Here is a 143603-nt window from a genome sequence, read left to right as displayed (position 1 = left end):
AGCATGTCGATATGTCTAGTAGGGCAGGATAAAATGGAGGCTTTCTGAAGCTGGCCAACCTGGTCACTGCCTTCTCCTCACAGCACATGGTAGATGCCATCAAGCTGGTCTTCAAGAGTAAGACAGCTGAAACAGCAGGAGCCACCTTTGGAAACATGCATATATATTGAGAAGTTGCTCAGGAACCAAGCCATGTAAGCAGAGGATTTTTACTAGCTCTGACTGCAAATACAAAGAATTTTTTACTTCGTTGCAGGTGTGTATACAGACGCAACCAAAGAAGCTCCAAAGCAGGGCTCCAAAGATGCTTCATAGCTGGAGATTGCTGTGGGTAGGGTGCACAAAGTCCATTTTTACCCACCAAGCCCCTCTTTAAACTGCTCTGGCCTTCCCTTGGGAGAAGTCCACCATCAGAAGAATTTCTCTCCCAGGGCAACACCTTAGCAAACAGCCCTCCTCTCACGCAGGCTGCTATAGAAAATACAGTCAGTGTACATAGAGAAGACATAGAGAAATCACTGAGAATTAATACGAAGCAAAGACTCCTATGCAACCAACTTCCTTAGACGCATTTTATTCCTTTCAGCAGGGAAAGTCAGCCGGATGAGCTTGCACAGGCCAACCAGCAAGCAAAGAGCCCTCGAGCTCCAGCTGACCTCATCCCAGTCAGCAGCTTCACCACCAGCCCTGCCAGGCTGCCCCTGCAGCTGCGTGCTGCTCAAGTGGCTTTGCTGATTCAGACCCTGAGAGCAAATAGTTGTCCATAGCTGCTGGAAATGGAGCTCTCACTTAATGATGCTTGAAGCTACTGTCACCTAGAATGGCCAAAACATGAGTTCAGGGGCCTTTTTTAATTGTTATTATTTTTTATTAGTATTATTTTGTGTTTGTCAGTTTGTAAAATTTTCCTGTTTTAACAGGTTCAGCTGTTTGTAAGGAGATCAAGGACGTTGCCTGTGATCCATGGAGTACACTGGGGGTTCTTTTCTTCCCCTCCTACGCTCCCCACTGACCCCTCTGAGCACAGCACAGCTGGAGTTGTGCTCCCACACACCTTGGGGATGGGGTCTGTAACCCTCTGAGTGTGGTTTGCAGGGCCTGGGGACCAGGAACAGGGACTGAGCCTGCAAGCAGTTACTTCAATACAAACATTGTGTGCTTGACCCTATCTGTGGTTATAAATGGAGAAGGTACAACATGTCCCCCCAAAAAGAGGGCATTTGTTCTGAGTAGCCTTTGCAAACCTGGTGGCCCTGACACCAGGAGGTCTTGACAAACACTGAGAAGACTCTTGTTCCTCTTTCAGACACTTGTCCACCTGCACAAAACCATGGCCTGAAGTTGAAACCATGGCTCCCAGGCTCTGGCTGGTACCACACAGGTCAGACTGGGTGGTCTCCATGACTTATCCACCCTTCAAAACCCACCAGGTATGTAATGCTTGTGGAGAGAGGTGGGATTAGGGTTTGTCCAATTCGGCACATAAAAGCAACAATGATGATGACCAGAATAACATCCCAGTTTGCATTTTGTGAATGCTGCTCAGAGCCATTCAGCGTTGCCCACTAGGAAACCCTGCTTTGTGAGCCGGGTAACGCCGAACCCCCCTCAGCCAGCTTACGTGAGGGCAGGGAGGCTGCGAATGGCCTCGTGCCCCGGGTTCCTTCATTACGTCTTGCCTTGTATCCACCAGATCAATTTTATCTGAACTGTTTGCTGTCCCCGAGCAGCGGTGAGAAGGCAGGAATGCTGCAGATAACTCTGCAAACAGAGAAGGCATGGAAGGGTCAGAGCCCGAGAGAAAGATCAATATGTTGGCTTAGCCGAAGAGATGAACGAATTGTGACTGAGAGCCAGATACACCTCCATGAGAGAAAAAACAAGGTGTTTCCTCCATTGGCCCCTCTCCCCTCCATCCCTTTTGCTCTGGCAGATCCTCGTTCATGACCTGTGGGCAGCTCCCAGCAGCTCAGAAATGCTGGGTCCATCCAGGTCTTTTCCATGCTCTTTCCAACCACCGCTGCAGAATGAAATCATCTTCACTTTGTCCCCCCAGACCCCGCTACCTAATGTAACCCCGAGGGACATTTTCCGTCAGGGATTTCTCCTGTCCGTCAGATCCTCCCTCCCTTGCCCCGGCTGATTAATTGCCCAGTACACGCGGCGGCGGACAGCTGACCCACTGACGCAAGCGCTTTGTTTTTCCATCCTCATCACCGTAGGATGATACTGATCAAACAACCGTGGGCATAAAGCCAGGCTGAGGCTCCTTTCAGATAACAAGGCACTGTTTTCCCTTCCAGCATTAAACCCAGTGGGAGAGGGGGGGCACTAAAACAGCCCTGCGTGGTTCCCCCCAGAAGTGGACAATAGTTTTTCCCCAAACATCACATCTCACCCAGTTGAACTGGAAGCTCACTGGTTTGGACACTGCCCAAATCCTTCTTGAAGCAAAGGACGGTGAGGTTGTGCATCCTGGCTAGGGCACGGAAAGCGCTGCCACTGTGCTGTGCAGTTTGCTAGAGGGTATGATGTGACTGCCTGGCTAATCCTAAACTCTCAGATTGGGGGGTGCTTTGGCACTCCCCAAGTAAGAAAAGTGCCACAGATGTGTGTCTTGTCTGAGATCTGGGCATTTTCCTCACACAGCCAGAGAGTGAAAAACTTAATTCAGGTATCAGGCACCCTTAAAGATCAAATATTGCCTCCCCAGGGGGAGCAATGACATACAGGGATGTTTTACATTAGGTGCTTGTTTCATCTGTAATCAATTGTAGGTCTTCCTCTGTTGGGAAAGGATCACGTGCAGGGGCTTAAAAACATTCCCACTGCTTTTAAGGTCATCTGGAGGAAAGCAAACCCCTCCTTCAGGAAGGATTTGAGTTCGTCTGTGCAGAAACCAAGAGAACAGTGATGGCAAAGAGCAGTAAGAAAAGGCATCCCACTGCAAACACCAGCGCGATGGTGAAGACCGCGTCCCGGCGAGCATCCAGGTGATGCCAGCCCTGGGAAAGCGGGGACGTTATAAGCTTCTGTGTAAGAGTAGCGTCTATCTTTGCTTCCCTTTTAACGAGATTAGTCTTGCTTTTCTCTCCCTCTTTATTTTGCTGTCTACTGGCCACCTCCGTGCTCTCGCGCTAATGTGATTAGCGGTGCATGTGGACCATACTGGCAGCAACTGTCACAAAGATCTCTGCTTACTCGAGTGCACCTCTTTCCTCAATGAACCATCTTGTGTTTATGGTCACAGGGGGTATTGTTAACTCCTGGATTCAAATAGAAAGGGATATTTACGGCCCTCCCATAAAAGTTGATTCAGGGAGACATTTAGGAAAGAGGCGGACAGAAGACAGATGTGTTTCCTACCACAGATGCTGAGGAGGTTCAATTGTTCTGCATATGTAATGACTTTTTATGGTTCCTTACAAACGCTTTTTACACTGCTAGAAAGGTGCCAAAGTCAAATACACACAGTCGCTTACTGAAGACAATTTAGTGACCATATAGGACACTACAACTTTATATCTTCTTAAACATGTTAGAGATGGGCATTTCTAAATGTACTACATGGAGGGAAATCTCTTACTGCCTTCCCCACATGCAACACCGTTGTCCTTTAGAGTTTCCTGAGCCTTTCAGAGCATGTTTACTGTCATTCCCATATGCTTAACACTTAAAGCAACTATAGATTTTTCTCCCAAGTGAGGCACATTATCTGTGTTAAGTCACCACCTCAATTGCCTGCAGTTTACGTCTTTCCAAAAGAGCAGAAAAAAAGTGCTCCCAACTGTGCAAACAAGTAAGTGCTTGTAGGCGGCAGGGCAGGAACGGCTGCTGGATTACTGGCTGAAGAGAGCAGATGACCAGGGAGCAAAGCTGGTGTAATTACAGGTAAGAGACGAGAAGGAAGATAGCAAATCTCTGTGTTGTGCTCGTGGCAGCCATAGGATGCTTGGCTCCATGAGGCCTCTGCCCAGGGATGGCTTTTTTCACTCTCGTTAGCTCCGGGGCTGTGACGAGGTACAGGAGGAAATTTGTATCCCCGCTGGTGAAATGGGCTTGTGGCTTTATACAGCATCTAAAGCTCGAGCCGAAGCCACCGACTGTGGGCCCTCTGTGCTCCTGTGACAGAAGCAAAGCCATTTCCCAGAGCTCTGACACCAAAACGTTATGCAAAAAGAAGTTGTTTGCTGTGATGCCTGTGGGGAAATGCTGTTGTCCCTACCACACAGAAGAAAGAAAGAGGGGCAGCATGAGATAGCCAAGGAGCATCTGCACCTCCCTTTGAGCTCAAAGGCAAGAATTTCTGGCCTGTGGTTGTGCAGCATGGTGGAATAGGGAGGGTTTCATCCTGGTGTGGGGCTCTTTTCTCAGGTGACAAGATATAGGATGTGAGGAAATGGCCTCAAGTTGTGCCAGGGGAGGTTCAGGTTGGATATTAGGGAGAATTTCTTCACAGGGAGGGTGGCCAAGCCTGGGAACTGGCCGCCCAGGGATGTGGTGGAGTTCCCAGCCCCGGAGGTATTTAAGGCGTGTCTGGATGTGGCACCAAGGGACATGGTTTAGTGGTGGAACACAGTTGGTCAGGTTGCCAGTCGGACTTGGTGATCTTGAAGGCCTTTTCCGATCTCTATGATCCTGTCACTGGCGCACACTCTTACAAAATTATTTGTGAACTTAAAACTCAGGCAGGGCCAGCTCAAGTCGGTAGGGGACGGATAATTTTCAAATGGCCAGACTGGGTCAAGCTTGTTTTACTTGAGAGCTGAGCTGCCATGACTTGGGCAGTGCCCTCAGGGTGGCTAGAGCTTGCAGGCCACAGGGCACGATCCGCACTGGGCGGGCACACACAGGGCTCCTCCCAGGGAAAGCTAACGTGATTTATGGTGACTTTGTGACAACAGACACACCAGAAAGGCCCAGTCTGGTGCAGTCGTTTATCTTGCAGGGTGTAATAGGTCCCGTACAATACCACACGGTTTGGACACTGCTGTGCTAGGTCTTGCTCTCAGATTGCACGCAGGGGAAGGAACATTCACACAGCACAGACGTGGCACCAAGTTTACGTAGCTTTCCTCTCCAGCCCTTCCAGCTGCATTAGGCAGTGGTCAGTGACCTAATCCTGCTGCCACTAACTGGCCAAAACTTGAATTAATTTCAGTCAGGCCTTACAATTGGGAATAACTGTGTGTGTTTGTACCTTGGTCTAAACATAGGTGATGCCAGAGTCACTCCTGCGTTCTTCAGTCATGAAGTGGCCATTCATTACCCACATCATCTCCTGTCCACAAAGGAAATAACATGTTCCTAGATGAGGAAGCTTTTTTTCCTCTGGTAAATTATTAGCAATGAAACTACAAGCTGCTGCTTGCCTTGTGCTTTCATACAGCAACGTGAAAACCTCGTGGGCTGCACAGCATATCTTCAAAAACCAAACCTCACTTGGTAGGAAAATCTGGGCTGAAATGACAGAGGAACAGCCAAATTTAGCAAAGGCTGGGGTCAAAAGAGAAAACAAGCTCTGGAATGTGTTTCTGGTTTCTGAGGTTTGTGCATTATTCCCTGAACTGTAGGGACTTACCTTGTCCTCCAAAATGCTGCATTTTCATGATCAAATCACTCTCACCACAAGCTCTGCAGGCTAGATCCTGACTTTAGGTCCTGTACCATTCTCACTGATTTTTAGGAACAAATCCCTTTCTTTGAGAATGTATTTACACATTTCCTTCCTTTTGATGTGAGCAGGAGTGTTACACTATAAACTACATGCTGACAAGGAAAAAATCCTCACTACTAGCCCAGGAAACCCAACACTGGTGATATTAGTGACAGAAGCTCTCCATGCATCTACAGAAGGTGACTTTTGCACACTGGCTGAAGCACTGGAAGCGATAAGGCCACAGATTTTCTCTGCACCTGCCCATGCTCCCACCTGTGCACTGGGGGACCCCTTCCCACCACCCGCTCAAAGCCACCCCTGCCCTGCCCAGGCACTGGGGATGAGTCCTGGTGATGCTGGCTGTAAGAACAAGCTATCGGTTGTTGCCTAACCCATTTTATGCCTGCTTTAACTCGTGTCATTTCTTCAAATTCCTCTTCAACTTCCCTGTTTCCGCAGCTATTTGCTTCGTCACGTCTGAGCTGCGTCCCGCCGCCACAGCACACGTTGGCGGGGATGGCCTGGCCATCACGGGGACTGCTGCAAGCATTTAGGAAATGAAGCCAGGAACACTGTGAGTCCTCGGCCATAAAAAAAACATGCTGCAGGCTGTGTCTTGCTGGGCAATGTTAGTTCCCAAAGCTGTTTTTCCCTAGTTGTCATCATAAAACCTCAGTGAAACCACCTACGAGCTTCAGAAGTTGTGTGGGGGAAGGGTGTACGTCGAGAGTCCCTTGTTAAAGCCTGCAGGGCCTCTGCTGCTTAAATTGGCTTGTCCTGGTAGGACTTTGCTGGGCTCCGTGGGACGGTCAGAGAGCCAGATCCGAGGAATCAATTCATCATCATTTTCTCCCCTGAAAGCAGATGACTCAGCCAGCAGAACTCTTGAACAAAGGTGTTTGTGCTGGGCTCCTCGCTCTTTCATCTGCCTAATTAGAGGCCCGGAGGTCTGTTTAGCGAGGCTGCTCCAAGTGCTAGGTAGAGCCGAAAGCTGCTGGCAAGCCAGCATCCCAAAATACAGAAACAGCACAACCCGAGCTCCACGGACGGGCGGTTTTACGAGGGCGATTGTCAGCAGCCGCAACACGTCTGCGTGCACAGCACAGCGGCACGGCGCTTTCGGAGGATGACAAATGTGTAGTGTGCCTCTAAACCAATTCTTAATCGGCTGATTCATAAAGACACGGGGAGGAAGCACACCCAAACTGAGCTCCCTGCGTATTGTTAGTTTATTACTGCAATCTCACCTGCCTACAGTGTGTCCCTAGACTGATGGCAGCACGCAGCTCGCCAGGTCTTGACGTCAGGTTGTGGATGGTGTTGATGGCTCCTGGTGGACGCAGAAATCAGGCAGAAATGTGCACGTCCTAATGGCACAAGGGGAGGCGGTAAGCAGGACAAAGAGGAAATCGAAGAGAGAAGGGATATCTTCCAGACGCACTAATTACAATTAAAAGTAGACAGTCGGCTCTCTCAATCAGGAAAGGAGACTTCCAAGAGCCTGAGTCGAAACTCTCACTCCTGCACCCCCCAAAATCAGTTCCTGCAGGAAGAGGCAGGGTCTGGCAGAGACACACCGCATGTGTTGGTGAGAGGGCTGGCGCACGATGTGGCAGAGCGGGTGGCAGCTGCTCCCCGAGGGCCAGAGCACCAGCTAGCTGGAGGGCAGGAGGCATGGAGCAGGGAGAGGAGCGACCCTGCCAAGTCATCTGCCTGATGACTTCTCCTCTAAGTCAGCTGTAGTCACGGTCACGTTAGTAGGTAGGGGGCAGGCCTGTGAAAAGTACTTGCTTTTGTCAGCTCGATGCAGTGCTGAGGAAGGGCTTTGGATTTTCTCTTCACCGTGCTGGAGACATGGAAAGCTTGCAGATAAAACAGAAAGGTGTTTTGCTTGGAGGGTGCATCAGGGTGCACCCTCCAAGCTCTCGGAGGGTCTGGTGGAACAGGTCTTCACAGAAGCTTTCTGTTCAAGCACATTTTAGGAATCAGGCCTCTAAATTAAAGGTTTTTTCTGGCCATGCCACGTGCTGTCCTGGCCAGCGCTGTGAGCTAGCTGTGGGTTTTGGAGCTGACTCCAATCTGATTAAAGCTACTTGAGTCAACTAACATGCTGCTCCCAGGTTCATACTCAATTAACCGTGACCAGAGTAGCTCCTTCAGACGAGAGGGTAAACGAGAACTGGGCACCGTTAAGAAGTTTATGCTGCACTTATAAGAGCCCAGCAAAATACTGGAAACCCTACAAAAAACAGCACAGCCTCTTGCCCCAGATTTTAGCATGTAGATTCATGAGCAGGCACAAAACACAAGTGACATTTTCAGCCACAACTGGCCAAACGGAGCCAAGAGGATTTGGAAAGAGGAATTAATACCAAAATAAACAAAGCTAAGTGGGAGAGTCTCAACCCTAACCAGGTAAGTGTTGCAGGGACTCACCTTCATCAGAACAGATTTTTTCTTTTCAATTATAAGTCTAGGCAAAAGCATTTTTGTTCCTTTGATGGCTGCATTGTCCCTTTTCTCCTTCCACACCCTTCACCCTAGCAGCTCATTACATACACTCGTTTCACCTTGCCTTAATTAAGGATGTGCAAAATACCTGGGATGCTGGTGCTGAGTTCCTGGCTGAGCCTGCAGGTATGAACAAGTTACTGAGTAGAACTGGTTAAATATGCTCAAAGAGCTGTGTCATCTGGTACAAACAAAATCTTTCCATGGGAGCAAGAAAAGGAACATTTTGGCCTCTTATTTTCAAAAGTAAAGCAGAAAGCAAAGCCAAACATGTAAGCTTGACCCCAGACAAATCGTTTTGCTTTGGGGCGTTTTGTGATGCAGACAGCCTTGGGTTTGTTTCCACCCCGAGACAAACCAAACCTTGAAGCTGGAATTTCTGCCCCAGACTGGAGCTCAAGCCCTTCCTGCTCCCTCCACTGCCTGGTGTGGTTTAATCTGCCTCTGCCTGCCCTGAATGAGAGCGATGCTTGCACAGCAGTCAGCCCACTCACTGCGGCCCTGATGTGGTGGCACCAGTCCCACATCATCGTCCAACTTCATGCCATGCTCCTGCAGGTACCTCTGTCCTCCTGCTGTGGAAACGCCACCCTGATGCACCCATTTCAGGTGCTTTGAAGTGGTTCCTCGCCCCTGCACAGGGTGACAGTCCTGTCCTTCGGCCATGGGGAAACCTCTTGGGGTGAGGAGGAGACCGAGGCTTGAGGGCTCTGTTACGGGGACCCAGCCGGTTTGCCCTGAGCAGCGTGAATACAGCCTAAGGACCCCAAATGGTCTCGGCAGCACAGATAGGGACAGGGCTGACTCTGGTCTCTCTCTGCCCTAGGGCAAATGGTCTCACCTTCATGCTCCACCAGGAGAATCCCTTCCTTCCCAGAAGCAATACGAGGCCTGGAGGGTGCTTGGGAAGGCTCACATGAAAGCCACGCTGGCTACCTTATCTCCCCCTTTCATAAACCAAAATGCCTATGGACACTACCTGAGGAGCAAAACCTCCTCAGTAACCTCATTATCCCATCATTTGGGGAGTTTACTGTAAAACATCAGGCTTTGGATCTTAATTTGCTGGGAAGTGCAGTAATGCAGTTAGCTAGACTGATAATGAACTGAGCTGTGTGACTGCTTCAGAGGAGAGGGGGACTTTGCTGGACAAAGAAAAAAGGAAAAGGAAGAAGAAAAAAGCAAAATTTCCCCATCAAGAAACCCAAAATTTTCAATACATTAGCAATAGAAAGTTATGAAAGTGTTTCATTTTGCTTCTCATTTTGATCAGAGGCAATGTTCAGTTCAACCTCAAATATATCCCTATTTAAAAAGGACCTTTAAAAAAATAATAAAATGTATACATATTTTGAAGCACGTATTTGGCCATTTTTCTTTTCTAAGTAGCATCTCCAGTGTCCTGTTTTTTTCCTTGTGTGGCTCGAGCAGCTCAAAATCAGTTTGGGGAAACTCTCCCAGAAAATGCAAGAGCCCTATCAGGATGCTCTGCAGCTGAGGCCAAGCTCTGGCCAAGCCTGGCATCCCACACTCTCCCACCTCCTTGGGGCCCAAACCCAAACCTTGTTGATGACCCAAAGCAACCTTTTTTCTTGGCACCGCCGCCCCTGCTCCCAGCTCCCCAAACCTTTGCTGTCCACAGGCTGCTGGGAACCAGACAAAGCTCTGGGTGCATGAACCCCATGAGATGCACCCATGGGCGAGGGGCCCTCCTGCCTGCTGGTGGTGAACACTGGCCTTTGGGGGCTTGTGGAAGTTTTGCGCTCTGTGAAATGAAGAATGCATTTCTCTTGTCACTAGATGGCTCTATCTGCTTTCACTAAACACACATGGTTTTCTTTTTACATCCCCAAATCAGCGGCTTGTAGGGTCACAAGCCACACCATGGGAAGGTAAATCTCTGGTGGGTGGGAAAATTCACCTGGGCTTGGATGACAGTTTTCATTAAGTTCCTGCTAACATCCCTGAATAAAATGAACACTTGTGAGAAATCTCATTTTGAGATTTGCGTGAAACAGTCCCCTCGGGGACAAGGTCTGGGTTTTCCTCCAGCAGCCCTTGCACTTGTGCAGATTTGAACCAAAAAGGGAGGAATTTGGATGTCTGGTGGATGTTTGACTCGGGTGCAGACTGGTGGAGAGTCAGGAGCTGCCTTTTCTTTGTCCTTTGTGCAAAGGTGGACTGGCTCCCAGCACAAGGTGAGGTGACTCCAGCTGGTGGGACCATGACTTCCTTGTGTGCCACTGGCCACCACCAGAGCCACCTGGCCAAGGGACCCTGCACCCACACCAGCAGCTACCTGGCAAATGCACGCAAACTATCTCAGTTCCTCTTCCTCTTTGCTGCCTGGACTTCCACCGCCAGCTGTGCTTGTCTCTGCTGCTCCAGTACCAGGTGGTAACACCTTTGGCCCAGATGGCGAGGAAGCCTGGACAATTCACCAACAGCTGCACCAAGCGCAAATGGCAGCAGTAGGAACTGCCTGACCAAACCTGAGATTTTCTATGAAATCACTGGCAAAGGGTGCAGATTCCCCTACAGACCCTAAAACTTGGTATTTGTGGATAATTTGGGATCAAGCACTGCACACCCCAAAGCCAGGAGTTCTGGAGCAGACAGGCAGCCCTGTGCACTGCGCTCTTGCAAGAGTTTGTGTTTTAGGGAGGAGGGGATGCTTCTGTACGGGGGAGCGCAGGGGGGTGGGTGGAAGGCAAACCCTTGCTGTACAAGAGGCAGAGGGCACACACTGAAGCCCTGGGGATGTCTGAAGTCTCAAACACTCAAAGTGTTTTCAGATTTGGATGTCTCCATGTAACTAAAAAGCTATTGCAGGTCTGATACTGGGCAAGAAAGAACATGAGACTATTGCTTTTCCAAGGAGAAAAACTATAGGTTGAAAGAAAATACAACATATTCAGGGGCTCCACTGGCTGTATTGGCTTAAGGCTGAGTATGTTATCAGTTGACAGATCTCTCAAGTGTATTCAAGAGATGTTTGAAGCAAAATTCCTGCCCGGAAAAAGTTACTATCTGAGGACGTAATCCAAACCTGTTAAAGACTGCGAGCAACTCTCTACTGATTTCAAAAGGATTTGAATCAGGCCCTGGGGAACGAGTCCTTCCTCACATCGGCAGCTTCGATGAGACAGCCCTCGTAATGACAGCTGCTGGCAGGGCTGTTTGCAAGATCACAGCCTCTGCTGCACGAAGGATACATGAAACTAGTGACCGTGGTGGGAAAGGAAGCAAATTTGCTTATTTAGATAATTAACAGGCATTTGAGACAAGCGTTGATGCATGACACGTTACTGGCAGACTAATAATTCTGTCTGGTGAAGCAGCAATTATTATAATAATGTTATGGTCCACTAAAATAGCCATCCCATAGCAGATGGGGGAAATGGTGTTTCTCTTTCTTCCAAGTAAACAGACTACGTGCTGGAGAAATGCCCTGAGGGCTCAGCCAGGGGAGGAAGGACTCCCACAGCTGCTGTGTGGCAATTTCTGTTGTAACTGGCCTTCGGAGGATGCCTGGTTTTTATGGCTGCAGGTAGCTGCAGGCATAATTTTGCACCTGCAATTTTGGTTGGACAGATAACCGCCTTCCTTATTGACCCATGCAACTTGATGCCTCGAGAGGCCTGCATTGTGAGCACAAATAATTGTGACTAATTAAAAAAGGTACCATCTTGAGGACAGATGTGATTCTGGGCATTGTGTCCCTTCTGAAAATCAGACATGCCGTGAGCCAGGAAAGATCAATACACCTGAGATATCCTTTGGGCAGGCAGCTCCTTCTTGGAGTTGTCCTGGAGCAACTTTGTTCACAGCAGGGGAACACAGAGGTTCAATGGAGAAGAGAATCTGGTCCATTTTGGTTTAACTTGGTCTTGTCTGATCTTGTCTAATGGCTGTGCAAGAAATTTTGTTCAAGGTCCGACTCCTCACCACACAAAATCATCAGGGGCAGCCGATGGGAGGTTGGCTGGGAACAGGGGGCTCCGAACTCTGCTTCACACAGCTCTGCCCTGCAACTTCGCCGTCGTATGCAGCCTGTGTCCCCTGCAAACAGGAGAGAAAATAAGGCAATGAGGATTTCCTCTATTTTTTTCTGTTGGAGGATCAGTCCATTGAGAAATTCATTAAAATCTGGTAGGCCAGAAATAGAAAAAGCATTAAGTGACAAGACAATGCTCTTACAGAAATCAAGTCTTTGATAGCTTTACATGTTTCTTGAGCACAGGGAAAGACAGTCAATAAAGTTCCTCGTGGCCTAAAAGCAGAAACATCTGTCGGAGTCAGCTTGCTAGGCTGAATATAGCAGCAGGAAAGCCCAACTGATTAACTCCATCCTCTTCCTAGCATGTTTTTGTGGAGACCAGAAATCCCCAGAAAGGGCTTCTGAGGACATCAGCACCAGTAAAAGCCAGCTATAATTCTGTAAACAGAGAGATCAAGGGCACGTTATTCCAACTGCAGTATACCTCTGGCATCCAGGTTGCGTAATTCACACCTACTGCATCTGCTCTCCTTTAGCTGTGGGATAAGCTTTAATTTAGGGAGAGAGGAAGAGCCCAGGCTCTGATGGAGGAGAGAATAAAACTGATGTTGTGAGGAAGAAATGAGGGCTCCTTGCAAATAGGCTGGAGCCCTTAGGACCTTGCAAATAGGCTAGAGCAGGGGGGTGGGAAAGGACAGAGAAGATTAAAGCAATATAGTGGATGCAGGAGGCACTTGCAGTGTGGACGGGCTGACGCTGCTCGATGTGAACAACCTCCTCTCATCCACGTTCACCCCGACAGGGAAAGCAGCCAGCTTTCTGGGGCTTTCTCTTGATCGTTTTTAACATTTTAGTCTTCTTTCATTTGTGTTTTGAGTAATCCCATGGGACAAAAATGCTTAAGAATAACAGCCTTTTCTATTCTCTCCTCGGCATTGACTTCAAGTCTGTTATCAGGTGACAAATTTGTCCCCAACAGCACGAGGGAGACTGCCTTCTCGGTGGCAACAAAGGATGACCACTTGGCAAATAAAAAACCATGACATTTTATGGATTGTATTAGGGAAATAAATATTTCCCATCATGAGCATGCCTTTTTTTCCTCCTCAGTGGTATATTTCTGCAATACACAAATGTATATATAGCTCAATTAGAAAAAAATAAAAGTTATTATTTTAAACAGTACTAAGCAACCCGGACACAGTTTAAAGCATTTTAATCAAATATTCTTTTTTATTTGTACAGTTGAAAATAACTTCAGTTTAGACCTTGGCTTAACAAAGAATTTAATAAGTTTCTTCAATCCTCCCATACCTATTTATGCAAGGAACCATTATTTTCACTGCTACATTTTCGACAGACATAAGTAGTTAATCTCACCATTTTAAAGAAATTTCAAGAACTGGAATTTAAGTTGTGATGTAACTAATTTCCTACAGCCAGGCTCCTGAAGCATGAGCTTTACTGACCACTCACCGTGCAGTATTCTTTGTTCAAATTATCCAAATTCTGCCTTTTATCAAGCATGAAACCTTCAAAAATGGTCACATTTACTGTAAGCTACCTTTCAACTAATGAACTGTTATAAAACTGAGGAGAAGCAAAATCAGATTGCTCTTATGTTCAGACTTTGTCAACACAGAAAAACGTAAGGAGAAGTGCTTCATTGGAGGTCTCTTCATCACCACCCTCTTCGTCAGCCTTGAAGGACACAACAGTTCCAACAAGGCATTCAAGGCATTCACACTAAGTATCTTCCAGGAGCTCCAACATCTGCGTAATTCTGACATCCATTCAGCTGAAAATTCTGGAAATCATCCTGAGGGCATGTGCCTCAACATTCCTATCCATTACCACTATTGCCAAAAAGGAGCATTGTCCTGAAACCTTGTAGCTAATCAGGAAAAATGATTGAAAGCTTCTTTCACAGCTTTTACTGCCAAATAATGAATTATCTGTGACACCTTGTCCTGCAATATGCTGTAGCTGAGCTGAACAAATATGTAGGAGGAAATACTTGTTCTGGTTTTCCATGAACTTCTAGCACCATTAGCTGCAAATACCATACACTGTCAAAGTCAAATCATTTTATTGTAGTACACTAATTTTAACCTTTTACAGCTTCCTTGCGATCTTGGAAATGATCAGATGGTGGTCTATCTTCCCTCCTCAACTGTGGAAAAATGAACAACTACCAAAAAAACTTTTGTCGCTTCTATGCTTTCAGGTATCTATGGCCTAGAGTGGAAAAAAAAAGTCCTTTTTGGCTAAGTCCCTATTTTCTCTGCAAGAGAAGATCTAATATATTGTAGGGATTCACAAAGCTCTCTTCTTACAAAGATGAATTGTGTTACCTGTAGGTGGATCTGGGAAATCTACACCTTTGTTTTTGCAATCACATAATCCATTGGAGTGATTATGGATTGTACTACCACAGGTTTCTGTCACATCTGCTACAGCGATATTTTCACATTCCTGCTAAGAACAAGTTCAAAGTTTCACCTTTTTAAGAAATGTTTCAGTGGCTTCTTTCTCCATTCTGCTTCCATCCTCTCGTGCACACGACAGGTCACGTTGCATAACTGAGAAACTTCTCCACAACCTGCAGAAATTTTCCTGCCAGCTTTGTCGGATTTGTTGAGCTACTCAACACCATTTGTCCACTTACCCTGGAAAGCAGAAAACCTTTTTTTTTTAAGGCACGTGTCCAAAGTTGTTGCAGGATTGCTGACAGTTCAATTGCAGTCATGGTCACCAGGTAAAAACACACAGATGGTGGTTAATGTCACTCAAGTCACCGCCACTCTGCTTCCCACCTCCACTGGGTCAGACCAAGCCACCTTCAACATGATGCCTCCAACAGCAAGCACTTAGCTTGCAAGAAGTCTATAGGAAAAAGTCATCTTTCAGTCTGCAAACTTTCTCATGTGGGGGAATCATTCCTGCAATTCCAGAGCTACTCTGTAAGTACATTTAAAATATCTATCATTTTAGTACACATTGAAATAATTTCTGTGCAATTTTCATAAAGAAACATAAAATCTTTGGACTTCAATGGTGCAACATAAAGAGAAATGACTGTTGTCAGACATGAAGTCAGTATGACTTTGACTACTGCAGAATAGCTTGGTGAGAAAATGAAAACGCCTTTGGTAGACAAAGATATGCAGGCCATTCACTCGGAAGGCCTTTGGAGGAAAATAAATATCCCCAGCTCCACATGCAGTCTTTCTGAGATTGCTGCTTAATTCTGGCTAGATTGTGATGGCTTAGAGGAATAGTTTTAATCAGTCTGAGGGATTACTACCCTCTGGGTTGTGTGTGTATGTGGGGAGGGGAGTTGTGTGATGTTTTTTCTTGAGTGAAAGAACTACCTCAATTCTCTGATTATTTTTCTTTGTTTGTTTGGTTTTGCCTCTTTTCAGCTTGCAGATTATTAAAATTTATCAGTAGAGATGTGGTCCTCGTGTTGGAAATTTATATCTTCAGATGTTCTTTTCTCCAATGCACTTGTTTACCTATTAGAAGTCTCTAATGATGGGAACTGTGGAAGATCTCTCCCACATGTGAGATCAAACCTCACTGGGAACCCGCTGCTCTTTCCAGCTCTTCTGAAGGACTCTTCAAAATCCCCCCTCTGTAGTCACCTCAGAAGACGTAAACAGCATAACACAGTGAAAATCCCTTGGGCCTGGAGTCTTCCTCTATTTATATATATCCAAAATTGTGCGAAAAGTCCCCAAGGACTCTGCTGAAATCTCTAACTGGAGTGACCAGGCCCCCCAGAAAGAGTTGGCCAACCATCGTGTTTCAAAACCTGATGTACATGTATTGCTCACAAAATGCTGTAAAGCATTACGTAGAACAAAACCCAATGTGATGAATATTTGCTCTCTGCATAGCCAGTAGCGATATTTTCCAAAGTTTTCTTCCTTGCATGATATTTCTTCATGTATGTTAGACTGAAGTAATAGCATGTTTTAACAGGCAAAGTCTCAAAAAGGAAAAAAAAAGTGGCAGCTTTTACTTCCAAATGTTTGGGTTGGTACTTGTTAAAAACTGAGATGTTTTCAAACTAACTTTCCTTCCAAAAATAAGGTGAAAATAAGCTGCATTTCTTGCCATTGCTTTGTGAGGGTCTGATAGATTCAGCCCTCTGCTCAATCCTGCTGCAGGTGACCAGGCTCAGAGAGGTCCCTCAGGGCCGTGGGGATCTGCTGCTGGTCGGGCAGGGACTGCTCGCTCTGCACAGCAGCTGTCCTCCCGTAGCATGCTGTGCACAGCAGCTGGGTGCCCTGGCCCTCAGGACCCAAGTGGTCTCACCGCATGTGTCCCCTCCTCTCCCCTCCACCCCTCGACTCCTGTTCCTCATCTCCCCCTCTCTCTCTCCTCTTCCCATTTCCCCAGCCTGCTCTGGGCATTGCCATCAGCTCAGGCTTTCCCAGCTCTCAGGACACATATGGAGAAGAAGAACACAAGTCCTATGGGGAGTGGCTGAGGGCACTGGGGTTTTTTAGTCTGGAGAAGAGGAGGCTCAGGGGAGACCTCATTGCTCTCTACAACTACCTGAAAGGAAGGTGTGGGGAGCTGGGGGTCTGCCTCTTCTCACAGATAACTAGTGATGGGACTAGAGGGAATGGCCTCAAGTTGCGCAGGAGAGGTTCAGGTTGGAAATGAGGAGACATTTCTTCTCAGAAAGAGCAGTCAGGCATTGGGATCGGGTTGCCCAGGGAGGTGGTGGAGTCACCGTCCCTGGGGGTGTTCAAGGAAAAGTTGGACGTGGTGCTTGGGGACATGGTTCAGTGGGTGACATTGGTGGCAGGGGGATGGTAGGACCAAATGGTCTTGGAGGTCTTTTCCAACCTTAATGATTCTGTGATTCTGTATTTCTGTGACTGGAAGTTTTTTGCCCCAGGATGGTTCCCTTTTCACTATTCGGTCTTGGCTCTCTGCCCATATCCCTCACTCTGTGTGTGTGTGTGGGGGGGGGGGTGTGTAACAGCAGACAGTGAGCATCTCCTGAAGTAAATTTAGTGGCTCAAATACTGCATATCACAGCAGATGATTCGATAGCACAAGTTAAGAAATATGAAGATGGCTTGGCGAGGTCTCGGAGCCCCCCAGCTCCGTGCAGCCCCACATCTTCTTCCCAAAGGTGCGACCTCCAGCTGCATGGGGACAGAACATGGCCAAGGGTGACGAGCCACTGGCCCCATGGTGTCCTGGACAGCGGAGACACCTCCGTCTGGGCTCCAAATACCTAAATTACAGGGCAGGTGGTGGGAAGAGTGCAGGAAAGAGAAGCACTCGCCTGTATGAGGCTCCCCCACCCCAAACCACCGTCACGCAGACCCACCATGCCTCCCCCTGCCCGCCCGCCCTAGTAGCGCACCGCGCACGCGCGCGGCGCCGCAGCCATTTCGTCGCTCGGCCGTGGCGGCGGCGGCGGCGCGCCCACGTGACCCCCCCGCATGGCCGTGGAGGGAGCGGCGGGCGCGTCCCCGCCCGGCGGCAGCGGCGGCGGCGGCAGCATCGGGGGCGCGCCCGCCGCCCGCCCGTTCATCTGCTCCTTCCCCGGCTGCGACGCCGCCTTCAGCAAGGGCTGGCGGCTGGACGCGCACCTCTGCCGGCACACGGGCGCGGTGAGGAGCCGCCTCCCGGGGCTGGGCGCCCTCTGCCCGCCGTGACGGGTCCCTGGGTGCCGGGGGGGGGGTGGTCCCGGTCCCCGTCCCCGTCCCCGTCCCCGGTCCCGTCCCGTCCCGGTGGGGTGTGTGGGCTCCGAGCCAGCCTCGTCTCTTGCAGAGGCCGTACGTCTGCGGGCACGAAGGCTGCGGGAAGGGCTTCACCAGGGAGTTCCACCGCGCTCGGCACCTCCTCACGCACACCGGTGAAAAGCCGTTTGAGTAAGGACCGGGGGCTTTTTTTGGGGGGGGGGGGGGGGGGGGGGAATTTGGGGGTTCTTGAGGTGGGGCGCGGGGATCCTGAGGGAGCCGGGGGGTGGCACGGGGGCGGGACTTAAGTTGCGGTTATCACGTTTCCAAACATCAGAAAATGCGTGTGAGAAGGGTGCAGGTGGCACGCGTGCCTCTTTCTGCAGCCTGCTGCCCCTTCTTCCACGTTGCCTTTTGTAGGTTTGGTCCCGCTCAGTGGGAAGGTGGTCAAGTATAATTGTCCTGCCTAATGCAGGGGAGCCCCCCGTTAAAGGATGGACTTGATGGTCTTAGAGGTCTTATCCAACCTAGATGGTTTTACGATTCTATCTAGCACTGATCCATACAGATGCTTACAGGAGTGGGCAGATCTCTCCCTAGAAAGGAGAGGAGAAGAAAGAAAAGCAATCAATCCATATTACTTAGCACTTAATAGCTGCATGCCATGGACTAAGATTTAGAAATTCCTATATGTTTTATTAAAATCCTTTCCTTTTAGCATGTTTCCCAGCGGCTTTTAGTGGTAACAACCTCTGGCTTTTCATGTCTTTAAAACAAATTTTTGTATTTAGGCTGTGAGTTTAAGTTGTTCTTCCTGTGTGCCTCTTGTCCAGTGATCAGCATGTCTGCTTAGTGTACAAAATTTGTGAGTGATAAGTAGTTTATTTACAGGTGCACAGCTGATGGATGCAATCAGAAATTTGGAACAAAATCAAACCTAAAGAAACACATTCAACGCAAGCATGAAAATCAGCAAAAGCAGTATGCGGTGAGTAATTAATTACCTTTGGTGTACTGCAAAATGAAGGCTAAACAAGCTCCTCTTAGGATATCTAGTGCGATACTTGTTATTACGCAGAATTTGTATGTGTTCATGTACTGCAATTGAGATTTCGGCAAACACAGGTGGACTGGGCTGTCATTGTTTGGCCTCTAATGATAACTTAATTTCCTAAATAGTGCGACTTTGAAGGCTGTAACAAGTCTTTCAAGAAACATCAACAACTTAAAGTTCACCAGTGTCACCACACCAATGAACCTCCCTTCAAGTAGGTGAATAATTTTACTAATAAACTTTAGAATTCCATTTAAACGCTATAGATGAAAACATGTGCCTTCTCTCAACCTTTTCATAGATGTGGCATTTAATACCTGAAAAAACTTGGATGAATGTAGTCGTGATTGCCAGTACGTTTCTTGTGCTAGTTCTTTGCTCAGTAGTCTGCTTTGAGCAGCCATCGTGGTGCACCGTAACTTCAACTTCCCGTTTATTTTGTTAGTATTTATTACAGGTTCACAGGAAAAACCAAACAAACTAGTTTTGAATTCACGCGTTCTGAAACACAAACATAAAATATTGCACGGTAATGAAAAATGCAGTTACCTCTGTTTTCCAGTGAAAAGTAGGAACTTGGCTAATGCTGAACTGAGCAGTGGCTTAAAAAAGGTGAGAGTCTTTGGCACCAGTCTGAGACACTGCATCGCAACTCCATTATTTACATCACACGTTAGTACAGATCTTCTGAAAGAATCTTGTGTTTCTTACAAGTGGAACACACTTCACAGGAGCGTTCCACTTAAGTGCAGTAGCGTGGCTGGGTCACCAGTACAAAACGCTGTTGGTCCTCTGCTGTCGCTCTGACTGCTGGATTTGTACAAAGCTCTTCAACCTTCCACTTCCTATCTCTCTGTTTGGAGAGCCGGAGTATGAAGGATATGAAGCTTGATTCTTTAGCTAAAGCTTAATTTGCTGTATACGTGGGAAGCATTATGTAAATTACAAGGGGGGAAATGGAACAAATCTCTGGGCAAGGGGAAACTTGGGTTATTTTGCACACTTTGTGCCTGACTTAAAAAATGTGGATGCAGTGCAAGAAATTAAACCAGTACACTTCATACCTAGATGTAGTCATGAAGGATGTGGAAAGAGCTTTTCTACTCCAAGTAGACTAAAACGGCACGAGAAGATACATGAAGGTAATCCAGTTTTTCTTCTTACTTCTATTATGTTTTAGCAAAGGAAAATGGACTTTTTCTGGTGCGGATGGTATGCATGGACGTGTGACAGATGTGAAAGTTTTCTGGGCCTAGTGATCCAGACAGACAAAGTAAGAATATCTGTTTTGAATGGTCAGCTGGGATACAACTGCAGGACACTGCAGCGTTCAGTTGTGATGTACTTGTGGCAGGCTGAACTGAGCTCAGGATGCCTTTCAGTTATTTATTTTTTTCCTGATACGCTTCCTCGTCAATAACCCATCTCCTGGAGAGAAGATATGGACTAATGGTGAAGCCACTAGCCTGTTTTGATCCTGTTGGTTATGAACAATTCCCAGAGCTGCCACAAATTTCTTATGTAACCTTGGCAAAACCACACAGGCTTGCATATTTAAAGATGTTAATGTATTTATGTGAAAGGTATTTAAGTGGAATTGTCAGGAGGTGGTCGTACAGGTGCTTGAGCTTATTCTGCTACACTTCAATCCATCCTTTTAGTACTCCTGTCAGTTAACTTGCTTTCCAGTGCTAGTGCACTGTGACTAGGAAGAATATCCAAAAAGCTATGGCTTGTACTGCATTCCTTTCTTAAGACAGGGATTTGCTTACATTTCTTTGACGTTTCCAGTCAAAGAACAGTATTAGCTTTCTGTGGTTCATTTAAAAGCCATCCTGTCTGTTTGATAAAACGATAGTCTCTTTATGCTTGAGTATTACTGTATGGTAAATTTCTGTTTTTTAATACGTAATACAAATATTTATATGGAAATACATTATTACAGTTATATACTTGAATGAAAATATACAGCTGGTGAGAAAGTAGTTTTTCTGAAGACAAGAAGAGGTAGAGCGTCATAAAGTCATTTAAATTGGAAAAGACCTCTGGAAGTCATCTGGTCCAAATCCGTGCTTGGTTAGACCAGGTTGCCCAAGGCTGCATCCAGTCAGGTTTCAAATGCCTCCAGAGGCAGGGATTCCACAGCCTCTCTGAACAACTTGCATCCGTTGCCTTCTGTCCTACCTTGCAGTATGGGAGGAGATGAGGAATATTTGCCTCTAATTGTCAAACACTGAGGGTGGAGTTTGCCCTTGTAAAAGTGGACTGTTTGCCAGACCCTTTGTGATTGTAAACAGCTGTTGTCTCAAACAGGCTATGCATGCAAGAAAGAAAACTGCTCATATATTGGAAAAACGTGGACTGAGCTTCTGAAACATAATAAAGAAAGTCATACAGGTAATGTTACAAATGCTTCAGTAAACCAAACTTACTTTTGAAAGAATAGGAAACAAAATGCTCATTTGAAAAGTAATCCTTGCTTAACTTGCCCCCTTGTCATTGTACCTGGACAAACTTGTTTACTAGCACTCTGTTGGTAAAATGATTGTTAGTCTTGCCTTGAATTGATGAAAGTGTTACTCAGTATTGCTAACTTTGCTTTGTGATCCAGTTAATGAGGAATTGTATAATGTAGGATTTTGGATCTAGATAACTCGTACTTTGTTATTCTCTCCTCATCTGTGTTTCCTGTACTTCATATGAGTTCTAGCTTAGTGGTAGAGGTTTGATTCTAGGATTTGATTCTAAGCTCCTGCAAGAAGCTGATAACTTACATTCTGCTTCTATGTCTCTCTCTCTCTCCCCCACCCCACCCTCAGAGCCAATAGTTTGCAGTGAGTGTTCGAAAACTTTTAAACGCAAAGACTCCCTCAAGCAGCATCAAAAAACACATGCTGTGGAGAGGGAAGTCTGCCGCTGCCCAAGAGAAGGATGTGGGAGAACTTACACAACTGTATTTAACCTCCAAAGCCATATCCTCTCTTTTCATGAGGAAAAAAAGCCATTCTCTTGCGATCATCCAGGCTGTGGAAAAGTGTTTGCAATGAAGGTATGTATCTTTACGCTGTCCTGATCTGAATTGCATAATCTGAAATTAAACTCTTTCTTTTTTTCCTTTGCAACTGTAGCAGAGCCTAGCAAGGCACATGGTTGACCACGATCCTGAAAAGAGAAAGCTGAAATTAAAAGTAAGTTGTACTCTTAAAGAAATCCTCTCATCCATATCCTGCCAAGTCACAGAGGAGGGTTAACATTAAGTGTTTTAGAATGTGATTTCAAGTGGGAAAACAGGCCAGCTATCTATTTAATTTGAGGGATTCTTGATCTTTTGGAAGTTCTTTAGAAGTAGTGCTAGCCTTTTAATTGCTTTTTCTTCTACCTCCATTGTTAGTCTTTGCACCATATGTATGCGAAGCTGCTAATTCTGTATTTGTTTCTGCCAGACGAAGCGTTCTCGTCCTAAGAGGAGCTTAGCCTCTCGTCTGAGTGGATACATTCCTCCTAAAACGCAGCCAGGAAAAGGTGCGGTTGTGACAGAGAGCGAGACAGTGGATAAACCCGTGGAAAATGACATACCAACTGTTGAAATTCTGACTCTCCAGTAAAGGTTAATTGAGACAATTTTCTTTATGGAATGACCAGTGCAAAGCTCAACAAAAAAACCACTTTATTTTAATATTAAAATTAATATTGTTTATACCTCTTCATAAAGTCACTGAGGCAACTCACTTGACTTCTGATCTTCGCTTCCACCTTGGTTTACTGTACTGTTTTTCTGCTTTTCTGCCTTCTGGTATGCTTGCAACTCTTTGTCAGACATATGTCTCAAAATACAGGTACCTGTGCCTTCTTTAATAGCTTTTGGCTTGGAAAGGTAAGTGGCTTTGTCAGACACAGTCTCCAAAATCCGATCAAAAAGGATGAACTGAAAAGAAGGGGAAAAATAGGACAAAATGCACAAACATGGGTAGAAAAACATTTCAGGCTGTTCTGATAGTCCTGGTTTGAGCAGTTAACTAAGAGCTGAGAGTTCAGTCTGATAAAGTTAAATTTTTTTAATTTAAGGAAAACCAAAATCTGGACTGTCATGAAGTGTTCTGTTACCTCCTGTATCCAGTTCTTACACATCATGCCCTTTCTCTGTTAATTCAACTTCCTACAAAAAAGTTTTGTTCCTTTTGAATGAAGCGGCATCGCATTTTTTTTCCAGCAATTTACTGGAGAGAATCAACAAAGAAAAACCCAATTCACTGCACACATTAAAAGAAAAAAAAGTCTTTGGAAAAAAGCCATTTGTGCAAGTGACAAGTCTGAAGGCCCTGCAGTTATACTACTAAATTGCCATTCCAATAGCTTGGAACACAGCAATGGAAAACTAACCTTAGCCACAGGATGCACATATGAGCCTTCAAAAGAGCAGTTAGGTGATTGAAATAATCCAGCTAAAATACAATATATTAAAAACCTTACTGCAAAATATCTCAGTATGTGAGCTGGCTTAAGGCATAGATGGGAGAATTTTACCAGCCCAGTTAATAAGGTAGTGCCGCAAAGAAATAAGAACTACTTAAACTCTGCTGTCAAGACCAGCATTACCCTGGCATTCTTAACAAAGCGTAGTATTAGAATAGTCTATATGGGACTGCAGTGGTTGAACGGATGTAGCAACCACTGCTTTCATGGGACCTAGACCTTTGCTTATTTTAGCAGTGAACAATATGTTAAAAGAAGAAGGTAGTCCTGTAGAGGGGAAGCTAATACCAGTACACCTACTTAATAAAATTGACCGTCCACTTACCATGTCTGTATTGCTGTCTTTCGCTTGGCGGATGGTAACCTTAACGTGGTACTTCTTTTCAATCCAGTGTGCTATCTGCTTAGTCTTGGTCTCCAAGTCGTTCTTAGCAATAGCTGAAGAAAAGGATAACTCCTTCTGAACTAGCCCTGTTTAAAACAGAACTAAGATTGTGTTGGCATAGCATATGACAAACCTGTATTGCTCTTTCAACAACCTATGGTGTTTTGCTTAACTCCCTTCCCCGTGTTGATTTGTCATAGACTATCCAGTCTCATTGTGTCAGAATTCACCCTTGGTGGCGGTGGCTAAATTCATATCTCACACTCACTGCTGTAACAGGAAGACTGGCTGCATGTTTGGGGCACGTAGGAATGTCTCTTCAGGGTCAGAACATTCAAGTGTTTTTATTTCTACTGCAATTTTGTTCGTACCACCCATAATGCAGGCCTAACAGACAAATAGGTAAGCACTGGATCTGGACTTTTAAGACAGTGTACAAATTGCTATGGTTTGCTCGTGATGTAGCTGAATGTGAAAGCCTTAAAACTGGGCACCTATTTATCTCAAGCCCATTTTCTTACATGGTGAAGTACATTATTAAAGTGGAAGTACAAGACCTTGTAATACATTTAAACAAGTTGGTCTCTTCTTCTTTAAGGATTCTTCAAAGTAGCTACTATGTGAATAATCTTTTTGTATCTTCTGGAACAGAAAAAATCACTACCACAATAATACTCTCTAAAATGATACCCAAAGCACAGATACCCTCCTTAACCTGAGGGTAACAAAAGACAACAAATACATGGTCAGATGCCTTTTTTAAAACTTTCTGCCCAAACTCAGTTTGTTAAACTGCTGGAGCAGACAAACCCAAGACAAAAAAACTTCCAAAATGTTCAATACTGGAAAAGTTGTTCTCTTATTCTGTAAAAGAATTTTCTCCTAGTAGCTCTAGTAGCAGCAGGCCAGGAAGATAAAGTTTCATGATTACTGGTGGTGAAACTAAATTTGTGTATCTGGTGCACATAGTTTGTAAAAACTGACATTTATGCCTTAATAAATGAGAACAGAAATTCAGTGAGTCTTACAAAACCAGAATCTAGTTGTATTAAATAAAAATAGTTATTAAAAAAAAAAAACCAGCTGATGCCAAAATAGTAAATCCTAAGAAGGCAATAGAAGGCTTCTCTGGAGAAGACTAATCCAAAATTTTATTTTCACTAGTGCAAATCCTTAATAGCATGGACTGCAGTGACATTGCTTTGGATTTACACAAACGCAAGTAAGAGGATTTAGTCTGCTGAAACCACTTTTAGTACAGCATTTTTCAGTGTTCGTTGTTGTAACGTTAACAGTGTACGTACCTGTTTTTGAACTTGCTTTTTTCTTCTCTGCACGCTTAAGCTGCTCTTCATGAATCTGCTGCCCAGTCATTAGCCTGTATACAGGAGGTTCGACATTCTCACGAAGCAGAACTAGTTTCAGGTCGTGCTGATCCATAAGTCTGAGTGCATCTGCTCGGTGCATATTTCCTAAGCTCTCTCCATCCTGGTTGATGATGTGCAAAATCCGATATGGAATTCTTCGCCCAACGCTTCCAAACGCTGTTTTCTGTTTTGGTTCTCTGCGAGATTTTTCAGCTGTACAAAACGGTTGAGCAAGTCCAAACACAGTTGTCTTTCCAGGGTCAGGTACCACCATGCAGAACGGAGAAAAGATTCCCTTTTGTGCTGTCTGTGTCAGGAGAGTACCAAAGAATCTTTTTGCATATCCCTTCTCATTTCTGGTTGCTTGACATAGAAGTTTCATCACACAAAAGGTAGTCATTCTGAGGAAGCAGGGAAGAAGAAAAAACAAGTTACCTTCATCAGTCAGATTCTTCTACTTGTCATTAGACCTAACTCCACTAAACTCCCATCCATTAAACCACTCTTTGAAAAAGATGTATAGCATTGTTACACTGAACAAGCAATCAACAGTAATTTTACAATAACAAAGGGGCCTTTAAACCAGAGAGAAAATGTGACAGTGGAACGGAATGTATAGAATTGATGTTATATTTAGTATTTTAACATTTGAGCTTGAATACCAACTTCGAAGACTCCAGAACTTCTAGTTCCTTTCTCCTCTGACACAGCTCTTGTCTGTGTAGAGAAATTTGCTAATGGTTACAAGGGAGAGTTCTTTGTCAAATAAAAAGGCTTGTCACGCTTCTTCATGTATTTTCAGTCCAGATTGTTTTCATGAAATATGCAACGCTAGGACTTCCTTTTGCTTCTTTGGAAAATACTGTTCAAGCCACATTGCTTCAGCCTCACCCTAATCACTCAGCCTTCCCAACATCCATTGCCTGACTCTGCTGCTGTGTTTAAGGGATTGGAACTTCAAAATGCCATTTTATCAGGCATTTAAAGTATCGATTGCCTTTTCCGTTTTCCACAAACATTAAATTTGGTGTGGCGTAATCCTGTTTATAATGAGCTGAGCTGATTTTTTCCAGTTAAAAAAACTAGATTTCTCACATACAAATACATGCACCTAAACAGCATGAATTGTTTGGAAAATGCAATATACTATTGACATTTCACCAGCACCATCTAGTGAAAACGCTGATACTGAGATTTTTCTTCTTGACTGATGTTGAAAAAAGCTTTCAGGAAAGAGGGAAAAATAAAAGCACAAGGAAGACTGCAATACATGGGACAGAAAACAATCAACAAATTCATATGCCTAGAATCCCTATAGGCAAATTAAGATTTAAATGAATTTTTACAGGCATCTATCCTGGCACAGTATTAATGAAGTTGTATGCTTTCAAAACAAGCCTCAAAATAGACCAGTGCTTGAAATTTGAAAACTAGTGAAATTGTTCTTTAGACATGTCTTCCGTTATCCTTTTTTCCCATTCCTGCCTGGTTCTTGAAATCTCCCTGGCAATCTTGGTGCACCTGGCTGTTACTCTCATTTTGTTCCAAACCTCAGAATTCATCTGCTCTCTAACAGCTGCAAAAACTTTAGATGCAAAGAGCAAACTGGAGTATGATCTGCAGGTTTGGTATTCCATGGTTAAAATGCAGCAAGTGCAGAGAAGGCCGAAGATGGTACAGGAACAAGAGCATGTCTTGCCTGGTAAGCTGGGAAGAGCGTGACTTCTTTTGCCTAGGAAGGAATATGACTGCACTCTGTGAGCATATACATGCATACCTACAGATGTATAACATTGTGTAAATGTGTTTCCATGTGCATAGATATAAATATGTCTGCACACACGTATCTGTGGAAAGATGCAAACAATCAGCAAGCATAAGGAACTACTTAAAAGTATAAGCACTGTTTGGAATAGGAACAACTAAAATGACCTGCCTGGGAACAAACTTAGCCTAAAAATGGGGAAATTTTGCATCCTGGAACAGGCTTCCAATTTTAGCAGCAGGGACAAAGCCAATACAAACCGCCCAAAGCCCCATCCTGGCCTGGCCTTGAACACCTCCAGGGATGGGGCATCCACAGCTGCTCTGGGCAGCCTGTGCCAGGGCCTCACCACCCTCTGAGGGAAGAATTTCTTCCTTATACCTAATCTAACCTTCCCGTTTTAGCTTAAAGCCATACCCCTTGTCCTACCACTACACCCACTGACAGCATCCCTGCCCAGCTTTCCTGCAGCCCCCCTTCGGGTACTGTCAGGCTGCTCTAAGGTCCCAGTTATTAACATCATTTCACAAAGCACTGCAGGCTGTCAGAGGAGCGGCACCACTTGGGTGCATTACAACAAGCAATAAATCCCATTTACCCCGCGACCCAAGCCTTCGGCCCCTGTCACCAGCCGCCCCTACGGCCGGGCAGCAGCCGTGAAGCTCCGGGAGCCGCCGGCCCCGCTCTGCTGGCCGCCTGCCCTCGCCTTTCTTCCCCGTCGTTACGTGCTGCCGTTGAGATCCGCCAAACCCCTGCCGACAAGGGCGCTTTCTGGGGAGAAAACGGCGCTTTTTGGGGAAAACGGCGCCGGCTGTTCCCGGTGCGCGGTACCCGGTATCCGAAGCCCGGTGCCAGCCCCGCGGGCACCCCTTACCTGGCGGCCCGGCCCGCCGGGACCCCGGGGGTCACCTCCCCCTTCTCGTCACCCTTCCCCTTCCTCCTCCTCCTCTTCCTCTTCCTCCACCCTCCACGCGTGCGCCTGCCTGCCCCTGCCCGCCCCCTCCACACCCACCCCGCTCCCGTGTGGGTTCGAGCCTGCAGGAAGCGGCCCTGAGGGAGGCCCCATAGTCCTGTCTGCTTGCAGGAATTTTATATATATTTTTTTATTATTATTATTTTTTTTTTCAGTTAGTGCCTTGGTTGGAAAAGACCTCCAAGATCATCTGCTCCAACCATCCCCCTGCCACCAATGTCACCCACTGAACCATGTCCCCAAGCACCACGTCCAACCTCTCCTTGAACACCCCCAGGGACGGTGACTCCACCACCTCCCTGGGCAACCCGTCCCAGTGCCTGACTGCTCTTTCTGAGAAGAAATGTCTCCTCATTTCCAACCTGAACCTCCCCTGGCACAACTTGAGGCCATTCCCTCTAGTCCTATCACTAGTTACCTGTGAGAAGAAGCCGACCCCCAGCTCCCCACACCTTCCTTTCAGGTACCTGTAGAGAGCAATAAGGTGTGAGAAGGGGCTGGCAATTGTGTACAAAACCATAAAACTTCACTAAAGGAGTTCAAAATCAGAAAATCACATTACCATATTCTCAATAAAACACCTTGTCTGCAGTAATGTCCATGGAAACCTGCCATTAACCAAGTTACCTGCATAGGTGGTAGTTGGTGTTAACAGCCGGGCTGAGACCTGTAGGTTTGCTTGTGCTGTGCAAATGGTTCCTGCTTTTTCCATCCTTCAGTTCATTTCTTGATTTTGTTCAGACTTTATGCCTTTACAATTGTGAGCATTTTGGGAACAGGGATTGCTATCCAGTATAGCAGTAGAGCGTCTAACAAAAACAGATCCCGGGTTGATGCTCTTGAAACAAATAATTGAAATTATTTAGTATCCAGTTGTGGAGAGTGTAAAATTCCACAATAAGGAGGGAAAAAAGAAAGTTTTGTGTGGCTCTTTTGTTGGTCTGGAAATCAAGTGTGGTATTTGAATGACCGTGAGGGGAAGTTTTGGCAGATCCGAATCCTGGAGATGCTATTTTTCATCTTCAGACTCTGCAATACGCCTTGGAGGGGAGCTGTTTGGAGGCCTGGGCTGCAGTTAGCTCCTGTTGCCTCTCTGAGAACCGTCCCCACAAGACAGATAATTTTCAGCAATGTTAGTGGGAGCAATAAAGTTAATAATCCTCCTCACTGTGATAAAAACTACCTGCATGATGGCAAGATATTTCAGAGCAGAGTATTTGCATTCCTTCTTTCTGCCCTTTATTTAATTCTGTTAAGTTTAAGCTTGATGTTTGTTTTACTTCATGCCTTTCTAATTAAATTTCATCTGCCAAGAAATAGTGCAGCCTTCTCATGCTGTTTGTTCTCAATTAACTTGATCTTTCTGGGGGCTCATTGTACTCGCTCTCCTTGTCCTTTGTCTCGTCTGTTTACCCTGTAATAGTCCAGGGGCTGTGTTTTTATACAGTGCCTATCACAGTTGGGACTGCAGTCTTAATTATCTGAAAGACACTATCAGAATAAGTTCATTAAATAATAACTTTCTTCTTTCTATTTTGTCTGATGCACATCATCCTCTGCCTACCCCAACAAGATTCTTAGTCATTTATTTACTTGTGGATTTTTTTTTTCCTTCTTAAATCTGCATCTGGCTTTTTTTTTTTTTTTTTTTTTTTTCCATTTGACATTTAGTTTCCCAAGCTAGTTAGCAAAGTCACTTTAATTTCTTTTGTGCCAAATCAAGGCCTGTTCTGGTCATCCTTATGCCAAACCACAGATAATTCATGCCACAGAGAATTCAAAGTGGAAGTGTATGAGAAGGAGGAAGGGTGGTGGAGGGAGGGATTGCTTGCCCTTGTACATGAACAGCACCAGCACAGGTGTTATCAACATGCTCTTGCAACACTCACGATGCTACCAGGAAGCTTCCTTCATACCCACAACTGATCTCTCGGGGACTGAGGCTTTGACTGTCCCCTGAGGATGTGCGAAACTGGTTCCAGTCCGTCAGTCTTTTGGGCGGGTCTGGCCCTATTGCCATTTGCTCAGCGTACGGTTAGCAGTGGCCAGCAGTGAGAATGCCCTTAGCTGAATAACAGTGCTCACCTGGACACTCAAGGCTCTGGTACTTATTTCCACTTAAACTCCGTCGTTCATTTTGGCAAGGAAGCAGTGAGCTGCTGGAGCACCGTGCGTCTGCAGGGGGCTCATACCTGCTGGCTCTGAGCAGAGGACGGATCTTGCAGTGGCACACAGTGAGCATCTTGCTGTTTTCTAGACTGGAGCTTTCGTTCTTAATACATTCGTCCAAAACATTTCAAGTGCCAAACGAGATCACCAGGAATTTATTATTGATATTGCTAGTTTTATGCGAAGCCTGGGGCTCTTGATCATGGAGCAGTTCCAGAGGGTGGGACAGCAGTTTTTCCAAAGCTGTATTACTAAATCTGTGATTAGCCTCTTGCACAGCTGTGCCTGCCAAAATACCACGCATTTGCACCCTACGCACCTCTGTTTTCCTGTTTTTCTGCATAATTCCCTCCTCCACAGGGTATTTTGGTGGGAAAGCTTTGGGAAACTCCGAGAAGGTGTCTTTCTTCTCCTCTGTCCTGCTCTCCAGCATCAGCTTGCACAGCTTGTTTCCACCTTCCTGCTTCGCTACAACCACGACCACATGGCTCTGCAGCCCTGTTTTGCAGAGGGGCTGTACCTGCTCCTATGTGCTTCTTAGTATATATTTTCCTGTTGGTGTTCATAAAAGACTTTCTCACATAGCTTAGATGAAAAACTCCCTTGTGCTGAGCTGAGCCCTGCCTTATGCTGCAGAACACGTTGGAGTAAATGCATATTTAAAGGACACAGAAATTCTGGGTAAGTCGCAGGTACAGATTCCTGGGTTCTGCAGGAGCTCATTTACTCCTTTTTGATGCCCAGCTTTTGAAAGCCGTTTAATACGCACACTTCTCTATTTTGATTCTTACAAGAGACAGCAAAAAAATTAAAGCAAAACCAAAAATTGGGTAGAATCATAAATGGTCACTGCTAACTGAGCCCTGTGCAGGATAGCCGAAAGAGCTAAAGTTTTGTTTGGTTTCAGAAATCCGCCTCTGTTATGTGAATTAAAATAAATCTTTTGAAGATGTGTGCTCTGACATTAAATTGCTAAGACTGATTAACTGAAGCCAGGCAAGGAACTGTTTTTTTTTTTCTCCCTGAAAAGGAAGGCTGACTGAATTTATTAAAATGGTAATCATAAAGCAAGCCTGGGTGTCCCTGTGGCGAGATACAATTAAAGTTAAAACTTCCCAGTGTAGCAAGTTTTTTTAATGCCTAGTTTTACATCTTGACTGTAGGGAGAGGAGTTTCCACTGTACATCTAAGACATTGTTCTGCAGCCTTTGCAAGTTGCTGGGTTCAGCTGCGAAGATTTTAAAAGCTGCTTTTGTTGGCAGCCTAGGACACATCCGTGACCTTATTAAAGTGGAAGTGAAAGCTCTTTTTTTTTTTTTTTTTTTTTTTGCAACAGTAAATCTACTAATTTTACAGTCAGTTGAACAGCAATAGATTAATTTGTTTAAAGTCTGCATTCACAAAGAAAATGTGAACTTCGCTGCCTTGAATACCCGAAACTACAGTGCGATATTTAAAGGGTAGAAACTATTACAACTTGCCCTAGAATGGTCCAAGCAGTTCCCTGTCACCTGCTTCTCAGCACAGGTGCTGACCTCCCCGTCTATTCTATCCCTCCTGACAGACTAGCAGCGAGGCTGGGTCTTTGTGTGCAACAGAGAGCGCTTTTCCAAGGACTGGGCCAGTTTTCTTCAGCAACCACAGGAAGCAGAATAAAGAAAAGGTTAAGGGCCACTGCAAGGGTCAGAATGGGTTAAATTTAGTTAACATCAGAGGTTATAGCTTTTAACAAGAGCATGAAGGAAACTTATTTGAAGATGCAATTTGTTTCTTCTTTGTCAACCATTATTTTTTTTTTATTCTATTGATGGTGACAGCTTAACAAAGTTTTTATATGCCCGGGTTTTCATCCTTTAGAGGATAAAGAACTGTGATGCAAAAAAGAGATGCAGGTGGAAGACTTTATAAAGCCTCCATGATTTTCAAATTGAGGGTTGAAAGTAGGCTCCCTGCCTGGCTAAGTCAAAAATAATTTGTAAATGTTAAAAAAATGCACATTACGGACAGAGGAGCTGCTGCTGCTTTTTTTTTTTTTTTTTCTTCGATGTAACTTGCCAAGAGTTGCTTTATCAGAAACACTACAATAGACTGTTTTTTTTTTTTTTTTTTCCCCCAAGGTAATCTTGTTTTCTTTTTTATCTCCCTCTAAAGATGATAAAAGTCAAATGCCCTTTAGAACAGTCTTGATCATCTCCCTTCAAGATATTTTAGTGTATAGCACATCATGATAGTTCTTTGAGTTCTGTGGTTTTTTTTTTTCTCCAATTTAGTAAACAAGAACAAACTACAAAATGCACTTGGTGGGTAGCTCCATCAGGAAGTCCTCGTTCAGCTTCTTGGAGTACAAAGAGGAGGAAACTTGAAATCTTTCTGAAAACTGTGGAAGAAAACTAGAAAGAATAAATGCAGTAGGGTGTTTCACATGTTTATACATAATAGCTTATCTTCGGCCAATCTAACTTTTCTTCAAAATTAATTCATAAGATCACTGCAATTTTTTGTTTTATCTTGCTACAAAGTAAAGAACTGACATCTGAAGACAGAATATAATTAAATCTGATAAGAATTCTTAAGTACAAACTATGCATTTTTCCTTTTCTTTTCTTCGTAATATGTTAGTCTAAAGGAAAAAAGGTTATGTGATCATCATATCTGCCTGTCCATCTGTTTTTTCTACAAGTTCACTCAGTACAATTTTAATCTCCTGGACACTTCTGCCCAGTTTGCTGAAGAGATGGTGGCCCCTCAGAGCTACTGTACACTTATAATAAGTATAAATATACATTTCTAACAAGTTTTGTGAAAATTGGTGATTAAACAGAGGAAAGACCCTCAAACTAACGTCTTACTCTGGCAAGAAACTTCATCCAGTTGACCAGGCGGAGTGTGTATATGGACTGCCCAGTTATCCCACACGGCTCTGAAGAAGTATTTAGGCTGGAAGGGACCTCTGGAGGTCACCTGGTCCAACCTAGCTCTCGTCAGATCAACCACGGTCCAAGAGTGCCCCTTGCCTTGGTGGCTGGCCAGAAGGCTGTGTAGGGGCTGTGAAGGGATGAGAGAGTGCTGCAGTGGGGGATTTAGAGATAGGAGAAGAAACTGCTGGAACCAGGACATTTCAAGGACAAGGGAGAGGGGACACGCTAGGGGGTATCGATATTTTTTACGTTGATGGTCAATATTGTGTGGTTTATTGTAAGAGATAGGAGGAACAGTGGGACTGGTTACAGTGGGAACTGAGAGACAACATCCAGTGTAGGCTGAATTCTTCTGGAGAACGTCTGTTCAGCTCACAGACACTAGTATTTATATTAGCATGACACCAGTGGGTGGTGCTTTGTCCCAAAGGAGGACTTCAGAGGCATACTGTAGAGACTAGCAAAGGAATAGAGGAGAAGAGAAGAAAGGGAATAGGGGCCTTCTCTGTCCCCAAAGCTGGGGGCGAGGACAAGATCTGGCTCAGATGGCTGAGGCCTGTGTACCTTCTCTCTTTGGTCCACCCATGAACGAGGCCAGCCTCCACTGAGGAGGTGACTTCCTCATGACCTGCCTGCAGCAAACAAAACAAAACAAAACAAAACAAAATGAAGAAAGCAAAACAAAAACAAACAAACAAACAAACAAAACGAACAAGAAAAGGTATTACTTGCAACAACCCAGACAAACCGGCCTGGAAAAACACACAAACTCCCACTTACTATTCTGCTCACGGGCTGTGGCCCAAACTCAGCTGTGAGCAGAATAAGAACATCTTTTTAAAAATGTTAAAATGCCATTTTTTTTTCTTCTGAGGTGCTCCTCCAGGCTTTAAAGCAATAATTTCAAAAGCTGCACGAAAACAGCAGGCATCAGATGGCCCAGAGTGAGAGGAAGCTTGGAGAGGAGAACTACAAAGAAAGTTGTGTGGATGAAGGCTGCAGACACACCAAAGCAAGGTTATTTGCTCATTGTGAGTCACCGATCGTGGCTTTTTATTAATGCTGGAGCAATGCTGGGAGGAAGAGTTAGAGTGGCCCAAAGAGCTCTGACCCATACGGCCTAAATTTCCCCTACATGCTTTGCCTCGTGTTCTTGTTGGCTGGGTGACTCTTGGCTTGGGGGTGAGGGGACGTGAGCTTTGGTTGCGGTTCTGCCACTGCCGTGGCCTGTGGACTTGGATAAACCATTTCATCTCCGTGCCGCGCCTCTCATCTTTTCACCCACTTAAAATCTCTTTGTTGCAGGGTCTTTCCCTAATTACATGCCTGCACCATGCCGAGCACAATGGAGCTGTGCTCTCAGGTTAGGTGCTGCTATAATCTAAACGAACAATAAAGAAATACTGCACCGAGCACTTCACCAGGGCTCTCCTGTTATCTCAGGGCTGGCAGCCTTAATAAAATAAATGTCCTTCAAAAGATTGAGAGTTCTTGCCTGATGCTCAATTGCTTGCTTTTTATGTAGCATCTGGAACATGGAAAAGTATCAATTATGATAACTGACTTGTCAGAAAATAATGATTTACAGTATTTTATTCTTTCTGAATTATTGGTACCAAGTTTTTCTTCCCGAAATCTCAGTGGTAGCTTCAACACTTCACTGTGCATTATCTTCTGTCAAACTGAATTCTAAAACAACATGCAGCTTTATATCTTACTCATTTTGATATGTTTTCCTTAACTTTGCTCTTTTGCGTAGGTGCAATTTGTGCATCTGAAATTAGGGACAAAGCCTCCGTCTGAATTCATTGTGCATAGTGCAGATGCTCCTCTAACAGGTCCAAGATGTCAGCATCTTAAAAAATAAATAAAATAAAATAAAATAACTATATCTTAAGGGGAAAAAAAAAAAAGTTGACATCCTTCAACAACAAAGCGTTCATACCAATCCACACATTCCTTTACATCTCCTGTTCCAACCAGAATTCAGACTGGATTCTTCTAGGAAATACATATGGAAAACTCATCATCCAGAGTTTTGCATTTCACCCATTCCTACAATTCTCTGTCTTTTGTCTTTAATCAGATTTACCCTCAGCAGGCATATACAACAAACCTCTCAGAGCTAGGCCAAATCTCAGTGTCCCGTGTAAATTGAATGTTCCCAGACTTGGTACTTTGGTGACTTCCAGAACCTACAGTGGTTCAGATCAAATTCTATCAAATTCTTGTTTAATTCCAATAGTCTTTCTTCCCCTTCCCTTCTGTCCTCCCTCCACATGCTCTAGGGTTATAGGAATAAGTTTTTAGCTCCAGAAGGGACAGCTGTCTGAGAGAATTTACTACTTTGTGATAGAAGTGTAGAATCACAGCTTAAGTCAGGTTGGAATGGAACTCAGGGGGTCATCTACTCCAATGGCATATCCAGAATTTTGCATTATGACCTCAACTTGGATGAAAAACCCTTATTTTCCTGTGAATAACTTCAGAAATCAGCAGGACTTTAATGATTTTCAGGTTCTGCTCTTTTGCATTCTGATGCAGGATTGGGGTTTTTATGTTTACATTTTCTTCAAGCAATTACAGTCCTAACAAGCTCAGTCCATTTGAAATTCAAAGAACTATTACATATTCGAGTGGCAGTCTAAGAATTTATTTGTTAGTAATTTTAAAACACTATAATTGTGCTGAGACATCTTTACATTCTAAGCAATTTTTGTATTTATTTGGATTTATATACCAGTTATATTTACATGGTATCAGACCATAAGTTATTTACGTAAATTAAACCCAGATGCTGGAACCACAAGAAATGAATCTTTTTTTTTTTTTTTTCTATCAAGGGCAGCAGGAGGTAATTGTTTTTGATGAGAAATTCAGAAACCAGCTCTGCATGAACACATAGAATTCTACTCAGACATGGACTGAATTATTCCCACATTCACTACGATCAGGTAACTCACAAGTCTAAGTAGTATTAGAGAGACTGAATAGAATTTTTTCATACTGCAAAAGCTCAGATGCATTCATTATACCTAAGATTGTCAAAAAGTATTCTGCAAAATGTTCTAATGAGAACTTTGGTAAGTATTACTGAACATAACACCATCTTTAAAAAAAAATAATTTACTAATCTGCAGCTCTGTAGTGTTTTTCCATGTTCAAAGCAGTATGAAATTTGTGTCTGATCCTAACAAGTAAGGCAGTTAGCGTACCTGCAGGAACTCAAGCTTCTTGTTTGTCTACTTTTTTAGAAGGAAACAGAACAACAGAGGTGGAATAATTTTTTAACATCCGAATCTCATACTTATTCATCTCAACCAATAAGTTTCAACGTGCTGTTGGAAAAGATAAGAGTTATTGTTAGCTGTTTTGTGTCTGTGTGAAAATGAAGTGGAAAAATTGCAGTATCTTTTATTAAAAGGCCAAAAAAGGGGAAAAAAAATAAAAGTAGGCCTAAAACCAGGCCAGTTTGTGCTTTATTTAGTAGTTATTTTTCCATTAGCTCACCCTGTTTTTGTAAACTTTGAAGAGGAATGTTGTGTTATAACAGTAACATTTGCTTTGCTTTTACAGTTACATGTGTGGGTAATGAAAAACAACTGTACTTTGTAAGCTTGAAATATAATTAACTGATGCTCTAAAAGGTAAATGGTTTGTTCTAATTATGTCTAAAAACATTCATAAGCCAAGCAAAGTGTTGTATATAGAACAACTCTAAAAAATACCTAAGTATATAGAGGCAATCCCACGGTTTCCGTCTATTGTTTTTATAAGTATTTATTGTAGACCCTTTGGAAAATTTTCGTTTTAATGAAAATTGAATTTTGGAAAAAATGTAGCATTTCACTGAAGCCAAAAGCTTTACTGTGGGATGCTGGCTCAAGAGGAGGGAAAGGCAGGTCCAAGTCTTCTCTGCATTAACTTCATATCAAAATTTGTCATCTCACATCACTCCAGATCCTAGTTTTCCATATTCCCATACAGGCCTCCCCAGCCTTTTATAAACTGACCACAGGACAGACAAATCTGGATATTTTCAACGAAATTAAGTTATTAGCTTTTCATTGGCAGTGGAGATATTTTTTGCTTAGTGAACAAAGCTACTGATATTTCCCTTGGCTTTTAAAAATGATTTCATCAACTTTTAGGCCTGAATGCTTGTACCTGGACGTGCCCTGAGGTGATTCCTACCTTCATTGCCCTCTCAGGCTGGGTTTTCTAGGCACAGTGCATTTCACAAAGTGCACAAATTACGGATGTTAGTAAGCTGTGCCTCAGAAGTTAAGCAGAGCCCAGGGAAGGATCCTGGTGAGCATTCAGGCTGCCATACCCTGTTTGAAAAGTGCTTTGCTTGGAACCCAGCTCACTGGGATGAGAGGGGCAGAATATTCCACAGGCAGAAGACATCCTCTCAGAAACACTGAAAAGCTGTTCAGTTTTAAATGGAGGCCTTCGACAAGAACACTTTCAGTGGAAAAAATCTGGACAAAGCTGTAAATAATGAGCACTGCTCAAGTTAGCCAGTTAAAAGGGCAGAACAGCACCGTTCATTTGCCAGGTAAAGCCCTTACCTTTGTTGAAGCATCTATGGGTTGGCAATGCCTCCTTTACACTGAACAAGTCTTTGGGTGGTGGTAGATCAGTCGCTAAAATTGCATGATGCCATTTGCATAATCACTCCCATACCAGTAACTACCTGATAACTCTGCAGGTGCAGTGGTAGTTTTGTGGAATGCAGAAAAGAGGAATTACAGAACCTGCTTTTCCTCCCCTCTTGGCTCCCCGTTGGTACGGAAGGGTCCTGTTATGTGGGGCAGGCACACGGGGATGTGCACTTCAACAACGGGTTACGGGCCACGTTCATTATATGCAAATTTGACAGAGCATTAATCTGCTAGGCATTAACATAATATCAATCGGTGCGTCAGGGTGATTCTCATCTGATCTAAAACATTCCCCATATAAGCAAAACAGTTGAGCCACAGGGAGAAATTATGAGCTCATCCACTCTGGATCTAACCGTATCAAAATCAGCAAATACGAACCAGAGCTGAACAACATCTGATGGTGTCTGTAAAAACCAGTGCCTCACAGGCAGTTTATTCATTTAAATAACCAAATTAAACAAGATAGTCCTAAATGCATCTTACTTAACTTGATTATTTAAATAAGCAGCCATCCGCTATGAGTGACAGAGATGAAGTTTTTCTTTAAATTTTTCTCCTTTTCATTTTTAACATCAGAACTGCTTCACATCCTGTGCCTATTTCATGTTATGTCTCTGCTAGAGTATCTTTATGAGGGGACTGGGGGCAGAAGTTAATAGAAATTATAATACAAATACAATCTGAACTCTCAGTCTCCCCAACTTGATACTAATCAGATAAAGGGAGCATTAGCATCCCTATTTATACAATTATTTTAGCCACAGGAGAATCCATTTGTTGCTAGAGGAATACAGCTGAAATCTATCAAAATTAACAGGCAAGGAAGGATATGATAAAAAAAACTAAGTAAAAACCTTAGCAAGTTGAAATAACCCATTTTTTTATTTGAGGTCGTTAAAAGTATTTTTGTCTTTTTGAGCAGGGAACACTTTTCATTATTCCTCATTAAATAGAGAATGCCTTCGGGATTACAAAGCATTACTTAAGGTCTGGTTCTGAAGGCGTGTGTGTGTAAGAGCTGCTCTACACATGGGGACTGTCCTACTGACTTTGAAAGGATAAAAGGCTGCAGAAAAGTTATATATGCAGTAGAGTACCAAAGAATTGGGGCTGTAGATGTGATCACTGTTAAGTATCTGTGTACTGTTGCTTGGAGCTTTGGATAATTATAGTTACAAGGCTTGTACTACAGTAGAATTAGTAGAAGCAAATCACATTTAATTGAGATGGGATGTTTTTCACAATGACCTTGTGTAGAGTCTCTCACGTACAAAATGTGTCCTGTGCTCTGCAGTATCTGGAGAAGAGAGGACCCTTGGTTTTGAGACTGGTGTAATACATCTGCCCAAGTAGATGCTCGGCTGAGGGTAATTGTACATGCTGGCAAGGTGACTTAGTGAGGAGCTAAGATTCCTGGATTTACTTCCTCCTACCCTAAGATATCTAAAAGTAATTTCATTTTTTCTGTGCTGCCATTTCCCCTCCCACCTGTTATTTTGCTGGGGTAGCCAGCAGGCTCCCTGTGGAGCTTTCACTGTGTTTCACTCGATGTTCATTCAGTGATGTTGGTCCTTGGGTTATGGTTAGGGTGGTGTGAAAAAGGACTGTCCATCAACGGAGCCTCAGGCACTGGCTGAGCAGCTGCTTCCGACCTATGGGATGCACAAGGAAAGCGTGTTAACATAAACCTCAATGCGAAAGGCTCAAGTTAATGCAGTTTATTGGGTTGGCATGTAAAAGCTTATGGCATCCACCCTGGCCCACCTCACCGAAGAAACAGGGCAGGTCAAGATAACTCTGTGCATCCAAACCCTCCTGTCCAGCCAAGGTCTGTAGGTGCTGCTGTCATACAAGTCAGTAAGAAAATATCCTGAGCAAAGAAAGAGTAGAAAAGGAACTGAGCAGTATTGCTATACAAATGCATTTTTCTTTTACTAGGTCAAAATATACCTAGCATCACATAATTACATAGGTAGCAGCATGCAGCTGTGGCTATTATAACTTCCATCAGCTTCAGATTTCTGTCATATTTTAAATATATTTTTCCTCCAGCAATCAAAGACCCAATATGGGAGAAAAATAACATGGCAAGTTTATCTCAGTACAAAGTTATTCTGACTTTGTCTAATTGATTTAATGTAAATGTAAGAATATTATATCTTTTATTATGTTAAAATAACCTTTCCTCCTTCCCAACCCTCACATACACACACCTCTAGTACTGCTAGTTGTAGTAATTAGCTCAATGTGCTAATGAGAGTTTCCAGGGAAAATGCTGACAGGATTAATTAATGGGTGAATTTCACTTTAATAAATGTATAGGCAATTTTCTAAATGCAGATGGCACAGTCCACCCGGATAGGGGCTCTGCCTAGAGCTACTTAATATGGTAAGTGTCTGGGGAAAGTGGTTAATTTGTAAAATGCTTCATGATACTGATTAGAAGAGAAATAATGCTTATGTTTGCTTCCCAATGCATTATTCATTTCTCGACAATTTGAAAATGTGGCGTCCTTTTATATGCTCACTGTTCCTAGCCCAGTCCATTGAATCACGAGGCAGGAACGAACGCACGGTGCCATTAGAGCAGGTCCACACGTGTGCGCCCCGCACGCCTGCTCCTTCCGTTTATTGTGAAAAGCGAAGGATAGCAGCAGGACCCTCGGTTTGGTTGTAACACAAGCTAAGGAGCATGACATTAAAACAGTGGGTCTCAAGCACCCATCCTGCCCTTGCATGTAGGATCCGAGCAGTGCAGCTGGGCTGGAGAAGGAGGGCTGTGCTGTGCTGGGCTGGGCCATGTCACCGACTCTTGAGGCAGTCAGGGTCTTGCAGTCCTGGAAAAGTGAAACGTTTGCTATTTTCTTCAAGTTAGACATCATAACAGGAAGGCTGGACTCAAAGCATTCACATAGGATGCATAAGAAGTAGCGTACATCAGCAGCTCCTCCATAGCTCCATAGCTCCTCCAGCAGCTTACCAACACAAGCTCCTCCATAAACATGGTATTTAATATTTTTTTTCTCGTGCCACATTCCCAATCTTAATACAAGGATCGGAGGAAAAAAAAAAGTTCTTACATGTGAAAAAATTTCAGGATTTTGCAATTTAGTTCCCTTCTGACAGAGTGATGTGAACTGTGGATTACATTTTTAACCCTGCCTTTCTTTCTGCACACAGATGCCATTCTTTGAAGAGATGCTTACACGCTCGTGCATCTTCTCTTCCTGAAAGCTCAAGCCAGCTGTCAGCGGCCCAACACCAGGTACCGGAGGTGTGTGGAGCATCAGCTCCAGCTGGGGACCTGAAAGCAGAGACCAGTGCTCGGCATCTGTGGCAGCGATCCTAGAAGGAGGTGATGGGCATGTGAGTGGGTCTTAGGACAGTCTTCGGAGAGACTGGCCGTGGCTAGTGGTGGGTGAACACTGGATGAACAGAGCAAGTAGAGCTGTTCTTCCTTGTTGTACTCTTCTGGCTTAGGAATAGTGTTTGTGTGCGTTCTTGCACATGTTTATATTTATATATCTATTCCTGTTTATATGCTCATGCTTAAACATGATTTTTCATTTTTCCCATTGGAAAAATGCCCACATTTCCAATGCAACCTTAAGCTGGAGGTTGCACTACCCTCTTTGTTTTCGACTTTTTTTAATGTTATTTGTATCTAATCCCTACTTGAGCTCACCTGTGCCTTTGTATCTCTCATACACTGTGGAAATCGTTATCACAAGATAAGTAAAAAAAGTACCTTTCTGTTTCATTTAAAACTTACGCACACCTAACTGGTCTTTGAGAAATAGCAAATAACCATTCTTTTTTCTTGTTGTTGTTTTCTAAATGCCGTTCATAATTTACCAGTTCACTGTATTCCCCTTCAATCTTTCTTTCTGCAAACTTCAGTGTCCTCGTTTTTGCAGTTACTTCCCCTAAAAAGTCTCTCCATTCCTTTACTCCCCTCCCCTCACTGTTTGTCAGCTCTAGCACATGCTTTCAAGACAGGGGACCAGAACTGTGTACAGTATTCAAGGTTTGAGTACATCTGTATTATGGCATAATGGTGTTTTCTATTTTGCTCTCTGTTCTTTTCCTAATAACTCCTGACATCCTATTTACCTTCTTGACCACCACTGAGTAATGAGCTGGTATTTCAGAGAGCTATTCAAAGATCTCTTCCCTAGTGATAATAGCTAATTTAGAGCCCATCACCGAGCATACATAGTTAGGATTGTTTCCCCCATGCACATTACTTAGCATTTATCAACGTTGAATTTCATCTTACATTTTATCCTCAAAGTCACTCCAACAGCCTAAAATCCTCCTGCAGCTCCTCAGAGCCAGTTGTCATTGTTACTCCCCGACAATTTCGCAGCATCAGCAAACTTTTTCACCTCGCTATTGGCCCCTCGTCCAAATCACTTATGAAGACGTTGGCCAGCGCAGCACCCCGGTGGTTATCTCCTTCATCGTGAAAAATGGTCTCAGCTTCTCCATCCTTTGTTTCATATCTTTTAACCACTTTGGATTAGTTATTAATCCTTAAAGGAGGATTTTTCATGACAGCTCCATTTCCGCAACAGCCTTCATGAGGGGCCTGATTGAGAGCTTTTTGGAAACTGGAAAAGAGGTAACAGCACAAAGGAGGAAAAGATCCTTATGAAGGCGGGCAAAGTTCCTACTGACCTTGTTGTAAGTGTGCTAAAACCTGAAGGTAAGATGCAAGCAAAGGTGACATGAAATATCTAAGGCAACTCTTTGGATTGAAAGACCCTTCGGGAGCAGGGGTGTTCTCCAGGTGGCCCAGGAGGCTGGGGAATCCCAGTCCTTGGAGAGCTTCAGACTCTGGCTGGAGAAGGCACTAAGAAACTTGATTCAGCTTTGATGTTGGTCCTGATTTGGGCAGAGGTTTGGATTGCATGGACTAGTTCTCCAGAGGTCTCATACCATACCAGTTTTTCTATGATCCTAAGTTTGTAAGCACATACAAGGGAGTGTTTGTACACATACATGTGTTTGTACACAGTGTTGTAGGCACTATGTCTAGACATAACTTTTGATTTATGAATAGAGTCCACTTTTGACTTCCAGCAAACAAACAAAGGAAATTTGTGCCTGCATTCCGTGGAAACAATTGGATGGGTGGAAAAGAGCTGAAGTGTTTCTCTATTGCACGTTCTGTTCATACAACGATTTTTGTATCCATTCCAGATAGCTCCCACCCCAGTAAAAAAGCGTGTAAATTGTAAATCATGCTTTCAGTGCAAAGTCCCAGACTTCTATCCACAGCGACCGCAACCCCGGATATTTTATTTGTCAAGTTCTCCTGTTACTCTCCTGACCAAAGACCACGACAGTTGGTGTAACCTTCTGTGACAGCCCCCGTGTGCAACCCAAATCATGCCTTTAAGCAGCACCTGGGTACAAAACCATTTCACGTCCCTCATTTTAGACAGCAAATTGTCTTTGTCCCAGACGAACCTGATATTAATAGTCATTTATGACCGCAAATTATTGTAATTAGAGACGGTTTGCTATTAATGGGCTGTAAAAAAAAGTGAATCACCGTTTAATTCAAGCTGCCATTTCATGATTTAGTCATGACTTGCCTGTGTCCTTCAGGCCAGCGGGAAAGGTGAAGCATGAGCTGCGCTGTCTAGAGAATGCAGTTGGCTCCCTGGGAGGAACTGGGGCTCTGGGGTGCAGTTCCTCACCCCGGTACGCTTGGTAATGGAGAAGGTGATTTACTCCTTGCCTGAAAGGGCACAGCAATGTGAGCAGATAGCCCACCGAGGAAAGAGCTTCGGCTCTTCTCTGATGGATTCTCTGTGCTCCCTGCATACCTTCCGTGACAATAACTCCCCTTCGTGCAGTGCAAGAGCCCGAGCCAAGCTCAGGCAGCCATGAACTGTGCTCCCCCCTTCCTGCTCCTCCCTGGGGTCCTCTGCTTTGCTGCAGAGTCAGGGCTTTGCTCGCACTTCCAAGACCTGGAGTCTCAGGGGATAAAAATATATCCGTATTCATCACGTTCTTCAAATAACTAAAATGCTCACTTATAGAATTTCATTTGCAGCATTTGTTTTATTATTTATAGAGCTTAATTTACTTGGAGATAAAGGACCACCACATCACAGAAGTATTTATATGCCATTTTTATCTCTTTGGTTTTCATCACAGAGGAAAGCATGACAATGTACATGGCATATTTCATACCAACATTAAAAGAAACCCAAATCCTTTAAGAAGTCATCTTACATCACTGGCAGTTCAACATAAATTGCACTGCTTAAGCTTAAAGGGAGGGTTGAGAAAGGTTGCAGTTATTGTTGTGAAGTCTTCTGTGGACACCTTGGTCCCAACTCACATTGCTCAGTGATGTTACCTCTCCGAGCAGCCTCAGCAGCTGTTTGCCTTGTTCCAGCCCGTGCTGCATCACGCCACCCCTCCAACTGTGCAGGAGCCGCGTCTGAGCTGCGAATCGTCAGTGACAATCTGATCTGGTTTAAAAATAAATATTCTGCAGGTGTTTTGGAGGTGAGAACAAGCACCCCGACCCGACTCGCCGTGTGGCTCCAGGGTGGCTGCCCCAGAGCCAAGACACGGCACAGGACCGGGCACACGAAGCAACGCGCTGCAGGAGCGAGGGGGAGGAGAGGCGTTGCTGCTTTGCTGCTCTCCAAAAACCACAGCCTTGTTTGGAGGCAGTTCTCCATCAGTCACTGCTCTCGTCTCCGTTCCCTGCCCTCTGTTCCCACCCACCATGCTACCACCTGTGCTGTACTGGCACGAGCAGCTCTGTGACGGCGCAGAGCCAGGGAGCTGGCGGAACTGAGAGACGACTTTGCAGAAAGGTGGGCTGGTTTTCCTCCAGGTAGGCACGGTGGTCCTGCTCGCCATATGTTGCACAAATGACTGCTGGCACAACGGGAGGGCAGAATGGAGCAGGAGCGATGCTGGAGGTGGGGTTGGGAGGAAATACAGGTTGGCTGCCTTGTCCCTGGCAGTGTAGAAGGGTATGCAGTACAGGTATATTTGAAACACACAGTGCTGGAGCCAGTCTCTGCGCTTTCTGTGTCCCCCATGGTCCTACCAGACACCCCACCTCCAGACAGAGGTCCTTTGCACAGCGTTGCCCCACGATCACTCAGATAACGCCCCAGATGTGGGCAGGTGTTCATGGTAGCGAACATTTGTGATCATAGTAACTCCGTTCCCTCTGGTCTTCAGCTAAAAGCCCTTTCTTTCTAAGACAAACGACGCAAGCCAGAGCCAGTGCTGCTTAGCAGCTTTCCGTGTCAGCAATCCATGTGTCTATGTGTGTGTGTAGCTTTCCTCTCCTTGCTCTGGGCCAAAAAAAGCCAATGCTCCTGCCCTGCCCGTGAGCTCAGGGCACTCACATAGCAGGTAAGTTGGGCTGGGCTGGTGCCCCATGACCACCCCCGAGCCCTTGGTAAGGCGACCATCCTCATGCAATCCCCATCTCACCCAGCACTGCCCTGAGAGTCTCTGGGACCAAATAATTTTGCTGGGGAAGAGGCTGGGTCTCTGCGTCCAGCCTGGAGAACGACATGGTAAGCAGCTGGTAGCATCCAGCTCTGCACCAGCATCCTGCGTCCTGCACCCCGTTAGTGGAAAAATCCTTAAAAATCCCCGTTTCTTAAAATGGAGAGATTTGACGGAATTCTTCTGCCCATAAATATGTAATGTGATGAGTTCAGTGTGATTTGATTTGCCAGCACACCAATATGTTTATCTCTACGCTCACAAACTTCCATTTCCAGCAGGCTGCAGGTTGATTGCTTTGGGTTTTGCTTTGCTGCTTCCCAAACCACCGTGGGAGCCCGCACCTTGGAGCAGCTTGTTTCAGGCTGCCTGCGATCTCAGGGCAGTCTCATTGCCCAGATCTTAACGTGCTCACACCGGGGCTGAAAGCTCTCTCTGCAAGTGGGGGGAAAAGGAGAAAACCTGGGGGGGAAAGTGGGGATTTCTTCATCACTCCCCCAGCGCCCTGCCGTGGTGATGCTGCTGCCCCACATCTCCTGGTAAAGGGTGAAGAAATGGGAAAAAGCTCTGTCCTGTCTTTCTTTGTGCCCTCACCAGTGTGCCTGTGGCTTTTCCACCATCTGCCCGTCTGTCTCTTTCCTCAACACACAAACACAGATAAAAGCAGTTTTGGCAAGAGGCGGATGAAGCCTCTAAAAGGCACGTCCCTTTCCCTGCTTGGGTTTCTCCTTGCAAAACCAAAGTGTTAATTTTGTATGAATATTGCATAAAATAAATACCAAGGAGCATCCGTGGAAGAGGGAAAAAACAGCAGAAAGGCCCGTGGCAGAGCAGATGCGGTGCTAGACGTGGGTCTGGTCGCCTGAGGAGCGGCTGGCACTTTGTGGCTGGAGCTGCTGATCTGCAGCAAGGGCAGCAGCCAGCTCTCCCTTGATTTCCAGAGCTGGAGCTAACCTGGCACTGCCTTCACCGGGGACAAAGACGAGCATGGGTACCTGTGGGTTTTCCTCTGTTATGGCATGAGAAGGGTCGAGTCTGAGGATGTAAACGGCTCCCAGGGTAAAGCTCTCTGCTCCTGCGCACGCAAAATACTTCGCCAGCAATCCTGCTTTCTCCAAAATTTTGCAGCATATCCTTTACTTACAAAGCAGGCTGCACTAAAAAGGTCTGGAAAAAAAAATATTCAAAGTTGTTATTTAAGTATTTTCCCCATCACATTTTTTTTTTGATGCATATCCTAGGTGTGTGCTCAGGTTGGCTCCCCACCGACCTCCCTTGTCAGCCTGCAGGTCCCTGTAATAAACTCAGGGGATTTAAGGCAGATGGGAAGCTGGAACCGCCCGGGCAGACTGCCTGGCTATCACAGGCTATTACATTTCATTTGCTTACCTCTGTCTGGAGCCCAATTGCTTGTGTGGGAACAGAGGCATCCGCCCTTGGGCTGGAGATCTCTGTTTCCTTTGGCGCTGGGGGCTCGGGGTTAGGTTCCCTGGCTGGGGAAGGTCTGTGCTTCGTTTCCAAGCCGAATCTGGGTGGCTGCAGCCTCGCTCCTTAGTTCTGGCTGTGACTTTCTCCTCTGCATTGTGCAGTCCTCTTGCTGCCCCTGTTTCCTCTCTGAACAAGTCCTTAAAAATGGTAGCAAGGTCAGCTCTCGGTACTGAAATGCTTTCCTGTTTTTCTATATTTTTAAAATATTTAATGCTTTGTAAAACTGCAGAGGCCAGAAGTGGTTGTAGGATTCGTGTCCCTGATGTGACAGCTTCCCAGACCGATGAACACGCTCAGTCCATCGTAAGGACACCGAGCCCAACTCCCACCGATGCAAACAGATGCAGCTCCTATTAAACTCAGTGCGAAAACCAGAGGTGTAAGCCAGAGCTGAATTTCAGCTGGAGTCTCTTTATTCTGTAATAAATTACTAAATGGATTGTCAGATTTGATATTCGCTCATGAATGTCTAATTAAGGAAAAAGCAAACCTCTGCTTCATAAAATCTCTGACTGATAGTCCTAATAAAACGTCATAAATGCAATGAATGTTGTGATAATGCTTTTAGAGACTAATTGCCTTTCATTATCATTAGCACAGAACTGATCAGCACCCGGGCTGCGATACCACCGTGCTGCGGTGGCATCGCTGGTCCAGGATGGGGGCCGGCCAGGAGGAGGAGGAGGAGGAGGAGGAGAGGAAGGATGCGGGGTGCTCCTGTTTGCCACCTTCCCTGGGGCCTGTCCCTGCTCCAGAGGCCACCGCATGCCCCCAGAGCTGGGACCCCAAGGGGACATGGGGCACAACGTGGGTCAGGGGACTGTGGCTGCTGCCGGTGGGGCTTGTCCCCGTCCCCAGGGACTTCACCCCGGGTTGTCCCATGCAAAGCCTCGTTTTCCTGACACCCCTGTGCAGCACCAGCACATCCCGGCCATGCAGGGGTTCGAGGCGGTGTGGGAATGATGTGTGAGCATGCAAATTATTCCATTACGTGGCTGGCACCGAGTGCCAGAGCGGATGAAAGCTTGGCAGCCAGGGAAGTGCTCGGTGCCGTTGGGGGAAGGCGAAGGGGAGTCAGGCAGGGCGGCGAGCATCCCTTCCTCTTCTTGTCCTCCGTGGGAGCTGCCCAAGGGAAAAACCAGGCTGAGACCCCTCCAAATTCCCCCAGCTGCCTGCGTGGCGTCTGCCATTATTCTCATAGCAAGGAGAAAGTTTGGACGGGACGTGAATCAGCCCTCCCGGGGCAGATGCTTTCCCAGCTCCCCCGGATGGGATGCCCACCATCCACCCCCAGGACCCCTCCTCAGCCCTCACCCTCGGGCCCCCGTGGCCTTGCCCATCAATGGGACCATTTAACAACCCAATAACCCCCTCCTTCCCTTCAGCTCCGAGTAAAGCCTTCTCCTTGGCTTTATTTATCACCTTGCTTTGTATTCCTTTAAACTCCAACAACACAAATCGAGGCAGCGCTGCTATTGTTGCCTCTAAAATGTTTACTCCTGGCTCTCTTTAGGACCTAAAAGGCTGAAAACTGCATCCTAATTGCCCAATTAGTCCTAATGCTGCGTAGTGTTGACTGTTTAGTTACCATATATTGTGTACAGAACTAATTGTGGTGAAAGTAAATGAATGTGAAGGAAACAAACAAGCTACTAGAAAATAATTACTTGGAGTGTTTCTTTTTAGTACCTGTACAGCAGATTTCATTATAGTCAACAGCTTCTAAAGCTGCTTGAAATAGCGGTATTTGTCATTTTCATAGAAACTTGATAATGACATTAATTTATCTTAATGGTCTGTTCTATTGTTATAAATAGTAAAATTAGCTTAAATTGTCTTGCTTTTGCTGGTTTTGGATGGCTCCAAAGGGCCCCACAACAGCAGATGAGTAGATAATTTGGTGTGCTTGACAGATTTCCAATAATTTGTTATGTGGAACATGAGGTAATGCTAGTACCATTAATGTTCATTTTCCTCTAAATTCATTACTGCCCTTTTCCCTTTTATCTTTTTTAATGTCTGGGCCATTTTTCTATATTTCAAGTGGAGCTACAAAGCCTATTCATATTCAGCTATAGTAGCTATTAACATTCTGCACATAGAGAACATCATGTAGAAAAACAACTCTTTATGAAATGATGAGGCTGGTGGCTATTTGTGCTGGAAAGTAGGCAAAATGGGTTGTTTGCTGGTATTAGGGATTGGCTGTAATTAAGTCAAATGTAATTTTAAAGAAATTTAAATGTTTTCATTTTTATAGCAAAGGTAAAACACAATTCAGGGAGATTCTAAGAAGGTGTAAATGCATTAATAAAAACTATTTTTCCCTTTTTCTGCCACTCCTGTTTAAACTTCACAGAGGGCTGTGTGCAGGGCTGTTTGTTCGCACAATATTTTCTGCCCAATTTGAACCTAATTACTCTTGGGAGTGTATTAAAATTAACAGTACTTTCACGCGGGTTTGCTGATATGGTAGTGATCTGAGCAAACAGGAGAGCTTCCCATCAGTGAGGAAATATTTTGGTTGATTTTTCTTTCCTTTCTTTTTAACTTTTCTATCTACCCAACACTCGCATCCTTGCCCCTCTTCTGCCCAGGTGCAGGGACACAGAGGGATGGAAAGCGGGCGAGTTGTCCCCTTGGTGCCATATCTCACCAGCCCTGGGGAGATATCTCATCAGTCTGGAGCAACTTCTTCTGGGCACACGTGGGCAGAAGACCACTGTGCCCAAGTCCATGCCTCAGCTCATCATCCCAGGCTCCTTTTCAAGACAGGGGAAAGAAATAGCTACATCTACAGCGTGAGTCATCTGATTTATTTTCAACAGCTACATTAGGATGAGATGAACAGCACCTAAAAGTGTCAATTTCTCTCCATTAACTGGAAGGAGAGCCTGAGCTCCCTGGTGCAAACATTAGGGATCAACATGACGGATGTCTGCCTGGGCAGGGCATCAGTGCCTAAAATCAGGGCTGGCAGAGGGTGAGATGCCCACGCCTGGCACATCGTAGGTGAATTTCTACAGGTGAAATTCTCCTTGATGTAGAAGCTCACGGACAGCTCAAAAATTGCAGAGTCACAGCTGTGATTCTACTTCAAGGTATGAAAGTACAATGTAATTAAGCATTGTGAAGCCTTTACTGGCTTCCAAAACTTGTGTTTCTTTCAATATTTAAGCTGAAGCTTAGTTGCGTTTTTCCCAGCTGTCTATTTTGCTCTTCCAGTTTTATATAAATGAGTTTAATTTTTTAACTTTTATTTTTTAAGATGTGCTAGTCCTATTTTTAAATTCTGGGGATGTAGCTGTGCACTCTGAATTTTCAGAAAACTCCTTTTGCCTGTCATTGCTCCTGCACTGAAAAATATATTGACTTGCCTGAGCATTTATACCTAAAATACCTGATATCCAGAGCTTCCAAAGACTCACCGAATGCCAGTCAAGCACACCTAGATGAGGCTGGAAATGGGACATTTTTTCTGTTGTTTGGAAGTCTCTGTCACAACATGCCAGGTTTACTCTTTGCCTCCTGGTTACGTTTGATCAGTGTGACACTGAAAAATTCACACCAAACAAAGGGGAAATGTGCACTGCAACGATGTGTGTTTGTGCTCAGCCTTCCTGCCTCATGAGAAAGTCAATGGTTTTCATGAAAGCGTCAGGTTTGATTCAAGAAGTGCAACCCCCTTGCAAGCCCGGGTGAGCTCTCCTTACTCTCCACCACAAATGAGTGACCATGGCAGAGCAACACAGAGCATGAAGGGTAGAGCTGATGAAATATTCACCCTAAAACATTGATGATGTCCATCTGGCTTTTCATTTATTAAACAATAACCAAGGAACGAGTCACCAGCCTCGCATCGTATCCAGTTTGGTTGGCTTCACTGGAGCTCATCGGGGAGCGAGCTTTTGTTTTGTTTCAAAGAAGAGCAAACTTGAATTCCCCAGCCATGATAAGCAGAAATAGCTGAAGAGCTGTGGCCTCTTGTGCTAACAGAGCACAACGTGAGGCGTCGTGAAGCTGTGATGGACAACCCTTGTCAATAACCTCTGCGTGGTGTAGTCACAGAGCCCACAAGAAAATAACACCTACAAAGACCTTGACATAGTCAAGACATGCAGTGCAAGAGGGCTTCCTCTTAGATTAGGTAAAAATGAGTGGAAGGAGAATTAGGAGAGAAGGAAGCAAAGAAAAAAAATTAGTTTTTCTACCCACCTGAGTGATCTACAGCCCTGCGAGGCAGCAGAGCTATGCCTTGAGGAGCTCCTGTCAGTGGGAACGAGCACATGAAATTCAGCCTGACCCAAGCTGGGCCACCCAACAGGCTGCAACCTTGTGGGCAATTATCTGTAATTTGTTACCTATAATATACAGGTAATTGTAGTAAATTATATGGGTGATTTTAATTTATGGGTAACAGATGATATATAGATCGTCGAATATATTTATTACCTATGAAATACACTAGAAAACCACCTACAGTTTTCCCGTCCCGTAGTTTTGGTTGACCACATGCCCTCCTTCCTGACTGCATCCAGTCTCGCCTGCTGGCTGGGAAGCAGGGTGATACCCAAGCCAGTCCTGGTTTAAGCAGTCATGTTGCAAGGCCTAAGAGTCCCAGGCTGGGGCTTTTGGAGCACATTGTTGGAAATCGGTGCCAAGAAACCTCAGGGCAGCTGCCCGAGGATGCTTTGGAGGGACAGCATCGTGAACATGGTCATTTTTGGGGGAGTATTTTCCTTTATGTGTGTAGGGAGAAACTTCAGGAGGTGAAAAATATTTTTCGACGCTTGATGCGTCACTACATTTCTGGCAGAAGCCTTTACACAGGCAAAAGAAAAGTGAGCATGCTTCTTACACAAGAAGCTCCCTGCAAAATTCAGTTGATTTCAACTGCAGCTCGGGTTGCTTCAGGCAGCTGAGATACGTGCCTGGAAAACGCAGCCCTTCCCGATGCTGTGGCTGTACCATGGGGCAGGGGAACAGGCACATAAGGGGGCTGACGGCTTCTCTTTCCTCAGATCCTTTGGGATCAGTTGCAGCCCACCAGCAGCACTGCAAGATCTGCTGATGGTCGTGGTTTGGCCGAGCTGAGTGCGAGATTGGGTTGCCAAAACTCAACAAGTCCGGGAATATTTGCTTTTGTGCCCTGGCATGAACTCCCACAAATACATTTTTTCGAGTTTGATGGTAAAAGCCATTTGGGCAGCTCAGGACAGGCTGTAGCTCTTTTCTGCATCATTAACCCCCTGCCTTGTTTTTCTTTTCCCGAAGTTCATCCAGGGCAGAGCAGGCGGGTCACTCCCCCGAAGGCGGCGAGGGATGGGGGCGCACGCTGAAATCCCCTGCCATAAAGTCACATCCCGGAGCTGCACACAGCCATTATTCCGCAGAGATGTGGACAAAATGGTTTTGCATCGTGTGAATTATTTTCCTATTTGAAACACAGAATCTCTCTCAAATAGCTTTAAAACCCATCTCGCAGCGAAGCATCCAGTTTGTTCCATTAACTACTCACAGAGTCAACTGGAGAACCACTGTTATTAATTTCAGGGGAAAGCTAAAATGCAATTCATTTTCTGTAATTGCGGGCCCATCACCTAAAGACCCAGGAAAAGCTTTTAATCCAAGGCATTTTTAGAAGGGTATGATTACACTGCATATCTCCATAAGGTGTGTAATTACCAGGGTGTCGACTGGGAAGGAACACAAAGAGCCAAACTTTGGGGGGTCTTTACCTGATGGCACCCTCCTGGTGTTGTGGGGTGGGCAGCAGGGGCCGGCGACGCCCATGCAAGGGGCACTGCTCCCTTCCCATCCCCTGGGGCTGGATCCGCCCCCCCCCAAGCCCACTGCCATGGCTTTGCGGCTGCATTCCCTGTGTTGGTTTGGTCCCTGCGTGCGTGCTTGTGCCTGTGGGCACCCAGCAGAGGCTGAGAGAGCTGGGGCTGCTCAGCCTGGAGAAGAGGAGGCTCAGGGGGATCTCATCCGTGTCCCTAAATCCCTGAAGGGAGGGTGCAGAGGGGACAGAGACAGGATGTACTCAGTGGTTCCCAGTGCCAGGACAGGAGGTCATGGGCACAGCCGGGCACCCAGGAGGCTCCCTCTGAGCACCAGGCAGCACTTCTGTGCTGGGCGGGTGACGGAGCCCTGGCACAGGCTGCCCAGAGAGGCTGTGGGGTCTCCTCCTTGGGGATCTCCAGAAGCCGCCTGGACGTGGTCCTGGGCAGCCTGCTCTGGGTGTCCCTGCTTGGGCAGGGGTGGGAACAGGGGCCTCCAGGGGGCCCTGCCAGCCTCAGCCCTTCTGTGAAATCCATCCTCCACTGAGGGGACAGCGTGGTCCCCCTGCTATTTCAGAAAGCCTGCAGTGACTTAGGCTGGGGTGGAAACCATCAGCTGTTAGGATCTGCAGGACCGACGCTTATCAGCCGCTGGGCCACTGGCTCAGGGCATGCAGCAGTGGCTGCTGCAGCCTGGGTGTCGCAGAGATGCTGGGCTCAGCAAGGTGCTGAGCCTAGTGCACGGAGTCCTAGTGCTGCAGGGCCCTTCAATTGCTTTCAAAGAGAGCCAATGTGTTTGGTACCTCAGTGGATGAGGACTAAGGTGGGGAATAGGGGCGGCAGAAGTAGCTGTTTGGGAAGCAATTTCATTTAAAAAAAAAAAGAAAAAAAGTAAGAAACAAAAAGGTCAAGCCTTGCCTCTGCTGTGCTGCATTTAATCTGCACATGGACAGAGGGCTTCAGGCTCCAGGGCTTTTTTTTTTGAGCTGGCACATTTCCCCAAACACGATAACATTTTTAACTTCAGTGGATGACATTTTGTAATGTGTTTAAGGATCTGTAATATTTTATGCTTGCAGCTTTTTGCGATTGTTGTTCCAATATGGCACTAATGCCAGTATTAAAGATTAATATGATTATAAAGCTCAATTGTATAACCGAGGGGTTATACTCTTTATCTATTCTAATCTGATTAAAATGCTTCTCTTCAGTAGCTTTCCGCAATCGCTTTATATCCAAACCTGGCAGCCAGGCCACCAGCAGTTGGGCTTGCCCCAGATCAAAAGAAAAAGTAAAGAGGTTCCCTACTTGTGTACTTCATTATTTAATGTGCAGACATCTCTCCAAAATGCAAACCTGGGTCTGCTTTGTGTTAGAGGAGCTGCTGGCCGAGGAGGAGCTCGTGCAATCAGTCTGATGTTGAACCACCGCCTGCATTCCCTGGGAGGATGTTTAGGTTTCGATGTATTCATGCTTTAAGGGACGAGGAACGGCGTTTTGGGTCTCGCTGCCTGGCGCCAGGGTTGCTAAGCAATGGAGTAACTGCAAGTAGTGGATGGCACCGCTGCATCTAAAACCCATCACAGCATTAAATTCATCATTGTAATTAAATTCTCCCTCTGCTTATGATACCATCTCCTGTACGTGAAGTACCTAGGTCCAGCCTAGTGGTAAACTAGTTAATGCAACAAAACACATCCAGCTCTAATTTCCACCGCCATTTAGTGCTCATATGCCACAATTTATTACAAATCTGAAGGCACAGGACACAAAGTGCACTGTAGAGAATGTGATTAGTCCACATATATAGGCAAAAGCATGAAGAAAGAGCTTGGTGTTACTAAACTCATCTCCTCTGCTTGAGCTGTTCCTCCAGTGATGTCCAAGAGCAGCATAACAGAAAAGCTGTGTAAGACCAAATTTACCTGCTGGTGCCTTTGCACCACCACACACTAGGATTTGGGGGCAAAGCAGAGCTGCCAGATGCACCCCTAACACTGCAGAGGTTCTGTGCTCTACATTGAACGGACCCGCAGCATTGGGCAACCCCAGATCAGGGTTACACAGGGTAAGCAAACACTTACGCTTCTGATTTGATCACATAAAACCTTGCAGCTGCAGCTCAGAAGGCAGCACGGGCTGTTTTGCAGACTGCCTCTCCGAAAGGCATCCAGGGCTGAGCTATCAATGAGACCACAGCTGCTGGCTGGAAGATGAAACGTGATGAGATGTGCAGATGAAAGCTATAAAGAAATGTATGTGTGTGTGTACGTATAAAGAAATAGTTCAGAGATGCTGCACGGGAAGGAGGGCGAATTGGGGCAGCCCAAAGATGCAGCATTTGCCCCTGAGATCGACAGTCCCCAACCGGGGGCTCTCCCCTCCCATCCTGTGCCCAATTCCTCCTCCTGCCTGTGATGGGAGTGGCTGGCTCTCGTTCCTCCTTTGGCAGAAGCAGATTTGCTTTCCCCGCTGCGCAGTGTGCTGTTTCTGCTTGGCTGTATTCGCAACCCACAGACTCCTCCAGCCAGCCTTTACCAGCAGAGCTTAACAACAAAAACAACCCCCAAAACCAAACGCATTCTTTCTCCTTCTCAACCACGCACCGCAGATCCCAGGGCTGATGCCGAGCAGGCTGTGCACCTTCGGCTGCACTCTCACCTCTTTGATTTCTCAGTTGAAGTTTCCCAGGCCGCTTGTATCCGTACCGCAGCGCCAACATGCAGGTGATCCATCCACACGGTAAGGCAACAAACAGGACAGCATCACCATTTATCTGTCCTACCCATACAGCATCACAGGAATTGTCATGGAAGCATGGAGTGTAAAACTTTCCCCACCCTCTGGGCAACAACGTGTTGGGACGACGAGGTCACTGCGTATCATTTTCTGCCCCTCCCTCTGTTACAAATTTCCTTCTTCCATGTCTTGGAGGAGATCCACTTTGTAAGCAGGAAAATTTGCCTAAAAGTTGTCTGAGACAACTGGGATGAGGATGTTCATTGACCTGCCTTTGTGCTACAACATCTTGCTGGGCTGTGTGCTGTCACAGTGCAAAGTGGTGACCATGTGGGCTTACCTCTACGTTTGCCATCATTGCTGCCCTGCCTGGCCTATTCGCTATTTCATCTCATCAGGATCTCACACTTTAGATGGCCAGCAAATTTCCACCAGCTATTGAAACAGCCTGAGAAGTAAATGGTCAAGTTTCCTGACTGAGTGGGACTTGCCTTGCTTCCAATATTATCTACCGCAATCTATCTGAGAACCAGGCTTAAGCTTTCATTATGTCCAGCCCAAATACATCAGGGATTCTGTGAATAAAAGAACTCTAAATTCTTTTATAACACTGAATTTTCCTCCTCTGTTGTTACCGAGTCTAAAAAGAAAGTTTAGAGCAGCAAATGAACTATTATGTCTTCAGATGTTGGTTCATTGGCATGCCGTGAAGCAGAATAAACTATTTTATATTCTTTGCTGGAGATTCATACGGCTGTTTGGGGATGGTGTTCCTCCCACGAAGATACAGCTTGCATATGCTTAGGTCCACCACCCCACAAAAGAGCTCTGTGCACATTCAGCTGCAACAACAAGATCCTGGATCTGCCTGTAAATCAAAACTCTCACAGTGTGTCGCGTTACAGAAGGCTTCTTGCGCATTTTTGTACATAAGTATGTTTTTGTTTTAAAGGAATTCATCTATTCTTAACCCACTAACTACTGTAGAGAATAGGAATCTGGGCAACGTGAGTCGTAAGGCTTTATGGCAAATTATCGAGGAATTGCTTCAAGGCTCATTCCAGCTTTGCAGACATCTTAAGACGGAGCACAGTTGCCTGCAGGAGATGGAGATGGGAACCGATTACCAGCAGGCTCAAATTTCAGCTCTGGGATCCTAAAAAAGCGATGTTTCCAGCAAGACTGTCTCCTTGCATCAAATCTGCGCTGTGAAAACATCCTCAAGCTGATCAGTACCAGCTGGCATGGAGGGGAGAGGAGGAAATGCTCCTTGTGGTGAAGAACCATAAGGCATAGATCTTACCTCCTCTTTACAGACATTTCTCAGTGCTTGAATTACTATTTAAACAGCTGATACGAAACCCTGGTTGGATGAGCATGTGATTTGTGATAAACCACATGGAAAAAAAACAAACTTTAAACCGAATCTGCATTTAGGTACCCATAACTTTTGCAAAGAGTGAGAAAATACTTTGAGTTATTACAATGTGTAGAATGAACTTTTATTTTCATTCATCCTTCATTAATACCATACAATTAGATAGCAATATCTTGAAAAAAAATCTTGAAATAATTTAAAACAGAAGGCACGGAAAAACAAACTATGCAGCTACAAGAGAAAGGGGCAAAATGATTCAGGAAAGGAATTCATTCAGAAAAAAAAAATTCTCACTAAACATTCTGATCAAAAGCTACAACACACTGAAACAAAATTGCACAGTTTAAGCTAACCCATGCTTTTGTTACATACACATAGAAAAGAAAAAAAAACAGATTTTTGCAGGTTTTTGAATGAAAAGTGTTACTTTAAAAATAATAATTAAAAAAAAAGTTAAATCTAGTACATATGTCAAGATCTTCCCTAAAGTCTACAGTAAGAGACACTTTACAAAAAAAATCTGCATTAGGAGCAAAGTATCCAGTTAACCACCACTTTGGAATGGGAAGAAACTCAAATCAGCTAAAGTATCAAATCGTTTTGGTGCTTGCTTCAGAAAGTAAGATTCTCAATACAGTAATATACTGTAGAGGACATTCATTTGTATTTTAGTATTATGAAATTAAACTAATATCGTACATCATAGAGAGGAATAAAACCATTCGTATGAGATCTTTACTTTTTTTTTTTTTTTTTCAAAAGAGTAACTTTATTTCTGTTTAAAACAAAGCTACTGGAATTAATGACATGCGATAATATGCCCCGATATTATAATGGCTAAATTTGAAAAGAAAGTTCATGCTTCACAATCGAAATATGCCGTGATTCTCAAATACATTCTCTGGTAATGAATAATACAATACAGAGGTCATTCATAAAATCAGCTCAGGTTGTGAACCTGGTCTGCAAATGAAGCTCTTTTTCCAATATGCGGAACACTGACAACACACAAGTTTTGCTCCAGGTCAGCACATTCCTTTATGTGCCCCACACCTCTTTTTTTTTTTTTTTTTTTAAACAAATGGGTGTTTAGCCTGCAAATCTCATGGAAAGGCAAAGTCTAGAAGTTACACGTTTGTTTTTAAAAATACTAAATACAATCCAAGATAAACGGTATTATTCTTACTGACAACTTAATAGCAGGTGCTCTCTACAGGAAAAAAAGAATCCTGAAACGCAAGACAGATTATTTCAGCATTTTATATCAAGGCATTTGCACATTTGTCAGGAGGTGACAGAGTAAGAGTGAACTTTGCAGCTTTCTCTGCAGTTGGACTTGAACGAAAAGAGCCATCCTTCTAGCCTGCCCACCTGTAAACCGTAACGTGAGTTTTCTTAATAGCTTGCTTTTTCTGCAAGTAATTCTCTCATTTACAAAGTACAAGTCAAAGCATCGCTTCCCCACGTGAATAAAGAGAGCTGACAACTACAATATAAACGGTAAAAATGATCTCAGTAAAAATGTTCATCAAAATTCTCTGACATAGCAAAACATTCATTTGTAAAGGAAAGTCTAATACTGCAAGCCATTCACTCAAAGGCGACCCTGGGCATGTGTATTCTTGCCAGCATTGCAACAGTAATTACTTCCACATTTCTGTTCATTATAGGATACAAACTCTGTAATATATTAAAGTTTCCTAACAAAGAGTCCAATTATTGCACTTTATAAAAATTCCAGTAATATCAGGCTTTTGTCCTACTTTTCTATGAACACTGATGCCCTGCAAGGAAAAATAGGGGGACTGAATAATTTCTTATGAGTACGATGGATTCCTTGAGTGAGTCTGAAATGCTGACTCGAAGGGAAAGGCTTACGAAATGGAAAGGCGTACCTTTGGAAACTGACTTTGATTCAGAGCAGCAGGTGGATGTGCCACTGCCTTACCGACACACATTCTCATCTCAGGGACGAATGGGCACATGGCTGTTACGCTTATATATTACATAGAAATTTAGGTCTGTTCAGAGCAACCCAGAGAACCGCTAAGTTCTTCTGCCGACTGTACAAGGCTATTGCTTGACAGGGAAAGCTCAACGACAGCCTTATTGCAGTGGGAGTTTCTGTGTGAGCACGTGTGAATTTGCATTCGCCTCAGCGATGGGTGTAGCGAACAGAAATGGCTATTTCAGGATGGAAAGAGAACATACAATGAATCTGAGAGGCCCATGAAGAAAAGAACGAAGAAAGTGAGTATAGCAGTTTTGGCCCTGCTTATAACCAGCTGTATCAATAGGGGGAAAAAAAAAAAGATATTTTTGTGCCAGCTATCTAGAAAACGAAGCTGCTTGAACCGAAATGATTTCATAAATCTATATGAGGCTTCCGGGCCAGCAAATCACGGTTAAAGTTACTTTGTTCCTCTGCTCCTTCAGCATCGGAACAAGTGCAGAATGGCTCATTCCAACCGTTGATAGTCCATTTACAGCAACAATCATATCACCACACCTAAAAAACACAAGAAGAAAACCCAGAGATGAGAACTGCTCTGCAACAACCATCACACCCCAACAAAACAGCACTTGGGGCGGTAGGTTTCCATCAGGTTGGAAGTGTAGCAAAATTGAACCCCTTTCTGTTTTTTTTTAAAGTCTCTTTTACTAACGAAACTCATCTGGGAAATTCCCAAATCAATGGATTTCAACACTAATACCAAAACAGTTCTGCATTAAAAGCAGACCTGTAGGGAAACGTGAGAAGAGAGAGCTGGAAAGATCTACTGGAGTCAAGAGAAGATAATGAGATAGCATGTGTATAACAGAGCATTTATGTTTGCTTGTGTGAATTATAACATATTTACACCAAACATGTCTTTACTGTGGGAGGTGTAAGTAAAGATACTTATGGTTAACAACCACATTCCAACCAAGACCCTTGTTTTCAATGGCTTATGATTTTCTGAAATGTAACCATTTGGCTTGAAACCTCCTACAGCAGATGGTTCAACGGAGAAGCTGGAGCATCTCTGTGGTTTAAAGCAGGGAACAGAAATTTGTGAGAGTGCTTTATGCTGGCCCTGAGAAAACTGGCCTTGAAGGGTTATGCTTCAGTTTTTACAAGTTCAAGAGAAATTTCAAAAAAGCACCCACGTTCTTCCTACATTAAGTAAGCTCCGTCTTGCAGGCATCTCTTCTCCGCAACCTGAGTGTGTTTGGGATCTCCTAGTGCAGTGGAATGAGATGCTGGAGACTGAACGGGACTTTTCCTGACGCTGATTCTTCCAGCTACTGGAGGCACCAAAGTGGATAGTAAAAAAGATGCTCTCCTGAGCTCTCCCGGTGCAATTCACTGAGTGGGGTCTCACTCAGCCTTTCTGCTGAAGTCATTTTGCCTTCTACGAAATCATATCAGACAGATACTGTAGGCAGAAAACTGTCCTAACTACTGGTCTGTGAAATTATTTTCTCACTTTCTCTCTAGCCTAACAAAACATTCCGAAAATTTAAACAAAGTGGAACAGCTTCAGAAAGACCGGTCCCACGATAGCCCTTGCAGATGGAAGAGGTCCAACTCTCAGTCCACAGTCTCAGTAAATTTGAACAGAAGGTACTACATCACTATATTGCAGACAAGTATCTTTTCCATTCCTTACAAGGGGTGAGTGTGGCCACAAGCACTCTTCCCTTCTTAAGAATATATTTCCATTTCTGTTAAGACTTCTAGTTATTAATTCCCCAATCTGAAATTATTTACTTTGGGTTGAACTGAAATCTTTCATTTAATCCAAACTGTTTCATAGCTGGCCAAAAAATCTAATTTTGTGTTCAGCCAAACTATTTTTTCATTTATTTATTTAGTCATTGAACTGAAAAATCAATTACTGGCAAGGCTCTAGGCATAAGCACATTTTTTTCTCAAGTTCCTTTGTAAGTAAATCTACATGTGAAAACCATGCCATAAAACTTCAAGCCACATAACGTTCACAAACCTATGGCACATTTTTTACTCCCACCTCCACACACGCACAAAAAAAATCAGTTTATGAACAAGAGAACCTTTAATAGGTTCCTTTAATAGGAATTGTAAGTCCTAATTCTGAAACCCTACACGAGGCTAAGATACCTATATGTATACTAGACCTGGGGATTGCATCCAATGTAATGTGTAAGTAGAATAATATAATATTTAAGGCCAGAAAGGACCTCAGAAGTCTATAGTCCCACCTCCAGCTCAAGGCAAGGTCAACTATAAGCTCTGACCAGGCTGCCCAGGGCCTTCCCAGTTGGGTGTCACAAACCTCCTCTCTGCACAACCTCCCTGTGTGACCCGTGCCACGGCATCACCATCCTCATGGGGAAAGCGTTTCTCCAGACACCCAGTCTCAACCTGTTTTGCTCAGTTGTGCCTGCCATCTCTCGTCCTCTCTCCTTCACCACTGTGAAGAGCCCAGGCTCCATGTCCTCAATAACCTCCTCGCAGGAATTGGAAGGGGCTGTTAGGTGCCCCAGAGCCACTTCTGCTCCAGGCTGAGCAAGCCCAGCTCCCCCTGCCTCTCCTCTCAGGGCTCTGCTCCAGCTCTCAGGAGGTCTCCATGGAACTTGCCCCATTTATCCCTGTCTTTCCTGCCAGCTAATAACTCTCAAGGCACTGTTCCTTAACTATCACTTCAGAGGTATTGACTTTTCCACTTACTTTAACACTTTTGTATTAAAGCAGCAGCACCCATCTTTAGTACCAGTTTTCAGCAGTGGCTTTAGAAGGCTTTATGAAAGGATTGAGCAGTTTCCCCCATTTTAAAGAAAGAAGTCCTTTAATTTTTCAACACTTCTCTTGGAAGACAAATATATTACAAAGTAACCAGGCCTGCACATGGAGATATTTGCAGTATTTTATGCCTGAAAGAGTTAAATGGAGAGAAGGAAATGGTAGGGGACATCAGCACTGCAGCTGAGGTGGAGGACAGGAGATGGCAGAGGTGCCAGCACAAGCATCACCTCTGTGAGACACCCTGCCCTCCACCTAAGCAGTCTGTGCTTCCCTGCATCACACCCGGTGGGAGTGCACGAGCCCCCCAGCACCAGGTACTGCAGCATATTTCACTAAGCAATGAGCTGCACCAGCACCTATTTACAAGCACTGATTATTATTATTACTCGTGTTTTACTTACTTTAATCTTCCATCAAAGTAGGCAGGAGTTCCCAGAACAATGGTTTTAATGAAGAAAGGCTGGTTGGTGTGGTTCTCCTCGTAGCCACCGACGATGCTGAAACCCCAGCTTCCTAAATTGCTCCGCCGCAGCACTACGTCGTGGCAGCTATGTAGGCAGCTGTGGAAGGGAAGCACAGGGCAGCAAGAGAAAAAGCCGTGTATACCACATACAGACATTTCCATGCTAGGCGTAACACCTGCTCTCGCACCATCACTGCTGCAATAAGCACAGAGGAGAAGGGGAGGTATGGTAATCAGTTCTGTTCCCAGACAGGGTAATTTTGCGATATTTGAGCCAATTACCAAAAAACCTCACACTCTTGAGACAGAAACGTGTTTAAAAAGAAATAACGCAGTGCTAGAATAATGACTTAAACGCAGTTAACTCTGCACACTGACAATAATATGGCATTATAGGGATTTCACAGGTGGCAAGAATGTGGAGGAAAAATGGATATCCGATGTTTACTTTGCAAGTCAAATATACAGTGCATTTTTCTTCCCTGCCAGTTCAGGCTTTTTCTACTCAAAGAAAAGATCTGAAAGTCCATGCACCACCTTCTTTATCTCTGAACTGATGCATCACCAGTAATGAAAACATAAATGATTAACCATTGTGTTACGCAGAAGGTAAATAATGCCGATCATGTTCCACTAACTGTACTGGTGTGTATACATTAACTTCCTAAGTGAAAATTCATTCTTGCCAGTGACATAGAGACTGTAATTAAAAAAAAAAAGAAAAGAAAAGAAAAAGAAACTAGAAATTAACTTCTGGGTAAAAATGATGCCAAGTTCTTTACCAAAGCACAATACTCTTTAAAGAACAGCAGCACGATGAATAACATAACTGTAGGAGCAACAGAGGGTCTTCTGTAGCATATAAGCAATAAACCACAGCCGTGGCATGGAAAGCCAGTACATTTACCAAAGCTGAGAGCTGTTTATTGAGATTAGGTAACTCATGGTTCTGTTATCTTCAGACGTATTCTGCCACCAAAACACTCGTTTCTTCTTGTTTTACATTTAACTACAGGCTCGTGCCTGGTAACTCTATCAAAGGGAGAGGAATTAACCTGCCCACTCTGACTGAAGTTAGCAACACTATTCACTGTAGTGGGAGCTCTTCTTGATAGCAAGCAACGCCAGAATAGGTTTATACTGAAGCCACAAGAGACTGAAAAACAGAACAGTAAAAATGAAGCATGGTGATGTCAAGCAGACTGCAGATTAGGAAAGAGGAGGGAGGGAGCTGCAAATCTTTAAGAGATTTTGTGTTTGGCAGAGATGGTAGTGGGTTCTTGAAAAAAAATACATGAGGATTTGTATCTACAGACTTGTTTGTGTGTAAGAAACCTGTGTAAAAAGTCTGAGAATGGAAAGTCTGATCCAGTATTCTAACATGATATATTTGGCTTCATAAATTTAAGTAGTAGATTAGCACAGAGACACATGGGCAAATACTTTGGGTTTTTATTAATTATCTCTCTGGTTTTAGATACTCTACTGGAAATTTTGATACGGTTAAGCAATGGAAAAGATTACTTATTTCCAATGAGAAGAATCCACGTGGGCAGTTACTATGGTTTGTGAGGGAATAAACCAAGTCTCTTCATCTTTCAGTTGCCTAAGAAAACATTGCTCCTGTTCATGGTCCTCATCATGAGCACAAGGCAAACAGAATGAGATGGTTGGGCAGGCAGATGTGCTGCAACTAAAAACACCTCTGCTTTTGTAACTAATTATTGTATTAATTAATTCAGTACCTTGGAAGTCCCAGCCACATGACCCACGACGGTGACCAACTGGCATCGTATTCATTTTCACTGATAGTACTCAGTTGTTCTTCATTAGCCTGGGGTTGTTCTTCTACAATCTGGACTTCCAGTGCTTTCAGGGCGACTACTGAGGAGGCAGCACTGGCTTTGAGCATGGCCACCGCCTCGCTGTGACTGAGGTTAGTCAAATCGATGCCGTTGATGTTCAGCAACACATCGCCTGTTCAAGAGGTGCAAATAAGAACACATCAGTCTCCCAGGATTGTTCATACCCGCAGCACCTCTCTCACCAGGATTTCATCTAATACTGTATTTTTCTGAAGCTGAGACAGTCTGAACTAGCACCTTGGGAACGTGAACAGCATCATTAGTTTTTAAGCTTTACCCTGTCTGTTTAAAACTCTAATGCATAACTGTTCCCAGTGGAATATCTCAGGTCAACCCAAACTTTACAAGGGAAGGAAGAATGCTGAAAAGAACAACTCAGGCACCACAACGTAACCAAGTCTTAAAGGTAAGTGAGGCTCTACAGAGTGTTCTTTTAGCTTTTAATTTGGGAGAACAGAAAGCAATTCAAAAACTGCTGGAAAGGTTGGTGCAAAAACCAATCTACTAGAAGAAAGAAAGCATTTGTGCAAAGATAATCATCTGGAAAGAGTCCAAGACACTAAAAACAAAGCCACAATTTTTATTTTATTTCAGAATAATTTTTAAATGCCTCAGGGTGAAAACAAGCATGTAATTTACCATCCAAGCAGTAGAGTCTCCTTCACACAATGGCTCACTTATTGGTGAAAGCCAGGAATCTCAAAGCAAAAACGTGAACAATTGAGTCACCTTTGGAATGAGACTCTTTTTCTGAAAGCTTTTGCCTCCCAGGGAAAGATGAAGCTGAGGTGCAGCTTAACTCTAAATCACTTTTGTTGCTGCTGTGGCTACTTTAATATTACATAATGAAACAGCAATTGTGATTCTTCCATCAATTGTGCTTTTCACAGTAGTACAGAAAAAGAAAGACTACACATTGGTATGTGGGTGTAATTCATCTCAGAAACATATAAGGAGGTTCCTACACTGTTCTTTTTAAATTTGCAGTTTGTGAAGTTGTTTTTTTTCCCCCTAAATTTCTTAACTAAAACAATCTGAGATTCTGTGAACACTGAGTTGCAGAGATGCCATATGCAGCCTTTGCTTCACATATGGCACAGTATGTTTTAATCATCAATGCTTAGATATTGATCACTCAGGACTGTCTTCTTCATTGAGTCTAACCTCACTGAGTCTAACCTCATTGAGTCTAACCTCCACCTCCCAGTCCCCTTTATCCTTCTGTAAAGCCAAGGAACAGCTGGACAAAGGACAAGAGAGCATTCAAGTTCTACAGTCATTACAGAAGTAGCTTTGGGGGTAAACTTCACCTGGGTGAGCTACGACCTGCCATCAGGAACATCTGAGCTGTTCAGATATTATAGTGAGGACTGGAGATTCCTCCAACAGAGATGGGGCCCATCCCACCAAATTAAACACAAAAACAGGATGCGTGTACTACAGTACAAAGCACCACATCGGACCCTCAGCTCAGGGGATTACAGTCAGCTGTAAAGAATTTAGCCAGACATTTCCTGATCTCATCCACTTCCCCTGCTATCGTTCTCTAAACATCCCTTTCCTAAAAGCGTGGTAATAAATACTGTATTTCCATTATTGAAACATGAAGACAAGCACTCATCACGGCTTTGTTACATCTGTTAAAAGACATTATGGCACCACCTGATTTCAGTGAATGCACTCATCAAAAACCAATCAGAGGCCACCCGTGCCACCAGGAAGGCCAAGCCCTACCTCGTTTAATCCTGCCGTCTCTTGCCAAACACCCATGAGGCTGTACACTTGTCACGAAAATGGGCAATTCGCCACTTTTGCTGCCTCTGCCTCCTGCCACTGTCATTCCCAGAGATTCATGTGGCTCTTTTTTCACAGTAATGTGCTTTTCTTGGCATGTAACACACTGGGAGAGATCCTGTTTGACAAGAATAAATAATATTGTTAAAACTTAAACAAAACAAAAACTAAGAACACAACTAAATACACCCCAAAGCTATACTTTGGCACTTGGACAAGGTTTAATAGGACTAAGTCTGTAGTGCAAATTGGCTTCAGCTTGATTTCTTCTACATCAGATCAAGTAAAAAAGCCACTCATGCAAATGCTTAAGTACAGACAGAAAGTTTATAAAGGCCCTTCTTGAAAATCTCACTACAGTTTCTTTTAGCTCTTATACTGGAACAGGCTAAATTTTAGGACTGTGCTATGAAACCGTATGGTCAAAAGATTAGAAACCAAGCAGAAATAAATCTTTTGATGTCTTGGTGAATATCAGCATTATCTCATTTTTAAGTAGAATATGGCCCACAACTACAAAAAAGCTCCATAAGAAACAAAAACACATGTTTTCATGATCAAACAGAGGGGTCATTTAAAGCCCTTATGTGCCATGTTTTCTTTCACAGCTGATGTGTAGCCTCTCTCAGAGCACCGAGTAGCTAAGGCCAATCAATGCTCTAGGCTGTTAATGGATGCTTTGTGCAGACTCCCTGATGATTGTAAGGATAACCCAAACCTGAAGCAAGAAGAAAACACTGCATTTCATTTTCTAACACATGAATTATAAAGTTTAGCCCCTATTTAGCTTTTCCCTATCTAGAGGATTTAGACCTGAATCAAAGTGTATTTCACTCGCTCAAGCCTTTCCCCTTCAGGATATTTAGTGATACATTCAAACCACTGCACGTACACCTGCACTAACATCTTAAATCAACAAAATACTTGGAAAGAATCCAAAATAACAGAAGAAAGAACCTGGAAGATTCTTCTGAATACAAACACTTCTTTATTCTCCCACTTTCTCTTAGAAAATGGAAACTCTTTTCTTCCACTTTCAGTGCCACATGTTCCTTCTGATTGAGTATTCTGCCTGCATATCCATGTTAATCACATAATATATGTATCATAGCTTATAAGGACAATTCCTCCTGGAGTTTTCAGGCTTTAGGACTAACTGGCTGGTGCCACGCAATTATATAAACATTTTTTTAAGCCAAAAGACTTCTAAACCAACTGTAGATTAATGATAGGGAAGCAAAGATAAAATATATAAAACATAGGACAAGTCTAGCTTGGTCATCACTTTCAGTTGCATGAGACTTGCTACTTTGAAAGAGACCACGAATGGTACTGGTATGCTAGGGAAATCAGCTCAGCCAATTAATTGGCTTTGGAATTGTAATATGAATACAAGATATATTGGTAGATGGAAAGTGGGTTCAGGCTCTGCTACAGATGAGCTGTAATTATTCTGTTGATATGGAGTATCGTTGTGGCAAGCACTAACAGCCACTAACAGTATTTGGGAGCCTCACCTTTGCCCCTTAGGAGAAAAAAAAGCTTCTTGCCTTTTTCACTAGAGCCTCATTGCACCTTTATGAAACTACCCAAACTTAAAAAAAATATATATATTTTCAACACATTTAAATTCCCCCAGCAGAATTATGACATTAAACAGTGATGCCAACAGAATGGATAGGAGAAAAGGTGGCTTGGTTGACATGGTCAACGTGACAATTATTTCACAAAATCTGCATGCTGAGAAGTCATTCTAACCACAGGAACACCTGAAGCACAGGCTTTATTTCTGCAGTCTTATGGATGATTTGACACTAGCTTCATGAATGTCTCTTCATTCTGCCTCTCCCTCCTACCTTGACCTTGCAGAACTCAGCAGTCTTGCAAATGGCACTGTTGGCTCATGGAAGAGATGACACATCTCCTCAACGTGCTCTTTATATATTGAATGGTGTGCACCAAATCTCCTATCCTTGCTGGTTGCAGCCAGCACAGTGGCAGAAACAAGAACACTCTTGAATGACAGCAGTCAGCAAATCCAAAAAACAGTGAAATGCAGTCGTGTATCTTTTGTTCCTACTCCAGACATGATGCAGGACTTCAGTACCTGGAAATCTTTGTTAAGCAGGTCGAAAAGAAGATGTAACCTGTTCTTCCAGTCATGCCTTACTACTCACTTAGACCATCACATGACAAAAACCGTATTTGTAACTCTTAAAAGAGAAACACCAACCTTATGCGAGTTGGGTCTGCTGTGAAACAGCTGCTGGGACTGGTGTTGGTGTGGGTTGCTGTTGTGAGTCCCTGTGTCTCGGATGATACTGACCGTCTGTGACTTTGTGGGTCTAGAGATGATCAAATTCACTCTCTCCCCGCTCGCCTGTCAAATATATAAAGCAAAGTAAAGAAGTTGGTAGGATACTGATAATTAGCAGAGGGGAAGAAAATTATATGATGAAACAAGAAGACAGCAGAACTTGTTTTCCAGTTCCTGGGGGTGCCACAGATTTCTCATACTGCACAGTCCTTTACTCGATTCTTGCTGCAGTTCCCCCTAGAACAGAGAGGACACTAAGACTCCTTCTTTTCCCCTGGTGTTACCTCTGCATCACCTGGAAATTCTTTGCAAAAAGGACTAATTCTCTCTGTGTTATGAAGCTTCAATCATTAAAAACAAACAAAAAAACATTCGCAGCCTCTACGAATTTGTGCAATGTGTTATCAATAAAAGAAGAAATGCATACATGATGGTTCCAGGATCTGCAGATTTTTGTCATAAGCTCTGAATACCTTTGGTATTTCCCAAAGAAACTTCAGAGAAAGATGTCACGTATGAGCAGACCAACAAATTCTGGAGATGTGGGAATATCAGGAGACTCAGAGAATAGATGTTAAATGAAGTATCAACACTTACCGTTGATTTAAAAACATATCTCAAGAGAAAAAAGTTACCCACTGTAACATTCTGACCATTTCACTGTATCCTGAAACTGGGAAACTGGCATTACAATCCCCAGGATCATTGTTATTTTCCTTTAACTGCAATGGAAGCTCTTAAAATGATACCTGAAACATGCATTTACAACTCATTTGAATCGTGGTTCCCTATTTGGTGCTGAAACTTGGGTTAACCAAAGGCAATTGCACTGGACTGCAAGACCCTGCTACTGGTCTATTCCAACTTTACCAAAAACAGAGCATTTTTTCCCAATATCCCGTCAGCACGGAAGCAGCAACGTGCTGCAGCTGTTTCCTTACAGACTAGGAGACAGGTGTGGTGTAGAGGTTTTCCTGCAGGAATAGGAAGGGGACGCGTGCTTGATTGTGTAATGCTTTGGGTAATATTTGTGATCAGAGCAGAGCCAGCCATTTGGAGCAGCCCTTTCTGAACACTCAGGAAATGAATTTGCACGGGACCAATGGAAGACCGACTCTGTGGTCCTAGCTGCCACCTCTTGCTTCTATGAAGCCTGCCAAACCATTTTCCTACTCCAGCCCCCCAATTCAATGCACAGGTAAATCAATACAAAACAATGCCCACTTTTATAGGTCTCACTAAGTGTAGACCAAAAAAAGTAAGTGTAAATCAAAACTGGATACACAAATATAATAATAGCTTTCCTTTTTTTTTTTTGGCTAAGCAGTAGGCTACATGGTACTCACATGAGCACCCTTCTAACATTCAGGCTGCATGCTAGGGAAGACTAATGAATGCACTTTTCACTTCTAATGAGACGAACTTCATATGCAAGGTGCCAAAGCAGACCCTGTTTTGCGGCATTACTTCCAGAACACGTATCACAGCAAACTTTTTTTGCAGGCTTTTAGGTATTGCACTCAAGCTGCTCTGTCTGGGACAGACTCGACCCCAGGCTTCGCACAAGACCCAAGAACTAGGGTTTCAGGAAGGGAATGCAATTTACCTGTATAACCTGAGCAGCAAGCTCTGGCGTCCCGTGCTTCAAGTCGTGCCCGTTGATGGCAAGCACTCGGTCGTTGCTGCAGAGCCTGCCATCCTGAGCAGCCAATCCCCCTTCCAAGAGGTCAAGAATGAAGACTCCCGGCTCATCTGTCCTGCGAACGAGTTTAATGCCAAGCTGCTCGCTGGAGTCACGTTTGTGCAGCGTGACTTGGAAGCTGTCCTCCCTCGAGGAGGAGGTGGTGGTGGTCTCAGCGTGGCCGTGCGTGCGGCTCCCGAAGCGCCTCTCTCTCAGCACGGTGAGGTGCAGCACCGTGCAAGGCTGCGACAGCACAGCTCGAGCGTGGTTGTGGGACACGTTGCTGATGTCAAAGCTATTCACCTGAAAAAAAAAAAGAAAAAAAGATCAGAATGCTGTTCTTATGCGTTTAATTGTTCCTCGTTATGGACATAAAGTCCTCTTCAAACTAAATTCAGAGGTCTCTATAAAATCCAAGAAAACCTACCCTGAGCAACCTACTTATCTGCTTGTACTGGGCTTCTGCTCTCTTCCTTCCATCCTTTTCTGCAAACCCACTTTGGCTGCTCTGTCTACAAACCTATTTCCCACAAAGGTGACAACGTTACTCGAATGGTGAACGCCCTCCACCCTCTTACTCCATGGTTTTTGTTCTCCTGGTCTCCTGTACTCCTTAGATCTTTACCTAGTTTGTTCTCCAGAACAAGAACTCATGTGTCCTTTCAGCATCATCTCATGTGTGCTTTCAGCTTTCATCACGTGTGCTTTCAGCATCAAGCTCATTACCACTTAAATCTATAAAAATAATAGCTGTAAAAAGAATTCACCCAAATCTCTGAGGAAAGCTTACATCTAACAATATTCAGTACTTCCACGATGCAAAAAAAAAATTAAAAAATTGAAATCCAGAATATTTAAATATATTCATTAAGACAGAAGATAAGGCGGTTTTAATGGTTCTGAAGCCTTAGCATGAACTTAGGAGCTTTACCATTGACTTCAGTAGAGGTCAGAATCTCAGACTTGCAACCTGTATCATTCGAAATTCAGTTGTAAATGAAAACCAAACCAAGCTCTCCCTCCCTATCCACAAGAATTCTGTTTGTTATGTGGCCCACTGATGCAAAGATCAGTTACCCTCAGTCATCTCTTCCACTGTAAAGTTAAGGTAAAAAACGACAGTGCAATGAAGTTAGCAGAAAACAGGACCACCACAAAAGCTGGCAGAAAAGCAGTATTTGCCTTCTGTGGGGTAAGGAAGGGTTCAGAGTTAACACTGAAACATTCTTCTTGGCACATATTATTGTGCCCTGATGGAAGAGCCCCTGCCCGTATGATTTAAGTAGAAAAAAAAAATACCCAAAAGGAACGTATACTAAATTAAAAAATTGATGTCAAATATCTATACCAAAAAAAAATCATAAAAAAAACACACACAAAAAAAACCAGCAAAAACTAGGAAGAGAAAGATCCAAATATCTATGTACAATAACCATCACATTTACATCACACATCTGAGCTGAGGGGCTTTGGGCGGCCAATCCTGAGCAATACAGCCGCTGCCCCCAGACCAGATGTAACCTTGAGCGGAGGGAGGGGAGGCACAGCTTGAAGAAATAACATGTAAAGCTGCCACCAGCGAAATCCACCAGGGCTCATCTGTCAGAGCCCTTAAATTAAATTTAGTTTTATTTTTAGCTGTCGCTAGCTAAAGTAAATACATAAAATATGGAAGCCTGCAAAGGGCATACAAGAATATATGCAATAAAATTTAATTCTTCTTTCTACAAGGCAGTTCACAGCTCCAGAATAAAACAGCCTTAGCATTCCTTGTGAAAACAGATTCTCATTAGAACATATTTTACATAAACTGCTGCCACAGTCCAGCATAAAAAAGGGACAATTTGTAGAGCACTTTTAGGCACCTATCTGTATATCATACACAACGTGCACTTGCTTGTAGCAGTTACTAAATGTTGCTCCCCTCAGTATTAAAAGGAGATCTTAAAAGTCAAATCTTGTTTGACTGGGCAAGAAAACGCTATGTTTCACCCCGTAGTCCTTCCTGGCTTTCTTTCAGTCCTTTACTGCTCATAAAAAGTCTTTGAAGACATTTTCAGAAGTAACTGACTGAAGCTTGTACTGAGCCATGTCTAACCCTATGCCTAATTACATCTGTACAGACCAAGCCTGGTAATTTTAACACAACAGCTCAGCACCTGCACAGGCAAATCTAAAGCAACAGAGATATTGTATCTTTCAAAAACTTTTGCTTTTACCTCCCGCACCTCATCCTCACGGTGACAAAAGGACTCCGACAAGCACTTTCCTAGCATCTGACAGCTTCAGTGTCAGCACATGGATAGGGAGAACACACTGCAGCTTATAAATCCTATTTATAGTCAATTTATCGCCACTTATGGCTTTGGAAACTATAATTGACACCTGCCCAAATGGCAAGAATTTCCAAAGCTTCAGTGACAAGGTCCCTATTCTGCAACCAACGAGAGCCCTTGACTATGGGAATAAATTAGGTAGCATTCAATCAGTGTCTGCAACTGCTCGTTAAAAAGGCAACATTTTGGAAGCCCCTTGGGTTACTCTCTTGGCCAGCTACTCTCCTAACACTCAAAGAGAGGAAAAGGCACATTTCTCAAAACAGACTATTTTCTGAAGTGCAAACTGATTTTATTCTAAGTGTAACTACAATACTTAAGCTACTTCCCTCTCCTGGGTTTCAAAAAAAATGAAATGAAAAAGGCTGATACTACTTTTGGACTGATCTCAGGCTATCAGATCAAAAACAAGCATTTTTAGTGAAGTCATTTTGAAATGATGACCTGTTTCAGGTGGAATGATTCAAAAACAGAAGAAAGGCGGAGGACTATCTTGTTTATGTAGAATTCAATTACTGCTGTTGTTCAGAGTGCTGTACTTAACCCCTTCCCCAATACAAAATCAATAGAATTAGATCATTTTACATTGTCTGTGGCTAGTAACTTAAAACTAACAAAAATACACATTTTATCATAACCAAATTAAATTCTAATAGTTTGATTTTTCAGAAAAATATTTAGAGCACTTGGCTTGAAATCATGCCAGTGAAGAACATCACTGACTCTCTCTTTTATAAATACTGAAAGATGCAGATGAGCTGCAGACGCTTTTGGAAGGTAACATTGAAGCCAGATTAAAATAGTAATTCAGATAAAGTCAGTCTTACAACCCACAAATTGCTTTTCACATGGGACAAATCATGCCAACTTGTTACCCAGAAGTACCCTTTGGTTTCCTTGGAAAGCATGTGTAAAGTTGAAATAAAGAGCAGACCCACAACATTTAAAAACAGAAAAATACGCTCATGCTTTAAAAATTGATAAGAGATGCTAAGGAGGAAAACTAATTCTGGGGGCTGATCCCATGAACCCCACCAAGCATCACAGCCAAAAGTGCTAGAACAACAGGCTGTGCTCTGAATATTAATTGGCCTTCCAACTGATAATTGCAAAGCTAACATTTACACAACATAAGTCTGACAAGGAAAATCTCCCATCTCATTTAACAGACAGTTCTGCAACAACTGAATGGAAAGCAAGCAGACAGAATATGTAATGAGATTCCATACTTGAAGTATTTGGTCTCCAGCAAGAAGTCTTCCATCTCTGGCAATGATCCCATCCCGATAAACCTCTTGAATAACAATGTTGATCAAAGGCGTTTCATTGCCACCCACTATGCTAATTCCTAATTCAATATAAGGATTGGACCGATGAATTTCAATAGTAGTGATCTCTCCTTCAGGCAAGGTAGGTGGCTGTTGGTTTGCTGTCAATTAAAAAAAAAAGAAAAAGAAGATTAATGTCTTTTATACCGCATTCACTTTCAACAAAGCAAATCACCAGAGGACAAGACGGGCACGACACACAACAACGGTTTAATAACAAAGTAAGTAAGTGTGATTGGATTATTCCACTATTTGTTGGGACACCTATGTCATTTGAAGTAATCTACAGCATCTTAGTAGCATCCATGCTTTGTTTTTTGAAAAGGATATTCTGAACCCTTTGAGTCCTGTCCTTTATCATAAATTTCAAATGCTTTCCAATTTGATCACTTGTGGGGTACACCCTGCAGAGCATGTCTTTACCATGCTTCTTCAGTGGCTGCTGTTCCACCTGAATTAACTGTTAACAGGTGCCAAGGAGGAGCCCGTTTATGAAGCAAACGTGGAGACAACTACAGAGGAAAAAGTGGGATGCTGAGGGACAGCAAATACACAGAGAAAGGAAGGGGAAAAGACCACCTTCCTCTGCGGTAAGGCCCAGTGCTTCCTCTCTAAAATCCCAGATGCTAGAGGCATTACTGCTAGTTCGATGCAGGTGGATGCAGGAGCTACTCAGCTGCCTTTTTGTCCAAGCAGGACAGTACTCCGTGTGCAGGAAGCCTGCTGATCCAGGCAGGGGAGCCAAGAGGGGAGAGGAGAAAAGAAATCTCATCTTAGGAAACAGCTTTTGTAGTTTTACAGAAAATTCACGGCTTCAGTCTCGCTGCCAGTAGATTGACATGAGCTATTGCATAGCGCATGTGTGTAGCACGCAGCACCGTGACATCTGGTGCACACACACAGACACTTCTTTCCTTCCTAACTGTGACCTTAGCCCAGCTGCATACTTGCCCATAATGGAAACCCACTAGCATTTCTCCAGGAATTGCAAGAGAAAAGAGCAGAAAATGAAGATGTGCATTTACGGTCCACACAGAGACAAGCTCTGACACCGTAACAGCTTCTACATCTGATAAAAGCAACCTGTAACAGGGTTGAGAAGATAGCTGATGACATACTGTCTGTTCCTGTGTTCTCTTCAAAAGGAGGATTGTCGATGCTGGGCTCATCTCCCCAGGTGGGAAGGGCGGGTGTGAAGTTCTGCTCAGCCGGCACCACTCCCTGATCTGCGTCCGGAGACACGCTGCTGGGCTGCTCCGTCCCACCGGGACCCGTCTCACCCTCGGCTTCTGCTTGCAGCTTGCTCGCTTTCCGTCTCTCCAGAGCCACCCTTCGATGGGAAGCCCCAGGGCACCTGTGAAGGAAACATTTACACCGCGTGTCAAGTCTGCAGCACGAAACGCCCCAGTTCTCCAGCCAGCAATATCAGTCTTCTGCAAGGCCACAGCTTTAAAGGAATCATAAAAAATGTTAAACGCACTGGATTTTACGGCCAAAATGCATGTCAGCGGACAGCACCCCAATATAAGACTGCCTTCTTCACAAAATTTCCACTACGTAGTGTTCTGGCCATGAACTAAATGTGCTGTGATGCATTCTGAGTGTGGCCTTGTTTGCTATGTATATTTCAGTTTCTGGAAGATAAATCTTTTTGAAAAGACTGGACGGGATCAGGACAAAATTCCACAGAAGAAGAGCCCTGCTCCAAAACACATTTGAGCATCCCCTGAAGCCATCACCCTTGACCTTAGTAAGCCAAGAAAGAAACATTACATTTTCTTGGAGCCACCTGGGGAAGGAAAGAGAGAGATGAAAAGTTTACCTACACTTCAATCTAGGTATTAAAATACTGAAAAATATAACACCTGACATTTGCACAAAAAGTTTAAAGTAATTAGCAGCTCTGCTCATGATCTTTTGAATCTGCAGAGAGTCTTTCATTCTCCATCTTCCCTTTTTTTCTTCCTGACTTCACATGGAAGGTCCAGCTTTTTGCTTACCCCCAAGTAACAATCCACCATGAAGATTTTATTCTTTCCATTGTAAACTGATTTTCATGAGTTCCTATTATTCTTAAGGCTGTTTCATGCCCTACAGTATATGACATCCTCCTTAAAGCTTCTGCTTCTGGAGCTGCTGACCACATAAAGATGCTCATACTGTAGCAGTGCAAAAAAAAAAAAGAAACCACGTTCTTGAAAGGACTCCTTGTCTAGCGTCTTGACAGATTGTTACACTCAAAGAAATTCTTTGTTTGCAACAGGAGAAGAAATGTGTTAACAGAGTAAAAGGCGCCAAAAGTCTAATGATGCCCTAACTTGTTAAACTGGAATGCTTTGAGAATCACAACATGCTGATATTCTACGAAGGGGATTTGATAATTATATGGTTAGACTGTTTTGACATGAGGGATTTTGAACAAATGCTAACAAAGTTACTCAGCTCCGAAGAATTTCGATAAAAACACCTGTATAGATTTTGTGACCCCCTCAGCAGTTATACACACATAAACTGACATATATAGATGTATGTATATATCATAACAATCATGATTTGTAAGTTTTGAAGAATGAAATAACCAAAATGTGCTGTGAAATGTACGTGAATACATAAATTAGAGGCAATTCACATTATGAAATGACACATTTCAGACATTATTTCTTGCGGCTTTCCCCAAGATGATGTGTTTTGCACCTGCTAGTCATCTTTAAACTTAAGAAAGTGCAGGCAGGAAAGATGAAAATTACTTGAAAGGTTTTGCTTTGTGAAAAAGTTTATTTTAATGAAGGAACACAAATGTGCTTCTTGGGCTTGCTTCGGCAATAATTACTATATAAAATCTGGCATAGAGAGACTCATCGGCCAAAAAGGGGTTGAAAAAAACATAAAAAATCAGGCTGGTCTCAATTTAATCTGGTGGCCTGAGACATAAAGTTGCAGGTGAAACTCAGCAGGATTTTTTTATTGTTGACCATTTCACTATACAAACCTCAAAGCAAGAATCCCAGAAGGCCAAGAAAAGGCAAGAGGCAACCCCTCAAAGCAAATGCTTGACTTCTACACTACTTTATCTTGATGGGTTAGCCTCACGCTCCTCCAAAATCTTAGCATTGCCAACAGGAAAAAGAAGAAAAAAAAGAAATAATAAAGAAAAAACTCCAATACCACTCACATGGGAAGGGGAAAGGCTCTTGTGGAGGAAACACCTTATTTACTGGGAGCTCTGACACGGTTAGGCCAAGGCCACCCTGCATTGCATGTCTTTGCTGTCCCTGAACTGCCCTGCTACAGGTGTGGTGATTTTAGGCTAAGAAGTGAATGAATTGCTCAAAATTAATGCTGTCAGGTGATGATGCTTCAATCCCATGGAGCCTGGAGGCCGTAGCCCAGCCTTGCTGGACTACTTCTGTGGATCAGACACTTCCTTATGCATCTTCCACCAAAACAAGGCCCGTGGATCACGGAGGAGCAGGTGTAGGTGGCTAAGCTCACCTTGCAAGCCTGTTCTGTTTGTTTGTTCATTTGTTTGTTTTTAAGCTGTAACAAAACAGGACAGAACAAAACCCATCCTCGGCGGCGTCCTGTTTCTGTCAAAGCCTTCCAGACCATAGACAGGTTCTCCCCCCGCCTCGTTCACAGAGCACATTCCCCCATCATTGTTTGGCAGCTGATTAAAGTCGTCACGCGAAATATAAATAGGTTTGAGGTTTATTTTTGCCAATGCTATTTCATTATCATTTCAAAGGCTAACAGCGAGAAATGTAAACAACCTCCTGAGCGCACCTACATAGCTCAACGGGATCCCTTTAATGCAGCACTTGACAAGACAAAAATAAAAAATAAAAAAATAAATAACTAATTCTGGTAACAGATTCGTCTCTTCTGCCCCAAATGAATCAGTAACTAACAGGCTAAGACTTTCAGCCTGGTAGAGCGGAGCTGCATGGCCAGGAAAGGAGCTGTCTGGTAGAGACATCAACTCACAGGATGCCAGTTCCCAGCTCTTTAAACATGATATTCCACCTACTGAGCAGCAAAAGATGGTATTGGTATTCAAGCACATTTATAAGAGTTTTCATTTCCTCTTGCAACATAAAAATGTATTTATTGGCAGTAGGAAGGTATTATTCACAAACGGTGAAACCATACAGCAGTTGTAACAGATAGCAAGTGCCAATAAATCTCTAAAGGTGCACAACTTCACTAACTGTTTTTACCAAATGCTTGGGATAAAGAGCATTTTTGACAAAATCTTGTAACGAGTTCTGTACACAGACGGATGTCTTGGAATCAAAGCTAGCATCAGAGATTCCTTTTATGAGTACAGGAATCCATTCTCTTACAACAAATGGCATAAAGAAGGACTTGAGACTGAAATGTCTCTTCCAGGAATGGCATTTCATATTTACCTACAAAGCCAAAATAACTTGGCTACAAGTGAGAAGAAAAGAAGGCACGTTTTTCTAAAACATGCAGAAGGTATTTCTTTCATGAATGCCTAAGAGTAGCAATGCTGAAACAACCAGCTAAAGGACCTAAGTGATATAATTTATCAGGGAACTTTAAGGGTAGGTGTTCTTGGGATGTCAAATGAGCTTCTGCTTGTATGTGTAATTTTTATCTTCAACCTCTCTTAATCCATACCAGATTGTTACTTATTTATATATGTATTTTAAAACAGCCAAGTCTGATGGTTTCTCATTTAAAAGCTGACTTCTTGGAACACCAGCAGCAATCCCTCTCTGCAGATAAAAAGAGCTTTCATACAAAATTAAGATGTAGTTTATAGTGTATTCCGTGGAATAACAGTAGGGGCTTGAAAAACACATTTGCTCACTGCCTACTGAAAAGAAAGATTTCATTGTAACTTACACCATCAGTTTCTGCCCAGTCTAGAGGTTTGATAAAAGCAAACACACCAAACAGCCTCAAACTATTTGCACTAAATCGTTTTCCAAGTACGAGCTGAATTTAAGCAAAGATTGCAGAGAAGCAGCTGAAATGCCTGTGCTATCGCTCAAAAAAACTATGCCAGCAAAGCGACCTTAAAGAGTAATTTTGGCAAGATTTACAGCTGCAATTCAGAGTAAAACATGTTGCCTCTTTGGAAAGCAAAGTGTTTGGGGTTTGTTGTTTCTTTTGCCAGGGGAAGAAAATAAAAAAATAAAGAAGCACTAGGAGTTAACTAGAGTTGGGAACCAAGAGGATTTGGGGAAAAAAAATCAAAACAAAAACACACACACACAGGGAAGAGGGCTTTTGTTCCATATTGTTTTTTACATCTAATGATTTGAGGAGCCTACAAGGGGTAGGCTCAGGGGGCTTCAGAGCAGAAACCAACCCCAGGTAGATCCTTCTCTTTTCCAGCAATGGAAAAAGTCCTTGGTGACATGGAGAAGCCCTGAATATGTTGTATAAGAAAGTATAAGAAATGTGTAAGAAAGGACAGTCCAAAAAAGGGTTAATTCTGCAGATCCTCTTCAACTCTTTTGGTGTTAAAAGCAGAAGCGTAGGGACAGTGCTTGTAGCTGGCATGAGAATGGGTGAAAGGAAAATAACCCAGAAGCACTATAATAAACACCAAAATATGAGAGATTTCCAAACTTTTGAATGATAAGCATTTGCATTTCTACAGCTAATTTGCCTGTAGGTCTTCTAAATCTAAACCTGTACATTAAGCATGCTAATTGACACACAGTGAGTAGCTCAATAATTTCTTCATTTTCAGAAAATACAATCTTTTTTAAAGTTCAAATCTAGCCTTCCACAAAATTGGCTTGAATGTTAGCCTCAACGTTAAAACATTTGGAAAAATGTCCCCATCCAAAATAACAACTTAAACTACCAGAATAGAACATACGAGAAAATTGAAGCCTGACTCAAAAGAAATACATAAACATGATACTTAACCCTCTTATTAAAAAGTCATACAAATTTAGGAATATGGTTTTGTACAATGGAATTTGTTCAGGTCTGAATCATCTGTAAGAATTAACTGAATCAAAATCACACAGAAAAAGCCCTATGAATTTTCACAGATTTTGTTCTGATAAATTGACTTTGATATTTAGAAGTGGAATTGGCACCTACTTTACTAAACATTACCATTTTTTTTATTTCAACTGACAGAGAAAAACAGTACAACCCAACATTATTATGCATTTTTTCCTTTAAGGCAGATTATGTTCACTGTGTTCAACTTTGAAAGCCACATTTCCCAAATGAACCCGGCAAAACTGAAAGATCGATAAATCATTAATATTTTCTTTAAGCAACAAGGTACCATGAAATACAATTAGTGACCATGAAGCAATCATATTTGTGTCTCATGCCTCTTATTTCGAAAGCAGCTTGCAGTAACCTTGCACTCTGAGTTGCCTGGTGGATATTATGACATTTCTTCCAGCTTTTATGCTCAAAGGGAGCCAATTATAACAACACTGGAAAACCTGAGTGTGAATGTTTTTAAACTCCCAAAACTAACCAAACATGTTCCATTTCTTAGAAATGCAGACTAGTTATATAAATGCTTACTGAGACTCGTTTATATTAATCTATACTAAAAATTACAGTAACACTGAATTTTATATTTCTTTGCTACATTTAATAATCAGTAACAGGATTTTGCTAGATTCACTAATCCACACGAAATCAAATTCAAGCTACACAGTTAATGCCATCTTTTATGTCAGCAATGATAATTACTGGTGTTCAGATGTTTGCAAATAAACTTAATTGAAAACTGAAAATCACCCTGTACTCAAAATGCACATCCGCATCCCAAGACAAGAGAAGGAATTCAAGATGAGCAGCCTGCGACTGAAAGCTTCTTCCAGCTGACAAACAGGAAAAGCTCGCGATTCTGCTCACGCAGATTTCATAATAATCTTGTGCATTAGGTAAATGAGTATTTCACATATATCTGAAGCGAGCATACATAGTGTTCCGTGTACAAAGAAGTTATGTGTCCTTGCTGTAAATAGCCCCTATGTCACTCAAAGAGATGCCAATAAAGAAAAATGGACTGAAAAGGTGAGGGAAATTGCAGTGAGAAACTAGAAGATGAAGTAAACATGTAGCAGGAGTCTTGCTCGCATTCTGGCTTTTACAAAAATTCATTCAGTTTAATGTTGGGATTATAAACCTAACAGTTAGGCTGTCTCTCCCACCTCCTTCCAAGTGATCATATAGATCAGAAGTGATTTGCTTGGAGGAAACAAGCAAGAACCTAAGCTAACACATGGAAATGCGGAGATTTATAAAAAAGAAAAGGGGTGGGAGAACGAACAAGAAAGGCTGCTCATTTGTACCTCTACTTCCCTAACACAGACACCACACAGGTATATGGCTCTGCTGTGGGTACAACAACCAGCAAAACCCAGGCAACTCCATGCCCACCACAGACTGCAGGGATGCTGAACGTCCTGCACGTCCGTGGTCCTCGCAGCTCCTGGAAGCATCTGGGGCTTAGAGCAAGATGGAAGAGGCTGTGCTGGAAATACACACCTGAACAAGTTGTTTGAATGAGTCTGGACCGGACTGAGGGCAGGAGGAGGAGGCACACAGCTAATACTACCTGCATTTTGGGGACAGCATTATGAAAGAAAACCTCTCCCGTGTCACACTGCAGCCACTGTTATTTCTCCCTCTGGGCCTCTGGTTTGAAGCCCATGGAGATAGCTTATTGTCCAAAGAGCAGACACAGGTGGACCTACCAAGCAAGGAAGCATCCTGCATGAAACAGGCAACTTCTGAAGCTCAGCATGATTTAAAAATAATAATAATAATAAAAATTAAATAAAACAAAGCAGGTAACAACAAAGCCTGTGATGAAGTTCATGTGGAATGGAAATGAAAAGACCTCATCTCAGCCTGGTAACTGAGAAGAGAAGGGTTAGAACATGCACCTTCCCCTTTTGCCAAGAGTCACCATGCAATGTGCTTGTTTTTACCATCACAGCTGACAAATGCTCCCTTGCTGAGTTTTTTTTTCTTTAGTGCATTTTGTCTATGTATGTACAACAGATATGCACAATGCCTACTCTTCTGCTTTTGAAGCTTTTTTGCAGGGACAGGTATATGTTTTTCTGAAACCTCTTTCTGCAAAGTGAACACAGGTTTTGAAAGTTAAACATAATATGTGATCTGAATTGAAGGTACAAATAATTCTGAGTTCTAGACAGGAAATATTTTCCGATATCAGATGCAATTCACTTGAACAGAATCCTTTGAAAGCAGAGGCATTGCCTTTGAATACATTATTTCCTTCTCTACATAATTTTTCACTATTCTCCTCTTGTAATTTCTTAAATCTCTTAGCAGTTTAAAAATGTGTTACTTGGTCTAGATGTGCATAATATTTTTTAGCTCTGACTCACAATTCCATTATGTTTTAGATTTAACATAAATGGTATGCCCAATGTCAATGCTATGTCACAGCTCATGTAATAAAATAATTAAAAAAAAAACTATTTGCTTATAAAAATATCCTCCAAACTACAGAGAAAACAAAAGCAGTAAAGTGCACCCCTCAAAACAGGTTTAACGTTTGTCCATGAGAAAAGTGACATTGCTTTCCACAGAAGGTGAAACATGTCCATGTAGCAAAGTACCTCATGCAGTCAAGGGAGGCTTTCCTTTGTTGGAAGAACTAAGTGCACTTGTCTACACAATCTGAGGTATTACTCTATCTGAATTTGACAGGCTTTTTTCCTTTTTTCTACCACGCCCTCCTTTCAGTATTTAAATGCTTTGAGTAGGAAGGCATAAAAAAGAAGAACTTTAAATCATTAATAGTTCAGAATAAGCCCCCCCCCCCCCAAAAAAAAAAAATCCTAGAAAAAAAGCATGGCATAAATACACAACATATAGTCAACCTGTGAACAGACTTTTTAAAGAAATCTTAAAACAACAACAGAAGAACAGGTCTTGCAGGAGTTTCAAGAGATACATTGTCCATTTGCCTATCTCAAGGCAGAATTAGTGCTGCCATAACTATTCCTGACACAGGTTGGTTTAATGTGTTTGTGAACACTTCTGAAAGTGGAGGATACACAACCACCCCCTAGCAATCTACGCCAGTGCCAGACTGTTTTTGTTTTTACCTAAAATCTGAACTAAATTTCCTTTGTTCCTATTGCTTCCTCTTTGCAGACGTAGCTTGCATTTCTCTCATTCCCCTCTTGCCTCCTCCCTGTATTTATTTTCTCCTGCCTTAAATAATCCCATTTTCTTTCACCTTTTCAAGACCTCCACTGACTTGCGTTGTCCTCTCCACGTGTTCCCCACCATTCTCGCAGTGCGATGTCCAGAACTGGATCCAGTACTCTGGCTGTGCTCAGTTACGAACTGATCATTTCCTACACTGCTCTATCGTAAGTTTCAAAGCCACCACAAACCCTCTTCCCCCTCTCCCCCCAGTTTATGTTACTATATGAATCCCTCTAAGTGTGTAAGTATTCGTTTACCAACACCATCATCTGCACGGCTCACCTGTTTTTGAGATGTGCCGCCAGGTCACATCGCTGCATGACCTCCTGGCATACTGACGAGAAGGGGCACAGAACAAATAACTTGTCTAACAGTTTATGAACAAGGATGCTGGATTTTTTGCAGAGTTTAAAATGGAGTCTTTTGCGATCCAGCGGGCAGAAATCCTTCTCCTGCAGGAAGTTCCTTAGGCACTTGTAGCAGAAAGTGTGTCCGCAGGGAGTGTCCAATGGCTGCAACAAGGGCTGAAGGCAAATGTGGCAGACCAAGTCGTCATCCACTTCGTTCTGGTAGTTGTACAGGTGGTTCTCCCTTGTCCAGTGCTGCTGGCCGCACTCGAAGCACAAGGGGTTCAAGGAGGCATTCTGCTCCACCGAAGCCATCTCGTCACCTGTAGTCCCCATCACGCAGCTAGGAACGCGGAGTGCTCCTCCTCCTCCTCCTCATAGGATGGGTTTGCTCTGAAAATGGGACTTCCCTTCCTCAGTTAAGTGTCACTTTCTGCAGCAAATAAGGAAATAAAAATCATTAGTACCAAATGAAGTATGAAAGTTCTTGTCAGAGCTATTGACTTGTTCGGGGTTTACCAAACCCACTAAGGAACAACAGATTAAGAGAACATTTTTGGTTTGTGTACATTTGTTGTGGAAAAGAGCAATGAAAAAATATGCCAGTGTGATTTGTTTTACAACAAACATTTACAGCTCTGTACCAGCTGCTCCACTGCATAGCTTTCACCTGCAAGAGGAGCAGCTTGTTGAGAGCAAGGACATCACGTTATGCAATGTCACACCAGATGCATGCGATCAGCATCTAGCACAAAAACATTCCATTGAGGAACACTGGTTATATGACCAAGTAATTAATTGTGTTCTTTAATATGCGATTATGATTTTATTCAGCAATCTGGTCCTACTCTTCCTTCTGGATTTTGTGTATTAGTGTAGAATATTACACATTAAAGGTCTCAATATTTTGTACTAAATGTAACAGAAGTGATTGCTTACTCTGTTACTTCGATTAGTAATATTGAGTATATGCCACCACTTACCTTCAGGTTCTCTCTGTGGATTCATTCCTACACAGCTAAGAGGGGCTGATTCTATGCAGTATGACACATTTGATTTAGTGCAGAGGCCAGAAGTAAAAACACAGAATAAACTGATCATATGAAGTGGTTCCAAGCAACTAAGCTGTTTTGCTGTGTATCTAACAAAATTAAAATTACGACATATTCAACATGACAATAATCACATCAGTCAAAGGACTTTGTCACTATGGAACTCACTTTTTAAACTTTAAAAGTTATTAAAATTTGTCTTAAAATAGCTCGAAGGTCAGGAAACTGTGCAGCCATCAGTCCAGAATTTCAAAATCTTTACCCCTCCCAATGTTATTTATTCTTCTCTCCTGTACAAAATCACATTGCTTGAATCTTGTAACAGGATGATTTAGAAAACAAAACAAGCTTTCTCACATTCTTAAGAGACCTGCTAATTAGTTAGTTTTGGTAAATGTTCTCATTCAAAAATAAAAAATAAAAATAAAAATTTGAGCAATGCTTATTTTGTGCCTGAATTCTTTATTACAATTCAGCCAAGCAACACTCATGAGAGAAACTGGCTGTATTCTAACAGAGTAATCGCAAGCTTACAGTGAAATGAAAACTGCTAGTTTTCCAGCAGCACAAGCCCATCATCTTTATCTTTAGCTGCTGAAACGCAGTCATAGCCACATTCCCAAATTCATGTGGAACACATGCATTTCGCTATGTTGTATATTTAAGAGAATTCCTGTTTCAGTTTTTGCCCCTTAACCTCACACAGCCAAGCAAAAGACTTAGAGCACATTTTGCAAGGATTATTATATCCTTTGACGCAAAAAGGATTAAATAGTAATTTGTAATCCAGGATTCTATTCTGCTGTGGAAATTGATGCTCTTCATTGCCCTGCCTTGTAGCAGATAACATGCACCTTCTGGAAAGGATTTCAGGAGGGAATAGCACAGCAGTTCTTTGTTACTGGAGACTAAGAATGCAAAATGAGACCCCAAAAGAGATTACTCAAAACCAGTCTTAAACGCATTATGTAAAAATTCAAAGATTGGAAAGCAGATAAGGAGCCCAGCACACAGAGCCCTCATGCACAAACTGCAGCTCTCCACCAGCATGTTCCTGCTCCCAGATAAGTATGGAAGGAAGGCGACTCACCTAAATGGCTCTTCTTTATGAGATGCAAAATAAACCAGCTCGGTGTTCTAGAAAAACACTGCATAGATTCGTGACTTTACCAATTGTTTTTGCCCCGTGGAGCATTAGGCAAATCAGCACAGCCAGCCAGCATGTGGTGCCTGATGCTCTGCAGTCAGCTGCACCGGCGGCACGACCAGTGTGCAGAAGGGGCTCAGAAAGCTGGTATAAGGGTATGTTGTCCAAATGTGCGGACAATGATGTGTTACGTGTCCAAACTGCTCCTACTGCTGATGAAGACCAGGACTCCTCCTTCTCCAAGTAACCAAGATCCCAACATCCCATCCTACATCAGTGAGGCTACAGAAATGCCCCGGGACCATCCTGTGCATTCCAGTTGCAGACCCCTGAGCACTGCGAATTCACAGAATGACAGAATGGTCTGTGTTGGTAGGGACCTTAAAGACCACCCAGTTCCACCCCCTGCCATGGGCAGGGACACCTCCCACCACACCAGGTTGCCCAAAGCCCCATCCAGCCTGGCCTTGAACACCTCCAGGGATGGGGCATCCACAGCTTCTCTGGGCAGCCTGTGCCAGGGCCTCACCACCCTCACAGTAAAGAATCTCTTCCTAATGTCTAATCTAAATCTACCCTCTCTTAGGAACAGTTCCTTCAAAAGGAACAGGCTTCCAGCACTTCTGTCCTGTGAGGTCCGTGTTACATTGCAGCCTTCTACAGAGTGCGACGTAGTGCTGTGCAGTAAATATACCTGCGGTATACCCGCTGTGGTAAAAGATACCAGCACCAGTCTTTTGAGAGGCTGTAATTAAATCCTTCTGTGTGCTAAACTTTTAAAATGGTTAATACAGATTGTGAACAAAAAGTAAAATAAGAAAAGTTATTGAGACAACTGGCTTTCACCATCACATTTTCAATGTTCCCGTCGGCAATCAGGGTGTGGATGCTCTTCTGGGGGGGGTGGCAGCCTGGGCTGTCGGCAGGCGTGCTCCACCAGACGTATTTCTGCGGCTGCTGACGTTGTCTCTAGCTGCTTCCCAGTGCCACTAGTGCCAACGATCAATAACGATCATATGAGCTAACCTGAGCCCTTTTTCCGCAGCTGATGACCTGAGAGCCCTTCCACAACCTCTCTGCAGGCAGAGCTGTGGTGGTGGCGGTGTCCTGCCAGAAGGGAATGACAAACAGATGGCTGTGTCTTTGACCTGTGGGACCAACTGCAAAACGAATGCGTGTTCATGGCTCAAACATGCCCTGCTTGTGTGCAGGACTGCTTCTTCTCTACCGGCAGAGCATCTTCTGAAAGAAAGACCTGTGCTGCTGGTCCTCCCCTCCTGGGAACTCCTGCTTGCCCCTGGATCTCACAGAGTATTTTCCCTTTTCTTCCCCACAACAGTTCAAACATTGCAGCAGATCTCACTGCAAGAAATATAGTCCATTACAACTTAGAGATTAAAAAAACAAAACAATCAACAAACATACATACATACGCACGCAGCACTGAAAACCAAAAAACCCTAGGGAATTCTTCACTCCAGCACTGGTGCCTGCTTCCTGTGCTGCTGGTTGCATTTAGGACAAGCATATTCAATAACATAAAAATTATTCACTGGGATTCGTATCGATTGTACACCACAGCTGCCTAATTATCTGTTCCAAGACTTTTCAGGGGCTGTTCCCAGTGCAAAATATCAACCGATTTACCAAGCCTACACACACAGTACTTATGGTTTGAGAGACAACTGGGATAGCAAGCAGTGTCTGAACTTGCTCCATGTAGAAGCACTGTACCCCTGAAATACACAACACGAGAGCACTGCCATTTATAATACAGTGCTTCACCCCTCTTCATACATCCCTTATATTGTTCATCTCTCATATCACTGCAGATTGTCAGCTCCACAGCATGGTATCAGCTCAGGAAAGCTGTGAATGTTAAAAATAGTCTGAATTAAAATAATAATAAAAAAGAAAAGAGGGTAAAAGAGCCAGCCAGGACTGGTTATCAAGTCATGTAATTCCCTAGAAAATAATTCACCTGGGACTTCATTACGACAGCAGAACAGTGCAGGTGGTGCCCTGCTCTCAGTTTTAAATCACAATTCATCTGGGACCTGGACGAGACTGGACATCCAACTGTGCATTTTTTTTATTTATGTATTTTTTATGCAGAGCATGCATGACAGCTACTTTAGGCTGAAAGGAGTAGCCTTATTCATAGGCTTCCTCTAGGTCTCATTTATTGGTTCAACTAACAGTCTTTGGAGGAATTTCACAAAGTTTTCCAAAAGCATACGGTGTCAGGCTTCATACCTACATCAGATTTCATGATGTTTATTCCTTCCCTCTGGATGGGAATGATAAAAAAAAATGAAACAAAAAAACCAACATACCACATGCAAAACAGAAGTTGTAGTATGTTTTTTGTTTGTTTTTCCACATAAGTCACAAATAGGTAACACCAATTTCAAGTTGGAGTTAATGGAAATATGTATTTTGCAATGAAAGCTATCAGACATTCAAGTAATCTATTTCTAATCTGTCTTATTAAAATCCTGGAGATTCAGATCCCTCGATCTGACCATTCAAAATTCCACAAAAATACTGACCGTACCGCAGCAGCAATAAGGGAAAATACCCATCTTACCAACTAAATCCCTCTTAAAACTATTCTAATAAGCCAGTTTCTTGTTCTGTTTAACGTGATATCCTCAAGCAAAATCCAAGATGGGAAGAACAGCCTTTAACGAGTGCCATCCTTAACAAAGTGATTAAACAAAGTGATGGTGAGACAATGCCCACACATATTTCTTCTGGTTTCAAGGCCAACGTGCGCTGGCTGGTTCTTCTCATCTGGGAGGGCTTGAAATTTTGCTGCCTGCTGACAGCACATGGATGCCCCAGCATATCCCCTTCTTATTCCCTGTAGCAGAAAAGGGTGGAAAGAAGTTATAACAACTACTATGAAATATGACCCCGAACTCGTAGAATCATAGAAAAAATAAGGTTGGAAAAGCCCTCCAAGATCATCTGGTCCAACCATTCCCCTACCACCAATGTCACCAACTAAACCATGTCCCTAAGCACCACGTCCAACCTTTCCTTGAACACCCCCAGGTACGGTGACTCCACCACCTCCCTGGGCAACCCATCCCAATGCCTGATCACTCTTTCTGAGAAGAAATGTCTCCTAATAGTTTTAACTGCTGAAGAGTAGTGCTCTTTGTTCAATTCTTTGTTTTAATTGTTGAAGAGTAGGGGCATGACGTTTCCATTTTTCCACTCACCAGGGATATCGCCTGAATGCCAGGACTTTTCAACTATGATAGAGTGAGACTTGGCAACTCCATCAGCCAGTTCCCTCAGGACCCTGGGATTCATGTCATCAGGTCCCACAGACTTGTACCTGTTTAGATTCATCAGGTGGTCTCGAACCTGCTCTTCACTTACAGTGGGTGGGACTTTGATCACCCAGCCTCCATCTACGGGTTCAGGGAAATGAAAGACTTGGGAAGCCCGTCGACCAGTGCAGACGGAGGCAAAGTAGTTGCTGAGTACCTCAGCCTTCTCCATGTCTGCCGTTACCAATTACTCAGATATAGAAACTCACTCCTAATATAAGAAATTAGCCACCTGCAATCGCTTACACACTACTATTTTCACCCCTCAGTCTATTTTCACAAATGTTAAAGGTGCATGGTGGTCCCTGGGGACTCCTCCGGTCACCCCAGCGCAGCAGCCCGAAGGGAGCTGGGTCCTCTCTTGTGCTCTTCCTCGAGGCTCTGTGCAGAAGGGATGCCACCTCTGGCACGAGGGCTGGGGGATGGGAAAGAAGCACTCACACAACCCCTGAGAATTGGCAGCAGAGTTCTTTATTGCCGGGACATCTTGCAGGTGAGCCTGCGGGATGTCCGTGGTGTTTGGCGGCTCCAGGCTTATGCTTGGGATGGAGCCTGAGTGACGAGTAAGGAGCTTGCCGGGCACTCCTGCGATGCTGTTGGTGCGCCCTGATGGCAGGTAGCAAAGACATGCCGGGGTAGTCCCAGGTCTGATCTGGCCGAGGTGGATCCACTTCCATTGCTTCCTCCACATCTTCTGGTGGATTCAGCTCCGTGGGCTCCACGGTGCTTGGCACAAGGACAAGCCAGTCCTTGCCTGGGACTGCCCAAATGGGATGCCTCCTGTCTGGAATATTTTCAGGCCAGGGTGCTGAACCAGGGGCTCGTCCAGTTCCACCCCTAGGTCCCATGCCACTGCCCGGTTGATTTTCACGCATGGGTTCGATGCTGCCATCTGTTTTACAGCCATGGATGGGTCCCACACTGTGTTCCGGATTATGGGCACGCTTCTGCTCCCCGCGGCTGTCTGCCTGATGCTCCTGCCTTCGCTCCACACCGCCACTGTGCCACTGGTTAGGCCCAGGCCCCCTGCCGCTGTATGCCTGAGGGGGCGGCCTGTTCCCCGCGTCGTTGCGGTGCCAGTGGTACCGCCTGTGTGTGTCTGTGGGCTGTGCGCCAGAGGTCCTTCGGGCACTGGTGTCTCTTGTGCCCCAGGCACGATCCCTCTGCCCATGACACATCTCTTTCTTATTAAGTGCACTCCTGCTCGGTGCTTCCTTAGACTGCATTGCTGCCCTCACACCGAGGAGCCCTGCCGCTCGCCTTGCTGCTTCGGCTCTTCTTCCTGCCGCACAAGCCGGCTGTCAGAGTGCCTGGAAGCTCAGCGAGTGGTGGGCCAGCTGCAGGGGTCCTGTTTTATAGGGCCCGCAGCAAAGGCGGGGCAGTGGTGGCCACTGTGACCTCAGCAAGCCTCTGTGATGGCGTGGCCCACGCGTGGCCAGAGGCGGCTGTGTTGGGAGCGGCCTGGAAGATGCCCTCACGTGGAAGGAGAAGAGTTGGGGGGGCTGAGGGTCCCTTTTCTGGGGCTGGCTCCCCCAGGTCATTTGGCTGGCCAGAGAGAAAGGCTGCCCCTTGACCACAAGAACTGCCCTGCACCTCCCATCCTGTGCCCTGGGTTTATCTTTAACACTGTTTTTTAGGTAATTTTATTCTTTACAGAAAAGAACAGAAGCAAGGTGCATCTTCAGCCCTAATTCCCACGTGCGCTTTGTGCTCTGAGTGAAGCATTTCTTCCTAACATCACATCTAATCTAAATCTCCCCTCAGTTTGTTCAAAGCCATTATTCCTTGTTCCATCACTACACTCCCTGATAGAGTCCCTCTCCAGCTTTCTTTTAGGCCACTTTTATGGGTTAGGTTAGGTGGCAAAACTGCAGGACCTTGCTATAAGACCTTGTTCCACATGTTCCACGATGTTCTCCAGCTCAGGCTCTAGTTTCTCATCAATGTAACACAGAATCAGAGAAACATTAAGGTTGGAAAACACCTCCAAGATCATCTGGTCCAACTATCCCCATGCCACCAACGTCACCCACTAAACCATGTCCCTGAGCACCACGTCCAACCTTTCCTTGAACACCCCCAGGGACGGTGACTCCACCACCTCCCTGGGCAACCCGTCCCAATGCCTGACTGCCCTTTCTGAGAAGAAATGTCTCCTCGTTTCCAACCTAAACCTCCCCTAGAGCAACTTGAGTCCATTCCTTCTAGTCCCAACACCTCACAACGGCACCCTTTCCTCTCCCGGGATGTTTATTCCTGGCAGGAGGCGTAGGTCCTGCATCCCGAGGCCCAACTGCACCCTGATGTTTCCATTTTCCCTCGCTTTTACCCTCAGCCCCCTCATGATGGAGGGCAGGGGCTGCCACCCTCTTCTCCTCATAACCCCCCTGATTTAGAAACAGAGAGTCCTTCTGTTACAAATAAGGACCTGAAGCATGGGGTGAACCAAGTGACTTCCCAAAAATCTTCTAGAGAGTCTGGTTTGGGGCAAGAGGGAAGCGTGCTATGCTGATCCCATGGCAGCAGCAGTTTCTTATCTATAGGCAGCCTCTGGCACACATTCACCCCGAGCCCCGTCGGTTTTGTTTCTTCCACAACTGTACACTTCGTTCTCAATTTCATCCTCCCCGCCATGACACATTAATGGGGAAGCATCCAGATGTCCCCGGCCCCATCCCTGTTCCCGTCCCTGTCCCCAGCCCCAAAACCCTGGGGGCTCCAGGGGCTGCAACTGGGGCAGCAGCTGAAGGTGACTGGGGCAGACCCCCAAAACGTGCCCTTTTTTGTGTTTTGCTGAGTTTGGGCCCATTTGCTCTCAGCCCTACAGTGCTGCCCTCCGGTTCTGCTTTCTGTTGGAAGCTGCTGTCTGGCTGCAGGTGCCTAATTAGCCAGGTGCTAATGAAGTGCATGCAAACACCCTTTTGACCCCAGCACAGGCAGTGGAAGGGGTGAAGGAGTTCAGGGCTGCACAGAGCTCTCACTTGGCTCTGGCAGCAGCGAAGGGACAAAAGCAGCGGCTGGGTGCTCCTGGTAGATGCTCCCCCTGGCCTTCGTCCCCACTGGCTGCTTCTTCCTCCTGCACCCATGGCCTTCTGGACCAGGCATGTCCAAGCTGGACACGGGTGCTTGGGCTGCTTTCTGAGGTCACCCGTGTATCCAAGTCTGGATGCTCATGCATAGCTGAATCTGGAAGATTTTAACTTAAATTGAAGGGGTGGGGTGGGAGAGCTCTGCGCGCCCTGTGGATGGCTGTGCTCACACCCATCTCTCCCCATGGATGGATGTGGTCCTCCGGAGCCTTCTGCCTGGAGGCCACCGCTCTCTGCAACCTTGGCCGCTGTGAGGTCCTGCTGGACACTGCTCCTGTGGGAGCCTCCTCTGGGAGCCTCAAGCTCTGTGCTGAATGGTAATCTCCAGAGGCATAAGAGGTCTATTGCTTTATTGTGCTTAGAAATTGAGAATCAGAATAAGCAGAATCAGAAGAGGAACAAGAATTATATATGGCTATATTTTCTTGGCAGAACTTTTTGAAAAGTAAAAACAAGTTATATGAATGACTGAAAAGGGAAAAGCTTTAAAAAAAATTACAAAGCTTTTTGGAAATATCCTAAAAATGAAATAGTGAGTTACAACTTTTCTAGAAAAACACTTAAGATACAGCTAAATGTTACCAGCCTAAGATTTACTGGCAGTTTCAGATGAGCCCTGGCATGCATCTAGAAGCTATCTGAAATTATCTTTTTATTGTGCTCTTAGACACGTCCTTAGAAAGCCAAACTGTCACTTTGGCCTTACATGGAATGGCAAACGTTGTTGGACCAGATGAATTTACTGGAGATTTGTTCTTTCTTGCCTATGCTGCCAGAATAACATTAAAAATTCAAGGTGTTTTTTTTATAGAAGAATCCCCAGGCCAGCCATGAGCAAACTCAGACCAGTAGTGGAGGACATGTGACTATGTCAATGAGAAAGGCAGTCTGAGATGTTGGTGGAGAAGCTGGGGGAACAACCCGGACTGAACGTGGTCCAAGAATGGAACTGAGCTGCTGCAAGATGGTAGTCTGTCTCTGATTCCCTTTACAGGGAGGAAAAGACAATTCATCACAGAATCACAGAATTGTAGGGGTTGGAAGGGACCTCAAGAGATGAGCGGGTCCAACCCCCCTGCCAAAGCAGGCTCCCTAGAGCAGGTTGCCCAGATAGGCATCCAGACAGGCCCTGAATATCTCCAGAGAAGACTCCACAACCTCTCTGGGCAGCCTGTTCCAGTGCTCCGTCACTGTCACCGTGAAGTTCTTTCGCATGTTGGTGCGAAACTTCCTGTGATCCATTATGTGGCCATTGCCCCTTGTCCTGTCCCCACAAACCACTGAAAAGAGGTTGGCCAAATCCCTGTCTCCCACACTTAAGATATTTGTAAACATTGATAAGATCCCCTCTCAGTCTTCTTTTCTCAAGGCTGAACTCATCCTCTTCTGGCCATTCAGATTTGTATTTACAAGGCAATGCCTAATTGCTCCTATGTACCCATCAGTCACTCTGAACAGCAGCATGGTCATCATCCTGGATTTCAGGGAAGGTTTTCTTAATTTATGAATGTTGCAGGATTTCTGAAGTCTGTTCCCAATCTTGCACTACATCCCCATTTCCATGGCACCCCAGCTGGAAAAGACCTCATGTTTTCTGAATTCCCCTCGTTCAAGCGCTAGGGTTGTGAACATCATCTCTTAGCAGCCAGGAGTGGATAAACACAAGCCAGAGGAGAGGGAAACTAGACAGTGGTTACATTCATGGCTTAAAACCACATCATAACATGAAAAATTAGTCCTTTGTTCCCAGTCCAGCACCCTTCACAGGAATTACAGCATCAGGCTGATGATTCAGAACTGTTTTCAAAGCAGACCATAGTTCGAGTGGACTAACACAAGATAGCAGAAGCTCTGTAATAAAAAATACGAGGAGAATAAATAGCTGGCATGCGGTACTATAGAGGGGAGAAGTGTTATCCCACGTCTTCCAATAAGCGTGACCTAGCTCATTAGATACAATCTGTGTTTTAATATTAAAGCCATACAGCAAACAAGTGGAGCAGAACCAGCAACTTGCACTGACTGCATAACATCCATGTTAATTATCCAGATGTCTGAGGACTTCACTGTCGTCCAGTACAAAAACCCAACTCGATTCCAGTGCAGGTCTGTGAGAAAGTAGTGCTGCTTGACTCTTGCTTATTTGAAAACACAAACAAAACTGAATGTTATGATATCAAAAGATGACATCTGGTAGCTCAAAGTCAGGAAAAAAAAAGAAAAAAACACAACAACAGAGAGATGGCATGAGTACAGGAATTAGACTAGGATGGATTTCTCTTAATGCATCAGCAACACTTTCACCGAATCCCGATTTTATTTCCTCTGTTTTTGAAGGCATTCAGCAGAATGAGTGGAATTTTTGTATTCTAGCTGAATACAGTTGTGCCTGAACACAACTGAACTGTTCGGTAGCGCTGGGCTAACAGCGAACCCATCTCCTTGCAGATTTTTCACCCCTCTGCTCAGTTTTTGTCCCACACACTGGGGCAATGCCCACGCAGCCAAAGCGCTCGCACCATGCCAGCTGCCGGCATGGCCCCACCGAGAATGAAGCCCTGCTTAAATCTGGCGAATAAGGACTATTTGGGAAAACGAAGCTGCCTGCAAGTCGGGCTCCCTGCGTTTCCACAGCAACGGGGACGATGGGCTTTAATTACGGCAGCCACTTTCGGCAGGGGTGTCTCTCCGCAGGGCACCTGCTGCATGTGTTCGTGGGCGAAACCCTTGTGCCAAAGCAGGGAAGCCAGCACAGGGAGACCCATGCAGTCCTCTGACGGAGGAGATTTCAGGGATCCGAGCATCAATCTCAGCATCGAACGAAAGGATGTCAAGGAAGGCGGAACCGCGCACGATGGGATGCGCAGGACCATCTTTCCATTAGACAGAACATGGATGACGCCCATCTCCCAAAACCATGACTCCAAAAAATACGGAACCCTGACACCAGCGGATCGTGGGACGAAATGGGAGGAAGCGGCTCTGCAAGATTAAGGAAGGAGCCAGAAGGTTGTGCTCAAAGCAGGCGAAGATCATCCAGCAGCCATTTTCTACAGCACAAATGGAATGGTTTCTATTTTGGGAGCGGGAGATTAAAATAGCTTTAGTTTAGTCAAATCAGTCTCAAACGAGACAGGGAGGATGAGGATTGTAACCATATGAAAAATCAATTCTTTATAGAAAATACAGAACTACATCAGATAAATCACCTCAAAATAGATGAAAAAGAGACAAGAACATGAATCTTTAATGAAGACACATCTACAAATCAAAAAAAAATAGAGAGATTAAACTTTGAATATTCATACTGAACAAGAGGAGCTCTGAAAAAGGAACGGAGTGAAAGGCACATCAAGCTACAGGAGGGCAAACCCTGTGTTTCCTGATGGTCAAGAAAAGGGGCTTTGGAAGCCCTCAGAAGGAGATAGGAATTGAGTTTGCTCCTTCCTTTGCCAGTAGGGATGGCCACCAGCAGCCCTGGGTACAAGGATTTGGTCTTCTCCGCTCCCGGATCGCACACCAGCCGTGGGCACCACAGGTTTGCACAGCTTGTAGGCCTGATCCTGCACAAAACTTCCTCCGAGCTCCTACATACATCCTTTTTGGGGTTTCACAGCGGTGAAAAATAAACAAAGAGACGCAAAGTGGAATGAAAGTGGGAATAACGCATACTTACCTGTGGTAGAGCTAAAGACAGATTTCCTTCCCAGCGTGAAGAGCATAGCAAAAGCAGTACTTCATTACCACTGCTGTACCAGGTGGGCTTTTACATCCAGTGGGAGTGAAAAAAAAATACCCCAACAGTCAAAAATTAACTGCAAGCAGTCAATAAGTGAGGCTTTCTTCTCACTAACAGAGCAGAGGAGAAATGCAAGAAAGAGCAGAACATGTGCTTACCCAACATGGTTATTTTCTGCAGTGCAATCTGTCCAACAGCCCTTGACATATGTGCCACCCTTTCTGTTTGGAGAGATGGAGGCAGCAGAAAGCTGTCGATCAAGATGCTAAACCTTCTGTAAAGCCCTCCCCTGCGCTCTTTGCCCTGAAATGAGGACTTCCACGGATGAACAGAAAACACTTAACTAGATTAAACATAGCTGGTTCCTGGCTACGCACAGATACTATTTGATTTGATTAATATAAATTTTAAGGAGCTGAGGCAATTCAAAGAAAATAAAGAAGGATGAGGAGAGCCATGTTCCCTTTTCCTGCTTATCTGTATAGCAAGCCCCAATCACTATGGATGTGAACGGAGCAAAATCAAGGAGACAGCAACGCTCTTGGATTATTCTCAGAAAAGCTTTGATGACAAAGAAAAGCTGGGGGTGGATGGGAGGAAAGAAGGATAAAAGAGCTTTTGGGCTAGTTAAATCACAGGACTATCTATTTTCGGGGAGGCACAGCTCTTCCTTCAGGGGTATGCCATCTTACATGACGTGCCACATCTGGTGTCCCCTGTCAACCACAGCCCCACACTGTCAACCACAACACCACGCTGCTCCCAAGCACTCCTTTAAGCCAACCAAATCATTCAAAAATGAAGGTGGGCCCTACTGAATGAGAGAAAAAGAAGAATTTCTCTCAAAACGAGTTTTTCCTCAGCGGGAGAGCCAAGGGCTCCCACCCACATGGTGGGGCGTGCCAAAGGGCCTCCAGGAGACTGCAGAGCCTTTCGGAGAGCTGATGCCGAGAGGAAGCGTGTGTCAAAGGGCCTCCAGGAGCCCACAGAGCCTTTCAGATAGCCAGCACTGAGAGGAAGCAACCCATATGTCCCTGAGAAAGTGCAGAGGATTGTCTAGACAGCAGGGCCAGGGCTGCGGCCTCCAACTGCCAAGCAGAGCCCCCGCAGTCCAGCGGCATTGCTTGGAAAGCCACAGCAATCGCCGAAACTGGTCTGCCCGGCCTCCCGACAGCCCTTGTGCTCCCTAATAACAGAAAACAGAAATCACCACATCAGGATGGGGGCAGCTCTTCAAAAAAAGAAGGAAATGAATCTACCTTCTGAAGTCGGCAGTCAAAGCAGCATTTATCTCAAGATCCCTGCCTAGGCACAATTAGCCTGAGCCAGCTTCGCAGCTCAACTTACCCTCCTGCTCTCCTATATTTATTCAAAACACCCCCGTGTTGTTTTATAGGACATCTGTCTGTCAGAAAAACAAAAAACAAAAACCCTCCCATCAAGATCTTCTGCTTAAGCTCTCTAGATGTACACGTATCGTACCTTAGACAGACTCTGCACAGAGATACTGAAAATAAATGGCTCCGTGCATAATCAGGATTTACATAACAACAGCATGTTAGATGTAGAAGTTGTAGTCTCAAACATTACCTTAAACAAAAAAAAACATTTAAATATTTTGTATGTAAACAGCTCTTTACATTTTGTATGTAAACATTGTGCTAGAACCTGATCCGGGGCCTTCAGATGGGGCTCGGGGAGGGAAGTGGCTGTGGAGCTATGTGAAGTCAAGGCTGGTTATACAAATAAACTTGACAGAGACAAAGAATATGGAAGCAAAGACAACAATATATTTGTTTTTTAGTTAAACTGTAAGAATCGCATATCCTCCCCTTCAGTCCTTGTAATTCCACAGCCACAAGGACAGACTGAAGATAGCATTTTTTGAATGAAAACAAAAACCAAAACAACCACATTTTTCCTAAAGCATTTCTATAGTCCCTAACCACGTTTGCAGGATGTTTATTTCAATTACTTTTCGTATTATCTTGGCTGTGCACGTTAAATATGTATGCACACACACATATATATGTATAAACAGAATTTCAGCGCTGATCAAATAGAGAGCCTTTTACAGTGCATTTATGCATCTTCCTGAGGTGCAGTTTGGCTGCTGCAGCATCTCCCCTGAATCCTGTTACAGTGTTCTTGGAAAGAAACTACTTCGGTAGAACTGTCAAAATGCAGTCGTTTAAGATTCAAGTGAAAACATCAGCAAAGATGCATAGTATTAGCACCACACAGCAATGAGTGGTATGAGTGACAGGGGCTAAATATTAAGCAATCATCTTCTACCTCCCCCTTACAAAACGAATAATGTGGAGGAGTAAGCGCTGAACTGCTGTTAAAGCATTTCTGCTCACTTCCTTGGTAGTCTCATTCTTTGTTTAAACAAAGAAAATAAGATTCTTAAACAAAGGCAGATGAATCAAAATCACTACCGTCTAACAGAGTAATACAAATTATAATAAAATCAAAGGAAAAAATGACACTAAAGACACATAATAGGTGGCACCTATGCAAAACCCCAAACTGGTAGCCACATGCAGAAATTAGTGATTTATATACACAAAGAAATAAACTAGAAGACAGCTGTCCAATAGAAGTACAAGGGCTCCGAGAAGGGCACTCATCCTACAAGCAAAGAGGGGAAGGGTCAAGAGAAGTCTGGTGGGGTGGGGACGTATCACAGCAGGACAGATTTCCAACCACAACCCTTGTCCAGCAAACAAAAGCTGTCATTAAAAAAAAAAAAAGGCCTAGAATTATGAAAGAAAAATACACTTAATTTTTCATAGACATAATCATTAATTTGCAAAACATATAGAAGGCATTTACTCACTTCAGTAGGAAACTCTGGTTCACCACATTTTGGGAAGAGAAGGGGAAAGGAGCGACACGCTTAAAAGCTCCAACAGGTTGGATGCTCCGAAGCCTAACTTCAGGCACCGGTTTTCTGTGTCCGTGGTCAAAATGGCTCCAGCAAGAGAGGCTGACAGAAGCATGCTACCTTGGGAAGGAGCCAACCTTCTCCTCCTCCTCCTCCTCCTCCTCACTGCCCAATCTCTTCTCAGCACGCCGAAATTTCACATTTGAGATTCTGTGGGGGATGCTACAGTTTTCCCTTCCTCATTTATTCTATCTATTCAACCCTTAAGAACTAGCTCTTAAACTACCAGCCTCACTTTGAAGGATATTACTTCATTAGCATTGCTTTTGGAAAAAGGTCTTTAAGCGACAGACAATTCAGCCTCAGGAGTACCTATCCTCTTTGCATTCCCTAACCACAGTGCTCATTTTCCAAGCCAAGCACTTCTCAACAAGTCAGGTTAGGCTCACAGAAATAAAAAATTCAAACTCTCAGGTATTTCCATATTTTCTTTGTTGTTATTCCCAGCCCATGCTAAATGTTTTCACATATTTTATGCAAGATACTTAGATGAAACGTTTTGTAAACTTTATAAACCCTTTTTTGAATTGCTACACCATCCAAGAAACCATAACAGACAAAGCTCCTTGTGTACTAGTATCTGTAGAAATGAACCCAAAAGAGAATGCTGTCTCCATGAGATAAAGACTAACACCCACATGGGAGATCTCTAACCCTTTTCATAAAAAGAGAGCAGTCCTGTGTGTCAAGACAATGAGACCCCAGAAATGCCACACACCATCCAGCCCTGCTGTAGACACCAGCCTACTCCTCTTAACAGGAAAACCATTGGTAGCAGCTGTGTTAATAACGCCAGGTTAGCTTAATAAGACAGCACAAGCATGTGATGGAGTATTTGGAAATACTCTTGAGCATTGGAACAGGCTGCCCAGCAGAGTCCCCATCCCTGGATTTATTTAAGAAACGTGTGGACATGGCACTAAGGGACATGATTTAGTAATGGGACTTGCTGATGGTTGGACTTCATGATCCTGAAGGTCTTTTCCAACCCAGATGTTTCCATGATTCAGCGAAAATAAAATTCCAGGCTTCTGTGCTCCCGTGAGCAATGGGGAACTACATAAGGTTGGGAATTAGTCAGAATTTCACCCGCAAAACACGAGTTCATAAAATTTATATCTTGTCAGAAAGGACTCCAACTTGCTACCAGGTTCAGAGCAGTATCGTGCCTCACAGAATTAGTCCAGTGGGTCAGAAGGACTAAACCCCAGGTCACCTTCATCTGTCAGTCACCAACAAGAGAAGGAATAACTAGAAAATGAGTGAGCACTTTATCCTGAGACAGGTCCTCTCTCTATTAAGCTTGTAATAAGAGAAGTGTGAGGGAATCCACGCACACACACAAAAAAGTCTGCTCTATAGTTTCCATATAGACACAGTTATGGTCAGAAAAATATCTTACATTTCTGTAAATAGCTGTTTAGTATTAAAAAAAATAAATAAAGCAACCTTGATTTTCACATGCTTTGAGAGCTAGAAGTTAAGCATTCAAATTTAAATCTAATGAACCCAAAAGTGGGCATATAGGATAATTAAAAGCCCTTTCTGCCCTTTTTATGTTCAGCTTGACAACCAGAAGTGCAGTCAAGAACATGATGAGATTTTTATTCAAAAGAGACATCTTACTGTAAAAGCAGCACTCAGCCACAGACAACACTGCTTCTTATTATCAGTCATATGGGACGAGAAGAGAGATAAAATAAATAAACTCCAAGGCAACTAGGCTGCATTCTGGTATTGAATGAACACTGCAAATAAATAAATAAATAAATAAAATAAGGAAAAGGGTCCTGAAGATGCCATCCAGCTGAAAGATTTTAAGATGGAAAAGGTAAAATCCTAGAAGTTACCCTAGAAACCTACTGCAATAATGTAGCATACCTTGGCTAAGGGAAGCAATCTGCATACATTTCCCTTCAGAACTGGAAATATGTGAACTAGGATCTACTGCTTGTCCATACAAACTGGTTTAACAGAACATGAATTTTTCACTAAGTTTAAAACCTGAACTGATATTTCCTTTGTTCTTGGAGCATGTTCTGTTGCTTTGGCTTCAGTCAATGCTTAGTATTAGAAATAAATAGAAGTAAATCTGAATCTACAAGGGTTTACAAAGAGTCTTGCATTTTTCACCCATTAAGTGAAAACAAATCACTGCAAGTTTCCCATATGCTACAGAAGATAGATTTTTTTTAAAATAATGGGTTTGGAGAACTGGAGAGCTGGGATGCCAGCTAGCTGGACACCCACCTTCTCCACTGCCCTCCCTGCTCCTTTTGGACTTGGGAATGCATACAGGGATATCCTTTGCTCCAACACACTCCCATTTAGCTGCAAACTGGGGGTCAAAACATACAATGAACTACTGTGTGTAAAACATTACACACAGTTAATTCAAAATACCTATACACTATAACTCTTAACCTTTTTTTTTCCTATCAACACATTCTGACAGTAAACAGAATTAATAATAAAAAACCAGCATGAATGATCTTTTGTTTCTTGTTTTATATTTAAAAGTATCTTGATGCTTTTTGTTTTAAAAAGTCTTTACCAGGGGGACTCCTGTTTCTCAAAGTTTGCACTGCACAAAGCACAATGAAATCAGGAGTCTTCGCTGTAAGGCGGGGTTATAAGGCTAGCTGGAAGTTTAACGGGGTTTCTAGGATTTCTATGGGAAAGCCTTACGGATAACTGTACAACTATAACCACATATGTATCCTAGGAGACCAAAGAGCTTTCGCATTTAAGAGCTTATTTCCCAGCCACGCTCTCAATACCCATCTCATGCATTTATAACCGATACAAACAGCTGTGAGAAAGGAGGGAGTTGCTTTAATTTCAGCCAGAACATACACTGACCTTTGCTTACATCAGCACAAACATTTCATTTTATTTCACTTCTACGTCTTTGTCACCTTCAAACTAAAAGGATGTCATAAATCTCTTGTAATTCATGAAATGTGCTTTTAAACTTGGATTTTACAACTGAGCAAAGCTAAAATTCTTGAATCTTTAAGAAGACAATTAATATACACACATGTAAATCACCAAAAAGCACCCTAGTACAAGTGAAATTTAGATTCCTGACCACAGCATATTGTAAAACATCACCCTGTTAAACACAACATATCAGAGAAACATCCCATTTAGGAAAGAGAAATGTAAAAATAAATAAATAAACAAATAAACAGAAAGCATGAAACAGTTAATTGAAGACAGACTCACTTTACACTTTGGCTTAGAGAAGCCTACACACTCGAAACGGGCTGAATTAAGAGTATTTCCTGCGTTTCTCGTTTGTAATTCTCGCCAGAGGGTCTAGCCTGCAATTAAGCCCTCTGGAGAAGAGCATCTTCCAGAAGGCAGAGCCTGGGAACACCCAGGTACGATTAATTCCTCGCCAGCTCCCGGCCGGCAGGGAGGCAGCCGGCACCGAGGATCCGTCACAAAACCTTCGGCAGCCCCTCTCCTTCCTCGCTTTTTCTTACCCTTTCACTCCCGAATTTGGAGGAGGAGAGGAGAGAGGCCAGCATACCTGCACAGGGCACGGAGACCACACCGCTGTTCTCATGCAGGAGGAGGAGGAGGGTAGCACATGACGACAGAGAACTTCAAGGAAAAAGGTCGTCAGCACGCTGGTGTACACAGATGAATTCGCCAGCGGGCAATTAAAAAAGAGGACCGGCCCCTTACAACTGCTGGAGCATCTCGCAGGGTTTGCTTTACTTACAGCAGGGAATCCATCTGCTCGCCTCCCCTCACGTGAATAGCTGGGGCCGTAGCAGCAGCCAGCATAAAAGATCCGCAGGCGTTCTCTTACGCTGTGTCCTTTTCAAATACCAAACCTAACATTAAAATTAACTGCAGGCTGAAACGCCGTCAGCAATTTCTCCCGAATGCATAATGAAACAGGGCTACTATATCTGGCGCCTTACTTTTTTTTTTTTTTTTAAGCTCTCCCGGAGAGCATGTGTGGGTATCACACACACAGGAATAGTTCCAATAACTCCACGTATAGAGCAGAGCAGCTTTACAGCACACGCAGGGCATTTCAAGTCCCTGTCACGCTGTCCCTGCGCTGCAAACCGTATGCAAAGCCTACTCCAGACACAGCGCTTCCAGGAAAAAACAGCAGACTGGATTATATAATGTTATTTCCTATCTCCTCCAGAAGAAGAAAATTCTATTAAGAGAAAATTTGAAATGAAAGTTTGAAAATGTTTCCCAAACTGAGCACGCTTTCTGAAAACATCTCAGTTTCTGGGATTTTATAAGTCAGTATCTCAATACCAGAGAGGCATTTGGTGCAGAAAGTGCACATCTTGAATTATTCTGCTTTTATATGTATAAAAAAAAGAATATTCTTTTTTTTTCAAAGTAATTTACCTGTTTTCTTTTTGAATGCTAGATATAATGAATATTTGCAGACCCACACGCTATCAACCACTGTGCTACACAGTAGCTACTACTTCTATAAAATCCTGTGTGTACTGTGCTTCAGTAACCCCATTTTCAAACTGAATACCTAAATATTATTATCCCATTTTACTGTACCTAATAGAAATGCCATGCAGCAGTCTGCTGCCACCTAAATATGGTAACTGCCACATCCCTCACGAAAATGTCCTCTTCCTTCACTTATATTGTTCCATCAAGTGGGGAAAAAAAAAGCCCTGAACTTACAAACAAGACAGAAATTAGCAGCAGAGGAGCGTGCTCCAGATGAGAAGGGATCAGCTTGATGCCTCAACGGATGCTTCAGAAGACTTCAGGGCGGCTTTATGCCATCCTCTGTTTGAGAAAGCACGACTGCAAAGCAAATTGCATTTTGAAACTGTACCGAAACTGCTTTTCTCAACTCTTTTTGGCTTGATGTGGTCTTAAACAAATGAAGGTAGATAAACAGCATAAAGAAGACTGATGTCTTCTTGGTTCATGGGAAAGAGCTGCATGGCCTAGAGGAGACGGCAGCCCCGGTGGAGCCACCAGCCCCGTGGAATAACTTGTCAATAACCCGTCAGATTAGAAGCGAGGGCCATCCTGCTCCTTCCTGTAAGATAAAACCTGCAGTGGTATTTCAAAGACCCAGGGAGTGCTACAGAAACTTTACACATCTGTTAGAGACGTTTACAGCGGCACTTAAATGACAGCCTCGCTGGTATTTACACCAGGCTAGGGGGTTCTGTTTGGTTTTGAGCATTTGACAGGAACACGCTATTTCATCCGGGGAACCAATATAAACTAATCCTGGCCAAAGCATTCAGTTGTTAGCACACCTACTTGGGGTTTCCTTTAGCACACAAGTGTCATTAGCTAAAAAACCCAACAGCCATGTCTGCAAGTGATTGCTATGTTGTTTTTTTTTTCTAGGATTTTTAGGACAGGCAGCATGGATCTTATCCATACTGTGAAACAGTCCAGCAAAACTTTGCACAACAATGCGAGTAAAACCAGGGTCCTCACCTCCATCAAGCTACATGGACAATCTATTTTTGAGCCCCAAAACTGCTTTCTGAAGCCACGAATTCAAAAGAGCTGGATGGTTTAGGGGAGCACATCCTCTCTGAGCAATGATCCTACTCCCTTCATCGACATGAAGTCGACTCATGCAGATCTACCAGTGCTTTGCACTCAGGAAAATTCAGATTTTAAGATTTGATTTCAAGCAAGCATGTAACGTGATCACAGCATTTAATGTCCCAATGAGCAGCTAATGAGATTTTAGTAAAACCAACGAACAAAACCACCCATATTATACTACTCTCAATAAAAAAATTGCTATTTCCTAAGAAAGAGGTAAACAACTTTGACCCTCATTAAAAAGTTGAGAAATGTCCACACCATCACTAAAGTATAATTAATACACATCCTTTAGAAGAGTCCAAAGGAGCAATTTAATTAACCACCCGCTGATTTCATAAATGACAAGAACACAGAAAGGTAATGGCACCTTATAATTGAAAAAGTCCCGTTGATTTAGCTAAGCAATTGTACTGCTCTGTGTTGTGCATAAATATGAGGAAAAATGCTCTCAACTCTTTACATTCTAACTTTGTAAGGTGTGAGGAAACAAGACAATGAGCATGATATAGTCACAATACATTCCACTTATTTAATGCCTTTACCTAAGAACCTCAACGTCACTGGTAACTATTAAGGTTTTAACCTTTATGAACTCTTTTGATAGGCTTTTTTACCTCAGCTTACATATGGAAATAATGAGCTCACCTGAAGTTATTTGCTCGTGGTACGTATCTCATCCTACATGAGGAGGAAATGCCAAAATATCCCCATCCCTGATTTGAAACCACCAGCCCATGCTCTCTTCAAGAACACAGAAGAGCAGGAATGTGGAAAGAACAAACAAAACAGTTTTATTGCTATGCCACTTCGAACAAAGTATTGCCTGAAACAGGGATTTAGTTTGTATCTGTGGTTCTCCCACTTTTATACAATGGGATCCTCCTTAAGCCCCGTGAAATATTTCTGCTGAAGATCTTGTAAACTCATTTTGCAATTTCTCAACATTTTCCTTCAGGTGGGAAAAGCTTCCTTTCAACTGCTACATCCCTTATTAAGGCTGCAGAGAAACAGCTTTTATCAAGCTAGGAAAATAATGCAAGAAAATACGTGAAAGGCCTTTTCTCTTTTTTTTATTTGACTTTTCAGGGATGAAACTGAACTGAATTCATATTCCTTCTGGCGTCCACAAAACTTTGTGCTGCTACATTACAGCCATCAAAGTCTATCTGAATATGAAAGAGTAACAAGTGCATTTATAAGCTGTCCATCTCCTTACCCGACGCACGCATGGAAAGCATTCATTTATACTTGCTTCGTGGCATACATAATTAAAAAAAAAAAAAAAAAACAGACTGGGCAGATTCTTCGAGCATAGCAGTCTCCACTGAAACGCCGATCGCTAGACTAAAATACTGGACTTGGAGCACTCAGCAGCGCACCACAAAACGAGCCGCAGCGGCCTGACCCCGCAGCAGCCCTGGTATGCGAGGATGGATGCAGCTGCCTCGTAAACCAGCCCCCAGCCCGCCGGTCCCACCTGTCCCTGGGATGACACAAATGACTTTACGTGGCATTGGCCCTCTGCCCGCCTGCCACGGGTAAAGCGTCCCTCAATATAAATTATGCCACTAAGTGCTGATGCCAACGGGACCGCTGTGCAATTAGTTTGCTTGCACACATTAAATACACATTTCTGCCATTTCGTGTCTCACAGAGAAATCCTTACTGGTGGGTATTAGCTATTCATGTTTACTGTTCCTGGAGGTTTCCCATTCTTCAGCGTTTATGGTATTTGCTCAGTCTGTAGCAGACCATCACCAGGCCTACCTAGCTGCGTTTGCTGCCTGTCGGCAGCTTCCAAGCACAGCCAGATATGTAAACAGCTCTTTAAAATGATGAAAACTCCCTTTACTTTTATGCGCCATGGTTTATTTACTAGTTAGATGAGGAAAGAAGGGTTCTTAAATAAATACCATAAGGCATACCCTCTATTCATTTCTGTAACTCTTTTCTGAAGGCTTTCCAGCTTTCAAGTGTTAACTCTTCAGAAGTGTTCCCATCAAACCAGCAGCTCTGCCGGTGCCCCAGAACAGCTCCTCCGTGCTCGTTTTTGTGCTCACTCACTCCTTTATCCTTCCTCTGAGGACTCCGTTAGGCACCTCACTGCGGAACTGAAGACGGAGCTGTTTTCCAATGGTTAATTCTGATGACTCCTGCATGTTTTCAGGATGTATTCAGCCTGTAAAAATGGTTTAGATTTTCTGCTTCTGAACGCTAGGAAGAATATATTGCTTAAATTGTAATGCATCATTCAACTGCCTGCAGCTTCCAAAATGATCTGGACTGCTCAATATTGCTGACTCGTTCCTAACATTTACTACTGCAATAAACTTTATCAGAAATGCTTGCTTTCCTCCATGACACTAATATATTTTGAAAGAAAACGATGCTCCAAAACTCCTTTAAAGAACTCCATTTGCCCATTACATTCCTCACCAACAACTGCTCTTGAGTGGTCTTCCCTGGAGTAAACTGCCATGGTACACAGATTTCACTATGTTAGGGTTAACTAGGTAACAAATACTAGAAAAGAGAGACTGACCACAGCTAGAGAAAGGCTTAACCACACAAACACTTGTTGTAAATGTCATATTCCACCGGGGAAAATTCTCAAAGATGAATGTTGTTGGTGAAAGTCATCAAAAGTCACCTGGGATGCGACAGGGAAAAAGGAAAAGCATGAGAGAGCTCTGAATCTTTCACAGAACATCAAAATTTGCCATTGAAGCGAGTGGAAATACAACTACAGATCCTGAAAATGATTCTCCTCAAAACCTTCCTGTAGGAATTCTTGTACTGCTCAAGTTTTTTGTTCTTTTTAAACCAGGTAAGGGCTGCCTGTTTTCCCCAACTGATAGGCAGATTGACTTCTCCCAAGCTTCCTGCCATACAAGTTTTAAGAGCTGGAGCAGTGGTGTTTGGAGGCTTGTTTGTGCCACTTACTATCTCAATGGGCACCGTGGAGGGGAAGTCATACACAAAAGTCCTTGCTCTTGCCTCCTGGTGATCTCTGAACCCATTTCTATGGAAACAGAGGATGGATGCAAGACGATAAGTTATTAAGTCATCAAAATACATACAGAAAAATAATTAATTTTACACGTTACACAGGGGAAATAAGTATTACATGGAAAATGATTGTTTCTTCTAGATAAATTTCTGCTTCCTTTAGGTCATGGCATAGAGAAGGAACACAAATCAAGGGATTTATGACACTTTAAATGAGTTTCGCAGTGATAAAGCTCACTTAATATATTCACGTATTTAACTCACAAGAGCTACCTTTTTCACTATTTTATAAAATTAGTTTAAAAGTAAAATGTATTCATTACCGTTCCCGGTAGAGAACCTTACAGAAATTTTACAAGAGTAATGAATATCAACAATGCAATTTCATGCTGAAATACAACTTAAACCTTTAAACTTAAAACTTCTCACTTAAATTACAAATCACAGTGCTTACCACTACACAATGTCATTATTTCAATGCATTAATAGTGCCTTTTTGCCTTCCTGCACTCCCTGTCACCGAAGAACACTTAGGTTTCATTTCTACCACTGAACAGCCCTTCCATTAGTTGGTATTTCACTGGAGAGCCCAATTTATGAAGCATCAGAGTCTTGACTTGAGCTGGAACTGAGCTTGGAACTTGAGCTGCCAAAGATCTCATCCTTACAACATTCTCTTTATATTCTCAAAATTTGGATGAATCGGAAACAAAGTAAAGTCCAAAATGGTTTTCAAGTTTTCTTTGCGTATCAACAGCCCAACTGCCTCGACACCAACTCTTCTGCACAGAATCAAGTTTCGTACAGCCCACTGAAACTCTTCAACCCAGCCACTTGTAATCTTTCAGCAAATACCTGCTACTGACTATTTGCATTTCCCAAGCTTTCCTGTAACTTTGAGTTATAAGAACAGCCTCAGGATGGCTTTTACTAGCGCTATCTCATTTCAGATTTCAGGAGACCTGGAGAGCATGCATGCTCACCCCGTCTCAGCAGAGATGCCTTCTGGCTCACAAAACCAGAACTTCTCATGCCATCTCAGACAAGCGTGACCGTCTCCCAACATCTCTACTAGTATTGCAGCTGGAGGGTTATTTTTAAAAAGTCCTACGTGTGTGTTCTCTGCTCCCTTTTTTTAATGAAATAAAAATTAGGAGAAAATTATTCAAACAAAATATGCAGACTACCTGCAATAACTGACCTGGCAAATAACCTTAGAATTTCTTAGGGACACCAGATGTCCCTAAGCTCAATTTTCTCACTTGAGAGGGACCCGCTGTACCAAGTACTTTACATAAACAACCTCTTATTTAAAAAAATTACATTAGGAGTTGGGGACAAATTTACTTCTTTCCATGACAAAACCTGCCTTCACTTTGTGGCCGTAGAAGCTTCAGGACAGTTAAACCCATGGAAACCTCTTAAATAAATAAACAGCCGAGAAAATTTTTCTTTGAGAATTACTTTGCAGTGTAACTAGAATGGTACTTCTCCTTTGCTGCAATATTATGTAGTGGTACTAACTCAAAGTTCAAACCATTTCCATTTCTTTATTACTAGTAGCAATCTAGGAAATACTGCCATCAATAGTAAATCTACATGAAGTCGCACTCCTCTGGTGCATTTTGTGCATAGCAATCAGTTCATAACGCAATCTCGTGTTGTTTAAAATTCAGTTTATTCTTCAATTACTCTGCTAGCCCAACTCTAATTTATTACATTTTCTGGTACATTTGATTTTGGATATTATGACATCTTGGCTCATGCCATTAGAGGGGAAACATAAAATGGTGACGACGTCTAGGGACAGCTGAGAATAAGATAGCAACAGCCTGGAAAATTAAGAATATCACCGTCTGTACTCAGCTAGACCTCTCCTGCGTTAGCAATAAAAGTACCTCTGGCAGTATTTCTCCAGCACAGGCGTGACATCCAGGACTCGCCTTGGGGGGCACTGTAAAACCTCAGCAGGTGCAGCGTGGCAGCCCAGGCACCTTGCTGGGCAAAGGGTTCCCTTGGTCATCAGGACTACTCAGCCAGAAATGGTCTCCTCATGTTTCTTTCCACCTTTTCTGTCCCTTTTGAAACACACTGGGGAAGCTTGGCTTAGAGGTGATCCTTCCTTTCTGCTCAGCGTTGGTTGGGCCGCACCTGGAGTGCTGTGTCCTGTTCTGGGCCCCCCAGTACAGGAGAGGCCTGGGCACACTGGAGAGAGTCCAAAGAAGGGCCACCAAGATGGTGAAGGGGCTGAAGCATCTCTGCTGTGAGCAGAGGCTGGGAGAGCTGGGGCTGCTCAGCCTGGGGAAGAGGAGGCTCAGGGGGATCTCATCCGTGTCCCTAAATCCCTGAAGGGAGGGTGCAGAGAGGACAGAGCCAGGCTCTGCTCAGCGGTGCCCAGTGCCAGGACAGGAGGCCATGGGCACAGCCGGGCACCCAGGAGGCTCCCTCTGAGCACCAGGCAGCGCTTCTGTGCTGGGCGGGTGACGGAGCCCTGGCACAGGCTGCCCAGAGAGGCTGTGGGGTCTCCTCCTTGGGGATCTCCAAAAGCCGCCTGGACGTGGTCCTGGGCAGCTGCTCTGGGTGTCCCTGCTTGGGCAGGGGTGGCACCAGGGGCCTCCAGGGAGCAGAGGAGAGCTGGGGGTTGGCATGGGGGGAGGCCGAGGAATGGGGATGAAAGTGCCCAGGGTACACTTTGGCACTTTGATACCTCTTGGCCTGGCTTTCTTGCTGCTCTGAGCGCCAAGGAAATAAAATCCTAGCCCTGCTGCTGCTCAGCATGCACAAAAGAAACCAAGTCATTTCCAAACGCAACCGATACTACATCAACTGATTTTTTTTAGCCTTGCGTCCCCTTGGTCCTAGCTACCAAAGGCCGTTTCTTCCTCCCAGCATCCAAGGTGAAGTGGCAGAGGGCAGCCAGAAGCTTTCACGAAGGATGTTTCTGGAGATCACGGGCAGAAGCGAGGGCTTTGCCTCCCCGCTGGCTTGCCGGCCGAGCACGTTCACCTTCAGGGCACGGTGCCAAGCCCACCTGCTTACTCAGGATTTTGCCAGCGAAGGCAGCTCTCACCGCACTGATTTGTCCTTCGAAGACGCATCTTATTCTGCTTAGTTTTTCCTTCTCCTGCTACATCTTGCCTGCGATCCAGGGGAAGGATGGGGAGGGCAGATGCTGCTGGGGAAGAAGACCTCTGAATGTCTTTCCCCATGGCAGATTCTCACAGTTTCAGGCAAGAAAAAACAAAAACAAAACATCCCTGCACAGCTTGCACTGTCCCAAGAAATTCCATATCACACTGGGCTCTGAATAATTCATATTTACATGGAGGACTGGGATTGAGAGACCCTTCCCTTTTATTAAACCCCATCCCATGCCCCAGTGCACAGGTGCCACCGTGATGATGACAGACAACAGCTCCTCTCATTTTGGTGTACGGGTATCACGAAAAACACACCCACAAAATCTTAAAAAGCAAATGGCAACTTTGGCTCCAACCCTTTTCTCTCCTGAATTCCATACACTCATAAATAACTTGTCTATATTTATACTGCAAATCAATTCACACGCTCTGGTGCCTTAGTGCACCTGCTCTCATTACCCTATGTTGGAAGTGAACCATGAATTGAGACAGGAGACTCGATTTCACTTCCCAATGTGAGGACAATAATCATCATTAATTTACGTTAGGAAGCTGCATTTGGGGTGCTGCCTAGAGAATGCAGCGTAGACTTAAAAGTATGCACCAAGAAAAGTAGGATTTGTATACAGAATGATTTGATAATCTGAAAAATCCCTCAGTAAACAAAGGAAGTTTACAGATAATCGTATTAAAGATTAGAGTTGTTTTACAACAATACGTGATATATTCTAGAACATCTGGGAAGAAAGCCGGTAGTTTTAAAAATCAAAACCTTGGGGAAAAACATTTTTCCTCTCAAACAGAAACAGTAATTCACTTTATTAAATCCTAATCCTCTCCAATTCATGTTTAAGGCAGAGCATTTTTCCACTGAAGAGTTTTATCAATGTACTTAAATACAATTTTATAAATAAATATTTAAACACATTTAAGTACAGTTTTAACATCTGAATGTGACTGGTACTCACTGCTCTTGACAAAATAATTTGTTATTCCACTTTTGTTTTTGTTTGCTTCCATTTTATTTCAAATGTGAGAGGCAGGCTTATTTTAAGTCAGACAACTAAGTAACTTTATCCTTAAAAAAAAAAAAGAAAAAAAGAATTTCTGGATTACACCAAAATATATTACATGATGATAACAAAAGCAAGCTGATGTCTGTCCTTTTATGTGCACCTATGCATCAGCTGGAAAATTAGGACAATAACTCATGTGTTACCTTACAAAAGTTTATTACTTTTCCATCACTAATTTACTGTTTTCCAAATTTTTGTTGTGGCAATTTATGTGAAAATCCCCCCCAGTAAAACCCAGACATTGTTCATGACATTTTCTACAATCAATGTTGATAGCATTTATACAGATTTTCTGTCTAAACACCACATCATTCAAGCTCCTCACCACTGTAACTGCTGATAGCACCAGAAGAATAAATTTACTCTACAACTAACAAGTAAAAGCAAAGCTAGAGTGAACAGCAGTTAAAGTGGTAAAAACAAAACAAACAAAAAATTTTAGATCAGATTTCTATAAAGTGTATTTTGCTAGAAATAAGTTTAGAAAGACTTCTTAGTCAAGATCTGAAAAGAAATAAAAGAGCAAAAAAGTTGAAAAGATTAAGTACTTTTTTTTTGCTTTTTTAGACTTTGTTTTATTTATAGATAGAAATTTGTTTATATGTAGAAACTTACCATATATAAAGTTAGAAGTAGAATGCTAACAAGATTTGTACCAGCAGCAATTCAGCCCCAGAAAAGAAATCCCATAATGGGTGCCTTGCTCTAATCACATCATCCTAACTGTGCTGAATTCAGTTACTCCCCTGTAAGCAGAACCAGGCAGAAGGACTCTCATGCCCACAAAGGACCCCATGAAGTCACAGCTGCAGATTAAATTGTACAATCAAGTTGTAGGGATGACTGAGCAGTATTCAGCATGTGATGCACCATCTAAAAAATAGAGTATGTGGGATAGGCATATACAGGATGGCAGCTATTCCTAACACTACTGCATTGTACTGAAGTCTCTTAGCTCCTCTATTTTAATTTAACCTTAAAATTTAGCAGGTTTTCAGGTATGCATTGCCTCACCTATTAGAATAAAACATCTTTTATCCTTACCAGAGTCAGTATCGTAGCTAAAACAGAAATCTTTCCTCTCTGACCCTTTGAGGCCAGATATCACAGCATGATGTTGACGTTACTGCATCCTAACAGCACTGGAGCTCTGTGAAATGAGTTGCCTTTGCTAAACTCGAGATTGTTACTTAAAGACAAATGATAGCTGTTGCGAGATCTGTATTGTTGTAATAATTTATAGGAAATAACATGTCAAGCTGTTTCCAAAAGTTCTTTATCAACTACCCGGCACTTCATAATGTCACGACTCTTAGTGATGAACATTTCCTGGCTTCACAGCTTTCCAAACTTTTCAAAATATTATTTAGGAAAGTATTACACTTCTGTGGCATTTCTGCATTAGCACGGCACACATCCCTTACTGAAGAAAGAACTGTAACAGTTTCATTTCACAGTCCAGTAATCCAAAATTCTGCATTACCACTCACTTTAGTGTTAATTTTCCCATAGATTCTCTTTTTCTGCTTACAAGGCAAAGACAGCTCAGGTCAAGAGCACAGACAAGCTGTGCTGCTGATTCTCCTTTTTACAACTACTGATTCACCTTCACTTTTGCTTCACTGGGAAGTTATTTTCCCTGCAGAAAGCAGGAGAGCCACAGTCAATAGATAAGTCAGCAGCTATCAGTCACAATGGGTTTCAGAGGGGAAAAAACCTCCCCACAGCTAAAAATGCAAGTATTATTTATACAGAATCATGCCCACACTGTAAAAATACACCAAGACAGCTTGCTGCCGTACACACGGTGAAGCCTAATTCAGCTCGTCTCACTTCCAGCCACAGACGCATATCACAAGCTGTAGGACATAAAAGTATCAGCACTGCACAGACGTGCTGAGCCATCCAGCAGATAATAGGCACTGCACAGCGGTTATGTGGCAGACGAAGTAGAATGATACCTTTTTTTTTTTTTTTTTAACAAAGTGATTCAGAAAAGAAACGCATTTGGTTGGTTGTCACTGAATTCTTATGCAGCTTTGTAGTGTGCAAGTGAAGATCCAACATACTCATCTTTGTAAGGCATTCAGATAAAATGCTTGACAGGCCCACAAGTACACAAACTTATCTGCATTTTTTAGCCCCCTATAACCTAGATGAGATCAGCTTTACTTTCAGCACTCACAAAACATCAGAATAGTTAAGAAGCAAACCGAAATTCTGAAGGCATTCAATACTGCACAAATAGCATTTCATACTCCTTTCCTATATGGCAGGAAGCCCTGTGATTTTCAAAGCTTCAATCTTAATTAGAAGAAGCAGTGACAGATTAGTAATGGACTACTTGTAAAAACAGTGCTGGTATGGACGTTTATTCTATAATTTTTAATATAAATGGAAGATCTAGCACAAATACAGAACTGTTTTACTAATTTCTCAAGATCTCCACTGCAGATGAGCTTCATTAGCTGCTGTCAGTAACAATAAAAGGCTGAGAAAACCCCTCGTGAACAAACAAGAAGTAAAGACAGGAAAAAGAGCCTGCACAGAAGGCAATCCTAATCAACCTGTTCTAGAAGAAGCTTGACTTTATTAAGAAGTCAAATTTCTTAAAAGTTATTTCAGTTAACAACAGGGGCAGCCCCATACCCTATGAAGGTAAAAATAAGTAAAAACATGGCATCCCCTGCATGAGGTTGCAATAGGTGTTAACTTTTTTTCTAAAACATTGAGTCTCCAAATGTATAGAAGCAGCTTAACATCATCCTTATTTAGGGATCTGACTTATCGCAGTCCATGAGGCTCCTACGGGTAGGAGCCTCCCCAGTGCCCTCCCTGCACTTACTGACTTGCTGTGCCTGGCAGAGGTGCTACACCACGTACTGTGGCTTTTGCTGCTACTCTTCACATCTCCTCCTTGGGTGAGCAAGTCACTGCCTGGCACACCAGGTAAAAACAGGCAGAAGATGGGCTTTGAATGTGTTGCTCCGTTGTTCAGGCTGTTCCTGAAGGCAGTGAAGACCTAACTGTGTTGAAATCGAGATGCGGTTAGCTTAAGAGCTTGGGGGACTTGTGGGGTTTCTTGGCTTTGCTTTGTTTTTGCTGGTGTAGCAGGTAGCAATGTCAATTAGGGGAATGATTTCGATGACATCGCTATACCAGCAGAAAACCCCAGTATAGGTCTGTTGTACAGTCATAGGGAACATTTGCTGACACACCTCATTTCATCTGGGACTAAAACAAGGTACACAGACAAATGCACATTCACATTACAATAAAATAAAACGCATTGACTCAAGAAGGCTCAGTGATACCAGCCAACATTTTTTTTATTTTTATTTTTAAATGAAGACTTTGATCAGGAATGCCAGCCAAAACTTGATAGGCAGAAAAATCATGGCACGGCTAGGTTCTGAAATGTTGCTCGTGTATCCAAAAAAAACCCACCATGCACTGGCCCTTTCAGAACAAACACAAAATTCCTGTGGCAGAACATGCCAACTTATCCAAACACAATACAACAGCCACTGAAAAGAACTTTCCATAGACTGGTTTTGGAGTACAACTCAGCGACATTTTTAACCTCCATCTGTTAGCTCTGCCTGAATTTACAGTTCTTCTGCTACATCAGATACTGCTGCTGCCCCAGCGGTCTTTTTTTCTGTGTATGAATTCAGAAATGAGGATTAACACCCAATCTGGAGAACAAAGAAAGCCACAGGAAGGTAAGAATTTTAAACCCTCTAATATTATTTGGCCTTTCAGGGTAAAATTTTTGAAAATAATACTGCATTAGCAGAGGGTGATCTGTTGAGGATGCCTTGGGCTCAAGCAAAAATTGCATGCAAAGGAAGAAAATCTGTGGGATGAGTACAACTGAAAGGGTCAATAAAAGCGTTGACGTGTACGAACGCTGGCACAAACACTCCTGCAGTCAGTAATGATGAACCGTGCTCCTTCCTGATGATTCTCCAACCAGCCAGCCCACAGGGATGTGTAATACCAACATCCTGACAGGTTCCACCGGGCTTGAGGAAGCTCTTAGGAGACAGTCACAAAAATGCAGAATTGCAATGTTATCTCAGGGGGCTGGGATGGGGAGAGCACACTTTGAAATTGCTACCCCCCCCGGTAAATAATTCCCCAATGCAGAAGCAGGTAGCTGGCCACTCATTTCCCCCCGTGCGCTGGCAAATATTGCTCAGCACTACGCTCCCCCAGTCAACCTGACCCAAAAGCCCTGCTTTCCCCTCTACAGCTACTGTTCCTTTGCCCTGATGTGTGCTCCTTTAATGCACACCACTGTCAGCTGTGCTCTATTCCAGGCAGCTCAGCAGTAGGAACAAGATAAATAAGTCTATTTCCATCCTTTTCATGATCTAAAACTACCGACTGCTGTTGTTTACAACATTTTAAAACGGGATCTCTTCGTATATTGGATATATTCCTCAGTCAGGCTGAATTTTGCTCCGCAAACAACTGTTCTTCATAACAATTCTGCACACTCCATCAAACTGTAGTTAAGCATTAGCAAATCTCTGCAAGGAAATATAAAACCACGTCTTCCTCTGTAGAACAGCCTGGCAAACCCAACATCTGCCACTCCAACCTAAAGTAAACCAGCTCTACCCTTCTACAGACTGACAGGCAGAAATTAACTTAGAAAATAACATTGAGTTGACACTGTTATAACCTCACAATTACTTTATTGACTGCTTTGATCTGCTCTGCTGTAATGACAGCAAGAAAATTCGAGACATTCTTAACAAAATGCCAGAGATCCAGAGCAATATCACAACTTGTTTGCTTTAAATCAAAAAGGAGACTGCAAATACTGACCTAAGTTACTGCAAAGTTCCATTTTTTAAATAAAAATACATTCTACTAACTGGGTGGAAAAATCACAGAAATGCAAAATGTAATTTAAAATCTTCCATTTTCATAGGTTATCTGATTTTATAGCAATCTGAATACTTAGACAAGGTTTTTTTTTTCACCATATAATGCACAACTAATTGTGAGAGACTCAACTAGGGACCCCCCTTTATCAGCCTTTATCAAATTTCAAAAAGGAAACCGTCCCAAGTTATTTGTAAAACTCTCAGTAATTGAAATAAACAGCTAAGAAAATGGAAAGGACTAGTATCTAGGTAGGTCTGTACCACCAGGAATACTTGATGAATGAATGAGATGCCTGCAGCACTGCAAAGCCTGCTGCAAGGATGGAGGCAGCATCCTGGTGTGCACACGGAGATGAAGCAACCCTCAGTCCAAACCAGAAGTCATCACCTGTATCATCTCACGCAAAAGACAGCATAGTCAGGATGAAAACACACGACAGGCTTAGCCCATGAACTTTGCCAATACGAATCCTGACCCTGAGACCATTTACATGCAGGCTTAACGTTAAGCCTAAGAACAGGCCCACTAATTCCAGGAGAAATACTTGGATGTTTACAATTAAACATATGTAAGTGACAGATCTGTAGGACTGGGGCCATAAGAAGCACACACCGCAATGTCATTATTTTTACTGCTCCGTGGACATTGTGTCATAACAGTTACATCCTTAATGATATTTAAAATCATTTTCATCTTCAAAATGCTCCACAGTTCCTAAACAAACTCCATTGACCCAATAAAGCAATTAAGAAGCACACGATTCAATGATGTCATGTTAAATCGATTCTGCAAACCAAACAAACTACGGATTTTCAAATATCAGAGACAAGCCACTGACTACATCTAATCTGTAATCAGTTTCCTCTGGTGCCTTTTACACCAGGGAGCATTTTATCACTGCATGAATGCTGTTTTCTTACTAGTTATGGCCCTTAATATCTCATAGCTCTTTAAACAAGCAGCATCTTGCTGATTTATGACATTAATTTATATTAAACTGATGTCTAATACACATCATATGCTTACACATTTCCCTTCTAAAGCAATATTGTTGGTTTTGCCTCTCTTTCACAGATGCTTTCGACTATATTAAGACATTTTTTAAGAGTATAGAAAAAATGGGAGTAAAAAGGGTGGGATATTTCACAGTATTTTCAAGCAGACAGTTTTAACTAGAAGTTAACAAACTTCTGCTGGTTTTTAGTGATTCAGGCCCATAAATATATACTGAAGTTGAGTTTCAAAGGCCATTTAGCACAGGTAAAGCCTTATGACACGAAAGTTTCACTGAGGTCATGAAGGCTTCCACAAGAGCAGATGCCAAACACGCAAAAGCTTGCTTCAGTAGGCGTGTTTTTTAAACTAACAACTGCCTCGAGAGAGCTAAACTTTTCCACGCAGTCACCTGCTTGCATTCCTCTTGCAAAGGCTCATCCTTAAATTGCAGCTTAATTTTATTTATTTATTTTTCATGGAAGGTTTAAGTCCTGTCTTGGGAAATTGAGTTGGTTTTGCCAATTGTAGACAAGAGTCCAAGGCCATGGGTTATCTCTTGTGAAGTCAGCAACCAGAGTTAGTGAGTAACAATAAGTACAGGTGGGATTTCATTATAGAAAAACTTCATTTAAAATCATGCATTTTATTTGTGTTTATTCAGAGGTTCGAGTTTTAATAATTCAGGCACTTAAAACCATGACATTTCGTACATTTTTCTTTGAAAACAACATCAAAACCCTAACTGGGCACAACAGCATTCCTCATAGTTTCCTGAATTTGAGGTTAATCATCCTGTACAGCACTGTCAGGACACAGAGGGTTCCTCCCTCAACAAACCAATCATGCTAAGAGAGTAAATGCAAGAAGGACCCCATTAGGTTTCCTGGCCCTAGAAAGTGAGCTTATATACCTTGTTTCCACTCGGAGGAAATTTGTTTTAATAAAGCCGTGGCAGCATATGGTCGTAGCATGTCGATTTTCCAGGCGGTGGGGCCACTAACTGGAACCATCTGATGTTTCCCCCTAAGCCTCCTTGATCTGCTGCTGGATTGCAGCTTAGAGTAAAACACAGTGAAGCCAAAAAGAATTGGGGAGAGGAATAAAAAAAAAAAAATCAGTAATTCAAATTGTTTATTTAACGAGAGCCTAGCTCTGAACGATTCCTCTTTTGAACCAAAGCTCAAACGCATTTGTGATTTGGGATTTATTTCCACAGACCATCAGACGTACCCCAAAGCTAAGCCGTAACAAACACTTTTACTCTGCAGACGGGGAGGAAAACAAGCCCGTGCTATCGTGTAATTAAAAAAGGAATTAAACCAAGCTCAGAAGTACTTAATAGTGGATTTCTGCAGAGGTAAACAGCCGATGCTGTGCATTAGGAACACGGTGAGAGAAGTCACAAGGGACAGGCGTGTTTGGCATTACCACAGCAATTGTTCCCTCGCGTCGTTGACTGAATACGAATACACCACGAGCACATTTCGAGCACGCCGCCTTAAAGTTGCCAGGAGGCCGGATTTTGAGCTCCCCGACCACGTTTCCAGCAGCTAAAAGCCGAGAAATGGGAAAAAGCCGGTGCCGGGGCAGGGAGGGCAGCAGCCAGCGGGCTGGAGGAGCTGCCAGCTCCCCCGGCACCGCACCAACCCCAGCCCGGAGCTCGGCTCTGCTGCACCTCCCCTCTCTCTCCCCCCTGCTTGAAGCTGCCACAGGAGCCGAGCTCAGGTGTCCCCGAGCTGCTTTGGGATCCCCCCTCCCCAAAAAACACCGCACTTGTTGCCTCCCCGGCTAGGCCCGGCCCTGCCCGGCGGGGCACCGAAGTTACTCACCGGCGGCGGCTCCTCCTGCCCGCCGGGCTGCCCCGGGCGGCCGTGCCCGCTCCGCAGGGCAGGGGACGAGCCCCGGACGGAGCTCAGGGGAGCCGGCTCGGTGCCTTCACCCCCTTCCCGGTGCCTCCCGGGGCGGCGGGGGGCGCCGCAGCCTCCGGCGAGGTCAGGCGGAGGAGGAGCGGCAGCCCTCCCGCAGCCGCCGGCGGCCCCCGGCGGGGAGTGGCGGCGGCCCCGGCTCGCACCGCCCCGGCTCCTCCCCGCCGGGGTCCTCGGCGCCGTCCTCCGCCCCGCTCCGCCCCGACGAGCCGGGCTGGGCCGGGGCATGGCGCCCGCCTTCGCCTGAGAGCAGCCGCCGGGCCGCAGCGGGGCACGGCGCCGCCCGCCATGGAGGAGGAGGACCCGGAGCTGGAGAGGTGAGGGGCGGCCTGCGCCGAGATGCCGGCCGGGCTCCCGGCGGTGCCACGCCTCAGCCCGGGGCCCGGCGGGGACAGGGCGGCCCGGGACGGCGCTGCGGAGCGGGGCCGGGCTCCGAGGCCTCGTCCCCGGCGGTGGCGGAGAGCCTGGGGTGAAGCCGGGCCCGTGGCTGGGTTTCCCCGCACACAGCGCGGGGCGAGGCCCCGAGCAGGAGGGCTCCTGTCTTCCTCCTCCTCATCTTCCTCCTCCTCCTCCTCCTCCTCTGTTGTGGTTCCGGACTCGCCGTGGGGGGAACTTTCACCTGCGCGACGAAACTTTGAATCCTCAGCCAGGCAAACGCAGCCTAGGACAACTAAACCTTCCTGCGCGATAGGGAAAACGCTTTATTTAAAAAATACGCGTGCTCGGGGTGATAGCGTTTAGGGATAAGGTTGAAAAGTATCGGGTGGCTCATGGGTTATAAATGAGGGCCTAGGGTTATCTGGTAAACTGGAAAGTTAAACTTCTCACAAATTTCGATCTTGCTGGGATAACGTGGTTCGTTTTGCGATCCGTACTGAATGCGGTGTCCCCAAATAAACGCCGTGGGGATCAAAATGCGTATGGAGATCAAAAGGCGGGTTGCTGCTTGAATATTCGGGTGCAGCAGGCCTTGCTGGGTTTGCTTTAGGATTAGACTTCAGGTGCTTATTTAGCAGGTTTGGGGGTTAACATTTCTATTTTATCTGTTGTACAGGCTGGGTTTTTTGTGTGCGCTAGCTGGTTTGTGATGGAGTGCGCTTCTGTAGCAGCGAAGGGATAACTAGGGGCTCTCAGAACTGCTCTCATGGTTCTGTCCCCTAACTTTTAAGAAAACATATCTGAGGGTGGTTAGACAAAATCACTTGTTTCTGCTTGTATCTAGTGCATATATTAAAATGGGATAAATGTGGCACCGCTGAGGTGGTAGAAAGCATAAAGCTTTCTAAGAGGCCTTTAATTCTTGGTAAGCTACTTCTGCTCTCCGATAATCAGTTAAATTATTAAAGCTTCTTTCTATATATGCACGGATGCTATTTTTGTCAGTGCCATTCCAAACTTGAGCCTTTTTCATTCACAGCCTATTGACTCTTTGCCACTCCTCCCTCTGTGCTGTCTTCCCCCTGGCTGCTGTTGGTATCCTGGGGATTTGGGTGCTCAGACAGCCAGCCCCCCGGGGTACAGCAGCTCGCCCACGGGTTACAGCAGACTGCTCCAGAGTCCCCTGCTGCTGCTCTCCTTTCCAGGAACCAGATTTGAAGTTTTGTCCTGCCACATAGCTTCAAGCTGATTCAGGACGTGCTATTCCTTTTTCCTGGCAGTGTGGTAGGATATGAGGATGAAACTTTGACTTACGGAGTGACACACGGTAGGGCTTAGCTGTACCATATCTTCAATCTGTGCTACTGTGTCGTGAGAGTTCAGGTGGCTCCATGCTCGCCATATAACCAGTATAGCGTACCTTATGACTATCACTTTCTGTCCTGGTTCTGCCTATCATTAGATAGTTCCTTTTTCATACCCTCAGCATTCATGACTCCTTTTTGCTAGTAGCACCCTGACTTCAATTCATGCTACATGCATTTAGATGTCGTGCTTGGGTACTTCTTGCTCTAAAATGTTTCTCCATGCAGTCTTCAAGAGTCAGGAGTAGACCTTTCTTTATCCTGTGGCTGGCAGACGTTACTCCTTAGTTTCATATCCAGCAGCTGCTACCTGTTGATCATACTCTCAGGTCAGTATCACAGCAGTGCTAGCTAGGTTTCATGATTTGTCAGCCCTTTATAATATGGCTTTAGCCTAAAAAAAATGGCAATTCTGTTCTGTAGCCACAGCGTTAACTTTGATTTACTGTTTCAAAATGTTTTTCTTTGGAGTATTTTCAGTAGTCTGTATGTGGACTTCTTATTTAATTTATGGAGGGGAGTGGTGGAAGCGTAACTGTTTTTGTGGGTGCTTTTTCGTGTGTGAATTTTGTGTCTCAGCATTCCAAACATTGATCTGCTAGGAGAAACCAGTTGTCCTACTTTTTTTTGTGATCATCTAAGGAGAGGTCTTTTCATCCTACTTGCTCTATCCTGTCCTTACTGCCGTGTTTTCCTGCTGTTATTGCATCTGACTCACGCTTAATCTTGTGTTTGATGCTTTCTTCACTTTAATAGGGGTGGTAGTCACTGCTGAAGGTGAATACGAACTTGGAAGTTACCGTGAGACTGTTACATGCTATGGATTTAAATACGCAAATAACCTAAGGCCAAGTTGGATGGGGCTTTGGGCAACTTGGCCTAGTGGGAGGTGTCCCTGCCCATGGCAGGGGGGTGGAATTAGATGGTCTTCAAGGTCCTTTCCAACCCAAACCATTCTATGATTCCAAAAAAACTGTGAAATATCACAAGTGTCTAAAATATTCCTATTTGCTACATGTGACTGAATTATTTCTTCTCTTCCATCTCTCCCAATAACCTTCGTTGGAAGTATGAACTGGCATTTTTCCCGTAAACTTGCTGGTATGTCAGTGAAGATCTAGAATGTAAGTGTGAAATACCTAGTTATTCTAAGAAAATTCTAGGGCAAACTCTTTTAGTATATAATTAATGGTGTTGGTAAGATACATGATCCAGGAGGGGGGGAGTTACAAATCATCTCCTAGGAACTGTTTCCCATGCAAGTACCTGTACTTGTTTTCCTATGTAATTTCTACTAAACATCCCCACTTTTTTATTTTCCCCTTCCTAAATTGTCTTTGTGCTTGGTGTCTTGTGTTTCAAGCACATCTCCTTTATATTCTCAGAGAAATCTTGTGTTTTACCATGTATCCAAATTCCGCCATAATCAGTTTTATCTCATCAGCTATAGATATTTCACAACCTTAAATATCACTCTTTATTAGAATTGCCTACCAAGCTTGGTTGGAGCATCATTTACTTCGAAATAAGTATTTCCTAAGGAGATACTGTACTAAATTCCAAGGAAAGCTACTACTTGGTCTTGTAACGAGAAACCTTTTGTTGAGAATTGATAACCTAATATTTTGCAGCACAGATGTCTCAGTTACACTTCTTAACAAGTAGGATTTACCCCCTGGAGAAATTAAATGATAGCTCTCACTATTCTTACTCTTGGTTTTTAAAATCTAGGTGTCATAATAGAGTTTGTCATTCTTTCCCATTTTGATGGCAAAAAGTGGTCTGCAAGCTAAAACCGTTGTTTGAACTGAGTGAGGATACCTCACTGCTCAAGCTGCTGAGAAAATCAGTGCAGAAATGTCCTGGAAATAGCACTTCTGGGGCTGGCAACCAGAATATTGAAGAAGTGAGACTCTTGATCCACAAAGGATGTGAGCATTAACGTGCCTGCTATGGAGTGCCTTTCCTTTGAACACACATTTAAAAGTTTGTGGCATATCTGTGCCTTCTTTATTCTTCCTTCTTTATTCTTGCTTGCAATATTCTGGCTTAAGCTTTTCTTCTGACATCCCTTTTCATCACATTTCCTAGTAAGTGTGCACAGATGGGACAAACTAGTTCCTAGAAGTTGATTATAAATTGCACTCCTCTATTGTAGAAGGCAGTATCTTCAGACCTTTGTTTGATTGCAGGTCTTGATATTATTTGGATGTAATCAGCACGCCAACATCCGCTTCTATTGCGTGGTCAAAGTTATAGAAGTCAGCATAAAACTGCGTCGAGAAAATAGGTTTTTAAGTAAACTGCTCATTTTTCGTGGGCTGGCAGCTAGGTGTCAGGACCTGGAGCCTCAGGAGGTAGGTTTCAGTGCTCAGGGGTTTGGGGAATGGCAGTGGCCAAGCAGCTTGGCCTTTCAGGTGGAGCAGTAATGGGCTGCAAGCAGTTGTTAATGCAGTGACAAGCTTTGGCAGAGGGGCATTTGATAAAATGTCCATTCTCTTACTTCAGGAGGCGCCGAATACAAATACTGCCTTCCTGCTCGTTGTTGTGTGCTTGTCGGTAGCTGATTGCGTGCTGTGAAGCAAGTCCAGTAACTCTATTGCCATCCCAGTTCTCACTGGGATCTTTAATGAGATGATGGCATGGGTGGAGGTGCAGGGTTTGTTAGGTGTGAGCTAAAAGCTCCTGGGCACACCCACGGAGGAGCTCGGAGGGACAAAGGCAGGTGGGAGAGCCCAGATAACGATCGATCGGGTGCTGATCCAGGTCCACCCTGCGGCCATCAGCCCACCAAGGACACATCTCTCCAGGCCTATAGGAGCTCGGGAGCACCACAGTGGGCAGGAACCCAGGGCAAGGACTAGGAGGAATAGCCAGCACCTCCGGGCCCCTCCCTGGGTGCCCCAGGAGAGGCTCAGCATCCCGCTGTCACACCCATCAAGGTGACTCAGTGCTGAGACACCGCCGGGACCTCAGGGTGCTGCTGCTGTGAGTATGGGGCACCCCAGGAGATGCAGGGGAAGGAGCACTTAGAGATTGCACAACACCTATTACAGGATGTTTAGGGGAGGGACCAAAGGCAGGGAAAGGGATGGATTTAGGTGATTTGGGGAGGAGCCAAAGTGGGAAAACAGGAGTAAGGGGATGGAAAGGGCTGGGCACCTGTGAACAGGCTGCTGGTGGGGACGTGCTTGTCTGGCCGTGCCCTGTGCCTGCTCAGCACAGGCTGTCCTATTTCTTGTTAAAATCCTTTCAAACTTTTTCTTGTCTGGGCTCTATCCTGCATTTGTTCTTTCAGAAAAATGATGGAGTCCCATCCCTGAATGAAGAAGAGAAAACAGATGCAATTTTTGCCCAACATCGGAGCCTTTAACATATTCTCCCATTCTTTAGGCACATGCACTTGTGATGCGAGTTGTTAGGGTTACGAAGTGAGACTTTTGCCTGTAACCTTGGAATATGGAGGAAGAAACCTCATCCCACAGAAGAGTAAATAAATCTTGGACCATTCTCATGAAGATAAAAAAAAAAAAATACATACACATATCTTCACGCTACTATATTTTGTTTTTCAGCAAAGCCTGATTGCTCGGAAAGGATTGCCACAGCCAGTTTTAAGTGGTGCTTGCTATCCTTGCCATGAAAGATGCCAGAATGATGACAGCGCTCTTAAATGTGCCCCTGCCCTTAATTTTCATTCCTGTTTTCCCTCCGTTTGGGTTTTTCTCATGTGAAAGTTGTGTGTTGTGTTCCCTTTGCTTATGTTGCTCTTCTTGGAACTGAATCAGGCGGCTGCAGGAATGTTTGAATTGTAACCGAGCTGTACAAATGAAGACAGCAAGGAATGCTGAGTCCCAGGAGGCCTTTAAAAGCAAATGTGACCCCGTTTGCATAGCTTTTAAGATTTTGACTGACTTGTGCAGCGAACGTAAGTTCAGTGAGTGGAAATGTGTTGTTTCAGAGATCATCTGAGCAGTTCTTCCCCTTTGTCTGTGCAAGTCAGGAGGGCTTTGTACAGATGCAGGGATTAGGAATAATGTTAAAAGACCACTATCAGGAAACAACTGCTGATAAGAAAGGAGGATTTTGACTTGCAAGGCTGCTAAGGTGGATGCCAAGTCAGCCTGATCTGTGATATAAACTTTGCAAAATAATGTCTCAAATAACTTAGGAATTATAAGCCATAAAGTTACAGAATTGATGTCACCATATTAATTTATTCTGATAGTTCCCGTAAAGCTGAACTGTAGCTGTTTAAAATGTTTTCCTGGTGTTTTATAACTCAAATCCTTTGGTTTATGTGTTTGATTATAAAATAGTGACAGATATAGTGGCTTTTAATCTGACTGCTTTACAGATTTCTTATAGCCAAATCAGAACGTCTGGTAACCACGATAGAAAAAGGTGGATTTCTTTCCTCTTTCCTGCCTTTTGTCTGGTATTTCTGTTTGAAGGCTCAGGGCAAGTTTTCAAAAGGCTGCGTGTTCCTGCCGTGCCCTCTGCTACCTGAGCAACCCGGTCTACTTTGTGAATTCTGGGTCTGGACAGTAAAATAAGCATTGTCCCGATTTCTCCAAGACCTGTGGACGTAACATCTCCCACGTTCCGGTGACAGAGCCTGTGTTTCTGACGCTTCTTGGGGTGTTGGGGAATTGCTGTGCCACATATCCCACTGTCTGGGGAGGCAGCAGTACCTGGCTAGGTTGATAAAGCAGTGCTTAGCATCTAGATGCAGGTAACTCTAACAAATGACAGCTTACCTGTGCAGATGCTCAATTTTTGTGGATGACTGGAGATGTAAAATGTCCTGGCGTTGGGATGAATGCTTAAAAAAGGAACTGAAGTATCCCAAGCACAGCTGCTACTGAGATCATACTAATAACCTCAGAGACACTTCTTTGAGGAACCTTAAACCAATGTGCCATTAGATTAGAGAATGTAGAAATAATAATACAAGTCTTAGTGCATTTCTCTTCTGTTGTTTCTGTGGACGCTTTCTTCTTGCAGAGCCCTTCAAATGCAAACTATCAAAGAAGTTACAATCTGTGAGTATTTGCATATCTGCCTGGCATAGACTTCACTTTTTCTGGCTGGAATGGTTTCCTCTTGAAACCAAGGAATATATACACATAATATGTTCTCGTGTTAAGACCATAAACTGAAGAGGGTTGGATCTTGACTGACAGATGTAAGCTGCTGTGTAACAGCATAAAGTTCTCTCATTAGCTACTGAAGGAGATTCTGTACTGTTTATGTGCATTCCCTGTTATGCGCGTGTAGTGTATGCAATTAAAGCCAAGACCCCGGTGTTTTCTGTGCAGACATAGTGACCTAAATGGTAATAAATGACTGTTGGTTGTTTAGAGCCCAGCACTATCTCCTTAGGTCTTCGCATGGGCCTGCTATATAAACTGCTTGCTTTTCTTCTTAGATCTGCTTCTTCTATTAAATGATGAGCCTTGACTTCTCTAGGCTCAGTTTTCGCTTAACACCAAAATCAATACTCAGTTGTTGTTTTTTTGTTGTTTTTTTTTGGAATCTTGTGGCAAAGCAATAAAATCCTGCTATGCTAATAATACTATAACACAATGAGACGTGACTTCCTTCAGCTTGAGTTGAAAGCTGTTGCCAGTTACCTTTTTGCACCGTGAAGATGCTGGCAGTCCTGCTCGCACAGCCTGAGCACCAGTAGCCGTCGTGGCACATCACAGCTGGGAGAGCAAAGCGATGCGTGCCCCCCTCTATCACCTTCTGCTTTCCATTCCTCGAGCCTTCAGTCTTACCCACATCAGTGTTGTTAGTGCTGAGCTTCGTGTCCTGGGTTTATAGCCAGGTGCAGAGCTTCCCTTTTCTGTCTTGCAATTCCTATTGCTTGATGTGTATAGTTGCTTACAGTTAACTAACCTAATTGTTAGCTTACGCGTTCAATTTATGTAATAAATGGCTCCCATTATCTGCTTATTGGTTTCCCCATTAACTTCAACCACGTACTGTAGACCGGTTATTAAAGTTTTACCTGAGATTGAAATTAATGTCTAAAGAGAACTGAAAGACCAACATTGTAGGAATTATCTACGATTTGCATAATTTACACTCTGACTTTTTAAGTGAGCATAGTTATTTAATTACTTTCATGTGAGTGTGGCTGTTTTTTCCAGAAGATCCTGGTAACGTAGTCATTTTGAATGACAGTGGTTCATCACCACAGAGATGAGCTCCTTTCTTCGACTGTTAAACCAAAGCTAGTGCAGTTTAACTACTGGTAGGTGCAGTGGTAGAAATTCTGTTAACTGACTGCTTGGTAGTTTGCTAGTGTTGTTGAACTGTGCTCAGAATAGATCTGCTGTAGTTGAAGGACTTTAGGAAGAACCTAAGTGATAGCAAGGGAGAGCATTCCCCAAAAGCACAGGGATTGTGCTTTTGGTGTAGTGTACCAGTTTTGCACGCTTTATTTCTACTCTCCAATGAAAATTAGTATTGCAATTGTATTTGCAACATTTCCTCTTTATTCCCTGTAATGAATTAAGCAATGGGCTCTCCACTTTATTTATGTAAGTGCATAAAGAGGCAAGTTCTTGTTTTCCTCAAGTGCTAACTTTTTTCCTCTTCTCATGTTTAGGAAGGCTGTGGAAGAGTTACTTAAAGAAGCAAAACGTGGGAGAACCAGAGCTGAAACAATGGGAGCTATGGGTTGGTAAGTTGTGCCAAGAGGAAATAAATACTATGACCAATGCCAAAATAAATTTTGCATTTAATGGGTAACAGAGGTCTTTGAATTTTAATTTGCATTGTGCTTAAATAATTTGTCTTCATCCAGGTATTAATGTGTCTGGGCAAAAATTTGACTCCAGATAAGAAAGAACTTGAAGAGAATTCTGCCTGCATAAAATTGCCTGACCGAATGTGTTGAAGGCAAAGCAATTGGAGAACAAACATGCTGAGAAGAGTCGTTCATCTCACAATAATGTATATGACTGATAAGAAGCATCCCAAACCCAAGGATGTTCACACAAGTAGTGCACCAATTCATTCAGATAAACTAATTTGTAGATAAGGTCTGGCTTCTTCCACCAACAGTATTACAAGATAAGCCTGTGCTGTTTAGGAAGTTCTTAGCTGATTTCTCAGCTGTGTTTGTTTTAGTAGCTCTGAAGAGATTAAACTGGTGTCTTGCTCTAAAAAGTTAATCTTATATTTTCTGAACAAGGCTTGAGGAGTCTTTTTGTGTATATTTTACCCAATATTTCTGCTAGGGATACAATTTATACCCTTTATGTGAAAATAATTAAATTGGTTTAATCTCCTGGAGTGCTTACAGCTGTACTGAATGCAGAATGCTTTTTCTCTGCAAGCCTTGCAAAATGGCCAGGTAAACCACTGCAGATAATCAGCATCATGAAGTGTTGTATGCATCCTGTTACTGAGCATTTGCAAGTTAATTCCAGGTGTGGAAACCAAAAATCTCTAATGGAAGATACCCAGGTGTCCCTGTGCAACTTCTCTGCCACTTGTGCAGTCTGGAATACTTTCCAGGAGCATGTATGGGTTTCTGCGCCCAGCTATTTCTTATTCCCTGTCTGCACAGGAGCAGTGGTCCTACTCAGCTGTCTGTGATGGTCAGCATGGGGGTAACAAGCAGTTTTCAAACACCTGAGACCTGTCAGAGGAGGGGATAGCCGAGGCTGCTCTGTTCTTCAGAACACCAGGTTGTTAGGCCAGAGCGGTGATAAAGATGTAGCAGAAGAGATGGCCAAGAAAGCTTCAGGAAGAGGAATGTTGTTGACATGGGGATTGGCACGGTGATATCCTGAACTGAGACTGATGAAGTAAGGATTCTTTTGACTGCAGAGGAACATGGTAATAGCTGTACTGGCTCAAAGGTGGGATCCATCTTTGCTGAGCCCTGTCTCTGTCAGTGGCCGATAGCTAGTGCCTAGGAAGTAGAGTAAGAAGAGTACAAGAAAATAGCATTACGTACTCAAGATACAATCACAGAATCATAGAATGGCTTGGATTGGAAGGGATCTGAAAGACTGTCTAGTTCCAACCCCCTGCCATGGGCGGGGACACCTCCCACCAGACCAGGTTGCCCAAAGCCCCATCCAGCCTGGCCTTGAACACCTCCAGGGATGGGGCATCCACAGCTTCTCTGGGCAACCCATTCCAGTGCCTTACCACCAGCATAATGAAGAATTTTCTCCTAACATCTAATATAAATCTCCCCTCTTTTAGTTTAAAACCATTCTCCCTTGTCCTATCACAATCTGTATGCGTAAAAAGTCACTCCGTCATTTTTATAAGCTCCCTATATGTATTGAAAAGCTGCAATGAGGTTTCCCTGTAGCCTTCTTTTCTCCAGGCTGAACATCTCCAGCTCTCTTGGTCCCTCTTCCTAGGAGAGGTGCTCCAGCCCTCTGATCATTTTCGTGGCCCTCCTTTGGACCCACTCTAACAGCCCCACATCCTTCTGGTGCTGGGGGCCCCAGCCGTGGACGCATCACTCCAGGTGGGGCCTCACAAGGGCAGAGCAGAGGGGCACAATCCCCTCCCTCCACCCGCTGCCCACCCCTCTGTTGGTGCAGCCCAGGATGCAGCTGGCCTTCTGGGCTGCAGGCATGCGCTGCTGGCTCGTGTCGAGCTTTTCGTCCAGCAAAACCCCCAAGTCCTTTTCTGCAGGGCTGCTCTTACCCAGTCTGTGCTCATGTCTGGAATTGTCCTGACCCAGCTGCAGCACCTTGCACTTGGACTTGCTGAACCTCATTAGGTTCACATGGTCCCACTTCTCCAGCCTGTCCAGGTCGCTCTGGATGGCATCCCTTCCTTCTGGTGTATCAACTGCACCACTCAGCTTGTGTCATGCGTAAACTTGCTGAGGGTGCAGTCAGTCCCACTGTCTACGTCATAGATAAAGATATTAAACAGCACTGGTCCCAGGACAGACCCTGAGGGACACCACTCGTCACCGGCCTCCACCTGGGCATAGAGCCATTGACCACCCCTCTCTGGGCGTGGCTGTACAGCCAATTCTTTATGGTCCGCCCTTCAAATCCATCTCTCTCCACTTTAGGGATCAGGATGTCGTGTGAGACTGTGTCAAAGGCCTTACAGAAGTCCATAGACTTGTACCTGTTCAGTTCCATCAGGTGGTTCAGTCCCGCTCTTCGCACACAGCGGGAGGGGCTTTGCTCCCCCAGCCCTTGCCCAGAGGTTCGGAGCTGTGGGAGGCACGGGAAGCTGACTGCCAGTCAGACTGAGGCAATCCCAGCTTCCAGCAGTCAGCAGCTCAGGATATTCTGCACCCATAGATCTTTTTTTTGGTATATGATACTTCTCCAGGAGGTTTTCCTATCTGAGTCTATCCACAGAGAGACCGATGGTAGTAATCCCATTTGTCACAAATCTGCTGCCATGGATTTTGGCTTAGGCTAGTGTACAGCTGGTAGATATGTCATCACAGGGGAGGTATAAAGCCCACGATAGGCAAACTCCAAATAAGACTTTGATATCCAGTTTTGCAAGCACAGGGACAGCACACCAGATAGAAGCTGCCACTGCTCTCAGCCCTTTAAAGGAATTCATTAAATATTTTTGGTGCTCAATTGTGCTGTTTGGTCTTTCTGAACTGGCCCAGCAATTAGGTGTTGCATTGCATATATCGATGAGATAACCAGTAGAATGCTTGGAAGGAAACTATGCACAGCTGAGTGTCGCACTCTATCAAAATGCCATCAGATGTAACTGATGTTACAGTAAACAGTAAATCCTGAAGGGCTTCAGAGATTAGATCCAGGACTGACATGTAACCTTGCAACTGTAAACTACTGAAAAGAAGGTAGCTGCTGCTCCCAGCTTTGTGGATACCAAATGAAATGAGCAAAAAAGTTGGTTCATCAAAATACACATTAGGAGACCAAATTTGGGAAAGTATAAACTGGTAGAAGCCACCAGAGATCATCACCAACTTGACTAAAGCACAGTCTTAACAGGTAAAACTGAAAGCCTCCATTGCTTGCCAAACTCAAAATGCATACAGGTGTGTTTCATGAGGACTTGTGGGATTTCCTCAGCCCTTTGTCAGAGGAGTGCTGGAGAGGGGAGATGCAAAAACCCTGGAAACATCTACTGTAGGGCCATCACTCCTGCATTGGCACTGGGTAGAGGAAGTAACTCGACCTGTGAAAAAATGATTTGTTCTGACATCTTTCTTTGGGTGAGGAGAGGCAGAGGCTACTACTGCTCATACTTCACAGATTCCAGTTTGTGTTGCTCTTCAGCAGCTGTTGATGCTGCAAAATACGTCTGGAGTCAGTGGTATTTGACAGGTTAATAAAGGGAAGTATGTGGGGAGGTGTCATTCACAGGGAACTATATCGTATATGCCATTACAAAGAGTGGAGTCTCCTGGTGGGTGTTGATGGCAGCAAAACCTTCTCCAGCAAGCCTCTGAACACTGTTGTGGGACTGCTTTCAGATTCGTGCCACTGCTCCATTACTTTCCAGAGTGATTAATTCTCCATAGTTCAAGTGCACGGCTTGAAGAAGTTTCCCAAGCATCCATACCTAGCTTTTTGCAGTCCTGTTGCGTGAGATGGATAGTCAGCTGCTGTTTGAGCTTGTATTGCAAACAGAATTATCGCAGAGCTGACAGTCATGTACCGAGTGGTCATCCGTCAGCCCATGGTCTCCAAGACAGAGATTCAGGCTTGAAATATAGAACGGTGTTGGTAGTATTTTTTTTTTCTAGTTTGGGAATGTTTTTGCCACTGTTACATTATCTTACAAGCTTGCTGTGGCTGGCACGGGTAGATGCTGCAACCTATGTGGTGCAGATGCTGGTAGAGGAAGGTCTTGTCCTAAGACTCTCTTGCCTATGGACCCATTTTGGAGCAGTTCTTGAAGAGCTGCTGCCTGTGGGCAGCCCCTGCGGGCTCAGTTTGGGAAGGATGGCATCCCTTGGGAAGGACCCCACATGGAGCAGGGGCAGAGAGGGACCGTGAGGGAGCGGCAGAGACAAAGCGTCAGGGGACTGACCGCAGCCCCTGTTACCCCTTCCCCTGCACCACTTGTGGGGGAGAGTTAGCAGAAGGTGGAAGGGGGGAAGGTGGTTTTAGTTTGCTTTTAGTTCTCAAGGCTCTGGTCTATTATTAGTTGGTAATAAATTAAATAAATCTTCCTTATGCTGAGTCTGCTTTGCCCGTGAAGATAATTGGTGAGTGATTTCCCTGTCCTTACATGTTTTTTTCTTCTGGTGTATAGGTCTGGTCTTCAGAGATCCTGGTAGCAAGTGAGCTAGGGCTGAACTGAACATAGTCTTTTCTGCTTTACTTTAAAAGCTTACCCAAAATAAGCTATAGAAAACAGCACATTGTAGGACAGTTTGTTCAGCTCTGCGTTGTCAGAGCAGACGAAGTTGCAAACAACAGATGAGTGTTAGAAGCATTAAATTGCTCTTAGTCCTATTTCTTTCAAAGCACTCCTAAAATTGCTCTCATGACTATAGATAGTTTTCTGTTCGGTATCAAATCTGCTGGTCAGAAGCACTGCAGAATGTGAAATAAGGAGGTTGAGGCAGAAAGCCTTGAGAGCATGGGAGCTGCGATATGCTGTCTTGTGTCTCATCTTTGCATGGATGTTACATCGCTACGCAGAAGCTGCAGTGTGATTCCGCTTCATCTTTTTCCTTTGGATGTAAAGAGCAGGAGGAAGGAGGTACAGACAGAGATTGCAAAGCAAGTATGGCAAAGCATAGTGATCAGAGCACAGGTTTCCATGCAGTGCCCTGCCAGCCGCATCTGGCTGCCCAAACCATGCAACTTGCTTTAGCAACTCAGTTGGCAAAACAGCCTCTAGCTGCTTTTTGTGCCTTCAGCCATTATTCTGTTAAATACCCTATTTTCCGTGGCAGTTCGGAAGTGCTAGAAATGTACTTGTAAGTTCATGCATAATAAACCGTTTCCTGGAAAGATCTGATACACTCCGTGTGCCAAGGCTGACAGTGCCAACCCTGTGTGACATGCTCAAAGACTGTGGTTCGTGGCTCTGTACTCCAGCGTCTTAGCAATGTCAGTGAGTTCTTCCGATAAAAAGCCTTAATGTACGCTTCTGTGCTGAAATACAGTGCCAAACCTGACGGCAGGCATTGCTGGAGAGTAAGACGGTTGACATTTTAAGTCCACTTCTGTGCAACACAAGTGGGTTTAAGTGTTGATTTGTGTATGCAAGAATGGTTTCTATTTATTTTCCTCGCTCAAATTGGAGAGTTGCCATTTCATCATTAGACAGCAGAGAAACTTTGGGGCGGAGGGGACCTGTGTTTGGAGGAGGATGGGTTTCTACATGGAAAAATAGCTTTTTAGTTTGTCCGAACATGCAAAACAAAGTGAACTATTACACTGAATGAAAACATTGCTACAAAACTGGAGTCAGTTTTGTAAACTGGATTGTTGTAGAGTTGCAGGTAGGCTGCTTTCTTTGGTCATGCCTGCAGTTCTGCTTCAGGCACACTTGAGTTTGAAACCTTAGTGCTCTTCTAACATGTCTTCTGAAAACAAACAAAGCATTTGCACTCTGTTGTGTGGAACTGCTCACTGGTTTGCAGATTGTGATCCACCTTGCATAGACTGAGCTTTTTTTGCAGAATTCACATTGAGGGCAGAGCTGTCATTGAATTGAACATCACAGGATCAGACCTACAGCAAGCCAAAGGCTTGTCTTCAGGGAAGTGAGCTATAGAAGTATCCTACATTTTTCTCACCATTGGAAATGCTGAAAAAGACATAAATGAATTAATAATACAGTTCGCTTTGAATCTTTGAATCAGCTCCAGATATGCCAAATATACGTGTAAACATTATGGATTTGTGTGCGTGCATGTGTAATGTAGCGTATGTGCCATACATCTCATTTCCATTTAAGACTTAAAGGCAGAATTTGCTTAGCTGAAGTCTGAAGTCAATAAAACCAAGGACTGACGTTTCTCTTCAGTGCCATGACTTATTGCTGCTCCCTGAAAACCCGGGGGCTCATTTTTATTGCTGTGTGATAGTGAATTAATGACATCTCTTAGCTGACTCTGAAGCCCTGCATTTCTCATCAGTTTTCATTCTCAGTATAGCTCAGGCAGCGCTCGTAGTGCCAAAAAGAAATAAATACTTCAGCAAGGTGGATTTATTTAGGGCAGATTGTCTCATTCTGGTGCTATATATATAAGTGCTTAATCAATACATTAGCTTTTAAGAAAAAGCAAGAGGAAGAATACGAATGTAAAATAGTTTGTACCTGGATCCATCCTAGGGAAAGTTGTGCTCCTTGGTTGGAAGTGTTGAGGTACAACAGTTTAATGCTGGCATAAGACATGCAGAGAAATTAAATGTTGGCTGTTTTGTGTTGTCTCGAGTGCAGCCCGTGCCATGGCATTTTCATTGCCATGTTCATAGCTGGTGTAGCTTGAAATGGAAACCCCATTCTACTGACAAATGTTAGCTGTGTACTTTCACTCAGTATTACAGCTAATGCATAATGACTGCCTCCCTAGTTTACAAAAAACATCTGTACAGAACATCTACATTTTTTAATTTGATTTTTTTTTAACCTGTGTTTGAGTAAAACAGTGTAGAGTTATATGCAGGAAGTTTACAAACTGTAATTATGTTATAGAAATATCAAGAAATGCATAGCAGAAATAAAACAGTGTGTCTGCTTAGTGTATATTTCTAAAATGACTAATTTCTTTGAGGATTTATAACAAGAACAATTATCAGTAATGGTTAATAAGTAGATCTGAAGTAAATTCCATGCACAGTTCAATATCATGAAGTATGCTATTTTCTTCTTTTTCTGCTTAGTCTGATTATTCAGAGTTATCAAAGGTTTTAAGTGGTCAGGGTATAGCTTCTTTGCTGACACAAAATATTCCAGTAGAATAGGTGATCTAACATTGCAGTGTTAAGATCATCCATCGTTGATTCAGTACGTGGTACTGTGCTCTCCTAACATCTCTGCTTTTTTGAGTAACCCCTCCGGTCTATATTAGCAGGCAAACTCACAGTAGCTCCCACAATAAACAAAGTCTTTGGAATGATTTCTGCTTGCTGAAGGAACGTATTCAAACTTCTGTTATTTTCATTCCATTCTCTAAGAGATGATAAATTGGGAGTAACTAGTACAACTGATAACAACAGGATAAATGTAACACGGAGTACTTGTTTACTAAGAGAAGCTGATAAATTACATGCAAAAGCATTAAGCTGCAAGAGGAAAAAGTCAGAAACAACAAAGAGGAGTTTAATCAAGTATCCTTTCTATTAAAGAAAAAGCATTTGATTTGGTGGTTGCTAAACATAGGTTAAAATTGGTATGCCTCCTTTGATTTATTACTACAGTTGTTTGGGTTCTTCATGCAAGTGTATCCTTTACTTTATGAGTATCCTAGTTCATTAAATAATCTATTATGGTCAGGATTGTGGTCATGTTAACCATTCTCATATGACTCAGAATGTGTTATTAAATATTTGATTCCTGAATAGCTAACTTAAGCACCGACAAACTTAAAATATGTCATCACCTTACACAGAGTGAGTTAACCATGAGTCTCGCCTTATCTGCTTCTCCCTGCACACAGCCTTGTGAAAATCACATGAACTTTCACTCCATTGAAGTAAAATAATTTTTATCCTATAAAGAGTAAGGTAAAAGGAGAATGAAGACAACCTTGAGCATATCTTTCTGTACTGAGAGTTTACACTAGGTGGCATGCAAGGAAAGCCAAAAACACAAAACTGTCTTAAAATTGTTGAAGTTAAACTCTCACATTTGTTTCAGGATGTTTTTATCCCCTATTTTGATTACTTTTAAATGTCTTTACAGGTTGAAATGTCCTCTTGCTGGTGCAAATAAAAGATTTCTTATTAATACCATCAAAAACACATTACCATCTCAAAAAGAACAAGACCAAGAACGTGAGCAAAAGGAAGTCAGTAAGGAGCCGGAGCCAAACAAAAGCAGGAAAGAAGAAAAACCAAAGAAACGCAGAATTCATCCATACACACCCAGCTTTCAGTCCAGAAGGAGAGTCAGCTACTCTCCTCCTAGGCACCGAAACAGGAACCAGCACACAAAGGATAAGTATGAAAAGCGATCTAGCAAACGATGAGGAGAGATGAGTATGTGCTGTTACAAGCCAAGAACGTCATTAGACGTCGGACTGCAGGGATGTTAGTTTTTTTCCAGAAAGAGATGCTGTTCAGAATTGATTTTTGAACCGAGTTGCTTGTGTGAGAAGTAGCTAGAGGTAGTTTTATAAAACGTTTCTTCGGGACCTTTAAGAGAAAAGCAGAGTGCAGCATAAATCTTTCAGTTGTCTGAGAACAGACATTCCCTTCCCGTTGCTCCTTTCCTCACTCCCCTTCTGACTAAGCTTAGGGTCTTGGTAATGGAGCGTGATACGTGCGTCACTGTCCAATACAACTTGTTTAGTCATGTCACCCTTTTGGAAATAAATTTAACTTAAGCAGAAGTCTATTTATTGTGTAAAGTTGGCAGAACTTATTTTTGCTGCTTAACCAATGAAGAAGTTTTGCTTGTTTGGGTTATTTTAGTTTTGCAGGATCTGGAAGAAGGGAAGACTGGTCAATGCGTGGCTAAGCACATCTATTTTGTATAGCATGAAAGAGTTTGGTTTCTTTATCATAAAAAGAACAAATTTTAAATGGGCAATGCTAGTTTTACTTTTCAGGAGGAGCTACCAGGAAATACCGACTTTGCGTGTAGTATATTCACAATCTTGTCATAGATAACATTAAACGTTACCCCTAAAAAGCCATAACTGCAATAATTGTCTCTGTTTAGACTTCCCTCTGTAAGGAACTAGTTTGAACAGTCTGTTGTCATGGTGCTTTCAAAACAATCCTTGAAGACAATTATGATGTTTTTGTCCACTGCTATGAAGTTTCCAAGTAAATGTGTAATACTAGAAATGCAGAGGAGATATTTAAACACAATCAAATGCTCACTTCCCAAACCTATGTGACGATTTTGTAGTGGTACAGTTCTTAAACTTGTGACTTTGAGCACATATAATACACATCAGCATATTCTATGTCTTTTTTTTCTGTTTATGTTACAATAACAAACTTCTGTGTGAAAAGGTTTGTATTTCGGTGTTCTCAGAAGTAACTGTTTTGGATATAAGTTTCAGTTTTTACGTGTGTTGACAATAAAATCTGAAATGTTCATTGAAGGTGGTTTTTTTTTGCCCTTTTTTTTTTTTTTTTTTTTTTTTTTTTACTTTTAATGGGTTTCTTATCTGAATCGGGCCTCTGTCGTCTGACAGAAAGGAGGAGTATCACTTCGTGGTCCTTCAATGCTGTGTCAGGGCAAGAGTGCCACCTATAGGCACAGCTCTACCTCGTCTTGCTATACTACCTGTCGTCTCTCGTGGGAAGATCGTGTGAGCTAGGAGATGGGGAGACCAAAGTGGAGATTGCTGTGACTGAATTTTGATGTAGCAGCTGAGAATTACTCTCCTAACAGGAAGGTAGCTAAACTGGTGTGGAGGGCAGCAGTGGCTGCTAGGCTCATTATCCAAGGAAGGGGGATACTTCCACATTTCCACTGAAGAGCATAGCTATTTTTCTCTATTTCCCTGCAGGAACCATAGCACTATAATGGAAGTCCCACCCTCTCAGATAATTTCCAATGTTTTAAATGGGACCAAAGAAAAAGTATAATCTTCGGAAAATTTAGGGCTATCTTTGATTTAAATAAACAGGTGTCATTTGTAGTCCTTATTTTACTAGACATTGCTTGTTTTCTCCTCAATAATTTTATCTGAAGGATTGCACTTATAGTTCCAGCCAGCTTCTGCTGCAGTGTCAGTGCTGGATATATGTGGCTTTGCAGTGGCAAATTCCTCTCCCTATTGCTTATGTGTGCATTCAAAACTAATCTGGCTAGTTGATAGACAGTGCTTCCAATACTGATCTAGGGGATTTGACATGACCTAAACCAGACAGCTGAAAAACATCTGTCTTCATCAGTGGAGGTAGGTTCAGGTGCAATTCCACATTTTTCTCATTCGGAGAACATACATGAGTCTTTCATTGGTTGACACCATATTTCAGCAATACCTTTCCTAAATGCACAAATTAAAAAAAAAAAAGTGCAGCTCATGAATTGTTCTTAAGTCAAACATTGATTTATTGATCACTTTTTAAATCAAAAATTAGACTATAGGTCCAGGTTTGCATTAAGAGTCTGCTCATATTGTGTGACATGACCATTACATTTATAAGCTATGTTAAAGATAGGTTTTAAAGCCTGAAGAGTAAAGCTGAACGTGGCTTTTCAACGTCTGTAACTCTGAACGCTTGTTCCTTGTAGAAGTCCCTAGTCCTTAAAAAAATAAATAAATTTGTGTACTCATGGTCTCAGCTTCCTGTAGTAGGGCATTTCAGCCTAGTTACTCATTTTGGAGGGGAATGCACCTTACGTTAATGCTGCCGCAATTATACTTCAAAGGTGTTTCTTGTTTATCTGTGAGCTGTCAATGTTGTCTGTGTTTAGTTTCAGTGCATATTGTACAGATAACAGAGTTTATTCAGGTGAGAGTATTGCTCTTGCCATAGCCACAAGAACTGTTTAATCAGACTTCATTATTATGTTGGACAGAAATCCTCAAAAAAGGTTTATTTTCACCAAGCTGATGTTGAATGTAGATCACAAAGCAGTGTAAAAGAGGAGAAAACATTTTATGATTGAATTTTATAGTGTACTTTTATTAGTTTTGACTAAGTCAGGGATATAACATGCGGCTCTTATGTTCATTGTACAACCTCATCTCCTTTGTAAGTCCAGTTTGAATTATTTACGATGAATCACGAAAGCAATGAATGTGCAAGAAAAGCCTAAGAGATTTGATGTATAAAACTTAGAAGGAAAAATAGACCCTGTTTTTAGACAGATCCAAGTTTACTTCACAGGAGTTTCTTGAGGCACGCTTTTAACAGTATTCCTTAGTGATTATAAAATTTCTACTGAAAACTAGTTGACAAAGGAGATGTAAATGTTTTTAGATGAATGGGATAATGTAGCAGGAGGGGGTTGCTTTTCCTGCACAAACAGAACTGTTTTTTGTGTTTTGGCTGCAAGTTCATCACTGAGAAGCATGTTTCCGCTACTGTCCCATCAGAGCTCTCATTAATAATTATATGTTTTCAGTTAATTAAACTGGAACAACACGAAAGTAGACTTGCTTGAATAAGTAGCAAGAAAACATATTTGGATTATGTTTGGAGACGGACTTCATTCATTTTATCAGTAGAGTAACTGATCCACCAAATCTTTATTCATGTGAGTGATCTTTGCACTTGCAAATAATCCCGTTGTAGCTCACGCTCTATGAATAAAACTCTTTTCTGCATTAATGTACGGTCTTTGTTTTATTGACTCTCGATGGGAAATAGTCAACAGTAAATGTTAAAGAGGGCATAGTTCCAATTAATAAAAAAGCCTTAAAAATTTGCAAATTATATATATACAGTCTCATTTTTAGGCTTCTAGAGAGGATAGTCTTAATACAGGAAAAAAATAATTTTATGCCAAATATCTAGCAGCCTCTCAGTGTCTCAAATCAATGCTGTAGATGTGTCTTTTAAAAATTTATATATCAGTTTGGTATTGCTTAGTCTTCATCACATATGGTTTTAGTAACTCTCAGGCTATTGACCTGCACCTTTTAAAATGCTTCCAGAAGGCTGTATCTGTCAAAACTGAAAGAACTGAATCTCTGCCTATGCACAACGAGAATAAACTTCCGTAAGGGAAAACAAGAACAGTATAGATTTTGCAGGATCATAAATAGCGTACACTGTTTCTCACTCTTCTTCAGTCCTCTTGGCTGCTCTGCAGATGGCCACCAGCCTGCCAATGTCGCCGTTTGGTGTGCAATAAGGTCCTACAGGCTTGTGCAGCCCTTTCTCCTCCAGACCAACCGCTGCCATGAGTCTGACCGTGGATGTGGCAAACCACAGCGGGTTTGGCAGTGAGCAGGACAGATCCTGGGCTTAGTTTCTTCTCTGTAAATGGGGATTTGAAAGGTAAGGATACCCAGCGTAGTTACTTAGGGATGCTTTCAGAAAATTGCAACATGGCATCTGCTGATGATCTCAGGCGTTCTGTATCACTTGTGCAGCGTGGTTATGGTCTGGGGTATGACAGGACAAATAGACTCACGTTCTTGCTGTTTCAGTGTCGCTGTGGGCTGGGACATTGTCCCAAAAAGTGTGTGTTACAAGGATATGATAGAGCAGTCACAAAGGCAAAAATCCTAATAAAAGCTTTGCCAGAAAGTGAAGGCAATGGTACCTTTAATGGTAGGAATGAGAAAAGACTATGGTAGAAAACCAACGTAACAGGATTTAATTGGACTCTAACGCTGAAGGTACAACCCAGAGAGCCCCCAGGTCCTCCTGCTATTGAGCAGAAAGGTAACCCTGCTGTTGCCTGCCTCCTGCCCACCCCGCTGCCCGTTCCACCTCATGTGGGAGGAAGCCAAGTTACCACATCCCACCTGGTTCGAGCTCTCCTGGGTGGCAGGTACAGCACAAGGGGCCAGTCTTCCATGTTTCCCATCCGTCCTGACCCGTCTCAGCTCTGTGCTGAGGTGGCAAAGGCCCTTCATGTCTGTCAGCCTCGAGGCACAGGCCCTGAAACTCAGTTGTTGACTCTGATGGCTGTAGCTGGCTTAAGGTGTCCAGAATAATAAAGGAAAACTAACATTATGCATGTGTTCAGCAGTTTCGGTGAACCTCATCTTCTGGAGATCCTTGGCTTGTGCCAATGCAGTCACAGCTCAAGTGGGATGGCCACAGCAGGGCTCCGGCTTGTGGAGGTTAAGTTTCCTCAAGGAGGACATGAAGGAGAAGGAAAGGACCATGGTGTGTTGGGGAGAGTGCAGGGATGTGGCCTCTTGTTTGCTGGGCAGTGGGCAGCCAGAGAAGGTGTGGTGTGGTCTCACCTCACCCTCCTCCCCAGCAGGAGTGTGCCCATTCCCCTCCAGCCCCGCGTGTCCCCGGTGTGCTGCTTGCTCTGAAACCCAAGCAGACAGAAATGGGGGAGGCTGCAGAATGCGCTGCAGGAGCAATATTACACGCAGCTTAATATTAAGTGGGTAAATGCAACAAAAGTCTGGTTTGGGGAAAGGCGGCTTGGTGTTCTGCTTGATTGTTGTCTGCGTCTTCCTAATTCTGTAGGAATTCTATATTCTTGCCCCAGAGAAGCTGTGTCGCTGGGATCTCATGGCATTGCTGGTTCAGTCTCTGATGCTCCTGCTGGTTATGAACGCGTTAAAAGGTTTATATCTATACTGTGCTTTGTAAATGTGTTCAAGAAGAGTCCCAGTCCTCCGCTGGCCTTACCAGAAGCTGTTTGATGGCATCAGCACGGTGATGAGCTGGAGCAGGGTAAAGCAGCAATACCTGCAAAAAGCCCTGTAGCCCTGCATGAAGCGTGCCATGGTGGATGGCTCCTGGCCTCGTCTGCCCAGGACAAGACCTGACACGGGGGGATCTCTGGGTCCGTCTGTCCAGCTGGTCCCATTGGACCTGGATCCCTGCAGCCAACTCTGTGCAGCAAGGAAGAGGCTGGAAAGGCACGGCTCCACCTTTCCACAGCAGGAACTATTGCTTCCTACTAACTTTAAATGAGTTAAACCATCAATAAAAGTCCACAGGGATGAATTTTACCCAAACTTCATTTTTCTTTGCTTGTTGAAAATGAACTCCCCAGCTACCTCTGCTCTCGGGACAGAACAGCCATCCCCCACAGCGCTCTTGTTACCAGACCCACCTCCAGCCGCCACCAAGTATTTTTTTTCCGCCTCCTTTTAGACACTTCTCTAGGCTGAGATCTTTAATAATTTTGCCTCTCTTTCAGCCTGGGCTCCAGCCTGGGAAAAACAAACCTGCCGGCCTGGCAAAAGCCAAGCAGAGGCAGCCCAATTACTGGCTTCCCCACTGTTCCTTTGGGCCGGCCGGTGCTCTCCCGCCTTTGTCTCCTCTCCCGCTGGCTGCCTCCGAGCAGCTCCCTTTGACTCCGCGCCACGCAGCCGGGCAGAACGAGGTCTTTGCACTTAAAATGCTCATCCCTCGTGCGCAGACACGGCAGCGGCGACGTGTCCCAGCGGAGGGGACACCAGCCAGGTCCCCAGGTCTGGAAGCATCTCCTCGCTTCTGCACCTGAGATGTTATCATCCTGTCTTTCCTTACTGCCCTAAATTCCACTCTAAGACAAATGACATACCAGCAGCGTGGTATTTATTTAATTACTCTGACCTTGCTAGTGCTGGCTGTAGTCAGTCAGGTGGGTTTCTCCTGTGGGACATCTCGGTGAGCTCATGTAAGGGTGTGAGGTGTGGGGCATCAGCTCCCTGCTCATCCCTGTTCTCCAGAGCAGGAGGTAAATGTCCTACAGCAAAGATGCCTTGGGATGCACAGTGGCTGCACGTCCTCTCTTGGAGGCAGCAACTAAAAATCTACTTTTAGGTAAGAAATGGTGTATTTTCCCCATGTGCCATTATCAGGGCTTCAGCTACAAGCGTGCTGGACCCTCTCAGAGGATTTGCAGTTTGCCAAGGGTTTGTATGCGGGGAGGGAGCTGCGAGGGGAGTGCTGGGAGAAGCTTTAGAAGTGAATTGTTTGGACATATCTCCATCTCAGCGCTCGGTTTATAAAACAAATTCTTCAGGCAGGTGCTCGAATTCACAGCCTCTTTAGAGGGAATTTATCAGCCCCAGGAATATACTGGTTAAGAAAAAAAAAAAAAAAAAAAAGAAGAAAAAACTATCAACATCAGCTGCTAGCAGGGAAAAGCTAATCATCCAAACTTTGCTGCGGGAGAGGTGCAGCTGTCAAAGCAATAAGGTAAATGAGTCTGGGACTGAAATGGTTTTTGCGGCAGAACTCTGCTCCCTGATAAATAGGGGAGATTGAACTATAGCACCATTCCACTATTCCTTGGTAATGCACCATTTTGGGGCTGACTGGGTGGTCTTAAGTCCATTGCCACAGTGGCTATATCGCTGATACCAATCAAGGCCCCGCAGCTGAGACCCTGAGTGACCTGCTTCAGCAGCTTTTTTCAAACCCCAATTCACTCATTTGTGTGGGATGCTTTTCTGCTACTTTATTTATGGGATTACATAAATGAGCCATTAAAAATGTAAATCTTCAGAACAGTTGAATAATAAAGATTTAAACAATAAGCTCAGGGCGGTACAGTACAGAAACTTCCCCGAACCAGCAGTACTGCACCATCGTGGCTATGGCAACAATAGCGGGTTAAGGGAAAGAGAGAGCAAGCAGAAAATAAAACGTCCCAGCATTGTTACAGTCACTGGCACCACAGAAAGATTAGGGATTTTTTTTTAAGAGTATTAGAACAATAATGAAGATGTGCCATTATGCGCCACAAAGGAGCCCATGCCATCCCTCACATAGTGCAGGTGTCAAAACAATCGCTGCTCGCCACAGAATTGAGCGTAAGGGAAGTTTGTCCCACCTCACCACAAAGCGTTTAACCCTTCCCGGGCTGGATGCAGCTAAAGAAATGCCATGGCTACTGAGGGCTGTTTTCTCCTCTCTCCTGTGCTGTTAGACATCCTGTCTGAGCATCCTTCCTAAGCAGGGGCAGTGAAGCTGTGCACCGTATACCTCACCAAGGAGGAGCTGGCTGCAGGTTTTATTTTGCTTATGCTGTGCTTATATCATGTAATGTATCAGGCTATGCAATACCACTGGAGAATTTTACTGATGTTAAGTTCCACTGCAGCCTCTCTCTGTAAAGGATAAAGTGATGGAAGTAGCTTAGACTGATATTTTGTCTTACAAATTTTGAGCTTAACTGAGTTGATTTTCCCTGTAGCAGTATTTTAGGTGTCATGTAGTAATCTTCATATGACAACTATAGTGAAAAAGACAGATTTCACCAATGTTTTAGACATGCATACCTGGATGGCAAACACAGAGCCCTGTCAGTGCCCTCCTTAGAAGTGGCTTCAGCCTGGTGTGCACTAGCTCAGTATTTCCTAGCTGTCTGTTCTGGGAAAAATGAGCAGGTGTTCCTCTAGAGCAAATCTGGGAATTTATATGGAATGGTTAAGATTGGAAGGGACCTTAAAGACCTCCCAGTTCCAACCCCCTGCCATGGGCAGGACACCTCCCACCACACCAGGTTGCCCAAAGCCCCATCAAGCCTGGCCTTGAGC

General features: G+C 43.8%; 4 protein-coding genes across 7 annotated transcripts; 2 read left to right on the top strand and 2 right to left on the bottom strand.

The window, feature by feature from the left end:
* Positions 1 to 17614: 17614 nt before the first annotated feature.
* Positions 17615 to 25955, top strand: GTF3A (general transcription factor IIIA). Its single transcript, XM_048072813.2, has 9 exons — positions 17615 to 17812; positions 17973 to 18073; positions 18773 to 18869; positions 19061 to 19149; positions 20004 to 20077; positions 21249 to 21332; positions 21755 to 21984; positions 22064 to 22123; positions 22379 to 25955. Exons 1-9 carry the CDS (start codon positions 17642 to 17644, stop codon positions 22538 to 22540), a joined length of 1068 nt encoding a protein of 355 aa, XP_047928770.2. The 5' UTR covers positions 17615 to 17641; the 3' UTR covers positions 22541 to 25955.
* MTIF3 (mitochondrial translational initiation factor 3) lies at positions 22586 to 25560 on the bottom strand. Its single transcript, XM_048072814.2, has 3 exons — positions 25098 to 25560; positions 23734 to 23879; positions 22586 to 22860 (listed from the first exon to the last, which is right to left on the bottom strand). Exons 1-3 carry the CDS (start codon positions 25558 to 25560, stop codon positions 22648 to 22650), a joined length of 822 nt encoding a protein of 273 aa, XP_047928771.2. The 3' UTR covers positions 22586 to 22647.
* A 31321-nt stretch (positions 25956 to 57276) lies between the features above and the next one.
* LNX2 (ligand of numb-protein X 2) lies at positions 57277 to 118702 on the bottom strand. Of its 4 annotated transcripts, XM_048072783.2 has the most exons (11): positions 118506 to 118702; positions 117587 to 117731; positions 82582 to 83079; positions 74208 to 74443; positions 72991 to 73190; positions 69351 to 69728; positions 67661 to 67807; positions 65368 to 65545; positions 63514 to 63745; positions 61707 to 61865; positions 57277 to 59046 (listed from the first exon to the last, which is right to left on the bottom strand). In XM_048072783.2, exons 3-11 carry the CDS (start codon positions 82980 to 82982, stop codon positions 58911 to 58913), a joined length of 2067 nt encoding a protein of 688 aa, XP_047928740.1. In that variant the 5' UTR covers positions 82983 to 83079; positions 117587 to 117731; positions 118506 to 118702; the 3' UTR covers positions 57277 to 58910. The 4 variants fall into 4 exon arrangements, with proteins under 4 accessions (XP_047928740.1, XP_047928739.1, XP_066845841.1 ...); XM_048072782.2 differs by lacking the exon at positions 117587 to 117731 and having other exon boundaries at positions 118506 to 118685; XM_066989740.1 differs by lacking the exons at positions 117587 to 117731; positions 118506 to 118702 and adding an exon at positions 101506 to 101642.
* A 59-nt stretch (positions 118703 to 118761) lies between these two features.
* Positions 118762 to 136575, top strand: LOC106041156 (uncharacterized). The gene is made up of 3 exons (XM_048072786.2): positions 118762 to 118918; positions 126963 to 127037; positions 135209 to 136575. Exons 1-3 carry the CDS (start codon positions 118890 to 118892, stop codon positions 135492 to 135494), a joined length of 390 nt encoding a protein of 129 aa, XP_047928743.1. The 5' UTR covers positions 118762 to 118889; the 3' UTR covers positions 135495 to 136575.
* Positions 136576 to 143603: the final 7028 nt, after the last annotated feature.

This window comes from Anser cygnoides, chromosome 1 (genome assembly GCF_040182565.1).
Source record: "Anser cygnoides isolate HZ-2024a breed goose chromosome 1, Taihu_goose_T2T_genome, whole genome shotgun sequence".
Classification (NCBI taxonomy): domain Eukaryota; kingdom Metazoa; phylum Chordata; class Aves; order Anseriformes; family Anatidae; genus Anser; species Anser cygnoides.
The sequence above is the reverse complement of the archived record's forward strand: the minus strand, read 5'-3'. Positions and strand labels throughout refer to the sequence as shown.

Coding starts and splice junctions, on each gene's coding strand:
- MTIF3 (XM_048072814.2), bottom strand. CDS start 25,560: ATGACTACCTTTTGTGTGATGAAACTTCTATGTCAAGCAACCAGAAAT. Junction 23,880..25,097: donor AAAAGCAAGTTCAAAAACAG/GTACGTACACTG, acceptor TGTTTTAAACAG/GGCTAGTTCAGAAGGAGTTA. Junction 22,861..23,733: donor AAGACAGCAATACAGACATG/GTAAGTGGACGG, acceptor CCTTCTTTTCAG/TTCATCCTTTTTGATCGGAT.
- GTF3A (XM_048072813.2), top strand. CDS start 17,642: ATGGCCGTGGAGGGAGCGGCGGGCGCGTCCCCGCCCGGCGGCAGCGGC. Junction 18,870..19,060: donor ATCAGCAAAAGCAGTATGCG/GTGAGTAATTAA, acceptor TTTCCTAAATAG/TGCGACTTTGAAGGCTGTAA. Junction 21,985..22,063: donor GAAAAGTGTTTGCAATGAAG/GTATGTATCTTT, acceptor TTGCAACTGTAG/CAGAGCCTAGCAAGGCACAT.
- LNX2 (XM_048072783.2), bottom strand. CDS start 82,982: ATGGGGACTACAGGTGACGAGATGGCTTCGGTGGAGCAGAATGCCTCC. Junction 69,729..72,990: donor CTGGAGACCAAATACTTCAA/GTATGGAATCTC, acceptor TTTTTTTTTCAG/GTGAATAGCTTTGACATCAG. Junction 59,047..61,706: donor TACTTTGATGGAAGATTAAA/GTAAGTAAAACA, acceptor TGTGTTTTTTAG/GTGTGGTGATATGATTGTTG.
- LOC106041156 (XM_048072786.2), top strand. CDS start 118,890: ATGGAGGAGGAGGACCCGGAGCTGGAGAG. Junction 118,919..126,962: donor GAGGACCCGGAGCTGGAGAG/GTGAGGGGCGGC, acceptor TCTCATGTTTAG/GAAGGCTGTGGAAGAGTTAC. Junction 127,038..135,208: donor ACAATGGGAGCTATGGGTTG/GTAAGTTGTGCC, acceptor ATGTCTTTACAG/GTTGAAATGTCCTCTTGCTG.